Here is a 126041-nt window from a genome sequence, read left to right as displayed (position 1 = left end):
TGAGAACATCTTCAGATCTTCACGAACACAGTGCTCTGTGGGACCTGGGCAAAGCTACATGGAGACCAGGATCAACAGTGCCAGTTATCCGACTTAACAGTAAATACGAGGTTTCGATCCTGGGGTTACATGACCTTCTGTTAGTGAAACAGACCACTAACCCCTGAGTATGCAGCATGGATGCAGTGCATATGCAGTGTGTATGCTGTGTTACGCAGTGCCAATCGAAGCCCATTGGCAACCCTTGGCAAGCTTTACCACCCAATTTCACTTCAGAAGATGCTGCCCTGAGCAAATGCCCATCATGCCCTTGCCAGGATCCACCCCTGCATGTAATGTACATACAGAAGAAACACTTAAAACTAGACAAAGTGAGTGAAATGGTAGATGATTTACCTGTTTATCAGCAGGTATATACTCATGTTAATCTACCACTGTTTAGTGACTCTTTCCCAGTAAAGACGAAATTCTTCTCCTGTATGTAGATGGTAGGGAATTCCAGACAGTTTTACATGCCCTGGATTTCAAAGGCACAATTATTCATCAAAATGCCCCCGGAGGAAAGTGTATTTCATGAAAAAATAAACCCCCCCCCCCCCCCCCCCCCTCCGGGCAACAATAAAGTAAGTCTCAGTCTGCGAGTGCGACTTTGGCAGGTGAAATTTATACATAGTAATTTTCTGCTTTTTACTTGCGATTCTCCTGCTGGAGATCAACATCTCAGCATCTCCGCATGGCTCTGAAACGAAATTCTCGGGACGGCCGTCTCAAAGACTCAGACGAAGTGTCAAACGTCTCGAGCCACGGTTCCTCGAGTGAGGGAGAGTCGAAACCCAGTGGGGGAAAAGTGAGAGGGGTCAAAGAGGCAGGGAACGCAGAAGCCAGGGCGGACACACAAATTGGGTGATGAACTACGGCCCCAGACTCGTCGCGTGAGAGGTGAGGCAGCCCGACTCAGAAAATAACTCCCTCGCCGTCCTGTGTCTCATGTCACAACAACCGAGACTGAAGCTCCTGTCTGGAATTTTAAACAGAGAAAATAAGAGTCTCTTCGACTACAACCAAACCACGCATAATCCATAAAGAGATTAACACGAAGATACTCCATAAGTACAACCCAGGGCACCAAACTTACAAATATTTTCCCTTTTCTTCTGAGATATATTGAACAAATTCCTTTTGGGTTTCATGCCTCCTCCAGCATCTCATTAATTAATCGCAGCTGGACTCCAACTGGACATGTACTTACGTCATTTGGGGAAGAAAATCATAATATCTGTGTACTGCATATTGCCCTATTAAGTTGCAATTTTAGGCAACAAATATTTCACATTTTTAGAAAAAGTAATTATGAAAGTCAAAGTCTGGAGTGGGAGAAATACCAGAATAGCAAAGATTTCCTGTATTTTCTCACTGGGAGTTTGCAAGTGTTTTGATGCCGAATGTCTGTGAGAGCCTGTGGAAATGTGAAGTTCACATGATTGGTGCTGTGGTAATGGTGCAAGGTTGAGACCTGATGAAGATCCAACACTAGACTGAAATGTTTTCCTTACAATTAATTTGTAATTTGAGTTTTTTCATTCAAAGATCAAATGATCACTTCAATTAAATGCTGTAATCTAGAATTCTGCATCTTCTCAATAACCGGAGACACGGATCAGCAGAAGCAGGCTGACTGCACAGGATCTGAACAGCTGTGCATATCTCAGATAGAAAACTAAGACCTAAATGCTTTTATATGTTTGATGCCTCGGTTGTAGGACTGGCCATGACCATTCTTCTTAACCAATATCGATAATTATCCATCCATCCATTTTCCAAACCGCTTATCCTACTGGGTCGCGGGGGGTCCGGAGCCTATCCCGGAAGCAATGGGCACGAGGCAGGGAACAACCCAGGATGGGGGAGCCAGCCCATCGCAGGGCACACTCACACACCATTCACTCTCACATGCATTCCTACGGGCAATTTAGCAGCTCCAATCAGCCTCAGCATCTTTTTGGACTGCGGGGGGAAACCGGAGTACCCAGAGGAAACCATGGAAAACACACATGTGACCCAGGCGGAGACTCGAACCCGGGTCCCAGAGGTGTGAGGCAACAGTGCTAACCACTGCACCACCATGCCGCACCACATTTTATTCTTTTATTTTATTATTTTATTTCTACTTAATTATTTTTTCTTACGTTCTTCCATGTTATCTGTGCATGTGAGCACCAATACCGCCAAAACAAATCCCTAGTACATGCAGTTGTACCTGGCTATTCTGAATTCTGATTCTGATTTGATTGGTTGAAATTGCATTTGTTTCTGTGATTGGATAGATTGGTGTGTGCTACCAAGCCATTTTTTTTCAGCAGTTTATAAAAGTTTTTCATTTTCTTATTGTTTAAATTTGATATAACAATATAAGTTAATACATATCATTCATATCTTCCTCAGTAGGTTTAAGCGCACTGTGGTCTGTCTTTAAAAGCAGGTCAGTAGATTTATATTAAGCTCCACAATCCAGAATAACCCTAATTCTAACATAAAGATGTAGGCTGTGTTCGAATTTAGGGGCTGCATCCTTAAGGATGCGGTCTACGAAGGATGCTGTCATGCACCACTCGTCCGATCCTCCTGTGTGCCACGCCCCCTCGTTCACTTCTTGTGGAATCCCCGTGTTTACCAGCTGTTTCAAGTTGTTTTCATTATTCCTGTGTATTTAAGTCCACGTCAGAGTATGTTTCCACAGTCCAGTCATTGAAGTCGCTACCTGTGTACCTGGCTGTTTACCCTAATAAATCTCTTGTTTCCTGCTTCCCTTCTCTGTGTCATGACAGATGCGATCCACGAACCGCCGCTCCTATCACGCAGCTGGGACACGCCCACTTTACCTGTGCAATGAATCTTGGGATATGCTGGGCTATGAAAGATCCATCCGGCGCATCCATCACCATGCATTTCTAGACAACATCTGAAGGACCCTGAATTCGGACACAGCTGTAATCCATGTAAAATGGATTCTTCTCCCATTGTGGTACACGCTGCCATTTAAGTATCACGCATTTTAAATGCGGAATTCCATGTGTGACGTGCTTATCCTGCACTGTATCTATTTGGCCTGGCAGCTGCTGATTTGCATGAGCCAGAAGATGAAACAAAGTAATTAAGACGCCACTGGGGCAGAAGTTGCAGCTAGACTGACTGGTCATGTGCCTGACTGACTCCTGGGTGCCTCGGTCTGAGGTGCGAACGCCAAGCCACTAATACCCCCGGAGGCAGTTGGCCCGATGTGAAAATCGGGAAAAACACGTAGCTTCAACGAAGCCCGTGTCCGCAGTGCGGGTTTATGGTGCTGAGGTCATCCTTTAAAGTGGACCCGCACTGAGCCCCAGCATCGTTAAATTCTGCCGGAGCCGTCCGATGCTGCAGTCGTTCCGTTTGGAAATAACTCCTAAGCCCGCTCACTCATATGCATGCGGGCTTTCGATCTTGTTTTCAACGGAACATTGAATTAACTCTCCGGATTCCCTTATCATAAAAAATATACAAGCGTATGAATATTTGGTGGGAATGATCAGATGTGGTCGGTGTCAGCCTGATTTATAGACCTCGAATAACTCCTTCAGGATTTAAAGGCTGTAAATTGGGACATTATACTAACTGTTAAACAATGGAACAAGCAAGTACAAGCCAACACATTTAAGGCAGAGCTGGAAAGAGCCTCCGTGTCTATTTGGCTGACAGACTTCGGCCGTCTGCTCTACAGAAGGATTTTCCCTCTGTTGTGGTGCTCGGAGATTTGTATGCGTGTTTGTTCTAAAGCCTAGAGGTGGAAAGCATCAGCTGTACAAAGGCTTGAAGGGGAGTTTGAATGTCAAGGATTGGAGGGGGGGCACCAAGATTAAGTTAAGTTCCCCAGTGACATGGACTGCCTTTAGGGCCACCTGAAGCCATATTGAGAGCTGGCTGTCCAGTCTCCAACTGGCAGACCTGCAGCAGGCCTGTCCACCTTCTCTGCCTGCATGCGTAAGCCGCAGTGTCAAGATGAGCCTGTTTTGAAGGTGTACATGGCGCAGCGCTGGCATGCTGACTAACGTGCCCCCCGGGTGGCGTCGCAGCCCAAGGCAGACGCCGAGAGAATGCTTTAATTCATCGCAAATTCAGTAAATCATGCCCCCGATGACAGTAATTTTATGTGCTGCTTACCGCTGCCTGTTGGCGCTGCGTGCAAAGACCCCAGGACGGGTGTAAATATGAGAGGAAAGACAGGTAGGAGGAAAAAATGAAAATAGCTCATCCCAGACAGTATAACATCACTCCCTGCCAGCTTCCTCAGCCACTTTGCGCTCCCTTCCATCGTCTGGGCAGGAGATGATCTCTGATTGATTTTCAGTTTATTTTATATAGTGTCTTTCACAACAGTGTTGCCCAAGAAATTTACATGGGTGTGTTGTAATACATCACTGGATTATTTATACCGAATAATACGTGATTTTTTTTTGTTTTTGTCAAACTGGGCCGCGTGGTCCGTCCTCGACTGTGTACGACCCAAACAAAGGACCGAGAAGAGCAGAGGAGCGAGACGGCAGGCTGCAGAGAACGTGGCGCGAGCTGCCACTTTAAGAGATGGTGCGCCGAGACACTCCATTACGACAATTAGTCACAGACATTCCTTTGGTCTTTTTTATGGGAAAGAAGAAATAAAAAATAATAAAGGAGTAATCCCAGAGAGGGGAAGTAGTCACAAAGTTTAAAAACATTGTGGGATTTGCGTTCTGGGGCAGACGGGCATGACTGGATAAACATGTACAGTTGATGTGTGTGGTGTTTTTGGTCTGTGAAGCACACCTTGGCGCTGGGTTTTACAGTATGAGCGACCTGCTTGATAATCTGCTGCAGAGTAACTGAGACAAACATTTGAGGTAATAGATGTTTTATCGCTCACATATACTACAAGATGATTTCTGAGTGTCATCGGAGAGGTCCCATGGTCTCACAGAACCGCGCTTCAGAGTTGGAAGGCCAGTTGTCATCCCACATGTTATTTCATGCTATTTCATGCTGCTCCACGCCACCCCCCCCCGACATGGCAGGCTGACACCGCATTCCCGGCCTCCTCCTCCGATTCCCCAGCAGCTCCCTACTCAGAGCCCCTTTGAACCCGTCGCCCTTCCCCGTGAGTCATGGTGCCACCACAGACCCGCCACAGCAGGACCACATGGGTTTCCGTTAGTCCTGTCTGAGGCTTGGGGCAACATGACACCCCCACAGGAGGTGGGGGGGGGGTGAATACTGTGTCGCCTGACTTGTCAGGCCTGTTTACACTGAAGTTGCTGAATGAGAGATAGAAAACTGTTCAATTTGTGCAGATACAGGCCAGTTTGTTGTCTGCGGGCACGGAGGCCTGCTCATGGCCCGCGCAGATACAGGCCAGTTTGCTGTCTGCGGGCACGGAGGCCTGCTCATGGCCCGCGCAGATACAGCCCAGTTTGCTGTCTGCGGGCACGGAGGCTTGCTCATGGCCCGCGCAGATACAGGCCAGTTTGCTGTCTGCGGGCACGGAGGCCTGCTCATGGCCCGCGCAGATACAGGCCAGTTTGCTGTCTGCGGGCACGGAGGCCTGCTCATGGCCTGCGCACATACAGACCTGATTGCTGTCTGCGGGCACGGAGGCCTGCTCATGGCCTGCACAGATACAGGCCCCTGCGCGGCCTGCAGAGATTATAAAACGACATGCATCTTTTGCAACTGAAGGTCTGAGTTGTATGCTTACGCTGATGCCCCCCGCAGATGGAAGACTGCATGTGCAGATTCTTCAGAATGATGAGAAAGTGAAATGAAGCAGGCGTCTGTGGGAAATGGGGGAGAAGAAGATGGCGACAGCCAGACGGAAAGGGAGCAAACAGCGCGGTTCTCACGTCGGAGTAGATATAACACAGCTGAGAATACCTCAGAAGGTTAAGTGCAGCTCATGGTGAACCAACCGCTCACAAGGACAAAAAAAAAGCATTGCTCCTGCCGCCCACCAGAGGGCATGACACTAGCACACCAGAGTAGTTCTGTTGAAGGCCTTCACAGAAGGTGGATGTCTGAATACAGAACAACAGATAGGCTTACTTTATACTCACCTGTGCTTTATGCGATTCATGTCTGGTGTGTTGGACATGGAACGACATAGGTATGCTGTCCATGATTTCACTGGCCAGTAAAGGCTGGAAGGAGCAGGCCAGGCCTCTGGGCCTACTGGGTGTGATACACAGCAGTAATCTAATGTTGTTTCAACAAGTGCTCAGTAAAAATCAGTTGTAAAAATCACTCAGACTCACTACACTTAGGCGAAAAGTAAGCGCAGGCTCCCATTTTATGATGACATTAAAACATAGAGTCACATTAGGGAGGCCTGCTGCGGGAAGGCTGTGCCTGGCGGCCGCTTTGGCCGCCTGTGATGTAAGGCTCTCCCTTTTTATTAAGCTAATGATACTGGTGGTTATTGCTCCTTAGGTTTCTTGGCTTTGGCTGCACTGAGAAAGTCTTTGCCTGGAGTTTATCTGCTCGGGCAAACCTGCGGCAAGCAGCCACGGCCTCCACATTTGATGGAAATGGGAAGCAGTCAGCAAAATAACTCGCATTTAAATCTATTTCAAATTAAAATACAGGGACTTGGAAGTATAAGGGCCCACTTTATAGGAGTCGCGGACAATGGTAAAATCATCAATGCGTTCATGTGTGAAAAAACAGGAAAGTTTAATAAGCCTACAGGAAAATTTGACTTTATCTGGTCCCATAAAGAGATATAAGCGCACAGGTCGCCACATGTCCCCAGTTTCTGACAGGAAATGTTTTGACACCTCAAATGTCAGCAAGGCAGTAGGTATAGGGTTGAGTGAAAACCACAGTCCGACCCCAGGGGAGCCAGGGACATGATCTCGAACCCCCCCCCCCCCCCCCCCCCCCATGGACAGCACGCAACTGAAAATGCTCAGTCTACACAAACAGCTCTGAGAGTTTCGATCATTTCGCATTTGGAGGAGGGGCTGGTTAGTATTCAGAGGCAAATTACATTTCACCTGCTTTGGAGCAACACCACGATTAACTAAAAAAGGAATTTAACGTAAGTGGGGGCTATTTACATTTTTTTTTTAAAAAAAAAAAAAGCTGATTTAAAAATCCAAGCATCTGGGTGCCAAGCCTACAGGCCCCAAGTATCAGTGAGGTTTGATTTTGTTCATTACGAAAAGAAGAGACACAAACTCTGCAAACTGCGTACTGAAGAGCAGGAGATATCGCCGGGGTTACGACAGCATTCGTACGGAGAGTGAAATCCATGCCTTCTGATCCTCCAGAAGAGTTCTGTTTTATTAGTGTACTGCAGGAATACGACGCACAGAAAAGGCATTTGAAACAGCTGCTGCTACCTGCGATTTTTACAGATGAATTATTTAAGGTATTAATTACTGTCACTGCATGCCTGTTAAAGACCATATATACCACCATAATTACAAGCTACAACATGAAAGTGAAAGATTAGTCCAGTACTATTGACATACCGGGTGTAAAAGTGAGCCAACAATATTTCAGGAGTTCATTTATTAGAATATATTGTCGTCCCTCTGTATCCATGGAACTGGTTAAATATTGCTGCCGATGTTTTGGGGAATATTTATATAAAATGGTGTAGTATTTGCATATAACCTATGCACCTCCTCCCATGTACTTTAAAACATCGCTAGATTACTTTAAATATGTAATTCAATGTAATTCAATTCGGTGTATTGTTTAGGAAATGATGACAAGGAATCAAAGTCTGCACGTATTCAGTACAGACCATTCAGTTGTTTTTAGCAGCCATTTTCGCAGAAAGAAAATGTGCAAACAACACAAGTAGCATAGGAACAAAACACAAAGTGAGCGATGCTCAAACTACAAGTAGTGACTGGCTGCAGGCATCACTCTCAAGATTCACCAGGCTTAGGACCCCGCATGCATGGAAGAGAATAAAATAAAAGAATATAATGATCATCAAGTAACGATACTGTTTCAGTCAACTATTGCAATCCTGATGTAAATGCATTTAATGTATCCCGAATGAATAATGTGATAGACGTTTCCAAAACATTATACCGTTGAGAATATCTAGAATGCTTCAGATCTTAAAAGTGATTGAAAAATATCTAAGCAGACCTTTGATAAGTAATCATAGACAACTGCTGATATCAATGAAAATGCTATTTGTGTATTTGTTGTGTGAATTTTTATGCATAATCAGTAAAACTTTAAACACTAAAAAAAGTGTAATGATTATATTAAACGTTTAGATTTAGAACAGATTAACAATTATGAAACATAGATTGTACACAAATATATGGGTTAAATACACTTTGCAAACTCGTGAAACCAATAAACAACGACTTTGTTCTCTGTGCATGTGTCACCCCCAACCAGAAGGGGCCTGAAAGTCATATATCAATGTAAAGAACGAGCGCTGGAGAGAGACTGAGGATCTGTGAAAGGGCAAGAGGCCAGAGCCGGGTAACCCTACACAACAGCTAATTTGCATGAATTCTGCCTAGTGCTCGGTGCATGGCAAGGTTTTCTTTTTGGAAATTTCTGGAATTTTTCTGCAGTAGGTTAAATCAGTGGATGAAGAACCTGTGGATACCGAGGGTGGACTGTAATAAAATAGACGCTTTAATCATGACCAGAGTCAGTCAGCATTCAGCACCCCTGGGACAGACCTTACTGAAGGGCCCAGTGGTGATATAATCAGAGGTGGAGATTTTAGGTCCAGACAGTACAAATCCAGACCAAGATTTTGTTTCAACCAACCTGTTGAGTTACTCTGTGATTGTGACTCTTTGTACTCAACTGGTTGGTTGAAACAAAATCTTGGTCTGGATTTGTACTCTCTGGATCTGAAATCTCTACCTCTGGATATAATTATACTGCCAGCCCCACGATCCCTAAGCCACTGAGATAGATACTGCACCTGAATGTACTGAACACAGCCGCATGACATTAGACATCTCTTCTTTGCTCATCACTTTCTTTTGCTCTTTCCTTTTCAGTGGTAGTATTGCTTTATAGCATTCCAATACGAACAGGAAGTGACTCACTGGAAGTTACTGGTGGAAGCAACAAGACCCAGTAAATAGTCCAGTACAGGGGTTTTCTTTGTCTTCACCGATTTATTGTAGAATTGGGTCCTGAGTCGGCAGTGCTCTCAGATTGTTTCTCCCATCGGGTCCTGATGGGGCACAGGGTCATGCAAATGCCCCCCCCACCCCCGCAGGATCATTTACCCTTGCGGAACTGGCTTCTCATGGCTGTGCTGCATTTTCATCTGTCAACATACCGTTTAAGACCCCAGTTAGCGTTCAGGGAACGGCGTAATTGAAGGGGAGGTTGGTGGAATCGCTGGGCCAGCCGGTGAGACCTGCTGTTATGCTCGCGGTTTATGGGCGTGGGCAGAAGAGAAGCAGGCCGTCACACACTCGGAGCGGAAGGCTTTTCCTTCAGTGAAGCCTCACGAGAACCCGATCACGATGAATGAGCATGTATATACAGGGTAACTTTCCAGGAATCTTTGGGTGTGATCTAAGCATCCCACAGAGGGACTTTTTCACTCGGCCCACGAGTGGCCGGAAGCAGGGAGGCTATCTGGCAATCGACAGGACCTGCAGCTAAAATGCTTCAGCCCGACTCCCATGAGTAACCATTTTCCAGGAAAACATTTACCTTCTTTGAGTGAAAGGCCCTAAGCAATGAACTAAATTATGATTTGCTTTATGAATTCATGCATTGTTCACTGCATTAGGAAGGATCCAAAGCCAGGTAATGCTGTCTGACAGAGACTCGTTCTTTTGAAATAGTTCTATACATAGTTTGTGACTTTCATGGGCCGGTGCCTCGTGAGACACAACAGACCCATGGTGTCAGCCCACACCGCTCCCCAGCGGAACCAGCAAACGCCTGCTAACAGCTGAAAGGCAGTATGGCCCCTGACATCTCCTCCTAAGCTTTTATTGGTCCCTGGTTCATCACCTGCCTGGTCGTGCCTCCATCAGATGTGACACAGACGGCCCCCAAACTAAAGGCTAAGTCCAGATGTTGCCTGATTTGTAATGCTGTGGGTATATGTTGGATGTTTTGCCCCTCCCCCTACATTGAATGTCACAATTGTGTGGGCAGTGGTGTCTTAATGGTTAGGGAAGCGCACTTGTAATTGAAAGATTGCTAGTTTGAATCCCTGACCAGCAAGGCACCACTTGGGGAACCCTGAGCAAGGTACCACTCCCAAGCACTTCTTCCCGGGCGCTGAATTAACTGCCCCCTTTGTCATGATGTCATATATGGGTTAAATGGAGAGGACGCATTTCCTTATTGTGTGCTGTGGTGTTAACAATGACCACTGATCACCACATTCCAATTGCTTGGTACCTGGTGGCTAGATCAGAGGTATGAGGACTGACTGATTTAAAGACGGACTCTGTCTGTCTCAGAGAGCTGGATTCTCCCATTGATGTACACTGCCCTCTGCTACCATCGTTAAACATCTCTCATGCTTCACTGTGTAATGGGGAGTGGTGCACAATTTCAGTAACTGAGAAAACCGAGTCCAGGATGATCACCTTGGCACCAGTCTGTTTTTAGCTCCTTTTGTGAATAGAGGACTGTGGGCATGAAGAATAACATTGTGAGATCATGTGAGCTGAACCACCGTGGGAGCAGGGAGTGACTCATGCTAAATGTCACTGCATGGCCTCTGTGTGCCATTAGCATTTGTTTGTGGTGCAGATTAGCATGCTGCCTTTGTGGTGCAGATTAGCATGCTGTTTAATGAGGAAAACAGATGGAGCATTAATGGGAGTCGAAGATGGGGACCAGGTTCACACTGAAAGCAGCACAGCAGACAGTTTATGTCTCAAACGACTTCCCTTCTCCACCTTGGTACATCAGAAGAAAAGGACTGGTTTATGGAAAATGATGCCCACAAGATGGCAGCCTTAACTCTGGCCCAGCCAGGGTTCCAGTGAGCTGAGGGCGTGAGGTTATCCATCAGGAGGTCACCAGAAGATTGGGGTAACCTTCACTGACACAACGGCTGAAGAAGCTCGGCCAAGCATATCTCTTAGCAGAGAAGTGCCACCACACGAGCAAATAAAAATCAGAAAATTTGTTATTGAATCATCATGGTTTCAGTTTCATCCTGAAAATATTAGTGTATTGCTATGTGGTGCCTCTTACATTGTCGATATCTGAGAGGTCAAGTCATTCATTCAGTCGATTGCAAGGTTTATGTTATATCAAGTATCGGATGCCATCAGCAGTATGTACTGTAGGCAAGGCATAGCCATTAATGAGACGCCGGTGCAATTTCATGAGCACTCGCTTCAAGATTGAATTGTACCATCCCCAGCACTGGCTTTGTCGGTCCTGATGGGTGTCAGATGACTTCACATCCATCCAGTGGGCAACCTGCTGGCAGCTGGAGACGAAAATGATTGCAAGCGGGTGGTTGACAAAAGAATGAGCTCGGCACTCAGTCTCTGCTTAATTGCTGAAAAAAAGCAGGAAGAGGTCATTGAAACTGTTCTCCGATAATTATATCAAACCACAATTCACCAGTCCCTCCCCAACAGTGCAGTAATATAACGTTTGGGATCAAAGAGCCATCCATCTGTAAGGGTATACGATGGTACAAATGGAGTTTGGGATCAAAGATCTGTCCGCCTGCAATGGTATATTCCAGTATGGAGTTTATGTCTGTCCAGACGCATATTAAGGTATATTATTTATACCTCAGAGTTTAGATTTTAGCTCTCCGTCGCATGTAAATTACTCTTTCTGCTGTGTTTTGCTAACCCCTGTGTCCCCTATAAAGGCAAACCAGATTGTCAATGAGCAGATTGTTTCCTGCCCCAAACCTCATGTGACATGAATCCAGTCGCTGTCTCAGTTCTCGCATACATATAACACTGTGGCTGGTATGCAGGCAGCAGCCGTATCTACACGGACATATTTGTGGAGCTTTGCGGTACATGTTATATACACAATAATATGATATGTTACTATATTTGCGCTGTGCCGTATGTTATGCTATAATTAAAATGTAGACAAGGATGTTGTCTTTGTTTGTAAACAGTCTATTATGGGAGAGCTGCAGCCCCTTTAGAGAGGTCGATTGCACTGGGACTCGGGCCAAGACAAGCGGATGTGTGTTTTCTCTAGGGGTGAAAGCAAACATGTCTCACCACTGACGAGGATAGGGCAAGGGGTGCAGTAGAGCAACATGCACAGGTGGGCGGCAAAATGCAGACACAGCGGGGAGGGGGCATGCAACAGGATGTGGTCAAGCGGCTGGAATCGCGTTACGCTTTGTCCCGCATTCTCATTGTCCACCTATGACCTGCAAAAACCTCGCCGTGCGGCTTCGAGCGTGTCGGGGTCAGTAGGCGGAGGGCTCGGCGCTCTGTGTCTCATCCGACAGGATGCCGGGCGGGACCATGTGACGTGGCGATGGAAGGAAGTCATACTAAACCCAGTCGGAGCAGCGAAAATGGTGGACGGCCATTTCGGTGACGGGAAAACAGATACAGAGAAAGTGTGTTTGTTGGGGGGTGAGAGAAAGCACTGCTGAGGGGGTGTGAGTGAGCGAGTGAGCGAGTGAGCAAGTGGACCCCTCAACCGACCTCACCATGCCCAAGGACACACCTACGTACGTACATACAGGGACAGACTGACCGTAAGACAAGTGTAAGGGGCGGCCTTAGGTTCCCAAAACCAGGGGCCCCATGAAGATAGAATTTCCATTTTACATTTATGGATACGGTATATTAAAATTTATTTGCATTTTTAGCAACAGTTTTCAAGATTTCAAAGTTGCCCCCCGTCCTGGTTGTAATGGACTATTCCTACTTTACTACTTCACACCACCCAGTTTAGCACATACCCTGTGTCTTTGATGCTGTTACACTAGAGTGGTCCACAGACTGTGAAAAAACATGGATAGAAGTCAATTAATCAAACAAAATAAAAAAAATCAAGATTAACCTTAGCATTAGGGGCAAAGTAAGTTATAGGCTATCCTAGACTACAGCCCAGGGCCACACAAAAGTGGAAGCCGTTAAACTTTTTAGTTTTGCCTCATTGATCCTTCAGTGTGATACCCCCCTCCCTCCGATCAGCATATTTTTCCAACACCCTGATCCAAATGGATAGGGCTACTCAAAAGCAAAGTAAAAATAAAAATATGATCAACACATAAAAAAAACGATATTATAATTATAATCATTATAATCAGCTTCATTATCATGCAAAACTGAAATCTAACATGGATTTTCTAAAAAAAATTTAGATCACCAGAACGTTCGAAAACAATACGCTCGCTATAATCAGCTTTATTATGCAAAACTGAGATTTAGCGTTAATTTTCTAAAAAATGTAGATGACCAGAATGGTGTGAAACCTGACAGCAAGAGACGAGACTGAAAGCCCACTCACTCAATGTGAAGGGAGCCAGCCATCGTCCCATACGAAGGTCATACGGTCACACCAGCAACCTGTTCCCTGTTAAAGGAAGCAAAGATATCAGTCTGTGAGGAACACTGTCTGTGAGCTGCTTGTGCACACGCATGGCACGTACATCCAGACTACGCACTCCTACTAAGCTTGCATTACGACACACGTGGTTTTACACCCGTTGGCTAGTAGCCCATCTGGCTGGCGTGGTTGAGGAGCACATAAATGAGAGGCTAACCCAAGAGAGGCTTTTTAATATTAGCTTTGTGGTAAGAGAGTCTATTTGTCTTCCTTCCCAGCTGCTGGTCAGGGGGGTCAGTGTCTTCTGTGTGGATGAATGTGGAACACCGCCCCCATCTCAGCCGGGGGCTGTGATGAAGCCCATGCCTTCAGGGGCACCCGTGCTGTACGTGATTTCTGAGAGGTGAGCAGAAGTCATAAACCGCTTAGTTTTTGGGTGGGTAGCTTTGTTCCAGCAGGAAGCCCTTAGGTGAAAGACAGCAATAATTATCCTCAATATGACTGTCAGACACATCAGGACCTCATGAATAAGACCATGATTTATGCATTTATGTATGACAACCAGTATCTATGTTATTGCCTTTTCAGAAGGTTGTAATCTCACCGGACTTTGACGTGTCGGTGTGAGGAATACAGCAGGGGAGTCACAGCATGGGAGTCACAGCATTTGAGTCACAGCATGGGATACAACTGGCACAGCTATACGAAGGAAATAACTGGCACAACTTTTAGTCTGCTGTCCCTGTAAAAAGTATATGAGGCGGATTCAAGTTTAAGAATAAGAATTTCAACCCTTTTCTGGAGCTTTAATAGGTTAATACTTTTTATTTGATGCTATACTGGTTTCATGGAATGGCTATTTTGAGCTATGGGATTGTGACATCTTTTTTCCATTTGCTTACAAGTTTGCGGATCCAGTTAAACGTCTGTTTGGAGGCTTTACTGGTGTGCCTGTGTGTGAGAATCCCGCCAGTGAGTGTGGGGACACGTGTGTGGGTTTGTAGACAAGTTTTGCGGTGCAATCATGCCTGTCATTGTGCGTTTCTGTGGTCATGTGTTTCTGACTGTATATCTGAGCAAGTGTCTGCTCATATACATGCAACTCTTGTGTGCTCTTGCCAACATGTGTTTGTGTGTGTGCTGCTACCAGCTGACCCCCCCTCCCCAAACAACGCCCCCCCAATACTTTCAAACCAAAGGCTATGATGCTGCAAACTTCATTAAAATGCTCTAACTGCAATCAGTTTAACAGCTCTGTTTTGAAACTTCGAGGAACACACATCTTCTCGTTTTGGTGGAACTGTGGCATCTTGAAGTAATGCAAGGAAATGAAATTTGCCCCAGGACTACGGGTAGGAGCAGCATACATCCCATGATAGACAGTTTCACCCCCCCAAAAAAAAAAAATCATGAGGAACATTCTACTGACACATGTCCTCGCAAAAGCCATACAGCCCTTTGCAGAAGATGAACTCTGCGACCATATGCTGCTCTATCATGTGAAATGGCTGAGGTGAAAACCCAAGTCTTTACCTGTGGTATGACCCCTGGTCATTATTCTTGGAGGGTTTTGTGGTGGGGTTGGTTAATTTCCAGAAGCAAACTACGTACTTGCAAGTTGTACTGGTCCATCAATTTGTTCTTGTGCAAAATTAACCGATGTGTGCACACCAACAGGTCAGGAACCCCAACCCTATGGAACAACAGCGCCGCCCTGTCTGTGATTCGACCATGTGCTCTTTAACATTAAGGAAATGGTGGTCAGATTCAATCTGTGGGTTTATCTATGACATAAGCAAAATCCCTCACTAAAATAAAATAAACTGATATACTGTGGAAATTACTGTGATCTGTGTACTTAATTCAGGTCTTCCCCCAACAGAGCCAAACACACTTTTACTGCGTTAACACACAGTGCACTGAGCGATTTGCACTGACTGATTGTCATAGGGGGGGCAGCATGGTGGTGCAGTGGTTAGCACTGTTGCCTCACACCTCTGGGACTCAGGTTCAAGTCTCCGCCTGGGTCACATGTGTGCGGAGTTTGCATGTCCTCCCCATGTTGTCGTGGGGTTTCCTCCGGGTACTCCGGTTTCCCCCCACAGTCCAAAGACATGGTGAGGCTAATTGGAGTTACTAAATTGCCCATAGGTGTGCATGTGTGAGTGGATGGTGTGTGAGTGTGCCCTGCAATGGGCTGGCCCCCCATCCTGGGTTGTTCCCTGCCTCGTGCCCATTGCTTCCGGGATAGGCTCCGGGCCCCCCGCGACTCAATAGGATAAGCGGTTTGGAAAATTGATGGATGGATGGATGATTGTCATAGGCTGGGAACAGGATTTACTCATTTACACAGCAATACCTCCTCGAATCCACTAGAGGGTAGTATGTGTGCAGTCTGCTAATCTGAGAACAGAAGAACATTCTTTTTACTTTGAAGCAAAGTATTTTATGGGAAAAGGGTGTCAAACGCCACAACAGACACTAAGCAGTGAATTCTTTACAGACTGACTACTTGAAAGCACATTCCATGCAGGTAGTAATAATGTCACGTGGCCATCAGACAGCCATATAAGCATACACCAATCAGCCACAACATTAAAACCACCTGCCTAATATTGTGAAGCCAGCAAAACAGCTTTGACCTGTCGAGGGATGGACTCCACAAGACCTCTGAAGGTGTCCTGTGCTATCTGGCACCAAGATGTTAGCAGAGGATCCTGGTTGTGAGGATATGGATCAGACTTGTTTGCCCAGAACATCCCACAGATACTCAATCAGATTGAGATCTGGGGAATTTGGAGGCCAAGTCAACACATTGAACTCTTTCATGTTCCTAAAACCATTCCTGAACAATTTTTGCACCAGGGTTGAAAGAGGCCACTGCCATCAGGGAATACCGTTGCCATGAAGGGATGTTCTTGGTCTTCAGTGATGTTTAGGTAGGTGGCACACATCAAAGTTACATCCACATGAGTGCCAGCACCCACGTTTTCCCAGTAGAACATTGCCTAGAGCATCACACTGCCTCTGTCGGCTTGCCTTCTTCTCATAGTGCATCCAGGTGTCATCTCTTGCCCAGGTAAACAACACACACACATCCAGCCAAATGCATAACATTACAGGAAATGTGACTCATCAGACCAGGCCATTGCCATGTGCCATTGCTCCATGGCCCAGTTCTGACTCTCACGCAACCATTGTTGGTGCTTTCGTCAGTGAACAGGGCTCAGCATGGGCACTCTGACCGGTCTGCAGCTACTCAGCAGCAAGCTGTGATGCACTGTATGTTCTGACAGCCAGCATTAACTTTTCAGCAGTTTGTGAGTATTACATGGACCCTATAAGAATGGACATTTATGTCACAGGGATGAGTATGGAATGGGCCCTGTTAGAATGGACATTTATATCACAGGGTTGTGTATGGCATGGAGCCTATTAGAATGGACATTTATGTCACAGGGATGAGTCTGGCATGAACCCTGTTGGAATGGACATTTAAACAGGGATGCTGCTGTAAGTTCCTGTGGGTGTCTGCTGTTATTTAGTATGTGTCATAACAAAACTGGGAAAGTCACAACCTCAAAATTAACCCACAGCCCACGGGACAGGCCCCATCGCTATTTTCAGACTTCAGGAAGCTTGCAGGCAAACAGTTGATACCAATGAAACTTTCAGCAAAACATAAATACAACGTGTGACTAAAGAGCCAGGAAAGTGGGCGTCGGGTCAGTGGGCGTCGGGTCAGTGGGTGGCTGGTACGTACGGGATATGTGCCCTGTATATTCACAGAGGTGATCAGGCTGGCATGTGAGGATGTTTGCGCAACCTCGACTCACAGTGAGATCTGAGATGGAGAGGACAGCCAGTAACACCGATGGTCACCACCCCACCCCATCTCCAGAGTGAAAAAAGCGGAGAACACACTCCAGTGACAGTCTGCCTGAACCAGACCTTCTGCAGGCTGTAGAAACTCAAGCACTGTGCAGACATTGTGACTGTGATATCACTCCTAATATTAACCTTCTGCTCACTAGACCCTTTGAGTGATTATGAGTCAGCTGAGGAAACTGATGATCTCTTTGCTTCAATGGAAAAAAAGTTGCAAACAAACCCTTACGTGCTTTATGCAATATATGACTAATAAACAATAGACAAACTCTCCTCTTATGGCATTATGAAAGAGAAGCCAAAGAGCAAGAGAACGGATCAAAAGATATTGTAGGAAGGGCAACCCAGGCTCCCGCTACCACTTGTCATTGTGACCCCCCAAGACTGACACAGAAGGGCCACCTAAGTCAGATTCTAGGTGAGGATTCTGCTGTTGTTGTTTTTGTGTTCGCTGTTCAGCGGTCGGCGGATGTTTGAATTTCCATTCATGCATTTTTAGCATCTTACCTTGGTGGAAATGATTCTTTGTGAGCAGGCGAGAGACTGCGATGTATTTTAAGAGGCGGCTGAGGTTTGCGACGGGGACATACTCAGCGACGGCACAAAACAGTCCCCCATCCCCTTAGCATGTTCTACTAGCACTGCACAGACAATGGGTTGGCTGGCAGCTGCACAGCATGTCCTGTGTCATAGGATGTTCTTCCTCTCCTACCATGAGTGACAGGCTGATTCAGATGATCACAGGGTCTACAAGTGTGAAATTGCCTGGTGAGTTTCCTTCCTTGTCGATTTTGTTATAGTGATGGGTCATAACCAACAACAAATATTTGCATTCAAAAAATACAAGATAAACCGTCATGCTAAACCAGAAGAAATAACTGACCATGGTAGACTATTATCAACCAGTGGCTGATTTTATGGCAGTTGTAAACGGCAGGTGAACCAGAGATAAAATGGAGAGCAGGCAAGGTGAGGATATAAATGGCACACGGTGCTAACACACCTACATCAGTGCCTGACTGCCCTCATCAGAGGCGGACATTTCAGGTCCAGCGTCTTGTTTCAACCAAGCAGTTGATTATTCTGTGACTGTGACTCTTTATACTCAACTGCTTGGCTGACACCTGGTTTGGAGTTTTACTGAAATGTCCTCCTCTGGCCGTCACTGCCCCGTAGTTCGGGGGTCCCAGCAGCCGGAAAGGCCGAACGCGCTGTTTCTGCAGCTATACAGTATGAGTAAACTGCTCCATCGAAACCACATGCACCTCCTTAGCTATAAGAAATGCAAAATGGGTGGCCACATTTCACAGGAAGTTAGGGTCTAGAGTCCGTACCTTTGATCTGCAAATTGGCATCCTCTGACTCCACCGAGCTGCTAAGACAAGAACACGGAAGTGCATTCGCAGCTGCGGACACTGAGAGGGAAAAACAAGGCAGATTGGCTGCCAGCATTATGTGAGTCACCAAGTCTCAACCCAAGTGGACTTGGGACTTTGACAAGAGGTACTGGACTACTGTCCATCAAGTTAGCTAGAGCACTCTGAAACAGTCTTATTAATCATATTCTTAGAAGTACAACCAAAATTTAGGCAATGAGATGAGTATTTAGGGCTATTAGGGCTTTAAGGGGGCTTCCTCCTTCTCACTGCTTAGACGACCTTATCTGGCATAGCCCTACCTTAACTGGCCACTCCCACTTTTACAGTCTCATCTTCTCAGCCCAATTCAGAGCGCGGTCACCAGGTCACTGGCAGATTGACAGAGTGACAGAGTGGTATTGCAACATGGTCAAGGCTACAGTCGTGTTTGTTTTTTGAAGGAACCAGTCTAGAGGAAATGATCTAGAAGGTCCTATGGACTTACCATGAACTGTGGCGGGGAAATGTCCAGCTGCATGAATGGGTAAGTATGTTTGCTATGACGGAGTGAAGCTGCGGTACCTCTGTCCACAAGCAGGGCAAACGTGTGTGTGTTTCTGTGTGTGTGTGTGTGTGTGTTTGCGTGAGCAGGTACACCTTACCTTATGGGGACACCCCACAACGTGATGACTAGCCGTTTTTTTCCCTTATGGGGTCCTGGAAAAGGGAAAACTCAATTTTATAAATATCTGTGACTGCAATGAAAAAAACTAAAACTGCAAAAACTCTTGTATTTCACTTGGTTACTTATGGTTATGATTAGGGCAGGGTGGGGGTTAAGGTTGTCATAGTTAGCGTTAGCATTTTTCCCATAGAAATGAATGAGCGGTCCCCGTAAAGATATGTTTACCCGACATGTGTGTTTGTATGTGTGTTTGTGTGTGTATGTGTGCATGTATCACTATGGGAGGAACTAACACAAGGCACTGTTAAAAAAAATAAACAAAAGTAGCAAGGCAAGGAAGTGGCCGCTTCTGACGCGCGGTGCAAACCACTAAGCAGTGAGCTGCTCTCCTCCTGCAGCTCTCAATGGGTGAGTACTGCCTTTCCTTTAGCTGCATGCTATTTCTGCAGCTTAGCCGATTGCATTGGGTCTCAGACCCAGTAGAGAACGCTGGATGACTTGTTACGTTTTAAATCCAAACTGTTTGGACATTTGACACCTGTTGTAGGTGTCTGTGGGCCCAGGAAGTCATGCTTATTATGGGTTAGAGTGCATGTCTTGCTTCCCAGGGGGATGCTGCTGTAGTATCACTGATCACAGAAAGCAGGAATCGAGCTTCACATAACCCCCAGAGACAGATCTTGGTAAATGAGTGCTTCTCTGTGCACGAGGGATTACTTTTTTTATACATTTGTGATAAATGTTTCACAATTTTACCGATTAGGTTATAGAAGTCATTGCTACTTATTAGGTCAGGATAAGTATGTCACGCTCTCTGGATGTTCATTCGGCTCTCAGGTTCCCTGAAGTGCCACTCAGTGCACCTCGCCTCCACCCTGCTGCTTTGTAATTGTGCAGCATGTTTGGTGCCTGGTGTGGTTCCTGGGGCCCTGAGAGCTATTGATACTAAGATAATTGTGTTTCACAGGGCATAGTGCGAATTCCTCCTATACCGACATTCTCTCTATCTCTCTTTCTCTCTCTTTCACACACACACACACACACACACACACACAGATCTATACTCATATCTTTGTGGGGACTCTCCATTCATTTCTATGGGCAAAACCCTAATCCCTGCTATGACAACCTTAACCCCTACCCAGTCCAAACCTTAACCAAAAGTAACCAAACAAAATACAAGTTCGTTTTGGAATTTTTAGTTTTTTCGATTGCAGTCACAATTTTTTTTTATAACTTTGAATTTTCACTTATGGACTGAAAAACTGAAAAAATGGTCCCCACAATGTCAAAATAACAGGTTTCTTTATCACATTAAGGGGACATTTGTGTCCCTAAAATGTAATGTACATCTGACCCACAGACACACACACACACACACACACACACACACACACACACACACACACACACACACACACGCACACACAAAACCCTTGGCCTACTTCCTAAATTTCCTTCAGGATCAATTTCATGAAACACGCTTAACATTCTCAAGACTATAGAAGCATTTTTCAAAACAGGTCATGAACATAGGGCAACACTGTCGTTTAGCAGCCAAAGCCTGTAACTTATCCAAAACAATTAGCTTGTCTCTCAAAAGCAAATAATTCCACCAATGAATTAGTCAGTGGCACCAAAATGACTTAGATATATTGTCAATATGTGAGTGTAAATATACTCTTGAGCTCCAAAATCTGAATAATACTCAGTTCTCACATTCTTATTGTCACTGACTGGTGATATTTTTAAAGCAAACTGTTACTTATCCATGTCAGAGATACCAGATTCAACACTGCAAGGCTAGATTACAGCATGTAATGCTCACTGGCAAGAGAAAGCACTTGCATGTGCACCACTGCAATTTATGGAATATATTTTTAAATAATTTTGACAGCTTGGTTATCCGTTTTGCATGTGGTGAGTAACGATACATATATCGTTTTGGGTGGAAAATTATTACAATAGGAAACTACATACTCCGGTTTCCCCCCACAGTCCAAAAACATGCTGAGGCTAATTGGACTTGCTAAATTGCCCGTAGGTGTGTGTGTGAGAGTGAATGGTGTATGAGTGTCCCCTGCGATGGGCTGGCCCCCCATCCTGGGTCGTTCCCTGCCTCGTGCCCATTGCTTCCGGGATAGGCTCCGGATCCCCCGCGACCCAGTAGGAAAAAGCGGTTTGGAAAATGGATGGATGGATGGATGGAAACTATATAATCTGTTTTGATGCACTAAAATAAAGCAACGAAAATATTGCCAAATGATGACAATTGTATAGAACCATTTATACATATATGTACTAAATCATTTGGAAATGTATGTGAGGCAGTGAGGAATGAGGGATTACACTTGTTGTTTTGCAAACGTTAATTGTCATTTGAGAAATGCTCCAAAGCAATCGGGAAAAACTGTGAGCGTTATACGAGCTTCTCATCGCCTCACTGTGAGCTATGGATTGCCACACTGGCGATCACTATATTATTACTATACATGTATGATTACTTGTACCTGAAGTCCAGAGAGCAGCATCTAGGCTGACCAGGAAATACATTAGGGTAAGACAGACAAGTCTACTATAGCCGCTGTAGGAATAAACTGCATATGTATGCTAAGAAAATAAGACCATTATAAACTGCAAGCATAAAAACTGCAGTGCTGATATTCAGTCAACCTACATGTTCAAAGCTCACCTGTAATTTTGCTATTGCATAGTTACCAATGCCCGATTATTGCACTATGGAGTTATCATTTCCCAGATAGGAAACAAGGCCCCTGGAAAGGCGGAGAGGGGAGAGGGGAGCCTGCAGACCAGGGGAGTGACCCACGCATATGTACGGGGGCCAGTGGGGCATTAGGGTGGCAGCAGGCCACATCGCTGTCAGCCAGGACACATTTCTCGCCAATTTCTGACTTCTATCGACTCAGTGTGTTCTATTATTTTCTTCTTTTTAATGTCGAGATTCTTTACTCCTTTATGAGTTGCTGACTTGAAAAACAACAGCTAAGAAAAGGTTTCCAAGAAATCTGCTGCAGCAATTGTTATTAGTGGAATTACTAGAATTGTCGCGGCGATAATTACTACTGTGCACACCTCCCCATCCGCGCTTAACCCTGAGTCCCGGCAGGCATCTCACTGTCAGTCCTGATCTCGTGCCGCTTCCAAAGAGATGCCTTTTCAGCTATGGACGAGTGTTTAATCCTGTCAGCGCAAACATATTTAGCAAATGTTTTAGTTTTAAGTTACTTCGGCTGAACACATGGAACGTCTGTTTGAAAGAAAAACCTGCACGTTCAAATTCCAGTCTTGAACCGGCATGTTTACCTGCCGTATCTGCGGAAGCACCAATAGATTGTACTAGAATTTATTTTTGGGTTGGTAACTGTGTCACTATCCATCCATCTTCTTTACTACTGAACCAGCGCAGGGTCATGATGAGCTGAAGCCTTGGACTGAATCCTGCATATTTTTTAGTCCCCATACTGAATAAGCAATGGGAAGATAGATGGATGCATTGGTTTATATCGGTCTTCTGTTGCTTTTTCCAGCAGTATGTTGATTCATGTTGAAGTTCAACCTCACAGGCAGGCATAGACTGTTAGACTGTGACTTCCGCCTAAGCCTGCCTGACACAGAGACAAGCTGTTAACCCCCCCACTGGATTAGCACCTGTGCTGCTTCACGGATACATCATCAGATCAGTCAGCCATGTCTCTGCTCTCCAGCTGGGGGACATCAGCACAGGTCCTTCAGTATGAAAGACAGCCTACATTAATATCTTTAACTCCAAGTCTTAATTGCTGGTGGGGGAAAAGGGTAAACGTTCACGGCATTGACTGGCCTTGGTAGCTGTTGTCGTGATTGGCGCCTAGGTGCCGTGGACAGCCGTCAAGGACAGCAGTCCAGACGGCACCAAAAAATGATGTCGAGCTTGGCAGAAACTGCAATCTATTGTGAACAACATGTGTATGACACTCTCGTTCACGTTAGCCAGCGCCACGGAGGAAGCTCAGCCCCCTGCTATACACAGCCCAGAAGGCGAGATCAGATGGGTGACCTGTAGCTGTGGTATACGCTTTGGGTAAACATGGCAAAAGTGAGTTGCAGGACCATCTGACTGGCTGACTGCGAGCAGGGGTTTAGCTAGAAGTTCTTGGTCACACAATAACTATCCAAGGCCCCTGTGGCAGACCGGCCCCCGCAGCTGTGCAGACAAGCCGGTTCCCCTCATTACCAGCCAGTGCATATGCGCAGACGCTCGCAGCTGAAGCAGGTGCGATGCAAACGCGACCCACATCGGGGGGGCAGAAAAAATTATGGGTTTTCTGCTATTTTGGGGGGCCGCTGGCTGCTGTTGGGCCGTTTTTAAACGTGCTGCTTCCTCAGATAATGGGACTTCAGTCTTGCTTCCAGGAGCCTGATATGAATTCTGCTAGCAGTGCATGTCACACCTGCACTTAACGTTTCCCATTCCTTTTGAAGGTCACTTGAGGTTATGAATTTCATTACATTGACATTTCTCACAGTGAGCGGAAGGAAGCAGCCCACCTTGCCTGTTTGTTTGGGGAAACAAAAGTTCCCCCCTTCAGATTTTCCATCCTATTCCTCCCACAGCTACTTCTTTTTTGTCATTCTCTTTTATTGTAGACACGTTATTATGCGAAAATCATAAGTCAGAGCTGTAAAGAACAAAGGGAAATTAAAATGGCCTTTTTATGAAATGCCGTTCGGGAATGTTAGGGCAATTTTAAGTGCCCCTGAGTACCAGGGGGGTTAATATACAGTTCTGAAAAAAATAACGGATCACAACCAATTTTTCGGTTTCACTTATTTCTCAATTTACGGCCATGTGCCTGTGTAAAGTATACATTTTTTTTGCAAACTGCAGTCTGATTCTTCTCTGCTTCTCATTAATGAAGAGCTTCTTCCTCACTTTCTGCTTCTTCAGTCCTGCTTCTAGGAGCCTGATGCTGCAAACTCTGCAAATCTAGCAGTGCACTTCACACCTGCATTTAATGTTTTCCGTTCCTTTTGAAGGTCAGTTGAGGTTATGAAGTTGATGGTCATCTCTGGCATTAGGAAGTCACTTCTGCCCTTTACCTGGCTGGTTTCTGGTTGTTCCCAGTGTCTCCTGCTTCACCTTGTTCTTGTGTACTGCTGTCTTAGAAACTTTAAGCCAGGAAGCAGCCTGCCTCGCGGTGTATCCTTCTGCCAGCAGAACCAGGATTAAACCGGGATTTAAAAATATAGATAAAAAAATATGAAATGGTCTCTTCCAGAGCTGTATCTGGATCTGATCTGAGGACCCAGCATCATATGCCTTCATGGGGCCCAAAATCTCTAGCAGCACCTCTGACTGGGACTAGCGAACACATGTTTTGCTAATATTAATAGTCTAATGGTGCAGGCATAAATAATTCAAACATCATTCTCCACATGAAGGCTCATCTTGGTACATGACGGTTCTCCTACAATCAGAGGTGTTACATTTAGGTGTCTTACAGTAGTTATCGGGGGAAGTGACACAAACAGGCTTCGTTTCTCTTGAATGTGACTCAGATGTCAGGTTTGGAGTTTTCCTTTAAACTGCTGTAATTCAGCAGTTCGGCTGTGACTGAACCTTAAAGGACCTTCTAAGAAAGGGTGCTTTCATGCGTTACGTAATTTGCAGTTTCTCGCCACCACACAATGTTTTTTCTCAGTGTGATTTCCCTGGAAGGACCAATTAGTTCCTCATTTTCGAACCTGCCATTCGGCAGGTGCAGGGGTACACGCAGTCTTGCTAAACCAGTGCAGTAGCAGAGGAGCAACCAGCCAAAACTGATGAAGAGGGACCCCCTCCCCCTCAGCTAGCAAGTGCCCCTTTTGATATCAGACAATAACGCAAAATTCGCAACAATTTACCGAGAACCGGCCCCTCCCCAGGTTGGCAAATTTTACCCCCCGCTGTGAGACCCCTCCTCCCTCCCCCAATGTTTCTGCGTTCCTGCTTATTCAGGGTTCTGCTATACAGAAGCACTTGGGATTTGCTGGAGGTGTAGTTTAGCGAATCTAGTGGAGTGTTTTAAAGGAGCTGGAGATGTGATTAGTATGGGGACAACACACGCGTCCTTTTCTCAAGAACAGGGGATTTATTGGCTTGGGGGGGGGGGGTATTGTTAAGACAAGCTAAATTTCCCCCTAGGTTAATGCAGTACGTAGCGTATTGGTGGATAATTTCAGTGCAGACAAAGTTGTAAAACTTTGCAATGGTATTGCTTTGGAGAGACAGCTTAAAGTAAAAGAGTAAAAATGAATCTGAAAGAAGATGTGGAGGTTAAATGTCAGTAAAATCGCCATGTGTTTTTGGGATGGTGGCAGAAGCTGTGGTGAGGCAGCATTTTCCCACATGTTCACTGGCCACACTTTGCTTAAAAATGACTGACAGGACCTGGAAAGTCCCTCTTTTGCCTGTGGGCTGGGGGGACTGGGGGGGAGAGCCATCAACCAATCAAATTTGCCACATGGCGTGAACAGGAAGTCGCCTCTGCAAGATGTCAGTCAGTGCGTAATAGGTGGGTGGGGGGTGCTGCTCGCAAACATGGCCTGGCGGAAGCTGTTTCCTGTAGCTTGGACACGTCAGACCATTTAGGGTCCTCCCTGCCGCTGGCATATCAATGGACGCCTAATTAGGTAGCTGTTGGGTCCTTCAGTCCATGTCATAGTTTGCGGCTCGCTAAGATAACATGGTGGCTCTGCACGCCCATGGCTGTGTCACTGAAGAAGAAGAAATCATTCGCGTTTTCGGGCCAACATATGGTAAAGACATGCTACAAAGACTGGGATGGCATGTGAGTTCACTTTACTGTCTTATTTTTATCAAATAAATTGCTGTATTTGGGCCAGTGAGGAGCACTATTACATAGGGGTGAAGGTACAATGATGTCCCTAGAAGATAAATTTCAAACTTTGGAGTATCAGAAATGGTCTTTAGGGGAGTATTCTGGAAGGTTGGGAGGGCGTGTAGGTAAGAGCAGCTGTGGGTTGGGATTAATTATGCAGTAGCTATTGTTTGTCATTGAGCATGGCACAGGTGGGCATGTGGAAGTCATCGCGCTTCCTTTCGAGCTGTGAAGCTGTTTAGTCTCGGCGTTTCAGCTCATTGTTACTTTAGGCTTCCCGGCCTTTGTTGCGAAGCTGACCCTCCAAAATGTCTGTACAAGGTCCAGTGACTCCCCAAGCTGCGTCGGACCTCAGCTTATCCGAGCTGTTATGTGTGATGGTGCAAATGATATCATCCGCATTTCCCGGTGCTAATGTCACACACGGAATAGAGGTTGGTGTCTTGAGCAATATCTGCAAAAGGGGTCCTCGCTCCGGCTGGTGTCTGTTGATGATCAGTCCTTGAGGAGCAGAACGCACAAAGCCTTCAGTAAAAATGTCGCATAGTAAATAGCCGTTTCTTGAACATGTGGTAAAGCACGAATTATGCTGTTGTGGGGACGGTCTATCGAAAACTGCAACAAGGAGTGTGTATTGTGCTGACAGGTATCCATCTTGATGCAAAACAAAGTCTATGCATACTGTTTGTTTAACGATTTCTTGCAGCCCGAGGAGCAAATACATTATGTACGACAAGATCTTACTGTTGACAGAAACGTTGCATTTTTGTACATTATGGCAGGCTAGGGCAGTGAAATGTTTTATCGTTCGGGCTTTCAGACTTGTCTTTGTTTAGTTTCATTATGACTATAGTCAAGGAAGCTTATTTAGGGAGCAGCTGGGTCCAGTTAGCAAACAGGAAGTGACACAAAGGGAAAGTAGCTATTATCTTCTCGGAGAAGTCCAATTGAGGCACTTGACCGAAACAGACCATGGGGAAATTGAAGTTTACCCATGGAAATATGAATTCCACTGAAGAAAGGGAACCAAATGTGTCTGAACGAGACTAAAAGCAAAAGAGGAACGAGTATGAAATAGAAGCTGAACTCAAACTCCCACAGCAGAGGGGCGGAGACGCAGCCCGCACAGAGCATGCTCCTGTGGGCCACCCTGCCAGACACACGTAGGAGTCATGAACCGCTGCAGTCGGTGGGCCCAAAATCAAGTCCCCTCCACTGGCAGATCACTAGAAACAGGGTCCCTGAAATAAGATGAGGGGCTGTGGCTCTATGATCAAACAGAGGCATGCTGTCATTGCCCTGTTCTGAAGATTTTTTTTTTTGAGAAGTGACACCATTTTCCATGTCTGCCTAACAGTACCATGCATTACATCTGTAACAACACTGTATGCAATATATGTGTAACAGTATAGACTTTGTGTGTCTAACAGTCCTGCATGTTATATTTGAAAACAGTGCTGATAATATGACCCTATCAGTGCTACATGTTATACCTGTAACAATAATGACATTATGTCTTTAACAGTACGGTACATATATGTGTAACAGTACTTTACAACATATACTACTGGGCAAAAAACACAATGGACCAAAATTTAATGCTGTGCACTGAGGGCTTAAGTTGGTTCAAGCTAATATAAAGGCAACAGTAACTCAAATAACCACTCAATACAATCAAGGTATGCAAAACACGTCAAACAAGCAGATGAGCTACAGCAGCAGAAGACCACACCGGGTGCCACTCCTGTCAGCTAAGAACATAAACCTCAGGCTACATCAGGCACGGACTCACCAAAATTGGATAGTGGAAGGTGCCTGGCGGGGTGACTGTCGATTTCTGCCGAGATATTCAGATGTAGAGTCATAATTTGTTGTAAACAACATGAAAGCATGGATCCATATCTGCCTGGTATTAACGATTCAGGCTGTGGTGTAACGGTGTGGGGGAGATTTCCCTGGTACACATTTGGCCCCAGAGTAAACACTGAGCATCGAGTGTATGCCACAGCCTGCCTGAGTATTGTTAGCGATGTCCATCCCATTATGACCACAATACATCCACCTTCTAATGGCTACTTCCAGCACGATAACTGTCACAAAGCTCATATCATCTCTGACTGGGTTCTTGAACATGACCATGTTCAATGTACTTAAACGGTCTCCACAGTCACCAGATCTCAGTCCAATAAAGGATGTGATAGAATGGGAGACAATCGAATATTGAGCAAAAGGTGTCAAATCGAGCTTATCCAGTCATGTTTGGTGAGACATTCGGCGTGATTTAATATAGGCTACTGAACATGTTGATTGACACTGGCCGACATACATACAATGATACAGTTTTGTCTGGTATGGAATCACCTACAAATGGTCTATTAGTCAACAGCATAAACGACAGATTTCTCTACAATTTCTTGCAAGTTTAAATTTACTGAGACTCAATATGCTGTAATGTTGTTAGGATACATTCACAGATCTACTGCTTTATTCTAACGGGCATAATTTCACCTTAGGTCAGACTTAGACAGAGTAGTTTTCTTTGTTGTAGAAACATAAATTAGCCTATCAGAGAAATAGTAAAATTATGTTGACAATTCCACCGAACACAGGCTTGGTATAGATTAAGCCGGTATAGAATCTATGTACATTGCTTGCTATTTGAAAGAACACTGTGACAGATCTTTGCTTTTTCTGGGTTGCTTTTTTCTGTATTGCATACCGCTTTTGTCCGTGTGACCAAAACTGCATCCGGCACAATTTAAGGCAGTCACACTTCTCAACTTGTTCAGGACCCGAAACCCGCGACGGCGGAATACAAAGAGAATGCGCCAAGTCGCAAATGCGGCAAGGATAGATGCTTTTGAATAAAAAGTTTTAGAAAGTGACTTCCGTGTTTGAGTTAATTATGCTTTATTAAATTGCTACGTAATCGTGGAAGTGAAAAAAAAATAAAGCCATGTACAGGCTAATAGGAATGCCTGCATTTCACTCCGTCTACCTACAAACGAGATAAAGGGCGACTGTGGGAACACGTGTGTGCAGCAGGGGAAAGCGCGTGCGTGTGTGTACAGACGGGGAAGCGCGCGCAGGTGAGAGGACGTCCCCCCGCCCCTGACATTACGTGTGTGTGAATGTGTGGGTATCAGACTATGGTTAAATGTCTACCCCTCAAACCAGCGCAAGCCAACCCGGATCTTATTATTAACCACAATTACAGAAACTGCGATGAGGAAAATGCTCACTCACCTCAGAGGTTATAGCAGTTGGTCCATCCAGCTTATTATAAGACCTTCCCTGAAATTATCCTCAGACAATGTAAATAATGATACTATTGAAAAATAATTACTGTGAGATATCTCATATATTTAACTTCCATGTTCATTATTTATATACAGATCCTCACTAAAGTGAAATATATTTGTATAGGTAAGTGAGAGTTTTAATCAGTTTCACTCATTCCAGCATTTTAAGGCAGAGGAATGAGTCTCATACTAGGGGGGATACAACTTAAAATTTTTAGTACATTAAATGCAATATTTTAAATGTTATTTTTTTCAAATTTATTTGGAGGAGACTAATCGAATTAAACATTGGGGGGGTACACATCTCCCCCCTTCCCCCTTGGATCTTGTTCAGAGTATCTTGCACCCTGATTTTGAAGGATGAAGGTACCCAAGATGGAGGCCTGATCGTCCTTGACAAGAAGCAGTGGCATTTACAAGAAGTCGAATTCCGGCCGCATTTTCAGGTGACCGCGTCGAGTGATGCTGGTTACAGTCTGCAAACGTGTCGCACATCGCACTCCACTCACGTGCTCACCTGCCAAAGTGTGCGTCCGCAGACCCTCCGCTGGTGGACCGCTGCTATATGCACTAACTTTTGACCGCTTCCTCGTACAAACGGAAGATGGGGGTGACTTTTTATTTCCCTCCTTTTCTGGTGCACCTTAGAGTTGATTCTTAAATCTCCCCGGCTGTTTTTGTCTTGTTCAGTCACCCTGTGTAGGCGGAGTGTGTCTCCGCTGCTTATCTGCCGTCCGCGATCCCTGACAGGAAAAAACGTGCTTTGAAGGTCTAATGATAGGGGTCAGCAGGAGGTCTGTGACACCAGCCTGTGCCCAGACACACACACCCTCTGCCTATCTGAGACGCTCTGGACAGCCAGCGCTTTCCGGTTATGCGGCTGCTGATTTAATCTTCCTTTGGGCAATTCCCTGTCATCCTCACTGGCATCGGTCTCCCCTGGCACCCATTCAGCCTCCTGCTCCACCCTGCAGGGACTACATCGTGCAGATCAGTTGCTTTCAGTCTGCCTCTGGATTCCTGTTCAGTCCCGGGGGTCGCGGCTGCAGGGGCAGGAAACTGTGTGCTCGGAGGAGGGCAAAACATCCCATTTCCTTCCTCTTTTTTCCATGGGTGGGGTCAAGGCTTTGCCGGCAGGCTTCTGCCGACGTGCTCCAGATCCCGTCAGTTCACCGGCTCCCGTCCGCGGCCGGCTTGACGGTCCGGCATGTTTGGTGAGAGATCCGCGATCGCGGCGCCTGGGAGGCGGGTGAAGAGAAGGTGAGGGGAGCAGGGATGGGGGTTGTGGCGAGGTGGCTGGAGAGGAGCAAATGCCTGTGGGTCTGAGGAAGACGAGCAGGTTTAGGCACTCAAACAGTATGAAGAGTGGAATGTGCTGGGGGTTCAAGTTAAAGTGCTGACACAACTGCTGCTTTGTTTCTCCTGATTGGTCCTTCTCCTGAAAGCCTTTCAGTCTGGCCGTGTTGCAGGAACATTTGCGGAGGGGGGGCTTAAATCGCTGAAAGTGGTGAGGTGGGGATAGGTGGGGCTTCCCAGCCTGAAACTTCAAATTAGCCGACAGTAAACGCTGTTCTCCTGATAGGGAGAGGCTGAGGTTGTCCAGCCGGCTTCTGAGGAACATGTGTGAATGCGCGATGGTTCTTTTGAGGCCGGTGGCTGCTGCAGGATGCTGCATTAACACCAAGAGCTTTTCTCCCTTCTCTCAGAAACATGGCCTCCTCTCAGATACCCTGGCCCACCCCGATGAGGGCCATCGGCGCCCAGAACCTCCTGACAATGCCGGGTGGAGTGTCGCAGTCCGGATACCTCCATAAGAAGGGCGGCAGTCAGTTCAGCCTGATGAAATGTGAGTCACCATGGCGACCGCCGCTGTCCAAGCAGTTCATGGTCTGAAGAGTAACTATAATGCTGACACCCAAGTTTGGGGATGTTGATAAGCCAACACGCTATTTGAAGAAGTGCACCTGTGACCAGAAGGTCAAGGCTCTTCCCATTTAAGCAGGAACTAAACGTCTAAGTCAAACCAAACCTCTCAGTCTGTAATTATTGCAGACATCAATCATAATGTTACCTCTTCTGAGTTTTCCATGTTCATCTCCTTGCTTTATACCCAAATCTAGACAACACTTTTTAATCTTTTAACAGTTATTGATGTGCACTGTACTGGGTCAGTCAGCTTAAATAGCTCAGCCCAGGAGCCAAAGACATCAGTATTGTATATTTATAGTACTGCACTGTTTGACAAGTCTGCCCATGACCTTTGATTGTGTCCAGGGCCCCTCCGATTCATCATCCTTCACAAGGGCTGCGTGTATTACTTTAAGAGCAGTACCTCCCCTTCACCACAGGGGGCGTTCTCCCTCAACGGCTATAACAGGTCAGTGCTCAGGACTGTACTGAAATGCACCCCTGGTGAGCAGCTGTTGGACGTACGGAGAGTTTTCTTTAAACTCTGAAATAACTTGCCTAGCAGCCCACCGCATGTTATTTAGGTAAATTTGAGCTTTTAGGCCACGTCACGGGAACGGCGACCACATCCTGCCTTACAGGAAATCTTTTTCTCCTATCCGCCTCCCCTGAGGGGCTCGAGGTTCCGATTATGAGCCCCAGCAAACTGCCCACTCTGTGTTCGGCGTCCAACCACAAATGTCTCCATTTTCCACACCTCCTTAAGCTTCAATCAAGACTGACAAATGATAGGAACGAAGACGACACTTAGCCATCCTTCCTCAGTTATCCAGGCGGTTTCAATGTCTTTTTTCTCTGTTATTCTGGATGCTGGGACTAATCCCTCCTCCTGTGGCCCTAACATGCTGGGCACTTGCTGCATCCTGGCCAAACATGGGATATAATTACACCCCCAGAGCAGCTCCTCCCCGGCGCTCGAGCTGCTCCCAGGTTCCCAGGGGCAGCTACTGTATAACCATGGCAATTTGGCTCCAGGGAATTAAACCTCCAGGCAAGAGTATACCTTTGTACTGTGCATTTTGGGGGGGGGGGGTTAAGTCCCCACACATTTAAGGGGGTCCAAGGGGTTGTATTGCCTCGTTTTCACTACTAGGGGGGATATAACCCCCCCCCCCCATATTATATGCCAATAGCTCCAGGCAGCCTTTCAGACTGTGTCAGGGCAGGTCTGACAATAACCAGTGAACGCAGGGCAGTATTTTACTCTGGGTGTCCCCTTTGTTTTGTCAATGCCTGTTGAATTAACACAAAATCGAGTTGCATTAAACTTGTGAAAATCTACAAGCACCCTTATTTTTTAAATGATTTTAGTTCATTAGGTGTCGTCACATCCTCCAAACAGTCGTAAATTGGCTAAACCAGCTTTTACAGATTATTTGCTCTTGTTGATGCTGCCTGTCTGTTGTGTCATAGATTTAGCTAATGTAACTAATGTAGCGTCTCACACAGGTGTCCAATAGCATTTTACTGTTTTTATAAGTGTTTCTCAACCCGGGTCACGTTTTTGCTCCCTCTTAGCTACCTTGGGAGCAAATACATGGACCTCCTCGAGGTCACCGAGGACCAGATTGAGAAGCACTGGTCTATATTACATATTTTCATTGACTGACCACCTCTGGAGAGTCACTGTACGCGCGAGCTTTGTTATTTTCCTGAGAAGAGACAAAACCTTCATAATCTTCATTTCTTCTGGCAAAAACTAGCAGCTGGATCCTTGACTGTCATTTTACACGCTCTGCCGACAGAGTGATGCGGGCCGCAGAGGAAACCACTGCCAACAATGTGTTTCCCTTCAAGATCGTCCACTTCAGCAAGAGGCACCGCACCTGGTACTTCTCTGCAGCCTGTGAAGATGAGAGAAAGGTGAGGCCAATGATGGCCAGCAGGGGGCAGTGTGGCTCTTTATGGTTAACCCCCTGATTAAATACACTAGTTATCTAATTGAGAACAAATTCCACACAAGTGTACAGTAAATCATAGTTATCATAATCATTGTCAGTATTCAGTCTGTTACGATGCGATTAGAAAAGTCACATAATCCCCATTTATGCATCAGTCCAGGAATCTGTTACTGGCAATAATGCCACTGAACAGGAGGGGGCAGTAGAGTAAATGCTGATTTGTGACCTCTGGTTTAAAATCGACAGAAATGGATGCTCAACCTGCGAAAAGAAATTGACTTTTATCATGACAGAAGAGATGCCCGTGTCGCAAGGTAGGATAGCTGCCTTTTTTTAATCTTAATCTTTAAATTGTTATTCCAGTGCATCATGGTATAGCTAGTAGGGAAACTGTCAGTGAATATGGTGAAAGACTAATATTAAGCTTCCTTACTACACTGCTTGGTAAAACTATAACGCTTGTATAGAAAGACATGCACCTGTATTGCTCCACAGAACACTTTGATCCAGGCCCCTCCTCTTTCCCTTATTTGTATATCCATATATAGCAGGTGACCTCACAGTTTTGATCCCAACTCCTCCCTCTTCCTTTAATTGCACATCTGTTTTTTTCCCACTGACTGTGCAGCTATAATCTGGACTCTTCCCACTTCCCTTATTTGGTCGCAACTTGCATAATCATTGCAGTCCCAGCAGTTTCCTCTTCTTGATAAACTGTCTATCCAACTCAGACTCCCAGCAAGGAGCCGCAGTGTTTCCGAGTGATACACAAAGGCCGGAAATGCCCTAAAAGTCCCAGAAAATGTAAACGTGTCCCGTGAATCTGGGTGCATGCAGATGTTTAAGGAGCTAGCAGAGATCCACATTTAGCCCTCAACCTGCAGTGCTCCAGTGAAAAATCAGGCTGCATAAGACTTTAAGTTAAGGTAGCATGGGGATATTACCCAAAGAAGGACATTTTGATTGTTGCATTTGTTACCTTTATGTTCCAGCGATTCTAATACAGACTTAGACGGCTTCTATGGGTCCATAGAGAAGCCCCTCGAGATAAACTATACCCCGGACACAGAAGATGGTAAGAGACATCCACCATTCCCAACATCTACAACGCACCATGGCATTCAACTTAATGGCCTGACTTCTTCAGTAAGGAGCATATTCGGTAATCTTCTAACTGATTGTTTTTGTCTTCTTAGACTACGTCGTAGAGGATGAGGAGGAGGAGGATGAGGACTACCTTAAACCAGACGAGGGGCAGAGCATGACTGGTGCTTACCTTTAAATTGTCAAATGGTTGAGCATTGGAGGACTTGTGGTCTAGACCCATTTAAGGGGGTCCAGGGGGTTGTCTCTCGTGGTTGGTTTCCATAACAGGTGCCTGTTGCGCTTCTCTCACGGTCTTGAGCCTTGACAGTGTTGTACTTGTGGCCAGGCTGAATCTGCTGGTATAGCTTGAGGCATTGTGCCTTTGAGTGGAGGGTCTGCAGAGGTTTCCTGTCACATTGTCACTGTGAAGTTCCTATGTTGGTTTTTCTGTGGAACCCTAAGAGTGGTTATGATACATCTGTCTATTCAGGTCACCTCATGAAACCTCCACCAGCCTACCCACCTCCCCCAGTTCCATTTCTGCAGCAAACAGACTCTCCACACAGGGCATCTCCACCACCCCTGGCTCCCACCAAGAATCTTCCGAACCCTGTACCCAGGAAACCGGCTCCACCCCTCCCCCTACCCAAGCTGCCAAAACCTGATATCCTGGTTGAAAAGGACATTGTCAACAAGGGCCCTCCACCCCCTGTGCCATTACCCCACCTCAAGCAAAAGCCTAGCCCAGAACCTCACCCCCGGGTGCCTAAAGGCACCACCCCCTGCACAGCCCCACTTAACCCGAAGAAAAAGGGGTCGACTATGCTTGGCGTCCGCACGGAAACCAAGCCCCCGGTTCCCATACAAGGCCCCAAGACTCTGCCCATCTGTGTCAATCTGGAGAAGAATTTATCCCTGGTGGTTGGGCCTAAGCCCTCCCCGCTCATACCCTTGATGATCCCTCTGAACCCCGAGAAGAAGCCCCAGGAGGAGCTGGCAAAGCCAGCCATGTACAGGCCTTCATTAGCACCCAAACCTCCACCCAGCGACACCAAAACCAGAGGCCCCTTCCAGTAAGTGCCACCTTTCCCTGTCCCTCTGTTTGCTCTCTCTGTCCCGCATCCCCTCACTGCACCTTTTCTTCCCTTAATCCCCCATATTTCACAGTCCCTCAGAACCCTTGACGTCTTGTCAACGACACTTAAGAAACCAGTGTGCGCCTACCATCATCAGTCCTAAAAGCACACCAGCCAGTAAATTAGAGCAGAAACTCTTTGTTCCATGTTCATTGTAAAAATAATCTGAATGAGTGTATTTATAAGTTAAGTATAATTTCAATAGGACATAAATACTGTTGCCAGGGGTGTAGAAAGAAATTTTGGGTCCTTTGACAAAATGTCACTGTAGGCCCTCCCTGGCCCACCATGGTGTATCCATGGGCCCTTGTAAAATGCTAGCCCCCCCCCCGCCCCCCCCGAATCCCCCAGGGTATCCATCCCCCTACTGTGACCCTGACTACTCAGCTGTTGTGACAGTATTGGAATTATTGCAGTGCGTGTGTATGATCAGCGGACTGACTTCCCAGAGTAGGTGACAGTCTGCTGACGGTGTGGTTCCAGATAACGGTTCCTGTGCTTGTTTTTTTCCTCAGAAGATCCTCACCCGATGGACAGAGTTTTCGCTCCTCCGTGGATGAAGTGCCGGCACACCTGAGGAAGCATGAGGATGACTCAGATGAGGACTACGAGAACGTGAGTGGGGGGCTTTTCCACTGCCACCAAGAACCAAGCCATACCAGAAAATGGTGGTTTTCCATTGTAAATTATGCAAGCCAGACCCAAGCTGTACCCACACTTACTAGCAGGGAGGAAAGCATGACCACACCGAGCTGGTTGCATACGACCATTTGATTGCTCGAAATGAATGGAGATACTGGTGTTCTGCGTCGATATGCATGTATTATCTGAAGGCATACATTATTCGCTATTAGTCGTATTGCGCATCGCAATGTATTGATGCATTCCCAATAACCTGGATCTTGAAAATTTCCAAGCACCTATTTAAAAAACTACTATAGAACAGCTGAATGGAATGGATTTGTGGTGCAAATTCATGCAAACGAATGCTAATTCCGCTAGTATTGTAATGCTAATATAAGACGGTGATTCTCACAGACTTGCTAGTGGAAATTAGCAGATAGTCAATCGTGATGTACAGCATGTGACCGGTAAATAATCATGTCTTCGTTTTAAATCAGTAACGTTCTCCAAACTCAGCAAAGCGCTTACCGAACCGGCCCTTCAGCAGTGGAGAACCAAAGTGAGCTGGAACCGCGCTGTAACTAGTCTCTCTTTGCGGTGCAGCTTGCGTACGGTTCGGGTCCTGTATGCCAGTGGAAATGCGCCAAACGGGATCAGCGACGTAGGATCACTCATGGCGCCATCCTCTGTTATGTTCTTGGCCTGCCGTGTCCTACAGAAGCAGCCTAAAGATAATTCCCTGCATGTATTACAACTGCTATGCCCTACAGATGCACACAAGTCCTAAAAACAGCATGTTTTTCCATTCTCCCCCAGGTTCAATTGCCAGATTCGGTGTTCATTAAAACGACAGAAACCAGCAATGTTGAAAAGTAAGAAATGAATAGTAGCCCTGTTATGCAGCATTAAAATGTAGCAACAAAGTCGGTGTACAATACAGTACTACACAGTCAGAGCTGCTTTTTGTCGGTATTTTCAGTTTTAAATTAAGCACTTTTCAGCAGGCTGTATGGCCCCTGCCTTTGGCTCCCTCTGGTGTTTATTGAAAGAATTACCATAACACAATTAAGAGTTTGTTGCTCTGCATTTATTAGCATATTCATAAATCATTGATCCCTTTTAATTACAGGCTATTTAAAGAAACTAGCAGATCACCAAAAGATGGACTCTACTGCATCAGAAACTCAGGGACAAAGACATCTAAGGTATAGCATGCTATCTATAGTGGATTTCAAAACAGTCTTTCAGCATAGTTTCATCTCAGCAACAAGGCTTATGAAGAACCTTCAGTAAAATATCCAGCCACATAAATCGCCATTTGTGTAAATTATAGCTGTTTGTGAGAGGCCTGGCCTGCCAGAAGTATAGCGTATTTTGTATGCGGTGGTTTGACACTTAACCAGATGCTTGAAGTGCGACATCTCGCAGTGTCCCGCCAGGTGTATTCGTCCTCTGCTGTGCTCTGCACTCTGTCCACCTGGCTGCGAGCTCATGCCGCGCTTAACGCTACGCTATGCCATCCGCGTCTCCGCAGGTGCTGGTGGTGTGGGATGTGGGACTGAACAAAGCCAGGAACTACAGGCTGTTCGAGGAGGTCAGTGCAGTGCGACGCGCTTCCGTGAGCAAGCTCTGGCGACCGGAGGCCTACCCTGCCTACCACTTTCAGTGCTGAAGACCGGCATGGAGTTTAGTGTGCATGGCTGTTCACCTGTTTCAGCATTCTTATCTCTTTTATCCACAGGATTCCAGAATCTTCCTGGAGGCAGAAATAACATTCCCAACGCTGGCTGCCCTTGTGGAATATTACTACCATCACCCTCTTCCCAACCACCAATCCCTTTGCTTGCAGATACCCTATGGCTACACCCCCCCTAGGTGACAGGACTCCATCCCCCATCTGCTAGTAGAACCTTACCCTGCATGCCTGCTGAAAGTGGCCCAAGTATCTGTCGCCTGAGGTGTGAACCAGCAGGGGGCGACAATGAGACACCTGGGGGAGGACCACCTTTGCAGGAGATCTAAGAACACATACACACTAAAGGACGGAAAGATATTGGTGGAGACGTGGTCAAATCTGGACCCAGAGGAGGGAGGGCACAGCCACTGCAGATGCCTCCAAGACAAAAACTCCATCACAGATGTCCACTTGGCAGTCAGCTGTCAGTAACAAAAATGACACCCCCAGAGTTACAACTGAGACTTTCCCAAACATCTGGAGAGATTATAAAAGACCTTATTTATTGTCCAAATCCTATTGTGATATGTACTGTATAGAGTATTGCACTGTACTGGACGTAAAACTCCTTTCATTGCGGTCACTTGAATGAAATTAATTCGTAATTGAACTTTTTGATCTCTTTTTTGAGCGATCTGCTCTTAATACACATATTTCACTGAAGGAATTCTGATCAAGAGCATAGGCCTACCTGTCTTTGCAACCTGAAGCCCTTTACCCATAATTCTATGTCTTCAACCACTTCACCGCCTGCTGCCCTTACTGGGTCATTGTGAGGAAAACCCAGAGTAGCAGGGTGGGGCAGCCTAAGTGTCCATCACCACTTCAGAGCATCAAAGTTAGTCATACATTCATGTTCACAGATTGTCCCAAGCCTATGCTTCGAAATGTAAAAAATATAAATGTTGTTCATACCTTAATTTATATAAAAGTATATAAAGAAAACTGAGAAACTTGTTTGGCATCATGATTTTACATTTGATTGTTTTTTTAGCCTTCTGCTGTGTGCGTTTATCAGAGGGCAAAATGTTGAGTTTCTACCAAACAGGCAGGAGAGTGTGCCCCTTGTGTTCAAGACAGCTCATTACAACTATGGCAACGTAAGCATACTGCAGAAACCTAATAAAGCCATTGGGAGCAAGTGCAAGCAGTTATCAGGACAGGATTTCCATATTTCTGATTTCCCCTCCAGCTGACTCAGCTTGCAGCACATATTGCCTGAGAGAAGACCTTCAAGGGCAGAAGCATTTCCAAAACGCTGCTGTCCGATACGATGCAGTAAGAAATAAAAATGCAACACATAACTCGAGAGTACATTGAAGGAGTGCCTACTTGCACCCGGGTGTAATCACGCGGCATCTATTTGGCTATTTACACCCAGCCTCCTCACTCCCTGCCCCCCCCCCCCCCCCCCAACCCGCCGGCTTCACAAAAAATGCAAACCCTGTGTTGCATGTATGGCTGCACATCACTTAAACATCAAAGAGGGATACAAATATAAAAGGCATGATACACTGAGCACAAAACGTTCCCTTGTTCTAGCAATAGTTAGCTAGCCGAAAGACGGAAGCACGCAGTAATGTTGCTAACTAGCGCAAGCACTAGCTACAGGGCTTAAAATTCAGTGGGGGAGAAATTCCCCTCTTTCGTGTTTCATGTTTAGCAAATGAGGAGGAATTTTAGATTTTCAGGGAGGTGCAATAAAGATAAGGCCGTGTGCATTCAATAGCATTAGCCGTGGAATTTTTAGGGGAGTAGCATTGTTGGCTACTGATAGCTGGGTACAAACTGCATCTGCCTTATGCTCATTCAGTTCTTATTTAACCTGATTTCTATCACCAATGTTCTAGAACAGTATAGTAACCTGAACAAGATGTACCCCAGTCTTGTGCTCTCTGCTGCCCCCTTGTGACCCTGACCTGCATAAGCAGGTGAAAGATGAATGGATGGATGTTGTGGAACTGAGGCTTCACCCACTTAATGGTCATTCATCTGTGTCACTGTGTCACTTTACCACTAATTGATTAGACTGTTTGTCTACGATTAGATAGGTTGACACATTAAGTTCCCACATACGCAGTAGTCTTAGAGCTGGTGCTTTTGTCTGTGCAAATATACATTTATTTATGTATCTTATGCTTTAAAAACATTTTTAAAATGTATTTTAAAATTAGATATCCCATCAATATCAACCTATCCATCTTGTAACTTAAATGACTCTCAGGTTTTTCAGAGTAAATAAAATATGAATCGTGTATTTTTGCATCAGTGGGCTCCTCATTGACACCGAGTCATATATTTTATTCAGTCCAACTGGTGCAATTTTATGGGTGCATCCATCCTGATCCATATATATATATGTGTGTGTGTGTGTGTGTGTGTGTGTGTGTGTGTGTGTGTGTGTGTGTGTGTGTGTGTATGTACCCACACACACACTTTATTTGCAATTTAGAGACACCAACTACCCTACATGTATACATTTTGGACTGCGGGAAAAAGAGGAAACCTAAGATTTGCTCTGGAGGTTCAAAGCAATAATGTTACCACTGAGACATTCTTTATCAGGTCAACATCAACAAATGCTCCTTACTCTGCTTACCATAAGCTATAACTACATCAACACACAGTTCTTCAAAGGGAATATCGCCGGTGAAATCATAACATCAGACAGATAATAAATGGCATCACTCCCACTCCCTGCTCCATTTCATAAAAGCCCCCCGTCCACTGGGACTGTCTGAGATCATCCCCTTTATCCCCTCGGGATCTAAAACAAATATTAAGCAAAATAATAAACGCAAATGCAAATGTACCTGATCTCCATCATTTAGTCTGCCGAAATGCATCCTAACATTTCTAATATTCACTGTGGATGAGCATGAGAATGACTAGCAAATATATCAGCAAATATGTCACTGCTATACCCTTTATGCATTAATGCAGCACCAGGTGTCAACCTCTGGAAGGACTTTACAGTGTGCAGTTATTCCCATGTGCTGTAAGTGCTGACTTGTGGCAGGTATTTTAGTAAATCAGTTGCTTAATAATATGAATTCAGAATAAATGTAGGACTGCCAGGGTTGCCCAGTTATTGCTGCATTTTTTGTGGGTCTATGCCTTACCACAGGGCTAACGGTCAAAAAAATCAACCTTGGGAAACAGTGTTTGTAGGTTCAGGTAAACCCTGCAGGGTTACCGCAGGATAAACATGTAAAGTGAACAAACATGCAGGCAGACGTGGCCATGGGATTTGAAGAGCGTTGATTCTAGACAAATAAAAACCCTTTCCCACATGTCATCTCCTGGAGTAACAGCCCGGCTCTCACCCACACCAAGGCACTGGCACTGGTGTCCAATGATTACTAATAAAAGATCCTCCCCTGGGTACTGCCATCTTGGAATATATCCCACAGGGCTGTCCCAGGAGGTCAGTGGGTACCAGCCACGAGGCAGAAAGCAGCTGCCACTGACCTGAGACCAAGGCACGTGGAGCTCGGGATGCGTGCCCACCTGTATGTAACCAAGACAGACCTTTAAGATAGCCAGGACAGACATTGGCCACATGACCGGCATCACATAACTATCCGGTCACATGACACTTGCTGCCACTGGCTATATCTGAAATGGGGATTATGAATTAAGTGGCTTCAGCAATCCTGCCCGTATGGAAACAGTCAACCCTGAATGGTCCTGCACACAAAAAAAATGTTTTTTATTGAAACAGAAAATGCTGGTGTACTTCAACGCAGAGAAATGCCCGCATTATTACTCTGTTTATGCAAACACAACATAATATGGCAAAGAATGGCTGAAAACTATCAAACCCATCAGTTATCACTATATTTTACAATATGGCTTGATATTAACCTACTGAAGCACCACATTTTTTAAGATGACAGCTTTATTGGCACCAGAATCTGATATGCTCTCCATTACACCAAAGCACATGTGTAGTGATGAATGTCCATGGGATATTACTGCTTCATCGAGGTCCCTTAAAGCTGATGACAGATGAGATGCACGGCGCTGCGATACAGGAGGCCAGCTCTCTCATTTATCTGGTTCTAGGAGAACATCCCTCAGTACACCGGTCCTTTAGGTACCAGTCAGCTGCCTCCATTGCTGCAGAGCATTGTGGGTAGCTGCACGACTGCATTGTCTTTTTCAACATTTCTTCCTCTTTCCCACAAACACCAAACAACAAAGGGCCAGTATTTCTGACTGCTTCCATTTGTGTGGATGCTCTGTTCACCAGACTGGATTCCTCAGTACACAGCTCCCAGAAAACAGCTCCTCAAAGGGCATTTTGTTTATTGTATCTGCCCATCTACTCCATGCTTTTGCATCCATGTCCTCCAGTGATCACCGCCCCCCCCCCCCAACCACACACACACCTGAGATAAGAAACTTCCATCCATTTTCTGAAATTGCCCATCCTGGTCAAGGTCACAGGGGGTCTGGAGCCAATCCCAGAGGCTATGGCTGCAGGACAGGGAACCACCCAGGATGGGGCACCAGTGGGCAATTTGGTAACTCCAGTCAGCCTCAGCATGCCTTTGGACTGGGGGGGGGGAACCAGAGAACCTGGAGGAAACCATATGACGACACAAACTCCACACATATGGAACCCTGGCAGAGACTCACACCCCGAGCCCAGCGATGCGCGTCAACAGTGCTAACCACTGCACCACCGTGCCCCCCCAGATAAGTAAGCTGTGTCTGCCAGTGTCCAGCCTCACACCTTGAATTCAAGCCCAAATCGTGGTTGATAACAGAAGAAAGAGTATCAACTGGTACCTTCGTTTATCACTGAGCTGTACCCTCAAGGGTATTTGTACCTTATATGACCCAGAAATGGACTACGAGGGACAATTTTGTACCACTGAGGGCACATTAATGTTCTTTGTACCTTGGGAATGTTCCTTAGAATCCATTTCTGCACCTTAAAAAATTATTGGATGGCGGAGACCAGCGTGGACATTAGGGGAGCTGGAAATTACGGCCGGAAACCCAAACACCCCTATCCAATCAGGTTTTGGCTCCCCTCAATCAGCACTGGCCTCGGCCAAGACCGCTGCTGAACTAACAACTCCCCCAGAAGAACAAGGCAGTGAGACTCCCTTGCATTCCTCTCCCCCAATCCCAAGGACTCACCGCACCCTCCCCCCATCCCACGCCTTCGCCGCTTCATACCCCCAGAGTGAACAGGCGGGTCTGTGACCAGCGCCCCCCATGGCTGCAGGACCGGATGGCTGTCTGTCTGTGCTGGACTACCTCCACCTCCCCATTTCCCTCACCTGTTGCGAGTTGTGTCATTTTATGTTGTAAGGTGTAGTGACCATGTGCTTATGTCGCTGAGGTGTTTTTTTCGGTTCCTACAATGTCCTCCCCACTGGAGTACAGCCTGGGGGCTGTTTTTTTATTCTCCTCCTCTCTCCTCATGTTATTCTGTTTCTTTTCTTCTCTCTGTTTGCCCCTGTCTCCCGACCTGTCTACCCCCTACTGTGATGTTTGTGTATATGTATGGTCAGGTTGATGGCCAGTTTTTTGTTGGTACTTGTGACTAGTGACATGGTATATTGCAATAGCAATAAAGGGTTCTCATAATCATCATCATTAAATTACATTAAAAGGTACATTTACCTACAGCTAGGGTAGAACTGGTAGATCCTTGAGGGTACAGCCCTAGTGACAAGCAAAGGTATACATTGGTATCATTTTTTCTAACAATGCATATGCTTTTGTATGTATGCTTCTGGACAAGGAACCAAGGAAGGCAGCAACCGACCAAACTCAAGAGCAGCAAGCATCATAATGGCCAGTTTCAGCTCTTCTGAATCCAAACCTCTGCTACTCACCTGACACCTTGTATTGCCTCTCTGTCTGCCTGCCTCCACTGGTGTTATTAATAATATAATGCTCTCTCTTCCTCTCTTTCTCCATCTCTCTCCATATTCTCTACAGCCCTCTGTCACACAAATTCCCTGCTTCTCTCTGACATATATACACACACACACACTTTCCCACTCTCTCGGGAGTCCTAGAAACCACATCCCAGTTTTATACAGAATCGTAAGCCAATATTTACTTTAATAATGCTACCTACAGTATGGGAAAATTCAGGACCCCCGAGGGTGACACCGTCAGAAGTCACTATATACGTTAGAAGCATGTACCAGTGTCTGACCTTGGGTCGGTACTCCATACGTTTTGATCGCGTCTAGGTTACGGTAGATCCAAAAAAAACGGTAGAGCCGCATATCGTCTCCTTACCGCTCCGACAGCAGTCGATTCTTTCAGGGTTGTAAATTAAGACCGTGACTGATATTCTCTGACACTCTACATACTCTGAGAAACATTGCAGCAATTCTGAAGGAATCCTTTACGGCGAACGTCTGTCATGCACCGTGTCTTACTGTGAGAACAGATTATACTTACAGTAAGCGATAAAAAAGCACGTTTACGCCGTGAGTCAATATTAACCTCGTCTGATAATAAAATTAAAGAGACCCACCGGGATAGGTGTGAGATCCTTGCTTGAATCGGCTTTGCGTCAAACTCCATGGAGATGATCAGTTTCAGTTTTGAAAGCTGACATACTACTAGAATGAACAAACTGTATTGCAAAGAAAGGTACAATATATCATAAAAATATTATCGGACTTTTTTTTGTAAAAAAAAAGGCGAAGGGGTACTTTTTAAACAATCATGTATTGGGCCTAGTTTTAATTATTCGCACGGAGTATTTGTTTTTAAAGTATAATCCATTTATAATGCATGTGTATACATAAACTTAAACATACAAATACATTTACATGCAAGTTGTATTGCAACATCTTACTCAGGTTTTGCAACAATTTATTCAATTGCGTCATTCAGTCACTCTTAATGATGAGTATAATTCTCAATTTGTTGTCACATAAAATTAATGCACTTTTGTTTATCGGCAATGACAATCTGAAGAACAAACGCAAATAGTAATTTATGGGAGCTGTTAAGGAACTCGGCGCGCTCCCGTACCATTCGAAGTGGCTGAGGGGGGGGGGGAGTGAGGGATAGAAAGGGTTAAATGCGTGTAAATGACATGTTGAAGGGGGAAAAAAAAAATCTCGGCTCGACCAACGTGGTTATTTGCAGCAGGTTCACGCTATCAGTAAATTAGGACATGGATTGCGGGTGTAGGTCCGAGCGGAGAAAGCGAATGGACTGAAGGGCGCTGGGTGAATGAGATAAAAAGGCAGGCTTTGCGAGGTCCCTGTTCGTCCCACGCAGGCATATCGGCCGTGCCACATTAAACAGTGCAGAAGGACGGGGGGGCAGCGCTCAGTGTAAAGCCATACCGCGAAATGCTCACGTCTGTTCTGGGCTTTCTTATTCTTCCGATATGTCTTCAGCACGGCGTTTTTGTTCGGGGTGAGTCTGTTGTTTTATTATTATCGTTAAGCTGTTAGCGACGCGCACGTAAAGCCGATTTTTTTATTTTTTTTTTCTCGCCGGGGAAGGAGCGGATCGTTTCGACGCGCTTCTGCGTCCGAGACTCGGCGAATGTAGCCGGCCGTTGTTTGAAGGCCTTTAAAGGTCTTGTATGTGTTTTTATTATAATCACCGTTTCATGTACGTCTGATCGCCTGGATCGTGCTGCCTTCTTAGCGGCGATCCGCGCTGCTTGTGAATTACGTACTCGGCGCTTGTTTTATTTTCTGGTGTGAAGGGGGACTGTTGTATTGTCTATGCGACGCCTTTCTCTTTTTAAATATTAATAAGGTAATGCGTTTAGGGATTGTCGGACTCTTGTGTGTTTGATTTTATTTTTATTTCTTTTATTCTGAACCTGGGTTATATGTAAACGCGCTCCTTTACATTTTGACCGCTGATAGTACGTGGGGAAACGCTGCCCCTTCGTATGAACAATAGGAACCGGGAATTTTAAAAGATTGACCTTGTGTTTTTGGTGTTCTGATTCTAAACATTAGGTTTTAAATCTGATATCTAAATGGGGGGGGGGGGGGGTCCGCTAACGGCCTTATAGCATCACCGCAATCTCCCCGTTGCAGGGAGGGGGTGGGGATGACTAATTGCCTGGGAACAGGTGATTGTAATTGCGGGATGTTAACAGTGCTATCCAGTGGTTGCCGTTTCAAAATGCCGCTGCATTATGGAGGAGCGCAGGTTTGCTGTTGTGCTGTCCCTCGCCTCGCTGTCTTGCAGTGAAAATGACATTTGTTACGGTGCTGGGCTACGTGCTTTTGTCCGCATAGCCCGGCTGCCAGCGCCTGCTATTCCTGGTGCGGCGACTGGGGCGCTCTGCACATGAGCTCAGGGACCGCTGGAGACCTGGCCTCCTTTACTTTGGGAAAATCTCTTATCAGAATCATAGAATTGGGTTTAATTTTTTTTCTATTGCTCTTCCTCTGCTCCTTAGTTTCTCGGGAGGCTGGTGCTGAGACTTGTATAGTGTAAGTGTGGAAAAAGTAGTCGGCTGCAACACACCAGCCACTGCTGGGGGAGGGGGGTAGTGAAACCCCATTGAACTGAGGCCTTTGCATGTAAATGGCGCAAGAGGACATCATGGGATTTCTTTTCACCTGCAAAAGGGTGTCTGTCGTTTTTCCAGTCATTTCTGTAACAGATTTGAAACTTGTTTTCTTTGTCTCCATTTACCCCCCCCCCCCCCCCCCCCCCCCCCCCCTTTCCATTATAAACACTGTTGCACTCATGAAGGTATCAGTAGCATGCATGATGCTGTTTAGCTTTGTAAATAACCAGCTAATGCATTGTAGGGTAATTAACCCTTTAGCATCCCTTGTTGGTGGGAATGTGCTGTCAAAGGTGCATGCATTGGGTCATGAATGTAAACGCCTTTTGGGAGCTTCTTGGTGGCATAGGGGTGCAGAAATGTTCAGAATGCGTGGGATTCGGCAGGCTCTGAGCTTCCTTCCGGAAGCTTCCTTCCTAATTCCTAAAGGATGTATCGTCAATCAGTAAGTGGCCAGAAGTGGTGGAAGCCCCCCCCCCCCCCTTCTTGGTACTGACCGGCACTTGGTCAATCACTCTCAATTTGGGCATTTTTTTTGAGCTGATCCAGTAGTATGGCAGTTACTTTTTCTCCTAACTGTCTCCATCCATCATGGTGCCCCCCTATCCCACCTCTGCCCCTACTAATGTTGGGTGGTAGGTGGGGTAAAAACGCTTATTTGAAACGTCCGTCAGTCAATACTTTTCCTGGGTGCTCTGGTTTCCTGTACCCACAGTACTTTTGGGACGATTTTGATTCTGGACTCGCTAATGCAAATTAGTGGTGTAGCTGTTGATGGTGCATGTTATGCAGTATTGCATTGGGTTTGGTGTGAATAAATGACGCGATGATTTGAAGTTGTGTGCTTGGAAATGAATCCATTTCACTTAAATGGTGGAAATGCTGACTCGTCACCGGATTGAATGAAAAATCTGTACCAAGTAGAACAAAACCACGGGGACCTCAGAGAAGATCAAGGTGCCGTTCTTGGTATAGTGTGGTGATGGTGAAGATCACTGAATGGGGTCTGGTTCACATTCATATGGTGAACACAGGTGTGACCACTGTCTAGCTGTTTCAGTGACTGAGTTCAGCCTATGGGGGGGGAAACCTGACTCGTATAAATTTTGAAGACCTCTGATCTTCGTTGCAGTGTTTCAGCTGTTCTGAGAGCAGCTGGGATATGAGAGCACTTCTGGAACAAGAAATCGAATCGTCTGAATACATGCCTTCATCTCCGATTAGCCGCTATAACATGATATAGATTACTGTTTCCATGACAACAGGCCAGGGGATTGCCCATGGCTTTTTTTTTTTTTTGGGGGGGGGGGGGGCAATCCTGTTTGACTATACATGTAATCAAATATTTGGAAATTGTGCCTAAAACCTGTACTTTGTCCTCTTGCAAACTCATTAATCTTATACTCCCAAATTTAGTTTGTCTCATCAGCGCATGGGGGGAGAGAGAAGTGTCAACTTCTCAAGCGAAGCCTGTGTTGGCGTCAGAGGCTCACAAGTCACCTCGGCCGGTTTTAGGGCTGATGTGGCGTATGCTATGGATACCCAGCCAGAACTGCTTTCCGATTTGACGCATGCTTCTGTCAGAGTAACCTAGTACTGCTTATTTGGTAGTCATCTGGTTGGCGTGTGAAGTAACATGTTTATATAGATTGGCTGCTTCGTGTAGTGAAGTGATTTGGCGTTGCAGAAGCTGTGTAATTGGTGGGTCTTGGACACTTGTTGAACAACGTTTTGTTCTCTGAATTGTCTCACTGGGGCCCTGTTTGCTCGGTCCGCTGCTTGTGAATGGTCGTTCTCTCATTGGCCAGCATCTGGACATGCTGAACAGACGGCGTTGTCTTAGATTACCGTGCACCTTGCTTGGACTCCTGCAGCCCACCCTCCTTTCTTAGCCGCCTTGTGCCATTTCATAATGGGGATGATTTTGATTAAAGCTTCTCTCTGATCTGACAGTCTGCCGATTTTAATGAGATCTGGGCTCGTAGACATAGTGGCCGGTGGCCAGGTTGGGGGAGGGTGAGGGGGGAGAGATGCATAACATTGCTAATTCACTCCGTGTGGTTCAGGCAGCGTTCAAGGTTTGATTGCTGTCATCCCGATTTGCTTGTTCAATAACAAGATCTCTGTTTACCCTGGTCACTCCCGCCCCCCTTTCACTGGATGCAGTATGATTCACTTCCTTTCTTGCACAAAGCAGTGAAGGACCATTCAGCTGTCAGTCATGTGGCTGTGTTGACTGCCCCTTTCCTATTTTCCTCTTTATCCTCATCTCTTCTATATATCCTGCCTCCCCAGGGTCCAAGACAGAATGTGACCCCTCCCAGTTCCAGTGTGGAAACGGCCGCTGCATCCCTTCCGTGTGGCGGTGCGATGGAGACGAAGACTGCTCCGACGGCAGCGACGAGAGCACCTGCGGTGAGGCTCCTCTCTGGGTGTGGCTCCTGCCTCTCTCCCATCCTGCAGGGACATGTGAAGCTACTAAGGAAAGATGCCACCGGAGGCTGAGACTGGTTGTCAGGGCAACTGAAGTGTGCATCATTTTCTGTCTACCCTCTTGGGGGAGACTGAGGCTGGATTAGTGAGACTTGTCACCTTTTTGGTCTGTTGCCTTCCATGTGCTGCACTCGTCTGACTCAGTCTTCCTGTATCTGTAAGCATTATCTGGGTCATAGGAGTCTGAGTGATGGAGAAGGGAGGCTGTCAGCATTAGAACTGGAACACCCAGAAGTGTCGCGAGACTCGAGAAATGAGGGATGAGATGCAGGGCCAGAACTGAAGGCCGACGCAAAGAGGGTATAGGTGCTGTGGGGTTGCTGCTGCCTGCAGTTTTCCAGGCTGGTCCCAGTCTTCTATGCCTCTAGGTCCCAGGCTGGTCCCAGTCTTTGCCTCTAGGTAACAGGGTTGCTTGTGGCCTCCCTATTCGCTATTCAGGATACATCAGCATTTCGCTCTTCAGTTACCACTGACATGAAGACTGAATGAAACACCCCCACTTACCCAGACTTGTTCCTGTTTGCTTTGGGGCAGTGCCTGCAGACTGCCGATTCTGACTAACTCTCCTGGTTTCATGCTATTTTTCCTGTGTAAAATCAATGGGTTCCGTGTCATAAAATGGTGAGAGAGGCTCGGGGTTTCACCAAATACTTAGTGGGTTGTCATTTTCTGGTTTTTGGGCCTTCCTTAGTTTTTGGAAGGCCCTTTGGCCCCCTCTACCTGACACCCAGGCCTCCGGAGTGGAAGGCTTCTGCTGGAATGTCGGAATGTCACATGGGCCTGCCCACCTGGCACGTGCTCTACGCTGGCCTGACATTCTGTGTGTAGCTGCAGCTTCTAATACAGACCTTCTGACGGCTTTAATGATGTCATTTCTGCCTGGCTGAAGTTCTGCCCTCTAATGGTTCTGGTGTCCTGTAAACTCCTAGTATGGTCCCACCATTTGCTTAAGGCAGGAAATCAGTTTGATCAGCTGAATGTAGTAGAAAGTGCACTGCAGGGAATGTTTTGGAGAAGCAGAAATAAACATTTACTCTCTGTGTAACCCTTGTGTGGAGCAGGAGCCACTGTATAGCATGTGAGGTCTAACAGAAGTGGTGACCTTGAACAAGGACTGTTCTGGGTAGCTGTGTTTCTGGGGCTTGTGGGGGGAGGTGGTGGAGATATTTAAAGTTCGGTGTCAGATGGCAATTCGGAAGCCTAATTCATTAAGGTGGAAATGTCCTCTGGTTCCTCTCAGTGTTTTCCGGTGGAAGCGTGCTTGTGCTGCTGTCAGGTCTAGCTGAGCTGCTTCACCCTGTTAACATCAGTTCGCGGTACACTGATTTCCCCCCCCCTGCCCCCCCTTTGCTTGCTGTGTTCTGCTTCGCAGTGAGGAAGACCTGTGTAGAGGTAGACTTCGTGTGCCGGAACGGTCAATGTGTCCCCAAGAGGTGGCATTGTGATGGCGAGCCGGACTGTGAAGATGGATCCGACGAAAGCGCTGATGTTTGCTGTAAGTCAGCCGTGCCCCGCTTCTCCAATGCGCCTGTGGTTCTTCACCCCTCTTTGACTGCCAACCTAGATATGGGGCATTTGGTTTCCTTCCATATACCCTCCAATTAGCCGTCTGCTTCCTGTACATGTCCGATCACGTGGTCTCCATGAATAAGTTTGAACAGTCTGTCCCCCACAGACGTAGCTTTTGACGGACGTGCCAACATGGTCCCAGCTTCTGCGAGAGGGACAGTAGATGAATTCTCTGCCCCCTCTTATGCAGTGTGCAGGCAGCGAGGCACCAGATGGCCCCCCTCATTAAATATTCTTTGACGTAACGGTCCAGTGAGGTTCGGCCCACACCCTGGATAGTGGCTGAGTTCATTTGGCCCGATGCTGTAGTGACGGGGTGGGGCATGGGGGAGACCAAGTATGTGGAAGTTTTGGCAGTACTTCCCGCTGGCTTCAGACCAGGCAGTTGTGTCTGTGGCGAATGGAAATGGTGGCAGCAGCTTGTATCTGGAATGTGGGTTGGGGTCCCAATGGACCCGTTTTGGTGTTTTCAGTGTGACAGTATTTCCAGGATGTCATTCTGCTTGTTTTTAAAAAAAAAAAATCACACCTTTAGACTTTGTATGTGCTGGCTGTGTGTGTGCGTGAGCTGTCCGAACCAAACATGCATCATTTGAGTTTTCAGCCTTTACAATCTGCCTATCGCAAAAGAGATGAAATGGTTCGTTTATCTTGTGTAATTGTAGTGTAATTGGACTTCTTGGCTGGGAGTCATGACTTGTGCTCAGGCCAATCCCCGGTATAATAGTCTTGTAGTATTTTAATATGGTGATGAAGGCTCATTTTGCATGCTGTTTCCAATGAGTGACATTTCATGTTTTTTGGCTGATTCCCGGCCTCCCCCCCCCCCCCCCCCCCCCCCCCCCACAGACGCACGGACCTGCCGCGTGAACGAGTTCAGCTGCGGCGCCGGGACCACTCAGTGTATTCCCGTGTTCTGGAAATGCGACGGCGAGAAGGACTGCGATAACGGCGAGGATGAGGTTAACTGTGGTATGTGTTGTCCTTGGACGCACTTGCCATGATCTACAGGATGTGGACGGGCAGCCTGAAGGTTGACGGTGAAGGTCTGGCGACAGGCTCTGCTAGGTCACCCCTGAACAGACATGCTTGACCTGAATTCCTGCACTAAATTTCAATGTATTAAGTCCCCTTCAGTTGCTTGGCTGCTAGTTTTATCTAATGTAATCTACAGTGTGGGGTGGAACACCCCCCCCCCCCCCCCCCCCCCCCCTTGGCTGTGCAGTACCCTGTTTTTATAAATGGCCAGCTACCTGTTTGTCTTTGGCCTGTGTAAAATATTAACACCTGCCTCGATGTCCTGACTTGCTCCCAGGCAACATCACATGCGCCCCCTTGGAATTCACATGCGCGAGCAGCCGCTGCGTTTCACGGAACTTCGTGTGCAACGGCGAGGATGACTGCGGGTGACGGCAGCGACGAGCTAGACTGCGTGCCGTCGTCCTGCGGCCCAGCCAGTTCCAGTGTGGCAATGCCACGTGCAATCCCCGCCAGCTGGGGTCTGTGACGACGACGTGGACTGCCAGGACCAGTCGGGACGAGTCGCCTCAGCGCTGTGGCCGCCGGCCCACGCCGCCGCCAAGTGCCCCTCTGGCGAGATGCGCTGTGGTTCCGGCGAGTGCATCCACCGCAAGTGGCGCTGCGATGGCGATACAGACTGCAAGGATGGTAGCGACGAGGTCAACTGCCGTGAGTGGAACCTACTGCTAACTAAGTGTTTTGGCTGCTCTACCATTGGCCATTTGCATGTTCCAAGAGTTTCTGATTGGCTGGGTCTTCTAGCAAGTGGGGTTAGAGGCATGCATCTGACCAGACACCATGTACATGCAGCTCTCCTTACCTGTTAATGGCGCATAGATTATTTTTTTTCCCCCATTTGTAATGAATATTGTTGTAATGAATTTTTCACCTTCTATAAATCACCCTATATCCAACCATTGAAAATGATGGCAAATGTGTTGCCATAACTTATTGATGGGTGTCAGCCAAACCACCTGTTCTCAGTCCTTGTCATGTGACTTGCCTGTTGTGTGCATGCGGTGTCAAATTGGGGTGAAGAGGATGTCCAGTTCTCAGGTGAAGCTTAGTTGGGGTCTCATCCCTGCTTGCAGCAAGGTGTGAGTTGTCAGCTGTGGTTTCTATGGATGTGACACTGGTTTTGCAATGTCCCGTTCTGTCCTCTAGCTGTGCGAACCTGCAGACCGGACCAGTTCAAGTGTGACGACGGTAGCTGCATTCATGGCAGCCGACAGTGTAATGGTTTGAGGGGACTGCGCTGATGGCAGCGACGAGGTCATCTGCAAAAACGGTATGTGCTCTCCGCTATGGACTGGGCAGGATTGTGGCCCAAGTGGCGGTTTGGGGACTCGTCTCCCAAAATTAGTCTTGGGACAGTTGAACTCTTGGGCTTAAATCTGCTCTTTCCCAAAAGGCTTAAGCCGTTTTTGGGTTGCCTTGGTGACGGATACTAAAATGCACCCGTCCCCAGTAATGAATTGCCTCTTACTGTCAGATAGCTATGGGTTTGTCGCTGGGGTTCTGCTGTGGTCCTAAGGGAGGGCAGTGTGTCCTGGTTTTTTAAAATACTTTTTCCAAAAAGTAGAGTTGCGTGTAAGTCGCAACAAATGCATCCCATAAAGATGTGAGACTTTTTTTTTTTTTTTTTTTTTTTTTTTTTTTTTTTTTTTTTTTTTTTTTTTTTTTAAATGCCACTGGCTTATTTGTGAACCCCAAACAAAGGCCGCTGGTATAACCTAGTCCTTTGAGGAGCACTGCATATGTGGATTTTTTTTTTTTTTTTTTTTTTTTTTTTTTCGCCTCAATACATCATTCTTCATTTATGCTTGAAGTCTCACTGGGCCTAGAAATAACTTTTTATGGTAACAAATGTCTTTCTTTCCTCTTACCCCCTGCCTCCATAGTTACCCAGTGTAATGGTCCAGACAAGTTCAAATGTCGGAGTGGAGAGTGCATTGAGACAAGCAAAGTGTGCAACAAAGTCCGGGGACTGTTTGGACTGGAGCGACGAGCCCATCAAAGAATGCAGTGAGTGGGTGTGATTGAACCTGTGTGTCACAGTTGGGGGGGGGGGGGGGCTGTACCCGGTTTGGCTGAGGAATTTCCACTTACCGCCCTGTAGTGAGATGGTGCCAGTTTGTTTCAGTGGGTATGGTGCAGGCAGGGCTGGTGCTCTTGTAAGTGAATGGCGCTTTGGGGTTGGTGCTGCTCTCTGGCTTAAGTCAACAGCCCACCTGTCAGACACTTTTACTTGCAGCCAGTTAAAGGCCAATGACTTTGTTTTAAACTTGGGGGAGGACAACAGCTCTTGCGCTCGTCCCTGGGTGCGATGCTGCCGCTGTCTGAGGCAGTGTGCTGTGTCAGCATCACAATGTCCCGAGTCGCTCCTCCGAACTCCCCCCCCCCGCACCTCTAACCTTGGCCTCTGTACTCCTGCATGAGCTTGTAACAGATGGAAATATGCTTACATCTGATCCCAGATCAGGGGAAAGTATCTAGCAGCTGTTGGCAGAGTCCTAGTGCTTAGTTTTCAGAACGCGTCATGTAGATATTGGTTAGCGGGCATAGTCTAGTGGCAGTTGATGCTTTTCTTTTTTCTTCTAACCTGCACATCATGTGAGACCCCCCCCCCCCCCCCCCCCAAATTGAGGGGTTTAAATTAAACTGGTTTAATTCCCAGGTGGCAGATCATTCCTCTAGCCGCCCCCTCCATTACGTACGCCTGCTGTGTTTGTCAGGTTAAAGCTGACAGTAATTCGACTACTGTTGACCAGGACTTGCATAATTGTTTTACTAGCCTATGAACTGTCAGGCAACCTTGTATATCAGGATTTATTTGCTGGAAGCAGTTTTTGGTCTGTGTAAATTTTGTCAGTGAGATTTAAAATTCTCATGGGCAATTAAATTTAATACTCTTGTCATGGCATACTTGGGTAACATGTTTATATTAATATTAATACATAGATTCTATTAGACTTGCAATATTGCAGATGCCAGTTGTCAACCTTGCAGGTTTCAGTTCCCCAAAGGACCTTAAATTTATTATCGACCACATTTAGTTTCTCCCTAGTGCTTTCAATAGTTGTATTACAATTTCAAACTTGCGTTCAGATCTACGGTATCTTTTTAATATATTGGCATTGGTAGATTCATGGTATTTAGTCTTTGTCAGTCTTGACTGGAATTTCTGCCAGATATTTGAACTTCTCAATCAAGAGCTAAAAACACAACTACTGAAATAATGAGGTTTGAATTGGTTGATCAGGCATTTTTCCATAGTGGAGGGTGACTGTCAGCTTTTATTCACCACCTATAAGCCGTCTCAAAGTACTGGCCTGTGATGCGTCTGATTCGTAAGTAAATCTGGCCTGCAGATCTCCTTTTTTGCTTTCCACAGAATAATCTTCTGTTTTAAATAAAAACAGAAGCTCTCAATTTGACCACAAGCAGAGGTTCTGCTTCTCAGTATTGAACTTCTTCTTTTTTTTTTTTTTTTTTTTTAAGACAAATTTCAGTATCTGTCAAAGTATTCACATCAACATACCATAGCTGAATGTCCCCACAATGGGGGGGACCTGATGTTTTGGACATGGGGACCACTTTTTCAGTACCCACAAGGGGGAATTTTTAAATCTAACCTTTTTTTTTAGTTTTTGTTAACCCCTACCCAACCTTAACTCTAAGGTTATTGTGCTTTAGGGTAAACATGAGTGAAGTTAGTTTTTGAATTTAGGTTATCAAAATTGATTTGAATTTAATCCTGGTAGAAATGAGGTTTCTCATCAACTTGTTCCTTAATCAATCGAATCGCCTTGGGGCCAGTTTACATCCTTCGTTCAAACCCAGTGGAACCATGGGGTCTCTTTCCTACTAGTAAATGTTAGGGTGCTGAACAATTCTGCAGCCTGAAAAATAAGAACTTTATTCAGAAGACTGTTTCCCCTGAACTCTGGGAACCCTAAGCTGAGGAAGCAGGAAGTGAGGTTCTACAGATGGACACCAGAATCTGCAGTCAGATTTGGTCTTGGGGGAAACCACCTCTCTCCCTACCCAGATCTGAACGAGTGCCTCCAGAACAACGGTGGGTGCTCCCACATCTGCAGAGACAATGTGATTGGCTACGAGTGCGACTGCCCTCCAGGACTGCAGCTCATAGACCGAAAGACCTGTGGCGGTAGGTTGATATGCATGCAGGTGCATCGTGGGTAACTCTGGTGCTGTGATGCCTCTAAAACTGGTCCTTTTGAACAGATATCAACGAGTGCTTGAACCCTGGGATCTGTAGCCAGATTTGCATCAACCTGAAAGGGGGCTATAAGTGTGAGTGTCACAATGGCTACCTTATGGATGCCTCCACTGGAGTGTGTAAGGCAGTGGGTAAGTGTAATGACCTGTTCGCAGTCTTGGAGAATTGTTCATTTTGTCAACGTTGGGGAAAAACAACCTGGCAAATTTAACTGCTGTACGCCCTCATCAGGGAAGGAACCATGTCTGATCTTCACTAATCGACGAGATATCCGAAAGCTGGGCCTGGAACGGAGGGAGTACACGCAGATCGTTGAACAGCTCCGCAACACTGTTGCTCTGGATGCAGACTTCACCCAACAGAAGATTTTCTGGGCTGACCTGGGGCAGAAGGCCATTTTCAGGTGTCCGAGTGGTTCTGATTTTATCAGTGACTCCCATCTGCCTGTTGCAACCCATTTTCCCCCCCCATTTTCTGGAATGGTCTGTCCCATCAGCCCTCCTATGTGTGCCGTCAGGCACCTGTTTTTACAGACTGCACATTTCATTGTAGTTCAGTGCCATTGGCTCCGATTCACCTACAGCCCTGTAAGTGCTAAAGCAAGACGTTAATGTAGACCCACCCATATGATGGAACGTGAGCGCAGTTATTCTTCAAGGTGCTTACTAGTGAGGTCCACGTCCCCACTGTAGTTGGTTCCGTTGGCTTATCTTATTGGCAAAACCACTTCCTGTGGCCTCACCTATGGTGTCAACATGAGTCTTCACACCAGTTATTGGCCCTCTGCAGGCTGCTTCAGTGATGTCTTGGGACTTTGAGGTACTTTGCCATTCTGCGTGCCTGATTATTTGTTTATGCCCTGCCTTTGCAGCACGTCACTGGACAAGCGGGATGAGGGGGGTGTCAAAAGTAATCGACAACATACAGACGCCTATTGGGATTGCTGTAGACTGGATTTACAAGAACCTGTACTGGTCTGACCTGGCCACCAAGACCATCTCTGTGGCTGACTTCAATGGCACTAAGAGGAAGGTTCTGTTTAGCTCTGGTTTGAAAGAGCCAGCCTCCATCGCTGTGGATCCACTTTCTGGGTAACTGACGCTTGCTCATGTTCAATTCTTATCCAATCCTAGTTTACTGCTTGCCCACCAATTGTAATTAGACTGATCTTGGGTTGAGTTTATTGCCTTAGTCTTTTCTTGATGTAGTTCCCCTTAATGTGTATGCAAGCATATAAGTGAAATCTACCTATTGTAAATCCCCTTTCTGTCACCATCTAGGTTTCTGTACTGGTCAGATAGGGGAGAACCAGCAAAGATTGAGAAGTCTGGCATGAATGGTGTTGACCGGCAGGTCCTGGTTGAGACGGACATCCAGTGGCCCAATGGGATCACACTCGGTGGGTTTGCGACCCAGTGGATGGAGGAATAGACTTTTAATGGGGGCGAAAGTGGAATTGAGAACTTTTGGTAAAAGCCATTCAGAAAGGCATAGCAATAGAGGCCATCTGAGTTGAACAGGGAATGTATTGTTCTGTATCCTTAACCATACTGCCTGGATGCCTGTGTCATGTAATGCTGGTAAGCTGCCCTGCCTGCCTCAGGAAAGGTCTGACCTGCTCTTTGGCTGCTTGGCTTCCAGACCTCATCAAAAGCAGACTTTACTGGGTGGACTCCAAGCTGCACATGCTTTGTAGTGTGGACCTTAATGGGGACAACAGACGCAAAATACTACAGTCTCCCGATTACCTCCCTCACCCCTTCGCCCTCACTGTCTTTGAGGTAAAACAGGCTGCTTCATAACTCGTGTCCATGATTGGCTGAGCAAATTTGAATTGGTTGATCAGGCCAATTGAAATTTGGCTTTAAAAATAGCCAACTGGAAAAGCTATGTATTCTCTGTAGTTTGCTGGTACTGCCGTATGTCACAGTAGGTGTGCCCACAGTTGTGCTTTGGTACCAAAGGGCACCACAACAGTCTGCTTCAAGTTGGCATGCCTTATTATGATGCTCTGCTGTGTATGCACTCCCTGACCATGCTTAACGTTTTGCTTTTTGTGTTAGGATCGTGTATTTTGGACAGATGGCGAGAATGAGGCAATCTACGGGGCGAACAAATTTACAGGGCTGGATGTGATCACGCTTGCCAGCAATCTGAATGAGCCGCAGGACATCATTGTTTACCACGAGCTGATTCAGCTCTCTGGTGGGTCTGCAGGCTGGGTGGGGAATATTTTTGGCCAGGGATAGTAACTATTTTTATGTGTTTTTCATTCATCAGATTCACGAATTTAGAATTTTTATGGCAAGGAGCTAAATTTTGGCTGTAACTCCACAGGAATTAACTGGTGCAGTGAGAAGGTGGAAAACGGAGGTTGTGCCTACATGTGCCTGCCTGCGCCGCAGATCAATAAGCACTCGCCGAAATACACCTGTGTGTGCCCCCAGGGCAAGGAGCTCTCGGCAGATGGCCTTCATTGCAGACCAGGCAAGTGGGGGAGGGGGAAAGGGGGTTCGTTCTCCCTTTTGAGGGTAATCTGCAGGCCTTTAAGAAGCTTACATCCTACTACTGGTTACCCAAGCATGTTCCTTTGCCCCATCACCTTCGGTTTACTTTCTGCCTGCCAGTGCTGCCTACACTCGGCCGTTGTTGCTGTACGCTCGTCTTTGCTCCCATTACTCCCAAGGCCAGTGCTACCTCTGCAGCGTCTGTGCCGAGATGTGGCCCCTCCATAGCACTGATCCAGAGAGCCCTCCACATCTAACATCTCCCCCTCCCCTCAGGAGCTTGAGTCTGCCACAAAATGGTGTGGGAATGTGAAGGTTTTGGGTCCTAAAGTCCAACTGAGTGTTGCAGTTGACTAGTCACTGCTGTGGGTGTGAGGTGGTGTTCTTTTAACAGCCCTGGGATATGCTTCTGCCTTAATTGCCTCCATGGGATTTGTGAGCCTGGTAAACTGCTATCCAAAGTCTGTTTTATGAAAGTCAATCTGTTGTAGCTCTGCTTCTCCTGTCCAGTTTCGGCTGTCCCAGAAGTAGCCAGCAGGGACCTTTTGAATCTGGCTTGCAGACGAGCTCCCCATAGCCGGACTCCTGCCCGGTGGGAGGCTGGCTGAGGCGGGGTTGTGACTGGATGGGTGTCCCTTCCCTCAGGTTCTCGCTGTGGGCACCTTGGTCTCATACAAGCAAAATTTGGTGAATTAGCAGTTACATGTGGTCCTTAGCCTGCGGTGCTGGGCCTCTGATCTGGTACTCAGAGCCTGAACTTGATGGTTATTTCTTGATCAGCAGCTGAAGCTAGCTGCTGTAAGGGGCTGACTGCAGCCTTGGAACGGCTTTGGTGGTGGTAGCACTGTTCCAGATCTTCAAAGCAGCAGTACATTTCAGTCCCACTCCCATGCGGTCCATGAGCTTTTGGGGTGCCCCTGTGCCTCCATCCCTTTCGCTTCTGGTATATGCCTCTCCACCACTTACTGTCCCTTTGGCTCAGCTCCTACTGTCAAGTGCTTTGCAGTGGTGCTGCCTTGAATCTGAATGGCCACCTCCTGTAGCTGGATGCTGCATGGTGTGTCATGGGAATGCTTATATTTTTTTTTTTTTTTTTTTTTTTTTTTTTTTTTTTTTTTTTTTTTTTAGTAGTTTTCGCCTCGGTGATTTTTGAAACTATGATGAGAAGCAAGGTGACTTTCTCCTTTCCACCATCCTCCCTTCCCTGTGGCGTTCCATAGTCTCAACTGCAGCTGCCAGTTCGCCCCCAGGGGATAATGTGAAGGCACTCGTACAGCCCCCTTGTTCTAAAGGTAACGGCAACCATGACCCCAGCCTCTTGCATCTTCTCTGGGCACCCAAGGCATTGCATCTGAACAGGTCCTCGGTGCAGCTCGCTTGTCACATGGTGTCGAAGTGGCCCGTTAGGCCTAGACTGAGCCAAGAGCACTTTTCCCCCCCAGAGTCCATGGAAATTCCAGGTGGGCCGTGGGGGTTTTCATGTTCTCCTTCACCTGCGTGAAGGACTAGATCCTTATGCTATCATGTTAGTAATGGAAGACCAAAGGTAGAACCATCTAACTGAAGAGGAAGACTGGGTGCTTGAAAGATCTCGTGTGGCTTTTGATGGAGGTTTTCTTGTGAATTGTCCTTCTCACCCATCATTGCTAGTACATCTGTCCTCGTGCTGCAAGGCAGTACTTGGGCATTGATTTTTGGTTTGCTGTGTCGTGTATATGTGTGTGGGTTTAGACAAAAGTGATCGATCCTGTGAGATAATAGTGCATCAGTACTTGGGTCAGTTTTCCCAGTTCTTATGGAAAATCACAGAAGCTGACTTTGGTGGGGCTTGCTCCTGATCCATGTAGACACAGCAAGTATTCAAGTGCAGGGCCACTTGACTTTGCTCGTGGGGAAAGGGGTAACAAATGGTATGTGCTGGTCTCTAAACAGCGACTTATTCACCTTGTGTGGCATCTTGAATCGTGTCTTGGCACAGAATCTCCTCTGACTTGGGTTATACTGAAATTCCAGTGTTTTTTTTTTTTTGAGTTGGGTGTCATCTTGGTCTGACTTGTTGGAAAGGGAACGGGCTCCAAATGGTAAATGGACAAGTTTGGCTTTCTCCAGACTAACCCGTTTGTGTTTTCTTGAAGAGGGGAATATTAGCACCTCCATCCATGAAGTGAACTCCTCAGCCAAAGGATCAGCTGCAGCCTGGGCTATCCTTCCTGTTTGTAAGTACTGTTTTGGTCCTACACCGCACCCCATCTCAGTCTCTGGTAGCCTGGAACTTACAGCAGTTTATGGCAGATTTTTTCAGAACAAAGTTAATGGTGTACACGGGATGAATTCACTGGTATAAATGAATATTGTAGTTTGTCTGATCTGTAAATGGAATCTAGTTTTGAACCTTAATCTTAAGAGTCTCAGCCTTTTAGTGGGACCCATTGTACAAAATGCTTTTGGGGTGAACAACTTTAACATGGGTGGGGTGTATAGTCTAAAAGGTTCTAGAATTGGAGAACAAGGAATCATGAAGATTTGGATGCTTGGCATCTACTGACAAGTGTGACTCTCCTGGTCTGCTCCTTCTGACAGTGTTGCTTGCGATGACTGCTGCGGGAGGCTACCTGATGTGGCGCAACTGGCAACTGAAGAACAAGAAGAGCATGAACTTCGACAACCCTGTGTACTTAAAGACCACCGAGGAGGACCTCAACATTGACATTAGTCGGCATAGCTCGTCAGTCGGCCACACGTATCCCGCTGTGAGTACCTGGTTCTTTTTCCTGCTACTGGAATAAGGGTTGGATGGGGGGGGGGGGGGGGGGGAGTGCTTGACCTGCGAAATGCATGACCGTGTCCCTAATGTTAGCATTTTGAGGTTCAAATTCTTGTATCATATTTCAGGAGACTTTTACACATTACAGCTCTGTGGGAAATGGGTGTGATTCTGACACCTCCAGAATAGTGTCATGTCTGTGCTCTCCTAATTTTGTATTCTCTTTGCAGATATCTGTTGTGAATACAGAGGACGACTTATAGCCTAGTCTGACACCACTCCATCTGTTTACGATCTCTTTGGTGTCCATGCCAACAGCTGCTATTTAGCAGAGCTACAACCAGATGCCTTCTGATGTGCATTGAGTTTTCTTTTTTTTTTTTTTTTTTTTTTTTTTACTTTGAGGTGTGGCAGGGTGAGGGTGTGGGATGCTTGTCACTGTTTAGTGTATATGATGAAATCTACTGAATCCCTAAGACCTGCACTGAGCATGCCCAGAGCAGCCTGGCCTTTGGGTGTGATCTGTTCTACTTTCTCTCCATTTACCCTCCGTTTTCCCACAATCCAATGCCTGCTCTGGCAGGATACTGAAGTGTCATTGGTACAGAATGCTTGGACCGCATAGTTAACAGCCTGTGAATATTTAATGAGATGCATATTTTAGGCAGTCATGTCTTAAACCATGTGACTTTTTATTATCAATTGTATTACCTCCTGAAGCACATTCTTATGAAGCTTCTGTATGCTGGTGAGGCAAGCTGTATAAGAAATGTGCTGTTATGACATTTGTAAAACTAGGAAATTTGTACATACTGTCCCGAAAAATTGCAATCAGGACATTGAAGCACTTTGATCAAGCTTACTCTGTAAATAAGATTGTATACATTGGACTGAATCATTTTTTTGCAAAGGTTGGGCGTAGTACCAGGGTAGAGATGTATTTAAAAAATGAATTTGTTAAAATATTTTGTATGTTTGTGCTGTTCCTGTGACCTTTTATAGCATTGTACAGGGGTACTTAACTCTGTGAAAGCATAAAACATTTGCAGTCACTTCAAATAAAATAATATGTGAAATTTTGGCCTCTTCCTTCCGGAGTTCTCAGGACCAGTGAAGAGTAGATGGTGGACTGGTTCACACTGGGAGATGCTGGCTAGCTTTCCATGAAACGTTTGGGCAACCTGGTTGAAGCTTGTAGGAGCCCAACCTGCCACTCCTGATCTCTTGCTGTTTCTTTGTACCTCTTGTGTAATTTCCAGATAGGTGGCTGGTTCCCAGGGTTGGGGTTCAAACACCAGAAATAACCAGTATCCATATAAATGGGGTGGGGAGTGTCTTCAAGGCTACTTGGCTTCTTTGCAGTGTATTAAGTTGGTGGCACTGGGCTTTAATCTTTGAGTCCAAGGGAAGTACAGTGTAACCAGGTATTTGTACACTGTGGGTGGGGGATCAAAAATGTAAATTGAGGAGATTGATTGATTGGAACAATTTGACACTTCCTCCAATGCGTTGGGCATTTCAGCAGTTTTAGTCATGTTGAGGGAAACGACTAACCCTACAAATGTTTGTGTGGTGACCACCAAGGCTACTTGTACGTAGTGTTGGGTTAAGTGATCTGTTATGACTAAAATCTTCCCATTGTCACATTTTGTGGCAGTCTATGAATGGCCAGGTGTGCAAGTTATGGAATCGTTTTCAAATGATAGTGGTTTGAAAAGATTTTCTTCTCACTAACCTTTTTTTAGACGGGTTTTTAAAGTTTGTTCAATATCCTCTTCTGTTGACTTTTCTGTAATTTTTGGCTACCGTGTAAGGGATGCTGTAATTCAAAGGGGATATCTTAGGAGGTGTGCTTCAGCTGCACCCATGGAAGTAATGACGTGAGTCCTGTCACATTTAATACCCGTATTTCTGACATTTTAGGATTTGCCTGGCATGCGCATCAACTATACCAACCGGGAAGTGAGGTCATTGTGTCTTTTGCCATTGCATGTTACCCCACAAGTATAAGCACTGCAACAGGTGTGTGTTGGCGTCAGTGATGTGATCTTGAGTAGTAGTTTTTGTGGGCTGCATTGGTAACATGATGGCCTGTGTGTGCTGGCAGAGTTGATGGGTTTTCCAGCATTAGCTGCAGTGCTACTCAAGTGCATTTTTATTTTTTTTTTTGGGGTGAGTGCTTTAGTTTGGTCTCAGCCATGATCCCGGTGGCTTGCTGTCTGGGTCTTCAGGCTACCTTAACATTCATTTTGAATAATTTACTCATTACTAAGGTCGTTCTGAGAAGCACAACTTTTAGAAGAAACCTTTGGTGCACCATCTGAAGCTTCATGCTACAGAAACAGTACAAAGTGTAAATTAGCCTGGAAGCCTGACGTGGCCTTGCAGGGCCTTTGGTGCTCATCCACTAAATTCAGGCTATCAGTTCTCATAATTCAGCGATGCCTGGAAACCGGAGCAGCCCTGCAGACTGTTCTCCTGGACCTGCCGCATTCTCCCAACGAGCTGCTCTCCACTTGATGAATTTCCCTGTACCTGCCCCCATTTTGTCAGAGTGCAGCTCATCTTTAGGGTGTGATTTGCATCGATGTATCAAATTGGTGTGGAACTGAATTTAATACAGGGCATTGCACATTTAGCTGCATTATTGTAGCCGTTTTGAGGTACATTATGTGAAGAAATGACCACATAGGTGTTTAGGTTATTCTGAGCCATAATTATTGGCAGTTGGACTTACTGCATTAGAGCAGCATAACTGAATGAATACAAACAATTTGAACGTAACAAACCAAATCTGTTGTGCTACATAATACATTTCATTATTAATAATTGTGATAAATCTATCTTCTGAAACAAGTGAAACCTTAGTGAAGGAACACAAGGGCAATGAAAGACGTCAGAGCAGAAGCGGAACTTCAAGAGGATCATAACCGTTAAAACTTTAAGCACATAAATCCCTTGGTCAGCAGCACTGGAGGGCCTGTGATTGATTCCTTTCAGTGCTTCTGTTGCAGGGTGTCGAAGGACTGCTGGGAATCGATTGTGATTTTCAGATTGCAAAACAAGGGACCAGCAGGCATGCTGAACTTAAGAAGACGGAGACACAGCCTCTTCCCCAGCTATAAGGTCGGTGTCCCAGTGCAAGTGGTCTATGACCCCGACCTCTCCACCAAAAATACTTGTAGGAAGCAATGGAATTCCATGCAGGAATTGAGCCGGGACTGCTACGATCTTTATGATGATGAGGAGGATCAGGATGAAGATTGCAAACCTGCAGGATCTTCCTGCGACTCCCCATCCAAGAATTACATGCTAAATATCAATGTAGGCGGGAAGGTCTACCAGATCTCCCACAGGGTGGCAGCTAAGTATCCAAAAACCAGGATAGGGCGACTCGCCACCTATACAGACCATAACCAGAAGCTGGATCTCTGCGATGATTACGTCATGCAGAACAATGAGTACTTCTTTGACAGGGACCCAGATGTTTTTCACAGCATATTCAACTTCTATCGAACCGGAGTGCTGTGGATAAGAGATGAGCTTTGCCCCAGGAACTTCCTGGAGGAGATCAACTATTGGGGGGTCCGGATCAAAAACACTCACCGCTGCTGTCGCATCTCCTTCGAGGAGAGGCAGGATGAGATTAACGAGCAGCTGAAGGTCCAGCGTGAGCTGCAGGCGGAGGTGGAGATTGAGGAAAATGAGGAGCTATTCCGGGGGATGTCATTTGGTCACACTCGAAGGATCATCTGGAACCTGATGGAAAAGCCCTTCTCCTCAATAACAGCTAAGCTGATGGCGGTAGCCTCCAGCTTCTTTGTTCTGGTCTCTCTGGTGGCCATGACGCTGAACACAGTGGAGGAGATGCAATATCAGACAGCGGCACGCCAGCCAAGCGGGCGAACCTACGGAGAGTACGTGGAAACCTTCTGCATCGGTTTCTTCACCATCGAGTTCCTGCTGCGACTGGTGTCCACACCCAACGTCAGTCGCTTTGCCCAGAGTGCGCTGAACGCAGTGGACCTGATCGCCATCCTTCCGCTGTACCTGCAGGTGGCCCTGGAGTGCTTTGAGAACGAAGACTATGGGAGACACGACAGCGACATCGAGAGGGTGGGCCGGGTGGGCAAGGTGGGCCAGGTGCTGCGAATCATGCGCCTCATGCGCATCTTCCGTATCCTGAAACTAGCGCGGCACTCCACGGGCCTGCGCGCGTTCGGGTTCACGCTGCGCCAGTGCTACCAGCAGGTGGGCTGCCTCTTCCTCTTCATCGCTATGGGCATCCTCACCTTCTCTGCCATGGTCTACACGGTGGAGCACGACGTCCATCACACCAACTTCACCAGCATCCCCCATGCCTGGTGGTGGGCAGCGGTAAGCGCACGTTCTGCTTCTTTTGTATTCTTGGAGAAGTTACACAATCCATTAGAAAAAAAGAAACAGTGGAGGTGGTCTTCAGACTCCTGTAACACTGTTCCAATGTGTCCTCCTAGTTAGGTTTACTAGTGATTAAATTAGGATTCTCAATGTAACTGCTCACATGGTCCACGGAATCAGTTGACATAATCCAGTATATTGCCTCAAACCAATTCGTTTGAAGGGTGGATAAGAAATCTAGCAAAGATGAACTGCTGTCTGCTAAACAGACTGGTGTGCCAGAGATTTTTTCTTGAGTAATCATATAAATCATGCCGTGAACTTAAGGTATTATGTTGCCATGTTGCGACATTTTTGAAACTGCAATGCTACTTAAACATTTCACTTGATTTCCTAGATTTAGCTAAAACAACTGTGCTAGATCAACTTTAATACTGAAGCACAAAATTGCTTTTTTTTGCAAAATGAATTTCTGTTTAAGGATGGTCATTTTCACAGTAATTTTCTCCTTTGGCAACTGTCAAGACAGAATGAAACGGGAAACCTTACACAACAATTCCTGCAAGACGCCTTCATCTTAGCCGAATAATAAATCAGACCAATGTCTGATTAATGAACAACAGTGGTGACAGGCTGATTTGTCAGACGTCTCCCTGAATCGTCCCCAGTGGCATATTTCCCAAAACTGAAATGCATCCTGGATCAGTAGGGTGTTCTGGTTCAGGGTTGAAGTGTATATGGAAACACTTCGATCTCTTGGTAGACAGGACAGGAAATGACACGTGGCCCGAGCAGGTACCTGGCACCGGTGATGTGATCTAACGTTACCTGCTGCAGCGTATCATCTGCTATTGCTTCTGCGCAGTTCTGAGGCAGCAGTGGCTCACATGGGTCATTACCTAAATAACTCTGCTCCTCTACTTAGGTCCTCGATATAAAAAATAAAGTCATTTGACAGTCATGCAGTATGTCACAGATTTGACCATCTCAGCATAAAATGTTATTCGGCAATAATACAAAATTAAACGGACAAAAACGCTGTCATCCTGCAGACGCCCCTAGCAGACACCAAGATGCAAGTATGTGCTTTTCATTACTGATTAGCAATGTAGATTTAGGAACAGAATCTGACCTTCAGAACTGCAAAGATGATGCTATCCTGCCACTACAGAAGCCGTTTGAAATTTAGGAAAATGTTTGGATAGGTACTATCTAGGTTGTAGGATGTCTTTGTCAGAAAGCTCTGGAAGGGAAAGCATTTCCTCTCAGTACACAAGCCAGACAGTGTACATCTCAGCCAGGATGCCAGCCAATCAGCAGACAGTCTCTCTTTACACATACTCAGACTAATGGCAGTTTAAAAGTGACCAATCCGTCTTTTGGACTTGGATGGAAATGAGGGTTGCTGGAGAGCGTGGTAAGACTGAGAGATGGGGATGGGTAAAGTCAACCCAATTTTTTTTTTTGGCACATAGATTGAAAGTCCAGCACTCATTGTGGATAAGGTGGACATAATGTAATATTTCTTCATTCATTTCTGGGCACCCTTGTCTGTGATCCGTAGGTCAGCATCTCCACAGTGGGCTACGGGGACGTGTTTCCCGAGACCCCCCTGGGCCGGCTCTTTGCCTTCGCCTGCATCTCCTTTGGTATCATCCTGAATGGCATGCCCATCTCCATCCTCTACAACAAGTTCTCGGACTACTACAACAAGCTTAAGTCCCACGAGTACACCTCGGTCTTGAAGAACCGCGGAAGAGTGCGGTTCACCAGAAGGGCAGCTAGGAAGATGGCAGAGTATTACGCAGATCGCTGGCGTTAGCGCGTAGCGTCTTCCACCCTCCTCCACAGCTCAGCTGAGAAATCTGCTGCTAAAGTGGGTCACAGCCATAGTGGCTGAATGATGAGGAGGAGAGGTCTAAGCGCACAGGCACCACTGCATTGTGACGTCCGGCTTTCACCTGGTTTACGCCGCATGTGGATTCCGTCTTCATTTAAAGTTGATTGGTGACGGTACCTGACCTGTACTGTTTTGCCGCAATCTGTACTGCAAAAATAGTTCACCTAATTTAGGTTAGAAAGCGTAACGGACTGCATGCAGTCGAGTATAATACGGTCTGTTAGTTCAGCGAAAAATGAAAATGACACTGTTTGAAAATGCCGACCTGAAATTGTCTGTCTGGTTTGTGGCAGGAGTCAAAAGTCAAATTTATTGGATTTAATGTTGTAATTACTATGTTTATAGAAGGGAGGTAGTATGCTGCAAATTAGCTTGGCAGAAAACTGATTTTTAAATATATGAACATATGAACAAAAACAAACCGCTTTAAAACCAAGATAATACTGATTGTTAGATATATTTTTTCAAAGGCTGAGATTAACCGAAAGTGGACACCCATCCCAAAATGACATATTCAGGGTACATGCACTATACATACACTATATAACATTATGTTTAATACTTGTGTCCCAACCTTTCATGACACATGTGCAGTGTAAGGGAGTGTTTCGCAGACCGGTCCTAGGTGACCCCAAGCAGTCCATGTTTTTGCTCCCTCCCAGTTCCCAGGAAAAAATGTGGCAAAAATGTAAACTGTCTGACAGGGAGCAAAAATGGGCACCATTTGGGGGATCCCCGAGGTACGGGTTGAGAAACACTGATGTAAGGTATGACCCGGGATTAGGTACCAGGTCCAAAACCTAAGGATGTAGCCCATGGTTGCCCAATGTTCCGGGGGCAGGGGGGGCGTGTTTGTACATTTGTCCTCCATCATGTTTAATCTCACTCCAATTTACTGGTTACTTTGCTAATTATGCTAAACGTTCTTGAACTAATTAAGGTGAGGCAATGGCTTGATGAGAGATCCCAGCGCACACAGCCTGACAGAAAATCTTTCGCACCATTGCTGGGTTTTTCTGCAGTTTATAAGCCTGATCAAACACTGCATTAGCGAGCACTTTGTCTAATAATATGTTTGTTGATATATCAGTGATTCATTGTCCTTACTGTATGGCAGGTTAAAATCCTACGATGCCTTGATATGTGCAGTTTGCTGAAAAAAAATCAATAAATCCTTGTAACTGTGCATGGTATCTTAAGTGAGTAAATTCAGCTTTATGGGAAGTAATTTACACAAAACATTGCGTTTGTATGAATTGGTTTCAGTCCTGACCTCTGTGAACACAGTAGGACAAAAGGGTCATTCCCTCCCATGTATGTATCAGGTCAACCTCCCATGCGTCACACTGGAGTTCATCAAAGCCGATTAATACGCAAATAGCTCGCCCAGGGCAACACGACTCCACCTCAGTACCGGGAGCATAAAGGTCACAAAGATGCATGTGGATAAAATTAGAAACGCAGTTATTTGAACAGACCAAAGCAACTTTATCCAGCTATCTAAATGAATTCCACAAAGTACCAGGGTTTCTTCCAACGTGCGGCTTCCTTACTTGGGTATTTTTCTAGCTGCAGTTTTTCTGGTTTTGGTGCAAATCAGTTATTTATAGAGCAGAATGAGGAAGGTTTCTCATTTCAAGGGAGGCAGGTCGGGGCGGCCTAACTGGCACACTCCCAGTGAATTTATCTCCATTTTCTATCACAAAGGAGATTTAACCCTGCAAATGAAATATCACGACACCCAACATATATACAGCTTTGTGTGGTAGGCAGTTTATTATTAAAATTCAATTCCGGGCTTTTTAAATTAACAAAACTGTTACGTGTTTTTATGTTACACATGGGTTATTAAAATGGGAAAAAAAAACCTGCTTTCAGGCCAATTCCTCTAGCTGACACGTAACTACCGAGGCTGCTGCTCCAATTTAGTCATTGATCCCAAACATTATTTTCGAATATTTTTTTTAAGGTATGTCCCCAAGCTTCTCAAATAAAACCACAAAGGCCAATTGTGTTTTCATGGCTGGTGTATTTTAGCACCATTGCTTGAGGGCCTGCTACAGTCCTGTCATGAAAATGCCCAGTCCTGCCCAGAAGGCGACTGGGGTTTGGAGCACACAGAGCCACCGGTGCAGCACTCGCGGTCCATCCATGAGCAGCGGGACAAAATAACAAAAGGTCCATGATGAGGCAGTCCCGTGAGTGCGGCAGGAGGCATGGGTAAGCAGGTGACTGTGCTGGACAGACTCGGGGAAAGGAAAAGCAGGGTCCATTTTACTGGGACAGCTTTTCCAGCAGGACCTCCACCCCCTTTGAGGTAGGCTTCATCTTCCGCAGCTCTGGGACCATGGGCATCAAGGCGTCCTTTACTGCCTTTGCCACGCTCTTCTGGGTGCTCTGGAGGAGGCTGGAGAGGAGAATGAAGCATGAGGTCATACCTGTATGAAAAATCTGAGAGAAGGTGCTAATCCGCAGCTTGCTGCAGATTCAGATGTTCTCACAGCGCCCCAGGGATACCATGAAGGCACGTGTGGTGGAGACGCTGATCCAAATTCAGTCAACAACCTTCCTAGCTGTGAGGAATTCATGAGCCCTTGATAGCCCTGACAGCATTAAGAGTGTTACGCAGCACTAACTGACACATAAAAGAGCAGGTCGAGGCTTTATCTGCAGGCTGGTTTTATAGACCCTGTGGCGAAGCTGAACTTCAGGGAACATCTGGTCAACAAAGCCGACAGATTTAGATTTGATCTCAAAACGAGTTGAATTGGATTTCGAGCAGTTACGCAGCTTGCAGAGTTACATAGCCTCTAAATGCAGGATCCTGCCTGTCTGACATGCCACAGGCCACGAATGCGACTCACCAGCAGAGGACAATGGTGCCTCTATTGACGGAGACCCAGGTTTTCAGCTTGTCCAGGCCCACCTGCTCCAGCAAGACACTGGAGAAGCGCTCTGCAGAGACAGAGAGATGGAGTGAGTCTCTAAGACTGGCAAGGGCAGCCAGAACCATCAATGGAACTGGCGGGGGGGGGAGGGTGGGGGTTCTGGCCAGTCAAAACTATTAATTGAACTGGGTGGGGGGATTCTGGCCAGTCAAAACCATCAATGGAACTGGCGGGGGGGGGGGGGGTTCTGGCCAGTCAAAACCATTAATTGAACTGGGGGGGGTTCTGGCCAGTCAAAACCATTAATTGAACTGGGGGGGGATTCTGGCCAGCCAAAACCATCAATGGAACTGGGGGGGCGGTTCTACCTTTTCTGCCAGCCTCTTCCAACTTGGCATCTTGCTCAATCAGCCACTTCAGCACAAGGTGGCCTGCAGGATGCTCAGCCACATGGAGCTGTACAAAGCAGGGAGAAATGTAACAGGAAGTCACTGGAAACAGCCTTAAATCGGAACTGACCGGATTGTAAGAAACCGAATGACCTTACGTTCTCGGTAATGCCTTCTCCCAAAGGCACTCCCAGGATGACTGAGACATTCTCTCCTGACATACCTGTCCCTCCACCCCTCCCGGTACGAGGTCCTCTTTGGCAAGTTCAGCCACGGCCTCCATTGCCGGCTGCAGGTCCCCAACAGCCCCTCCTAGGATGTCGCTCACAGCAACGCAGCGGGCCTTATCCATCACCATGGAGCGTGTGTGGTCACACAGGTACTGCAGGAGGGGCGGGGACACCGCCTCTAGGAGCTCCCTACGCCGGATGGCTGTGTCCTTTTTGCTGCGGGGTGAGGGGGCTAGGTGAAGCACCAGGCACATACACAACACAAGGGCCCAGGCGATGGCGGAAACTCACCTGTGCACGTTCCCGTCTCCCTTCTCGAGCACCTGAATGATCTCCGGGAGGAAGTGTGCGGGGTCCCGAGGGCTCAGCAGGTACAGCAGCACCTTCTTCCCGTACTTGTTGCTTATGACGTCCGAGAGCGAGGTAATGATCTCCTGCAGGGAATGGGGGCGGGCGTCAAATCTCAGAGTACGAAGCGAATCCACAAAACCGAAGTCTGGGCCAAGCCTTCAGGGCCCAACAGTGACTCACCGCCAAGATGGTCTGCTTCACCAGCTTGGTGTCGTCGATGCAGTCAAAGGCAGCCAGAAGCACTAGATGAGCATACTCTCCCTGCAGGGGAACAGAGGGGACACTCAAAACCAGCACAAAAAACATCTTTGTCGATCTACTGTATGCCGTGGATGGAGGTGAGCTGACCTACCATTGCAAACTTGTCAATGTATGTCTTCAAAGTCTTCACAATGACTTTCCTGTCCTACAACATGAAAACACTAAGGTTCAAGTTCTGAAGGCAGCCAATGTTTCACCAGTTTACCTGCTGATGCCCCACTGATAAGGTGGTTACAGTACTGTGTTTTGAGTGAGATTGACAGGTTTGACGGGGGGGGGGAGATGAGGGGAGCACCTTTGGGGTCCCGTGCCACAAGCAATGCATGGTCACCCTGGCTCCATCGTGCGTGTGCGCCAAGTACACCACCGCTTCCCGTATCGACTCGATCATCTCCTGCGGGGAGCCCAGTCACATGACACACGCATCACATGACAGCCCGACGGCCTGCCCTCTGGCAATCGCAGAACCAGTGCACGAGCTCAGACTTACAGATCGTAGTTTGGCTGGGGCATAGAGGAAGAAATCCAGGAACACCTTGTGGACCAGTGAATGTTTAATGACAGCTTCCCTGTTAGAATGAAGACAAAAGAAAATCAAAACGTCAAAACCAAATACTGAACACGACTGGGAGTCTTCACTCTGCCTGAGGCTGGTAAACAGGCAGTGCTGTGCCAAGCTTTGTGCTTAAGTGTTCAAGGGTGTCTCATTTCACTACCCTGATCTTGTATTTCATACCAGCACAGAGGGGTTTTACGGCACATACAAAACGTGGTTATAATGCTGCTAGATATGCTGGCTGTAGCGGGATGGAGGGAAGGTGTAGGGGGCTGGAACGCCGAAGAGGACAGAATGCAGGTAAGCTAGACCCGTCCGGCACTCACTTCTGGGCCATAGGCGTCAAAATCTGCTTCATCTCATCCATGATGCTGTTCAGCTTCTCCGGATTGGCCTCCAGAACCTTCTCAAGTGTGGGGCACACTGTGGACTGGTGGATCGCACAGAACACAGGGAAACTGTTACTCCAGCACTATGACAAAGTAAAGCAAGTGAGGAAGCCCTTTACAGATCCCTATACAAAACATTAAACAAACTTTTTGGGCATTGTTGACAGTCTGGTTTTTGTACTCAATCTGGTTTCCCAAACCAGTTCTCGGGGCACACTGGAAAGATCCACATTTTTGTTTTACCCTCAGTTCCCAGAACACCTAACCCAAGCAATCTGGAGCTCTAAATACCTTACAGATGTGCTGGGGACTGGGTCCAGTGTGCCCCGAGGACTAGTTTGGGAAACACTGTTATAGATTATCCAAAAGGGCAGAGTACCCAACCAACAGGGTCTGCATCATGGATTTAATGGGAAAATTCTCCCCCCCAAGCTGTCACAGCAGCACCAGACTGAACTGACCTGTGACTTTTCCACACCCCATGCACCACACACACAGAAATATGCACTTTACCTGTTCTGGCTCCAAGCCATCATTCAATCACCCACGTTTTCTGTACGATAACGTCGCTATCTAATTGTGCTCCCTGTAATCCACTAGACTGTGCAATATTGCTCTTTGTGATCATTACCCTGCACTCTCAACTGGTGCAATAACTATCTCGTGCGATATTCCTCCTACATTTTTATACTGTGCATTGCAATTGCTTTATGCAATTAATTTTATATTATTCTGTTTTTTACTTAAATTTTCTTTAGCTAGTACAGTTTTATAGAGGCTTCTATAGAAACATCCAAACGTCATCTCATTGTACTGTACAATGTATTCTACAGCGACAATAAAGACATCTTCCGTCACGTATCTTGTAAAAGGCTGCCCCCTAGTGGCAGCTGCTCACCTTGCAGATTTGGAAGGTGTTCCCGTAGAGCTCCTCGGTCAGCATGAGCCTCTGGGACAGGATGGCCTTGTCGTTGTAGGCATACTCCACCACGGACGACGCCTCCGCGTGACGCAGCAGCTGCCTCACCTGGCCCTTGAAAGCTCGCATCACCTCTGCGACCTGCTGCTTGCTCCTGCGCAGACGGCGACACCAGCATGAGGCCATCCAAGGTGCGGAGTGAAAGCCCGCCCCCGTGGCTCATCTCAGCCAATCAAATTAATGCCCTAACACATCCACAATAATCGCCAAGGAGGGGAAAGCTGACCGAATGGGAAGGGCAGAGACGGACACCCCAGGAGGCACCCGGAGGGTGGGGCTGAGTCTGCATTCTCAAACATTTAAATATGTGAGAAAATGTATAAAATCTGCGGGGAAAAAAAATCTTAAAATCACACAGTAAATGAACCACGTAAAATATTATTTAGCAGCAATATAACTGGCTGTGATTTATCCATCTTCTGATGTTTGTCGTTTGCTTGTACTGAAGTTCACCGCCTCTGTTTCTGCATGAGCTCTGCACGCGCCAGTCACACTCACTTTTGTCCCTGCTCACTCACAGTGAGGTGCGTTCGTGAAAAATATAATAAAAATGAGTGAGGCGAGGGGGCGGCATGGTGGTGCAGTGGTTAGCACTGTTCCCTCACACCTCTGGGACCCGGGTTCGAGTCTCCGCCTGGGTCACATGTGTGCGGAGTTTGCATGTTCTCCCCATGTCGTCGTGGGGTTTCCTCCGGGTACTCCGGTTTCCCCCCATAGTCCAAAAACATGCTGAGGCTAATTGGAGTTGCTAAAATTGCCCATAGGTGTGCATGTGAGAGTGAATGGTGTGTGAGTGTGCCCTGCGATGGGCTGGCCCCCCATCCTGGGTTGTTCCCTGCCTCGTGCCCATAGCTTCCAGGATAGACTCCGGACCCCCCGCGGCCCAGTGGGGTGAGCGGTTTGGAAAATGGATGGATGAGTGAGGCGAACAAGCGGACAAGAACACTTCAGCAGAAGACTTTCGCCGTAAGGAAACATTTTGGAGACGATTTTGAGAAAAGCGAGTAATTTGTCGGCGTTGCTGTGTGTCAGTGGGCTCAGGTCACGGCAACAAGCGTAAGAGAATCTGATTATGCTGCTGCTGCAAACTTTATATGTACATTTATACTGTTGTGGTTGTAATCAAAATGTTTTTGAAACTCGTGTTCTGTGAAATTCATTCTCAATGAAATTTTAAATAAAAGTGAGTTTATGAGTGTATCAGTAGAAACATTTTTTGGCAGACTAACCAGAATGTGAACTACTGACTTGCTTTTCAATGTGAATTTTTACAATACCGTTCAACCCCAGTTACAAGGCTACTGTTAAGTCACCCTTTTACAAACAATGAGAAATATCTTATTTTGTATGGAAAGAAAAAATATATTTCCATCCACATATTTTTCCGTGTGTGTAGTGGTAGTGGAGATGGTATGGGATGGGGTAAGTCAAATATTATTCTTAATGAGTTGCAAAATTCAATGAGTAATTCTGTCTGAAATGCTCAGCCCTACAAGAGGGTGAAGTCCATTAGCCACTCAAATAATCTATATCCATCTTATCACCAGGTGACCATTTCATATCCTATGTTAGTAAATGCTTCACTTACCCATACATTAAAAACTTCTTCACAATATTTCTTGCATATTTTGACTTGCTGAGCTCGACCATGTGATCTGTAATTTAAAAATACGCATCGTGAAAAGCCCGGGGATGCAAAACGTCGTGCTCCACATATCCGCTAAACAGCAGCGTACCTTTCAGCTCCTCGAACACCTCCTGCCTCTGCTCGTCACTTCCGAACTGAATGTAGCACTGCAGCACTCGGGTGGAATCGTGTGCAAAGGCAATCTGGCAGGGAGACACCTTTATAAACCACGTTCTCATGCTACTCAAACTTTTTTTAACCCACAGTCTCCCTCCACGTCTGCAATCAGAATTTGAAACAGATGCAAGTTCAGTGGTTTCTTCAGTTAAATATAAAACACTCACAGTTTTTATCTTCCCATTTACGAGCTGCTGCAGTTCACTCATGAGCTTGCACCGCTTCTCCTTACTGCAGTCTTTCCTGTTTTAGGGGAAATGCAGCAAAACATAACATATAAAGCTGGGCTCTACAAATCTGGACCTCGATTCCAAATCCAGTCCTTGTTTTCAGTTCTCCCAGGTAGATACTTTAATAATTACTGATTCTGACTGGCCACAGAGGCTTCACACCTGGCTCAAGAATAAAGGGAAGCTGGAAAACCATCAGTGCTTGGACCTTGAGGACTGTGAATTGAATAGCCCTGATATAAAGGATGTACCGAACACTCATATGCTGCTAAATTCTTTAGCTGTGCTCAATAGAAATGGCCATGATACTGGCTCTCCTGCTTTCCAAACAGTCACAGCCTGCCTCTCTTGCTGATAAAGCAGCAAATAGATGCTCTACCTCCGCACCATCTCCCAGATCTGTTTTGCCCGTATTATAACTTGATAGCTGTCCTTTCGCTCATTCTGCTGCCGATTCTGTTTCAGCTCCTTCTTCTTTTGCTTGAACTCATCCCACTTTGGCTTCTTTGCTTCAGATCCTGGTGGGAAAAGTAGTCCTTATTTTTAATGGGTGGGTCACATTTCAAGAATATTGATGCACCGATTTGGGTTTGTGTCACTACAGCAAATTCACTGGGAGAGAGCTACGGCAGCCATATCTCAAGTGACACATGAAACATGTTTCTCACCTTCCCCCTGCTTTCTCTTCCCCGGGGGAAATTTCCTCTTCTGCGGAAGCTTCCCATCAGTTTGCTTTTTCCTCAGGAATTTCTGGGCTCCACCTTTCCCACTAGTTTTCTCAAATGTCTTCCCCTTTTCTTTAGTTTGGGCCTTGAAAGGTCGTTTCCCCCCTGGTTTAGCCTCCTGCTCTCCTGCTTCTCTTGTGGAGGCTGAAGCTGCACAGAGACATATAGGAGTTTGAAGAACACAAAACATGACTGCATACGTATGCACATGTGCACACCCCCACACACACGAATCCATTACAGTCACATAGTACCCTTCAAAACCATAGGTTCTCTGGACTTTTAATGCGGAGGGAAAATACCAATTACTGTGTTTTTTAATTAAGCCAAATGTTTACTATTAATGTCACGTGACAGCTTTCTGAACATTCCAAAAATAATTTACCTGGAGTCCATATACTTCATACACGCATACGAATCCACGTGATTACAGTGAACGGTTAAAATCTATTTTATTACTAGACCAGACGCTACCTTTCGCTTGTTTGCGTTTCTGTCCTTGTGTCTTCCCAGCTTTCGGTGAAAACGCTTTTTTCTTTTGTCTGGCTTCCATCATAACGACTGTCTACAGAAACAGATTTGAAATATTCATTTAAAACCGTCAATTACATGGATATAAACTTCAAGCGTAAAAGAACTACCATTGGAGATTGTGAAGCCAAAGCGGAAAAAGACAAATGAAATAAAAATGTAATGAAACGTCAAGATGTTTAAACATGAAGTTTAAAAGCATGGACTTTAAAAGCAGTCATAGACAGTCTACTAGCGACTACAGGGCATATTCGAATAATTGTACATTACCTATACCCATAACAAGCCCCAAATAAACAATAATAAAACTCTCCCAAGTCTCGAATTTTTAAGATGACAACATACTATGTATTTTGTTACCTCTGAAACAACACTAAACACGTTTACATACCTTCCCATGTGTTTCGACCGTTACACTTTACGGCGTCTCTCAACCGCAAACTGTACCCGACTGTCGTAAAGAGTTGGTGCAGTTATGTTTTGCCACAGTATGCAGCTTAATAGACTGGGAAAGACTGGTGTGTTTCATATGTTAATAATGGAATAAATAGAGCTGCACTTTCATCATATCCAGAGTACGAAAAACACTTTTTTTGTCTGCAAGGTTCCTTGCCAGAGGTAAAATTATGGGTGTATTTTGGCACCAACGTGTAACATATCGAATAAAAGGCATCCATATCCAAACTCAAACAAACCTGGAATTACTCCAGAACAACATTCCCCGGCCTAGTTCAGTGATTGTCCGGTAGGCTTTTGGGTCGTATTTATAACTATATTACAATTACTATTATATGAGAGAAACAAATACCTTAGTAAGTGTTTCTTCTAAGTGTTTCCTCCCGTGGCCCGGTTCATAGACGTTTGGAAGTTTGATGGATGGATGAATGAATGGATAACGGTCTTGTATGATTCACACTTTATTTAAAACCATGGTACAAATTTAAGTTTCTTTCGGGGTTAATACAGTACATGGTCAGAGGGTGGCAATGTGGTTCTTCCGTCTGACTTCGCGGTTACTTTAATACTTCGTTCAAGTAAGATATAGAAGTATATAAATTCGTGAATCCTGTCGGTCGCTTTGAGTAAGCGAGAATACATATACATTGTCTGACAATTTCCTGATATGTTGGTATAAACACGGTATATGTGGAAAACAGTTTACAGACGAATTCATGGCAGAAAGCAAAGGGAAAGAACAAAAATATATTTTAAATGCAAAGTTATGTTTCTATTGTAAATAGGCCTAAATAACATGAATTGCTTCCATAAGTAATAATAAAATATGAAATGTGACACACAATTCTTCCCAAGCGCCATATTGCACGTTAAGAAAAGTTAATAATCTTTCAACATCTGAGTACTGCACGTTTTAGATCTTAATGACAGTCTGCATTATAGAGAAGAGAACGTGGACTGAGACGGAACTGAATGCTTTCAGCTGTCGTAGAATCAGCCTGCAGTACCGCAGTCCTCCAGTGGAGCGGCAGTGGCCCCATCCTCTCCATGGCTGGGTTCCTCTCAATCAGTACAGGACACTGTAGTCCAGCTGCCCCAGTTTCATTAAAAGCTCAGGGTCAAAACACGAATTTGAGACACATTTACGTTGATCCTGCTGTTTTCCATGTTTTTGGCTCAGCTTTGGCAATGGCTGTACATCTAGGCATATCTGGGATGGGGTGGAAGACAGACAGTAATAAAGGTGTTACTATTTCTGTGAGTTGTAGATAGTCTATTACATGTGGCCAGGGGGTCTCTAGTGAGCCATGGAACAAGATAAACGCCATAATGGGTCGCTGGTTAAACAAACAAAAATACTTACTGAGCCCCTTCTGGTCTTTCTTGAAATACCACTGCAGTCTAACTTTGAACCATATTTTGTGAGGGCAGGGGTTAAAGAGTGCTTCATTTTATCCTATGCTGCTTAGCACTAATTGTAGCACTAACATTTATAATTAGCTGAAACGGCACATATAGCGCTTACCTGAAGAACGGGTTTTTAAGATCCAGTACGTTGCCAGATTTGAAGCCAGACTGGTCGACAACAGCAGACAGATGTATATCATAGCTTTGCCTGGGTGCACAGAGCGTTAACATGTCATTCCGTCTGAAATCATTGTCATCAAACCTTTCATTAGCTGCACCGGAAACCGATAAATCATCAAAGTTCGAGAACCTGCCTTTTGTTGGCTACCAGCAGGACGGTCCCCGAAAGGGTCTGCCCCATTTTGGCAAAGAGCGGGGTCTGAAGTAGGCAGCGGACCTGGTACCAGTGGGTCAGGGGCTCACTCGGCGAGGTGGACAGCCATACTGTGGTCCTACGCAAAGAAACCTCCCAGATGCCTAATTTGTAACACTAAGACGCACAGCAGTCTAACATGACGGCTATATCAAATCTTTGGAATTCTCATTTAGGGATTCAGACCCAGGACTTTCAGAACTACTTCCAGAGGTGCTTGTTTTGGGATCTATTTAGGGGTCATTAGTTCTTACCTGGAGCCCACAAAGGCGACGTCGAACCAGACAGCTACGCCGTGGATAAGACCGGACTGGTGTAACTGGAAGACGAAGGGGATTTCTATCCTGAAATACCAGCAGGGACCGGGATTATATTATCATGGCCTGTTAGCATCTTCAGCAGTGTATCTGTGATGGTTATCCATGAGAGTTTACTACTATACTGTTATTTACAATGTATTATTCTTAAAAACATTGCCCATACATTTTTACAGGTCACTTAAATAAGGGCCTTGACTAATCACCTATGTAAATCCTCTTCTTTGGCTTCTAGGAAATTGATGCTGAATTTGACAGATTTTGCCATGAGAATCTGCTTGTCAAATGTGTCCTGAAGGGGGAAAAAAAACATGAAAACGCTTAAAACATAGCTGTTCGGAGTGGTGGAAAAGCCTAACAATGAAGTCGTTTCAGTTGATATTAGAGTTCCAACACAAACACGTCTCATGTGAGAGCCGGAACACTGACTCTTTTCCACAACCAAAATAAATTTTAGGGAACATATCGCAATGGCAGAAGCAGACATAAATAAGCCTTGCTTTGTCTGTCAGGAAATGACTCTGAAGTGGGGGGGGGGGGGGGGGGGGGGGGAGAGGGCTCTCACCACGACTGGCTGCTTGAAGAACTCATCCACAGCAGCGCTGTGCAGGCCACTCAGGTCAATCCCAAAGAAGGAGGTCTGATGCCTGCTCATAGAGAAGGATTCACATCTGTATGGGGGTCCCGGGTCACCCCCAGCCCACCCTCCTCCCCACAAGCTGAAGCACCGAAGGATCTTACTGTTCAACTGTATTTATGAGCAAGGAATTCCCGGGCTCAGAACCTGAACATATAGGAATGGAAAGAAGGAACTTCTGGGTATCTGAGGACTAAACTAAACTAAAGTTCACTGGCATCTTGGGTGGATTGTGGCACATCACCGTACCTGTACAATGGTAGTTCAGCAGGTTACAGAAATGTGCTCATGTGTGGAAGGTTGTCGGTTCGAATCCCGAGGCTAGCAGGGCAATCATATCACTGTTAGATCTTTGAACAAGGTCCTTAATCCCAACTTCTTCAGAGGTGCTAGATGTTGACCCTGTCCTCTGACTCCAAGTTTTGCTCTTACCTTTATATACAGGTGTCTCTCATTGACAGCAAGACGGCATATGTGAAAACTATTAAACTTTCCCACAGGAATAAATAAAATTGCACTTTTTCGTTATTCGGAGTGATTCAGACTGATGGCCCTGCTTTGCTCTAAGTAGCAAGACTGACATGTGAACTGTTGTGGGGGCACAAGAGATGGTGCAGCGTGATAACACAGCCTGGCCAGGTGTGCCTTCAGGCATCGGCGAGAGGCTGTCAGCACCCGTGGGGGGGGGGGGGGGGGGGGGCGCAGAGGAATGGAGAGTGAGCGGCCCAACAGTATCCTTAAGGAAGAAAAAGACAAATCTCCCTAAACACACCATTTATAACAGGAATGCCCATGCAGACCTGCAATCAGTTTGGCCGATCGCAAAGTTCACAGCAAGAACCGGTTACGAACTCAGGACAGCTGCATATCAACACAGAGGCATTCTGCTAGTTTGAAACAGATCTGTGGAACATCTTTGACACACGAGGCCTCCTCCTAAAACACGTGGGAAAGAATTCGGTTTTCCATGCCGTGCCCTATTGCTGGATTCCAGCGTACGAGCCAGTTCAAGTCAATTTTGCAGTGTACCATGAGGAGGGCAGCTAAGCTTGATCTCCTCCTCACAAGCACAGGCAGGCCTGAGGCACCTATATAAACAAAAAGTCTGCTGTTTTAGTCCCACCCCCTAGTAGCACACGTCCAATCGGTCATTAAGAAAGGGCCCAGGAACCGTAACTATAGCTAACACATGCAGGGAGTCGTCAAAACCTCACGGCTTCAACTAGGACCCTGCAATCTCATATTCTTGCTGAGCAAAGTTATGCAAATTGTGTATTTTTCATATTTGGGTGTCATATCACTAATTAAATGGGATAAGACAGATCTAATCTATGTTTTGTTGAGTTGATTAAGTACAGCCAGGTAAGTCGATATGAGGGGAGGCGAATCGACGTGCCAGAAATACAGGCAAATTTCTGACAGCATCAGGTTAATTGTAGTATGCAGATGAGGATAGAAGGGGGCGTTTACATAGGGGAACTGTAGGCAAGACCCTACGATGTGGCCAGATGGGAGGTGGGAGGTACGCACCAGAAGCTGGATCGGGCGTAGTGTTCTATGTACAGCTGCTCATCAGAGAAGGGGGCAAGGTGGAGGTCACTGAAGGTCGGGAACATCATTCCTGTAGGCCAGGGGAGGGGCCGGGGGTGCTCAGTGATGCCATCAAGCGAAAATGCAGAACAAACATTTTAAAAGCGAAAAACAGACGCAAGAGACACCTAGGAACTGAATTTGTGTCGTTTCTCCTCAAACTGACACTCCTCGGTATCCATCCATCCGTACATTCTGTAACCGCCTGTCCAATTCTGAATCACAGGGGGGTCCAGAGCCTATCCTAGAGGCTACGGGTGCAAGGCACAGAACAACCTACGGCACACTCACACACCTATGGGTGATTTCACCTTAGCATGGAGTCATGGCAGAAACTCGAACCCTGGACCCTGACAGTGCCAATGACTGTGCCATCGTGCACGCCAGCATTTTGTGTGAAATAAATATCTGAAATTAAGTTTTACAAAGGCAAGTGTAACCAGCACACTGTCAACTGTCATAACCCATTACAATACCATGACAAAAGCAAGTGGAGTTACATCTAAACTAACCTTTGGACTTCAGCCATTTCTTGGAGTAGAGGTAGCTCTCCAGCATTCGCTCATTCAGCAGCATATACCCGATCGGCTCCGACACGATAACATCCACCTGCTCTGGGAAGGAGACCTCCTCGATCTTCCCGGTCAAGACTGTGATCCGATCAGACAGATGGTTGCTCTTGACAAGTATCTGGCGGTGAGAATTGATGACAGCTTTCTAGGCAGGATTAAGAACAGAATGCCACCGTTTTCTGTGAAGCCGTTTCCCTGCCCAACCTTCCACAGGCACATTACTCTTCCTGTACAGTTTTTTTTTTTTTAATTTCCACCAGAATATGTAATAAGAATATCCTGAATGTCCACTCAACCAATTTTGCTCAAAATACACCAAACAAAAAGTTGCGTACATGTTTATTAAATCATTACCAAAACCCAGGGCAGAAAAATCCACTCAGAGGGCAGGAAACCCATTGAGATCCTGTCCCAGGTCTGGCCAGCAGTACCCTAACACAACCACATTGCTAAGTGGGTGCTGAACCCCAATGTCCAAAGGGCGGGGGCCGAGGCCCCCTCCCTGCGTGAAGTCTCCCGTCGAGATGTCTGATGCATCGTCCAGCTTTAAAAATATTCAGAGCCTGTTACAGTTGACGAAGCAGGACGCCAGGGGTAGCATATTTTATGCCCCCTCCCTCAGTGAATGCATATATTTCAGCAGTCTCCATGACCCTGGCCATGGTGGTCAGTTTCCCAGTCTTTCCAGACTGTTGGGATTCTCCATGTGTGTGGCAGCAAACCCTTTCCTGTTTGTCCAAGTGTTTTCCACACAGCCAGTCCCCTCTGTTCATCTGGCTAGAAGCTGGGCATGGACGGGGTCACCGGCATGGGAGGGGGTCCCAGACAGGGGTGGCGGCCAGCATGGAACCCATGTTATGGGCAATCACTGTGTCTGGGATATTACACCAGCCAAGGTCCCTTTGCTGCTTGTTTTTGTTGAACCAGCATCAAGTTGGGTGTTGTGTTTGGCCGATAAGAGGCAACATGGGGGGACGCATCTGGTTGCAATCTCAAAATATAATATGCGTTTACCGAAAACGAGGAAGATTTCCAACAGCGTAAACCAGGCTTGACTGTTGAGCAGGAAACCATCCACCCGTGAAAATATGTTTCCTTTTGCCCCAAACAGTTTTATTGGCCAAAGACATTATCGGGTCATTAAGCCTTTGGAATTTCCAGCGGTAAAGTCAAGCCGGGGGCAGAGTGGACTTTTTCAGAACTATAGGCCTAATCTTCAGGCTGCACTTACATCAAGAGACAGAGCCAGGAGTTGCTGACACAAACATATGATTTACTGTGACTTAAGTCAAACTAAGCCAAAGACCACAAATTACTATAAAGTTAAGCTAAACTATAAAGGAGTTTTGCAGAAACACCAACCATTTTTTTTTATTAGTTATTATGCTTTAAGGGTTGTGCATGAGGTTTAGCTACATACCTCAGAAGGGGGGATAACTGAGAAAAATGTGGAATTCTTGGTTTTTTAATGTGTGATACAGAACAAGAGACTAAATGAAGTGGCAGGCCGGGGGGGAGGGAGAACCCACCTCTGCATACCTAGCCACAGAGCTGGCTTCCACAGCATAAACCTTCTTGGCGCCAGCCTGGATGGCAAAGAAGGAGAGGATGCCGGATCCGCAGCCCACATCTAAAACCACCTGGGAAGGACAGAACTCATCTCAGCCCTTCTCCATCTACGTTAAGGTCAAAGATCAATCTTTCGGATGGGTGCTGTTTTGATGCTGAAAACTGATGGACCGAAAGGCCAACAGCGGAGAAGACGGCAGGCCTCACCTTATCTCTGAAGTCCACCTCGTTCAGAAGGATGGCCTTCTGGTAGGTGGCTGTCCGGAGGTAGTCCTGGAGCATGTTCTGCTGCTGGGACAGACAGCCATAAAACTGTAGACACAACGAGACATTGGTAGAGCCTATCACCAGTGCCCCCGACAGGCCGAACCTCCACCTTAAGCCCCACATTCAACTACCAATTTTTTGGTTAGAGGATGTTATATGAAAGGAACACTGGCCACACAGCCAAGTTCTCCATCCATCCATCCATCCATCCATCCATCCATCCATCCATCTGTTTTCAAGAACCACTTTTCCCAGGAACGGTTGTGTGGATCCGACACCAACCCCAGAAAGGACAGGACAAGATTTCAACAGATCCTGATTTAAGTCATAGCTAGTTATTATACAGAGCTGACCAAAGCCAACCCAAAGTAACTGGTTAATACTCCCTCCATGCACCAAAGGCCACACAGAAATAACCTACCTGGAAGTATTGCCGGGCTGAGGAGTCATCAGTGCGCTGGTCAAATGCAGACGGCTCCCTCCCCAGTCTGCTGTCCCTCCTCACCATTTTGTGAAAGGTGTGGAACTCTGGGCCAGGGACACAGTCCACTCATGACATACCAGGAGGTGGCTAGCAGCTCCCAGAGAACTGGCCTGCACCCTGCCAGGCTACAGTCACGGGGCCTTGCATGTCCCAGCACGCTAGCAAGAAGCCTGCTTCTCAGCCTGCATTCCAGCGAGGAGATGCAATCCGCAGGACAGCCGTGAAAATGAACAAGACAGTTCATGCAGTTCACAAAAAAAAGACCCTAAAAACGTGCACTGCAGGTGACTATTCATATATTTGTTTTTCAATTCTCAATCATATTGACATGGTGAGCACTGTTGCTTCACACCTCTGGAACCGTGATTCGAGTCTCCGCCCTGGTCCATGTTTGCATGTTCCATGTCATGTTCCAAAACATGGTAATGTGAACTGGACTTTCTAAATTATCCACATGTGTGCATGGTATGTGTGTGCGATGGGCTGGGTTATTTCCTGCTTTGCACCTGTATCTTCCAGGATAGTGGCCAGACTCTCATGACCCTGCATAGGACAAGCTGGCAAATGGATGGATGGATCTTATCTGGGGTATCACCAGCTTTATGCCCTGTGATTTCTTGGCTAGGTCCTAGCATTACTGTGATCCTGCATTTAATAAACCATTATGGAAAATAAATGAAAGAATGGATAACCCATGTTTAATAAAAACCATTTATCCAGCATGGATAATAGCAATTTGAAGCTAATATGGAGCTTCTGGGAGTTTTACTTATACAAAAGTGTCCTGAGGGCAGAATGAAATATGATTGCTTTAGAGAGATAATCAATCAGATTGTAGAGATGAGTCCAAGCAACTAGAGGAGGAGGGATCAAGATATCTGATTGGTTGGTCCCGCCTGCTCTAGTTGCTGGGACCTATCTACTCTATGATCTGATTGGTTCCCTCTAAACCAATCAATTTTCATTTTGCTCTCATAACATTTTGTTTAAGTAAAACTCCCATGAGCTAATATGAAGAAGTAAAAGACAATGATGTAGGCTCTAAACAAAACATCATGTGGTTTAATGGATATGGATGTTGATGTGACTGACACGAAGACCTTACCTGTCCCAGTCCTGAAATGGAGGAGAACACTGACACAGCCCAAAGTGACAAGAAAGGACTGGTTGCCTGCCCTGCAGAACTCTGTCTCTCTGCCCATTGAGAACTTGAACACGCACACACCATCACCTGTAGGGTGAGCAAACCCGAATAATACAGTCAGGACTCTTAAACTGGGGGCTACACTGTTCAACAGTTCTACTTCAGAAGTGAATCACAGTTCAGAGATTTTACTTTTTTTGGTTGGTTTATGTAGAAAATGTCATTTTGTAAACATATTCCATTTCGGTAATTATGGTGAATATCTGTTAATAACATATGAAAACCCAAAGAACTTTGTTTGGTAGGACCGCATAATTATTTTTACAAGAATTTGTTATGACAACCGATTTTCCTCTTGTCTGGCTAGCAGATGTAATAATGGGGTCAAAGCCTGGATCTCAGCCGTAATGGAGCCAGCACAGGGCGGTGAAAACCCGAGTCAATTCTGGCACGTAGCGTGCAGCCCCGTTATGTGATAATGATCGCCAAGATGCATAAAAACCTGGCAGTCAAGCCCAGTGCACCGTTTGAGGGTTACAAACCCTGCATCAGGCGAATCTGGGCTCAGCACAGCAGAACCTCCGCCCTAGCCTGAGCCCCATAGGAATCCCGCAGGTCGCGCAACACAAGCATAAATCGGCAAAGCTTGTCCGCGTGCAGCTCACAGGCGCTCGCGCATTGGCGGACAGGGTCCACGCGCGCAACACCAGCACGGAAACTGTACGTTATTCCTCTTGTTGGTTTCTTCCATTTCATTGTCCTTCTGCCAAACGCTTGTCATTATCGATCATGGTTTCACCTTCTCACGGACCAAAACTGTTCGCACGCAAAAGAAAAAAACATGCCAGTGCACCTCTCACTGAGATGCTACGAGCGGGTTCCCTGCCCCACAATTCCCGCGTATATATCTGGTTATTACCACATCTGGGGAATTTTATAGCCCATACATATTAAGTTTTCGCGTATTTATATACATACGAGAGTATAGGCTACATATGGTGGTGCGCTCCTGAACACGGAACAGCGGAAGACAACCCTCGAAAAAAATATGGTAAAAAGAAGACGATGTCTACCTTAAAAGTATACAAACCATATGATTCTTAAAACAAAAGATATTTAAAGTTGTTTCAGTTATCAGGAATTCTTTTTTCCTTATTTGACAGGTGTGATTTTAACAGGTCCGTGTAAATGATAAGCTACCCTGTCGAATCGGTATTATTGATAAGGGCACTCACCATTTTTGAGAGTCAGTTCCTGTTCCCCCTCCACGCCGCCCACTTGTAAAGTGAGGTCCTGATGCTGATTCGACTTACAGAGTTGGATTCCTCCCTTGGCTTGGTCCTCGCTGAAAATGTGAAGACTAACAGAAAAGCTGTCTTGCATGTTGCTCGCGTCCATGGCGCTGCTGCCCGTCCCTTCCCCGCAAATGACGGGGTGCTGCTCCTAAAATGTGCGACTTGGTGCGCATCTGCTTAGCCAAAGGAGTGAGAAAACAGGCGCAGCGAGATACGGGGAGATACCCCGTCTCAGTTTCACTAAGGGGCGGGATAATCCTGACCCTGCCCGGAAAATAGGAGCGACACCTACTGATATATTAAAGTAAGGAAAAATCCGCGTGGGTATCCTATATACCCTCTTTAAAAATATTTTCTCTTATGACGACCCATCACAGCATTGTCTAGACGCCGTAAAGCTAGTGCGTTTCGAACAAATCTGTTAATACACTCCTCAAGATTAATCCCTGGTTGCATTCACAGAGATCATATCTGTTATTAAGACTGTTAGCCCTGCGATAAACTGGCGTCCCTTTAAGATGTAGCCGAGCGTTGTGCCCAAATGTTGCCTGTTGTAAGCTTTGCCCTCCCGCTCCTGACCAAAATGGATGGATAAGCAACGTCCAGAGAAGCGACAAATTAAACCTTTAAAACAGGATAATGTTAGTGAATCTGCAATTAACTTTTGAATAAACACAGGCATACAGTAAATATTCAACTTTAAAAATAGAAATTGCGGATATCATTATAACTGAAGATCAAACAGGCTATACCTTTCATTTTTGTGAACTTCATATTCATGATTTTAACTTTGGTTGAAGTTTACTTTCTAGTTCTTCTGTTATGAATGCCTCATCAAAACATAAAGCCGACTATGAACAGCAAGATCAAGAAAAGCGGGGAGGGTAGTCTCCGACTTTTTATACTATTCCCAATGAGTAGCGGAGTGCGTGGGTTTTTACATAGTCCTACTTTCGCCCCCTACAGGCAGAAATATACTTGCTGTTAACTACATACGTATGTACGTACGTACAACCGCGGTTCGTATCCTGCGTTCTTTGCATCGATTTTTGTGCACGTACTCAAAAATTAACGGAACGTATACGGAGATGCAGTACCTGTGTTGCAAGATTTGCACTCAACGGTCAAGATGTCCACGTTTGAGCAAGTCCGCATTTATCCGACGTGACAGAACCTTTTCACAGTGACAAAATAGCATGTAATAATAGATGGCAAGAGATTTCAAACATCCTGAATATTAATTCGGAAATTTGTAAAAACAAGTGCGAGACCGGTAAGTTTGCCGCAGAAGGAAGCGGTGATCCTGCTGACCCAGTGTTTTTCCTCGTCATTGTCTCTCATTGGAAAAACCAGAGAAAAGTGTTTCCCATTTTGCTGACGAGATCTATTAATTGGTCGAATGTACCATCTCCGCGATTTGCGTTTTCTTCTCTGGTGCCCTCTCAGTATAATGAAGATTAATAATTCTTCAAGTGAAGACATGTTTGTTCGTAATAACTTGATTTTAAGATACGGGGCGACATGGTGGTGCAGTGGTTAGCACTGTTGCCTCCCAGCTGTGGGATCTGGGTTCGAGTATCTGTCTGGGTCTGTGTGGAGTTCGGTTGAAGTTCACTTTCTAGTGGGGTTTCGTGGGGTTTCCCCCCACAGTCCGACTGAGGTGTGCATGGGTGAGTGAATGAATGGTGTGTGTGCGCCCTACGATGGGCTGGCCCCCCATCCTGGGTTGTTCCCTGCCTCGTGCCCATTGATTCCGGGTTGGGCTCCGGACCCCCCGCGACCCAGTAGGATAAGCGGTTTGGAAAATGGATGGATGGATTTTAAGATACGGGTATTCATTCATTTATTTGGTTTCGACACTGCCAGATACCTCGACACTGATCCCTGGTGGTAAGGAGTACACACCACAGATTACAGTGCGGACGGAAGTATATCACCACAAACGTTAACAACGCAACTGTGTACGGATACGCATACGTAGCTCACAGCAATTGTATTTCTGGCTCCTCGGAGGTCGGAAGTCTGAGCAATTTACCAAAACCGGGGACCTGTTTCTGAACAGGGGTATTTCTTGCTTCTATGTCCAAGATTAAATTTGACTCCTGAGGTCAAGCCAGGTCTGAACTTCTAAGAATAAGAAAATCTGAACTTATTACCCAGAAAGAAATTGCATACGTGTGGATGATGACATCACGGCCGCCTGTAGGGTGACACAGAGTGGAGAAACCTGGCAATTACAAGAAAGTTCAGGAATGTGCTGGAGTTCGCGGACAATATAAAACGAGCCCTGAGAGCCGAAGCAGAAGAAAGCAGAGCTGACGGTGAGCAAACTCCCAGAGGTAAGTAGAGACGACAATGATGGACCACTGATGACATTGTCTCATAGTAATTTACCTATACATTTATTCATACCTCCATCCATCCATTCATTCATTATGATCCCTAAACAAGCCGATCAGCATTCGATAACACTGGCACAATGACAGAAAAATCTTTCCAAGAGAATACTGCACAAATGATGTATGAGCAATTTTTATAGTATTGGGATTGATTGAAGTGTGTTGTAGGTATAGGTATCAGAAATACAGGGGGGCATGGGTGGCACATCCCCCACAGTATTGGGTGAGGTCAATATTTGATGTTCTTAATTGATAGTAGAAGGTTTCTGACTTACAGGCTTTCCATGTAATCTTCACCGTTTACTGGAATTCATTATCAGGCTTTAGGCTTTGCATTTCTGGGCTTAGCACTGTGGCCTCACACCTTTGGGATCAGAGTCCCGGTTTCTGCCTTGGCTCCAAATTTTTGTGTGGCGTTTGCCTGTTCTCCATGTGTTGTCATAGGGATTCATCTGGTATTGTGGGTTCTCCCCATAGTCCAAAAATATGCTGAGGTTAATTGGAGTTATCAAATTACCCATAAGTGTGAATAGTGTGTGAGTGTGGCCTGCGATGGGTTGCCGTCCCATCCTTGGTTGTTCCCTACATTGAGCTCATAATCTTAAGGATAGGCTCCAGACCCCCTACGACCCTGAGTAGGACAAGTTTCAGGAAAAGGATGGATGGATGGATTGAGAACATCTTGTTATCAAAAATCTGGGTTATGATGAATCAGTTCTGTTAAGGCAATATTCACATTTCGATCAAATAAACCAGTGCTGACTTTGACTAAGGTATTGGACATCAGTTGATCAAAAATATTAAAAAATATGTATTGATTTGGTATTGGTGAAATTCTTTGGATTCACTGTGTCAGGCTCGCCGGTTAACGGGTGCGGCAAACAGGTAGGCCGACGGGCAGGAAACAGGCAAGGCAGGCAGGATACGGGGAAAAACGGGGATTTATTTCGAAACCGGGGATTCGGAAACATCTGACGCAGACTAACATGAATGACAGACACCGAACTCTGGTAAGACATGGACTCAAATAGAACATGTTTCTTATTTACAACTGTGGCCTGGAAAGGGCAAAGCCTTTAAAAAATTTTAAATAAAACATTTTAAGAAAAATACATATATACAATATAAACAAATTTACGAAAGGAAAAAGAAAATAGAAAAAATAAATAATAACGATAATAATAATAATAGATAAATAAAGAAATGAAGCAAGAAACAGTGAATATGTTGCATATTTACGGAAAATGTCATAAAATATTATATAAACAATAAGAATGTTGGAGCAGCAATGAAAAGAGCAGCAGTGAGTTGGAGCAGCTAGCCTAAATAACAGCGACACACGTCTTTATAGTAAGCTGAAATCCGAGATTGGAAAGCTGATTTATGAATGAAATTATCCAGTTTTAACATTTTCTGCAGGTCATTCCAATCTCTAGCAGCAGCGTTCTGAAAAGACGACAGGCCATTTATCTATGTATCTATCATTTATCTATTTAAATAAATATAATTTACCTATCATCAATCTATCTGTCACTCTCTTATCTAACTATATATCTATCATCTGTCTTTATCAATCTATTATCTATCTATATCTTGTCTTTATCTATCAATGTATTATCTATCTTCTATCTATGTATCTATTATTTATCCATCTGCATCTATCATCTACGTATCTATAATCTAGCAATCTATCATCTATCTGTCTATGTATCTATCATCTATCATTCTATATTTCTTCTTGGTGGACGGTTCACAGTTGACGGACATGGTGTACAGGCTGTCTTCATTGGTGTCCAATGACAGGTTGTACAAGTACTGTCGGACGCGTCGGGTCATCTGAGTGTCCTTGTAAAGTCTCTTGGCACTGATGAAGGAGCTCCGGCGAACGTGATTCCTGTGGCCTTCCATCCGCAACATGTCCAGGATTGCCACGTTGCCACTGCCCTGGCTAAAAGAGACACAAATTTTAAACACTAACATCTGAAAATTCTCTCAAACAAGACAACAATTGATGTGATCTGTTGTGAAAACCTCACAGACACGTGTCACGGATTATCAACATAAGGGTCTTCTGTCAGGGTCACCCACATACCTCGTGCTCAACATGGGGGCAGGATCCATGTCTGTGGCTGCCATCTTCCCGATTTGCCTGATTCCTTTGGAGATCATCCTCAGCTTCTCAAAGTTCACCAAGCCCTCCACTTTTGAACTGTTGCCTGAAAAGGGATAAAGAGGTAGATCATGGAAATTATTAGCCAGTCTAAAATAAAAACAAGCATTGGTGGAAAAAATGGAAAAGGTGACCTGTAATTTATCTTATACCGAATGGAGAATGACTGGTACCTTCATGGAGGAAAGTCAGGTCCTTTTTGACGACTGGGAAAAGGGGGATGATGGGAGGCTGGAGGTTTGGAGCATTCAGGGCACTGCGGTACTTTCCCATGTTTCTTGAGGGATCAAAGAGGTCCTGAAGGTCTTGGAGAAGCTTCCAGTACTTGCTTGGAAGTTTTTCCCAGGTGCCTCGCAGTCGGGACACAGGAGACAGATTCAACCCGCTGCAACACAAAAAATCAACATGAAGACCTTCTACTTCTGCACTGAGAGAGTATTAAAACAGGGACTTAGTATCAGTATTCACCCATGGAAATTCATGTCTTTGAGGTACCTGATGATGGCGAACAATGAGCTGAAGTTCTTGCACTCGCGGCAGTGGAGTGCAATCTTGATGAAGTGCTTGATCAACTTCATCCTCCTTAACTGGTTGGCCTCACGCACGATCTCTGATGCCACCCAGAATGTCTCCTGGTTGACCAGCTCTTCAAACCTTTTAAGGTTCGTAGATCCCGTCTTGGATTTCAGCTTGAAGAGACTGTCAATGTATTCCGTGGGCTCAATGTTGCGGAACAGTTCAAGGCTTCTCAAGGATAGCTGTGTGGCCACCTCCTCTGTGCTGAGCTGTAATAGGGAGAACTGGCTCTCCCTGAGGAGATCTTGTGCATCCTCATCTGAGCACAACATCTTAGTCTTTGTGTTCTTCTTCAAGTAATATCTGAAACACAGGGGTAAGACACATGCCGGTGAGGAACTCACCATATACCATTTACGGTTTGCATTAGTGTTAGTGTGGAACATCGAGATCTGCACTATGACATGTCCTGTTAATAGAAAACTTGTTGCTCCCTGACTATAGTTTGGACATTAAAGGACTTTGATGATGGTGAACAATTTTACTAAGCCTTGTTAGCCAAGAAGTCCAGAATATTGCTATTCCTGAACCAGGTGCAGTCTTAAACCTAATCCTGTAAGACTTCTTACCCATACCCTGTTAATTTCCTACCTTCCGTTCAACTGAATCCTGTCAGCTAGCTTGCGTAGTTGGTCGGGCAGCCGCTTCTGCTTGATGGCACCTCCGGGGGTAACGGACACCTCACAAAGGGAGTAGGCCTCGGCGCCGCCTGGCAGGGCAAACTCACAGACCGCCTGAGTCACCACCTCCTTGGCTGTCGTGTCCCGGGTGACCAGGATGTATCGGCTCTGCTGATCAGCTTTAAAAATCCTCAGCACCTGATTGGGTAGCTCTGCACGACAAGCTGAGAAATGCATATGAAACAAAAATCCAAATTAGAATTTACATCGTTCATCTTAGTATTGTTGCTGAAGGACAGAAAGTCAATCTACCCAGACTTAAGATACTCCTTCGGAGTGTGTCATGATCATGGTGCATTGTGGAAGCAGAGAGATTTTCGCACCAGCACTGGAAAACCCATTCAGCATCATCAGTTAGTGGAACAATTGCTGAACGCTCTCATGCTGCCCGAACAGGTGGCAATAGTGAAGTACCAGACCCACACGAAGCGGACTGATGGAATCAGTCAGGGGAATGACCTCACAGACCAATGAGCTAAAAGTTTAGCAAAGGATTCCACTGGGTTTGGGGATAAGGTTACCCAATACACAGAAATGTCTGTGCAAATGCAATGATTATTCATGGTAACATATAGCAAACGATGCACGCCGTATGGACATGAGCAAGCACACAAACGAGTGCAAATGGACATGCTTGCTCCTACCATGTCGGTTGTGGAAGTCCTGAATACAGCGATGGGACAGCAGAAGATCTGGGTAGGTGATGGGAAGAGTCGCCGCAGTCGTCTCGTTGGTCTTGTCCATGGCCACATCCTGGATGTCCTCATTTGTCTTCTCCTCCAGGCGTTGGACAAGAAGCTCCTTTTAAAATGAATGGGGGATTTATTAGTGTTACAGCATCTCCAGAATGCAGCAGTAACTCCATTCAACTGATCTGCAAGGGTAACTTCAAGTGCCTGGTGACTTCAAGTATGTCATTGATTCATCAACATGTGACTGTGTATTATGCCCAAAAACGTACATAATGGGTCAGTTTTCACTGAGAGCGACAAGTGTGTGTTGCTCTCCAGGACATCTTTGGCTTTGGAAAGAGTGACGGTCTAGAATATCTGGCCGTTCACCTCCAATATCTGGGAGAGGAGCAAGATTCTTGCGTCAACGGATGAACGTTTTGTTTGCTGCAATTGTGTAGAGGAGTTAAGATAAACAGATTCACTCCTTCTCTCCAATTAACCACAAAACTCCAGTACCTGATCTCCACACTTCAGGCCCGCCTCAGAGGCTGTGCTGCCGGCCTCAACGTGGTCAATGAAGGTGCCAAAACCCTTCTCCGAGCCACCCAGTAGTGTGAAGGGCAGCAGGGCGTCCCTCGAGGGTTTGCTGAGAGTCACTGCCCTCAGTCTGGCTTTGGATGCACGGGCAATATTTAGGAGTTTCAAATGGCCATTCATTTCCTGTTTAAGACACATGTGGAAAAACACATCTGATCTCATACAGTCCTTTAAAAATATTCCAGTGAGGACACAGCAGGACCAAGTCTCCATATAATTAAAAAAGGGATCCGATTTCACTAACCTCTCTTTCCAGGTTGTTCTCGAATTTTTCCAGGAACTGTGTCATCTCAGGGTCTCCATCGAAGTCGCTGAAATGGTTGTTTACCCAGAGCAGCACTATCCGGGTAACCTTAGGATGGAACAAAAACACAGGTTGTCAAACTGGCAAATATTAAAATGTCAGTTTCTAGCTCATACTAGATGCCTTCTTGTGTTTCAGTTTTTCCAAATTACTGTGCGTTTAAAAATGAGAAAAACAGAACCAAAGCAAGAACAAACATAAAGCATTGTTAGAAACCGACCCGCTAATATTCTTTTTTGAATGAATATCAGATCTAATCTTTGAAGCATGCAGTGAAAATATCACCTTTTTCAGGGAGGAAGAGTGGCCACATACCCTGTCCCTGAGGCTGGGATCATTAAACCAGTCCAGTAGCTTCTCCACCAGAATCATGGGGCTGCTGAGGAAGGTCCTGTACGTCAGTAGGAAGTCCTCTACAAATGTGGGGTCCACCACCGAATGCTCCTCCATGAGGTGCATGGTCAAGCATTCGATGGTCGCCTGGGAATGGGCAGGAGAGGGACATTGGTCACCACACTGGAAAAGGGAAACTAGCAAGTCTAGTTTCAAAAGAAGCAGCATAGCTGGTATGTCAGGTAGGCAGAAATTACAGACGGATTATTCAATGCCCCACATACACTTGCATACCTACGTGATACAGATCCATGAATTATTAAGTTATCGGATATCAGCCAATATTTATCACAACAGGTATCGGTATCTGTTCGTGGTCATTAACTCTGTCAATATTTAAAGGTAGCTCTACTGCAACTAAAAAATAATTACTAAATTCATGGAGACCGTTGGATTTTCCTTAGCGGAGAACGAACTCGGCTCATTCACCACTGGCAGGCAAGACGGACTTATAGGGCGCGCAACGAATTCGGCAAGTTCTCCCTTCTCTCGGCACAGATTTTGATTCACCTTAGTAACCATCGTGTCCTTCCTGGTCCCAGCGGGGTCCAACTCAAGGTGCAAATCCATCTTCTCCATATTATCGTGGTTGAGCATGTTGCAGTAGTTCTGCCGATTATTCATTGTTTTTGTTTAAACCACTTCGTTGTATTTTCTTGAATTACTGTTCTCGTGATCCGCCTTGTCCACGTTTGGCCAGCAGAGGTCGCTGGTCAAATAATGTTTTTACATTTATTGCGATAATTATCCACATCAGCTGATAAAAACATTTTTGCCCGATATCATTTTTGGCCATATCGCGCAGCTCTACTCTGTTATTTCTATTTACCAGTTATTGAATGTATTGTGGTGCTGTGTGTTTGTGTGCGTATGTATCTGTGTGTCTAAACCTAGGGCAGTAATATTTTATGGCATTAATGAATTGCGTTCATTTTAATATTAGTATATACTGTGCACTTTCAGATGTTGTCAGGATTTTGTCATTTGCCATTTTAGATACATCGCGCGGTCAGGATTAAATGATGTTGTGATCTTCCGCTTGAGTACAGGTGATTATATGTACGTGTAGTAGCGTTTATGCAATTAATCGCCAAGATGTGTCATTTAAAAAAAAAATCACTACTTATACTACGATATTCTCTTCTATAGTTGCCATCTGTTCATCGAGCGTTTTGGAAAACATTGATATTCAGCAGTGTATCACTAAAACTGCTAATAGTATTATTTTAGTGATGCACCGGCAAGGACAACTGAGACCGATACTGATGCCGATTGGGGGTGGTGGTTCTGGGTTAAAAAGTTAAAAGGACATTCCACCCAAACAATTTTTTTAAATCTATTGACAAATATATGAGAAGGTATTTTGGTAAGATAATACCAACTCGATAGCATACAATAACAGTCCCGGAGCGCTATATTTAACAACTGTTTCTTAAATATCTTATATAATTATAACATTTCCAACATATTTTGGCAAGTGTGGTAAATGTCCGTAAGCTTTTGTCAATGAAAGTATAAAGACTGCGGTTTCTCTCGTATACATAAATCAAAACTAATGTGTCATTTTGTCCACAGAATTGATATCAGCAGTAGTTCACTGTCTGTAAAAAAAAAAACATTCCAAAACAGCGACCTGGCATAGTGTCTGGAGCAAAGATAATTATATGAACCATGTAAAATATTAGCGTAGGCTAGGCTAACTAAAGCTTCACATGACGTCATTAATAAAAAAGACTAGTAAACAGCTCAGGAGTGGGACTTATCAGTAATTGTGTCCACATTTCTAAGCCAAATTTGGATATCCAAACAAGGGCGTTTGATGTTGGCTTGTAGCGGTGTGCTGATATCGAGTATTTCTCTTTCATTTTTATATTTCTATTCATATTACTTCGCCGAGTCCTCAGCTAGCCCTGGCCCTGCAACGTCTGGACTCCTGGGAGATGCTTGAGCCCCAGCCTTTGCACAGCATTGTATATGTATGACATGTATATATGCATGTACATAGATGTATGTATGGATAATTTTTAAATGTATTTTTTGTGATTTTTAATGGCGCAGTATAGATTGTTCACAGAGACTTAAAGTTCAACTGGAAGTGAAGGACAACAGCAAAGGAAGACAACTTCTGTATACCAGAGTTATTTAATTCTTTGCAATGATTTGCATACAATTTAGTTCCTTCCTCATTAAACCAGATCTTTGTTATCAAGAATTACATGATGGGCGGCGCGGTGGCGCAGTGGTTTGTGCTGCTGCAACAGTGAGGCAACAGTGCTAACCACTGCACCACCATGCCACCCTGATGGATGTTGCTGTTTTTGGGTGTCGGTTCATATGCTGCTTGCTATTGTTCCTTCATTGCCCACTAACAGGGACGCACTTATTTTGTCTTTGACTTTGGAGATGAGTTTTTTTTTTAATGTTGAAATTATGACATTTCATTTTGAAGAGGCGGATGACTGTAAGAGGAAATGTATTTGCATTAAGATTGATTACTTTATAGTTTCCACTCACGTTGGAGTGGAGTGATAGAGTTCTGGTTGTTAGGAGACCGTACTACTTTTCTGTATGGGTGCGAGAAATAAAAAAAAAGTCCGTCTTCCATATTCGAGACTGTATGTTATCTCCGCGTCGTCTCTCTACCTACGGCCTGAAAAATAGTTAACGCTGAGACTCAAAAACAACGTTACAGTATCAATGATGTGAATGACGAAACCCACCTCCTCACCCCGGGTCCCGGACCTCATTATTTTTCAAAGCCTATTCACAGCCCTACATAGATATACTAAAATACTGAAGGTTTTATTTTTTTCAAGGATGCATAAAACCGAGGAGGGGGCAGCATGGTGGTGCAGTGGTTAGCACTGTTGCCTCACACCTCGGTGACCAGCGTTCAAGTCTACACCTGGGTTGCATGTGTATAGAGTCTGCATGTTCTCCCCATGTCATCGTGGGGTTTCCTCCAGTTTTACCCCCACAGTCCAAAGACGTACTGAGGCTAATGGTCAATATGTTTATGTTCTAGATTGAAAGTACACCAAAAATTTATATCTTTTTTTTTCAAAGTTATATAGGTTTCACGGCATACGTCGGTGTTTTTTTTAAGTATGACTTTAGTGTTTATGACATTTTACAGGACACATTTTTGCTTTACGTTTTGCATTCTTCCCTAATTTTATTATTAGCCATTGCGCCAATCCGCTACCTTAATGATATTATATAGCTAACGTGTTTGTTTGCTAACTGCTTATAGATAAACAGCTAACGTTAAGGTGTGCGCCGGCCAAATTAACATTTTTATAAGTGTTTAATAGTTCAGTGTTGCTGGAACGCGAGCTTTACTGACTTCGCTAAATTTCTTATTATGACCGGGATGTCGGTCTTTAAGATGCTTCACCAAGTTTGAGGTGCTACTTCATTTCGTCGCCACAACTTTGTAGCACTATTTTCATAGAAGCTTGTCGATATCTTTAGCCTTTCCATATTCGTCTGCAAAATACTTGCAAAGGGAACTTTTGCGTTTTTTTTTTTACTAAAGCAGCTTGCAAAGTGCCTTCAACTGCAGCATAGGCCATGTTCGGCCAACTCTGTATGCGTGTGTTAACCGGCGCGAACGCGTTCAACGCCTATAGGGGAGGGGCTACGCGAGAGTGTGTGTGTGCACATGCGTGCACGTGCGCCTGCGCTGTAGTGGTACTGTGTGAAGCGTGGCGATTGAAGCGAAAACCGCAATGAATGAATGAATAGATGGACTGATGAAGGAATGAATAAATTAACATTCTAAATTAGTATAAGATAATGTATTATCAAAACTGTAACTCTTTGGTTATTTACCCGAAATGCGTACCTTTACCCAATATAACTCGGTCAAATGGAGAAATGTGTTTTAAAAAGTTGAACAGCTGAATAGGATTTTTTTGTGACTTGAATATTCTGAAATTGGTAAGGAGCATTTTAGATGTGAAAATGTAAAACTCAGCTTCTTTTCAAAATCTTTATTACTTGTTTATAGTAGGGGGGGGGAGAGGGCGGGTAGGAGCATATCCACAGTATTTTCAATGCAAAAGATTTATTACTCAGCTCCAAAACATTGCATTTTTTAGATGACTAAGATATGTCAAACAAAGATTGTAAATGACAAAGAAACACTCAAGGAGAATTGGAAATCAGTCATTCACTTCTTATTTTTTTACATTTATTTATGCTAGCAAAATTTTTCATGACAAAAGTCCAAAATGTATTTACAGCATATAAAACCAGCTTCAGAAAGATACAAGCTAAAATTATTTCCCTTGAACAATTTAACAATAAAAATTAATGTGCGCAGGTCAATATCAGTCCAGTGTTCAGTCCACTCGGGCCTCGTTGGGGGAGTTGGCTTCACTCTGAGACGCCGAGGTCATCACAGCCGGGGTGCTGTTGATTGGCAGCGTTCTTTCGCTCACCTCAGGCAGCGCCAGTCTCGGTGCCCGGATCTGAAGTTGTCCGTCGGAAAGCGAACAGGTGACAGCAGTGGGGTTCACATCCTCCGGCAGCTGGACGACTTGTCTGAACTCCTGGCGTCGGTAAGAGTACGAGCCCTTTCCGTCGTCCTGTTTCTTCTCTGTCTTACCGCTCACCATCAGCTTCCTGTCCACCTGCTTGATGGACAACTCCTCTGGGGAGAAGTCCTTAGTGTCCAGGGTCAGGGCAAAGTTGTCTCCATCTTTCTCCATCTGGCAGGAGAGCGGTTTGGTGGACAAAGAGCACGGCACTTTATCCATCTCCTGCAGGATCTGCTCATGAACTTTCTCCAGGAGACCCATGCTGGTGCTCATATCCTGCATGCTCTTTAGCAGCATGTCACGTTGAAGTGCCAGAGGTCCCATGTGTGGCCAGATGCTGCGTATCGGCCAGTGGAACTCCATCAGTGGTCCGAAGGAAGGCTGGAACACGTGGGAGCACAGCATCTTCAGTGTCGTCTCTACTTAGCTCTGGGAGTTTGCTCAGCGTCAGCTCTGCTTGCTTCTGCCTCGACTCTCAGGGCTCACGCTTTATATTGTGAGTCCGCGAACTCCAGCACATTCCTGAACTTTCTTGTAATTGCCAGGTTTCTCCACTATGTGTCACCCTACAGGCGGCCGTGATGTCATCGTCTACCCGTATGCGGGCAGCTTTTGTAGGCGTGCCGAGCGCTTCAGAGAAACGTGTGTCACTGAATTTCTTGTTGCAACACAAGTACCACATGAACGATTTAAAAAATTAAACGGCATTTTTATGGTAGTCCGGTCACGTTTACTAAGGTCAATATGTTTGTGTTTTATATTGAAAGTACGAAGAACTACATGGCATTTATTTGAGGTAAAAAAAGCAGAAGTGTTGCTTCTGGTTAGTTAAAGACTCCTAAAGACGTTTCCGCTGCATTGTGACTTTACTCTTGCCGAATTATAGTAAGGCCAAGCCATGGCTCTGAATTTTGTTCCATACAGCGGTCACCTTTGTCTCTATATCCTACAATCCACTTTGATCAAACGTTTGATTCAACGTTGAATTATAGTAAAATTTAATTATTCAGAAGCAACACTTCTGCTATTTTTTACCTCAAATAAACATGAAACACAAACATATTGACCTTAGCAAACGTGACCGGACTACCATAAAAATGCCGTTTAATTTTTTAAATCATTTATGTGGTACTTGTGTTGCAACAAGAAATTCAGTCAAAGAAGTAGCTGATCTGAAAGAGTTATAATGGAGGTTTATTTCAGCAACTTTCAAGTTTCCCCCGATTTCGCTAATTGTATACGAGAGGAAAAATAAGTTCAGTATATTCAGTTATTCAAACTTAGTAAGTCAATCAAGTGGAATATATCGAGTATTTTATTAAAAATAGACACATGAGAGAAATGACATGAGTAAATATTTAAAAATATTTTCGAGCTACAAAACGCAACACACGTTTCTCTGAAGCGCTCGGCACGCCTACAAAAGCTGCCCGCATACGGATAGACGATGACATCACGGCCGCCTGTAGGGTGACACATAGTGGAGAAACCTGGCAATTACAAGAAAGTTCAGGAATGTGCTGGAGTTCGCGGACTCACAATATAAAGCGTGAGCCCTGAGAGTCGAGGCAGAAGCAAGCAGAGCTGACGCTGAGCAAACTCCCAGAGCTAAGTAGAGACGACACTGAAGATGCTGTGCTCCCACGTGTTCCAGCCTTCCTTCGGACCACTGATGGAGTTCCACTGGCCGATACGCAGCATCTGGCCACACATGGGACCTCTGGCACTTCAACGTGACATGCTGCTAAAGAGCATGCAGGATATGAGCACCAGCATGGGTCTCCTGGAGAAAGTTCATGAGCAGATCCTGCAGGAGATGGATAAAGTGCCGTGCTCTTTGTCCACCAAACCGCTCTCCTGCCAGATGGAGAAAGATGGAGACAACTTTGCCCTGACCCTGGACACTAAGGACTTCTCCCCAGAGGAGTTGTCCATCAAGCAGGTGGACAGGAAGCTGATGGTGAGCGGTAAGACAGAGAAGAAACAGGACGACGGAAAGGGCTCGTACTCTTACCGATGCCAGGAGTTCAGACAAGTCGTCCAGCTGCCGGAGGATGTGAACCCCACTGCTGTCACCTGTTCGCTTTCCGACGGACAACTTCAGATCCGGGCACCGAGACTGGCGCTGCCTGAGGTGAGCGAAAGAACGCTGCCAATCAACAGCACCCCGGCTGTGATGACCTCGGCGTCTCAGAGTGAAGCCAACTCCCCCAACGAGGCCCGAGTGGACTGAACACTGGACTGATACTGACCTGCGCACATTAATTTTTATTGTTAAGCAATTTTTTTTAATCTTTGTGGACTTTTGCAATAAAGATTTTTGTTAATATTAATAAATTTAAATAACTGAATCACTGAAATACTGTGTGATTATTGTCAAAGACACCTCCTTGTCACCTAAAACGACATTTTGGAGTCGCCTAATAGATTTTTTGTATTATACATACTGTTAGTCAGAGTGTCTATCCTATTAGAAGTGGTGGTGTTATTGTCAAACTAATTATTCTAATATTTGATCCAGGTTGAATTAACGTAACCATGATTTAATGGTGGGGTATTTGTTGACTGGATCCATCTAATGATTTTCCACCCCACTTTTTTCACATATGATCATGGGAGACAACATCCTACTCTAGAAGCCATGGGTACAAGACAGGAAATGATCCAGGATTGGGGCCATTTCTGGCGCCAGACACACACCATTCAACTGTACTTATGTTCTTGTGAAACCAACGCACTCAAAATACAGACATCCGCACTAACCACTGTGCCCCTCTGCCACCCTGAATCATATTACAAAAATATAAAAACAATCTGCATGTGTTTTCCCTTAGAAGTCCCCACACACATATAAAACGCATTTTTAATGATTCAAACACACAATTTATTGGAAGTAGCAAGCATACAAAATGTATTTACTCTCGTTTATCTAGCAACATGAATTACAGTAATAACACATCCAATTCATTATAATATTGTCATGAAAGTGCTGAAAAGAGTTCAGTTATGGACCAAGATGTGACGTGAATCCAGTTTGAGTGCTGTAATGTCATCAGTCCTTGGAGGAGCTTGAGTCGGTGATGCAGCTGTCCACGTCTCCGCTTTGCTCTTCTGGACTCTTCAAGGCTGCCACACGATCAATGGGCACCACTCTCTCCGTTATTGCAGGCCTGATCGCTCTCAGTGCTTTAATCTGAAGCTGCCCGTCAGAGAGGGTACAAGTCACATCTTCTGGGTTCACACCTTCTGGTAGGTCAAGCTCCTGCCTGAACTCCTGTTGTTTGTAGGAGTACGAGCCTTTTCCGTCGTCCTGTTTCTTCTCTGTCTTCCCGCTCACCCTCAGCTTCCTGCCCACCTGTTTGACGGACAGCTCCTCTGGGGTGAAGTCCTTAGTGTCCAGGGTCAGGGCAAAATTTTCACCCTGATTATCCACCTTGAACGATATTGGCTTGAACGTTAATGATGCTGGGATGTGGTCAATCTCCTCGAAGATTTTTTGATGAAGCCTCTCCATGAACTGCATGCTCTGCCTCATCTCCTGCATGTGCCTCATCATTTCTTGCTCGATCTTAAAGAAGAGAGGCCGGGTATCAGGCCAGAGGCTGCGCACAGGCCAGTTGAAATCCATCAATGGGCTGAATGAAGATGGCAGCAATCCTGGGTACATCATCTTCAGCAATAGTTCAGCGTGGTCTGGGTATCTGCTAAGATTGGAGCCCTCACTGCATCTGCCCCGGCTTCCTCTGGTCCAGCTTTTATACTCTACTTGGAAACTTCCAGATGAATTCCAAGCCCAGCCACCACAGTTGGTCAGAGTGTGCTGCTGCTGTTCAGGTTCGGTCATACTCTAAAAACAAACCGCTCACGCTCCTGCGAAGTAACTGTTAAATGCCTCCCCTGCATTACATTGTTCTATTTCCAGTGGCGACTTCCACATCCGCATGTTTCTGTTAACTGCTCGTTGTGAAGACTCATTGCAAATCGCCCGTATCGCCCGTTAACTTGTCCACTGTCTTGCCATCAACGCCGATTTTTCATAACCCGAAGTCATATTCCAAAGCATTTTTATGAAAGAGCTAAGTGCGTCGTTTTATGTATATTTATTTTCAGCAACGGCATTCACTGACAAATCCCTGTCTACATTCCTATACTGACGCAATAACCCGCAAATAAGAAGTGACTCATTGCTCTATTCGCGGACACCTGTCTCCATTTCTGCGCCTAATGGATCATACTTGAATAGTGTCATGCACCCATCAATATTATTTTCTGTAATATATGTTCTGATATAGTCGCGCCACTCTTTAAATCTATAGTCATAACTTAATTGATGCGTTTAACGTTCAATCAAAAATAAAATTATGCGAAAACTATATCATATACTATTAGAAGTAACTAATTTTAGTCTAAACATTATTATTGAGCAGATTCCATTACGATTTCATAAAATTCGATATAACAACAACAAAAAACAATGATAAAAAATAACTGGATATTGGAATACACATTATTAACAAGTAAACACATTTAAACACATTCAGAAATATGCGTCAAACGATTAGTCCATATGCTGTGTGGTTATGCTCTGTATCAGCGTGATCTGGAATATGACCTGTAATATTAAACACCAGGGGAAAATTACATATAAGCAAGCAATGTAATGTTACTATGCGAATCTATTACCTACAGTGGACTTGTTGATCCTTTACTTTGTACAGGCACCACCTCTGACTGCACACACATATTTCTGCATAGACAAATAACGCCATAGTTAGTGTTGCTCCTCTAAAAAGTTAGAAATAACCTATTATTACGGTCACGATATCCGCGCTTTGCCAAGGCAGTCAAATCATCCGCGCTTAAAATGTGTGGGTATCAGATTTATTGTCATATGTATGAAGTACAGGGTGTACTAAAATACAGTGAAATTTCTACTTTTCCATAATGCAGAAACAAGTCATATCATCTGAAAGGCAAGGTCCCAAGCTATTTCCAGACAAAATTTGGTCAACATTTATTCTTTGACGGGCCATTTCTCAGAATTTTCCTATAATGTATAAAACATCTAATACCTTCTGAAAAGCAAGTTGAAGTTTCCAACCTGGAACTCTGAATGTTCCAGTCATGAGTTCAGATAGGACGCAGCGAGTATAACAGCACTGATGGGGAATTGGGTTGGAAATAGCACACATGCGCTGCAGCTGTCACGACTAGAAATTACGTCATCAAAATGAGCCGAAAACCGCGGACCTTTCGTCATTTCCTTTTTCTTTAGCGATCGGGGAAAGTATCCTGTTAAAATGGTGCCTCCTGTGCAGGTTTCTCCGCTTATTAAGGTACGTTTATTTTGAGTCGTACGAATGTAGTGCGTAGTTTCAAGGTGTGATTTAATGTGCCCAGTTATCACTGACGGCTGCTCTATAATTAGATGATTTTTAAAATGCCATTGACATTGAGGCAGCGCTTTCCGATGGTGAGCCGGGTAAATAGGCCTTGGCGACTCGATGCGATGTTAAGACTGACCTTCAGAAAGTCAAGAATCACTTTGGTCGCCCTTAGCTAGCTGCGTAGGCATATGATACTTAATTCACTTTAGTATTTTCTCGCCGATAGATTACTGTTCCAGTGGTCCGTGGATAAATAAGTTGAAGGTCACTAGTGGACGGTGCTGTTGGTCCTGCGTCAGTGGGACAATAAAGTAAAACGCGTTCAAACTGCATATTAACTGACTTTTTAAGTAAGATTTTTAAAACGGTGGCAGTCATAATTTCTGTAGTGTTTATTGCAAACCCCAGCTGGAGAATAGCCGTCCTCGGCCGTGTTAATGTACATGTTGTATATGTACTTTAAACGTTAGTGTTTCTAGCCGTGTTCTTTATAATGTAACGCCTAGTGGTCGCTGATTTTTTTGTTGGTAATCATGTCTGCATTGTTTCTATCTGCAGACCGCAAGGTGGTCGGCGTTGCTTGTTGGAATCATCTACGGCAAAAAGAGATATGGTAAGAGAAGCTTTTTCCAGGCTTGCAGAAACGTGCAGTTTATTAATCTATCCTTACTGAGGCTTTGAAATGGAATAGGCAGTGAAACCTTGTGCTAGTGTTTGTGGCTGTGAGGCCCTTCTTTCCAGTAGATGTGAGTACAGTCACTGGTCAGTATTGGCTGTCGGGAGTTACAGAGACAACGGTCAACAAAGGTGTCTGTCCCTCACACTTGTACTTTAGCCCTGTCTATCAGTAGCAGCTGAAGCCCTTGTCCCACCTTAGGAAAGCCTCATTGCTGGTGATTACCCTGAAAATTTGTGGGTGTTGGATTGGCTCCCATGTTCTGCTAAGTTGATGCCCCCTCTGAAGATGCCACCCAGGGCATTTGCTCTTACCAGGGTCCGCCACTGATGGCTCCCTATGAGATCTTAGTCTATTGAGCTGATATTGACTAGTACAGTGTCGTCTCATCATTGTCAAAAATATTGCAGCCTTTTGCATGGATACTACCAAATTACCTCTGGATGTGTTTTCTTCTGTTTAGTAAATAAGTAAACTTTTACATCCATTTGTATTCCAACTGCTTATCATGGACGGCATCACGGGTCCTGCAGTCGGTCCCCAGCAGCATAGAGGACACAGCATGGGGTGCAGTTCCAAGACATACACACAGTATGGGCAGTTTTAGCAATGCCAGTTAGCCTACCTGGCTTTGTCTGCTGGAGGAAACACAAGTCACATGCAAACACAAAGATTTATATCCTAACCCCAGAGTTCAGGCAAAAGTGTTGCTCTCTAAGCGGTTGTGCTACACTGTTTTAGCTAAAATGCTTGCTTCTATGCATGGGCATTTTAGGCAGAATTACTAGCCAGATTTTCCCACTTACTGAAATCTATCCATCCATTTTCCAAACCGCTTATCCTACTGGGTCGCGGGGGATCGGGAGTCTATCCCGGAAGCAATGGGCACGAGGCAGGGAACAACCCAGGATGGGGGGCCAACCCATCGTAGGGCACACTCACACACCATGCACTCTCACATGCAATATAGTAACTCCAATTAGCCTCAGCATGTTTTTGGACTGTGGGGGGAAACCGGAGTACCCGGAGGAAACCCCACGACGACATGAGGAGAACATGCAAATTCCGCACACATGTAACCCAGGCGGAGACTCGAACCCGGGTCCCAGAGGTGTGAGGCAACAGTGCTAACCACTGCACCACCATGCCGCCCCACTTACTCAAATCATATTCAGAAAACCCTGCCCTTACTACACACACACAGAAATGTGTATGGGATATGGATCAAGATGTGTTCCTTGGGCAGATTTAAATTTTTAACAACATAATCCTACCTCTGTAAAGGCTAGTTCATACTTCACTTTTCCGCGTGCGCTTTTGGGCTGCAGATGGTCATGCGTGTGGCAGCTTATGTTCATGCTACATTTGGCTGCGGACGGTCGCGGTCGGCGCATGCATGCATGCATGCATGCATACTGCAGTGATATTCCACCAGAGCAGGAGAGGGCAGGTGTGTTGCAACAAACACAAGCAGTGTAGTGAAATTATTATGAACAGTTGTACAGCTTTAAAGGTAACATAGCATACCATAGTATTTGGGATAAATTAGCCTGGACAACCAGCTAATAATGTCTGGACAGTATGAGAAATTAGATATGCAGGTGCTTCCGGCCCTCATACAGCTACTCACCATAACTACTACAGCATAAGTGTTCTTACTGTACTATTTTTTTCTTTGACCTGTAATGCAAAGGTTGGTGCTGCCACCTACTGGAAATACTAATGAATTATCTTGCACATGCAAGTCAACGTGCACAGGCGTGCATGATCGCCACTAGGCCCGTAAGGCTGCAGCCAACACCGGATGACAAAATTTGTCACGTCCGCCTGTGTGCGACCAAAAGCAAGCACAAAGAAGTGAAGTATGAATTGATATTGATCCTAATACTTCTCTAGTTTTTCAGCTACTCCATTTAATTGTTCCCATATAAAATTAGACGATACTCATTTGCTGTAAAAAGAAATTAAAACATTAATTGTAGCCTTGAAACTAGGACTGAATCATATTTGGAAAAAAAAATTATATTGTATTTGCAGTAGATTTTATATTTCTAAAACCAAAAAAGAAAATACCCAAAATAAAATGTAGCCAAATTGTAGCCAACTACTAATCATCCAGTATAATGTCTCTTTCCCAGTAAAGGCAAGTAGTTCATATTCTGCTTAACTGACCGAAAAGGTTCTCGCTTCTTTCATTATTTTAACATTTATTAACAAATTTCACAGAACATGCATTTCAGGAACATTTGTAATCACAATCGCAACATTATAAATGTTCATATGAAGTTAATATCAGCAGCATAATCAGATTCTTACACTTATTGCTGTGAGTTGAGCCCGTTGATACACAGCAGTGCCGACAAATCACTCTTTTTTTTCTCAATATAGTCTCTGGAATCCAGTATATTTTCATGCAGTGAAAGACGAATATCTGCTTGCAATAAAACGTGTCACATTGAGTGAGTCCAACAGCAAGGACTAAAATGACTGAATGGCTTGGAGAGTACATGCATATAGTGGAGGTAAACTTCTGAACAGAAACTACAAATTATTAGAGGATGGATAGATCACGGCCGGTTTTTGCTGCTAAATCATTTAAAATGGCTCATTATTTGATTCAGATTTTTTACACACGTCCTCCATTATGTGAGGATGCTGACCCATCCCTAGTTTCTTGTAGAATTTAATTTCGTCCGGGTGGCTTTGCTCATGGTGTATGCTTTTTGACCCCCCCCCCCCCCCCCCCCCCACACACACACACACACGTCCAGACTACCTGAAACCAATTGCCGCTGAGGAGAGGAGGATCGAGGAAGAGGAGAAGAGGATCCGGGAGGAACAAGAGCGGATAGCAAAGCAGCTGGCAGAGGGTGAGATGGCCTATGGAATTATGTCCGGCGGCGCGCAGGCCTGCATTTCGGCGGCGTATCTTAGACTCCTCCAGGATGGCTGTGACATTGTAGCAAACGATACCGTGTATGTCTGTGCGTGTGGTCAGCTCTGTGACCGTCACCCCTCTGTTGATGCCCTGACCCTATACCAGCACAGACCTTAGTAACCTCTTTCTCTCTCCCCTACAGCTAATGAAGACACCATTCTCAAATGAGCGCTAAGATGGATAATTTGTTTTGTGTTTGTGTATGAAAATAATCAGTACTTTATCCTTGCTGTAGTGAAGTTAATTTCTTTCAAGCTACACAGTCTGTAAAATAAAAATGAAAACAAAACGCTGTCTGAAGTGTGTGTTTAGATGTAGAATTACCGTGCTCTTTAATGTGGGTTTTAGTAGGTTGGTAGCTTTATGTTTGTATAACAGTTTCAATTTACAGTGCCTTACTTGATGGCGTAGCAGGTCTTGGTGGTCTTTGATCTACCCCAGGGCTGCCCAAACAGTCGATCACGGAGTAATTTTCAACCGATCACAAACTGCGGCACAAGTGTCCGTGTACTTGCGCATGCGCGCCCATTTTTCAGTGTCCAATTAATCGTGAACTGTAAACATTTAGCACGCAAACATGTCAGAAGCCAAAATATCACAAACGTATCATTTTCATTCCGAGTGGGAAGAGAATTATTTTTTGTTTACTCAAATTCGAAGTCTGTATGTCTTGTATGCAATGTGAGCGTGACTTTACTGCAGAATGGCATTTCAAAACGATGCACAAAAGCTACGACACTGAGTTCCCTGCTAAAACAGCCACACGCAGCCGAAAGGTGCGAGAACTGGAAAGTGAATCAGCAGAACAGCAGTCAATTTTTACCCAACTACATCTTCCCAGTGCCAGTGGGCCCAATAAGGTAGAGGAGTACATTTATTTACTTTTTCAATTTGAAGACGTGCCTGGATTTATCAGTTAACATGTACACAGCAAATACAATGTTGAAAGGCAATAGCTAGAGTAATAATAGAGTAAAAGAGTAAAAGCTATGGCTCCCTATTTGAACTGGAAGATCTCGGCACACTGGCCACTTATAAAGTAAATCTTTAGTTAAAAAAGGTTGGGCAGTCCTGGTTTAGGAATTTAAACAATGCAGGTGCAGCTTCTCCCCAGGTTACGATGGGTATGTCAGCATGTAATGCCATTGTAAGGTGAAAATTACATAAGTCAGAAATGCTTGTAAATACAGTACACCTAAACGAACAAACATCCTAGCCTAGCCTACGTTAAACATGCTCGGAACATTTATATTAGCCTGTAGTTGGGCAAAATCGTTAGCACAAAGCCTGTTTTATAATAATGTTGAATATCTCATGTAATTTATTGAAAAATGTACTGAAAGTGAAAAATGTTTAGCTGTCGGAAAATCGTAACCCAGGGAGTGTCTGTAGTTGGTGTACTTAAGTTAATCACCACTGGGCAATGGCCAAGAGATTTTAGTGTTGGGATTTTTACTTCATCAAGAGCCGCAACCGAAAGTGAGAGCAGTCCTCAGTGTACTATAACGTACTACAGATTATTTTAAGGTTGCTAATTTAGATGTAGATCCTTCAAAAATGAACTGTGGTGTGTGTATATATAGTTTGTGAATAAGGTTTTTCTTTTTCCATTTCGAATTTTTTTTTGTTTGCTTCTTGTATAAAACCTTGACGTGTCAGGTGACTGCTGCGCTTGCTCTCTCCCAGTCCTCTGTGCCCTGAACGTCTTGCAGTGAAGATCGGTCCAGGCTTGCTGCGTTTGTGACTGGGTCCGTGTTTGTGTTCTCTACCGTGGCTGTCCTCTGTCACTTCGGGAGGGATGTTGGGGGGATAATCCTCCTGTCCTTAGTGCAAATCCTAGGATTCAGGTCACAGGCCAATATAGGAAAGTGCTGAGCGAACTGATACAGGCCGGAAGCCAGGGGGCATGAGGAGCTGGTGTTGAGGAGGGGGGGTTCCTGCTGCCCGAGGTCTTGCCCCTTGGAAGGGCAGGGTATGATTCCGGCCCCCTGATTCCCAGACTTCCCCAAAGCACATATCAGATTCGTGTGGTTTGCACATGCAGGGATGTCATTTATCACCACTGCTCTCCACATAACAGTGAAATGACTCATTGTGATAAAAGATCCCAAGAGTCTCAAGATGTGCTCCTCACCAAGATGAGACCAAGCCGACCTTCTTAGAGCGAATCTGGCTACAGACGGCAAGAAAATGCTGAGAATTGTCCTAAGAGGCGTCGGCAGCTAGTGAATCATCAGCAGTAAGTTGTCTTAATGAGATGCTAAACACACGGAAACACAGGAGGACTTTGCTGTTTACAAGGTGTCTGACAGACATTCAGTCACATTCAGTCACAAACACGTTTTTAATTAAGAGAATTGGACTAACACTAGACAAAAATGAACGTTTATTACTCTTTACATTCCAACCGCAGTGTTCTCATTGGATTCTCATGCCTACGATGCAAATAAATATTACAATATTCTCATGGACAACCATGCAAACTCTATTTGTAAGGTTTTATCCAAAGGATTATTTTTTCCATTGACACCAGCATTCAATGACGAAAAAAAAAAGCAGGGTTTATTTTCCTGCAACTGGTCTCATTGAGCTATAAAAACTGAGTCTGAGATACAGATGACATGTGCTGGTCTTCATCAGAGGGTACGACGTCTCCTAACAGAATTTTACTTGCCATATTATGTATTTACACATGAGGTATATTTACAGTTGCAAATTCCTAAAACATGTCTCCCCCCAATGTCCCTTGAAATTGACTTCTGCTAATTTGTTGGAAAAATGCATGTATTAGCTTTAAACGTGTATAGGTCACCTTCAAGTGTGTGAAGTTTTTCTGAAGTTAACGTTCTCTTGTGTCTGAGAAACGTCTTATGCATGCTCGTCACAGACACCCCTGTACGATTCATTAATAAACAGCGCTAAAAGGCGTAACCTGATAGCTGGATTACACTTACTGCAGACAAACCACATCACTCATGGCTGTTGTGCTATAATGTTCCTTTTGAGGGCCAAGCATGTGAGTGCATATCACTGAAAAATCAACACAACACAGAAACACAGCTGAGTCGTTCATTGCCCAGGGAAAAGTAGCAGGAAGTCAGAAGGTTGGCTAAGAAAGTCTGGAAATACCAGCATTTATGATTCCTCGCTGTGGAAAAGACTCCCAAATAGCTGAAAACTAAGAAAAAAATTCATTTGTACCTGCAAAGCCATACGCCTATGTCCTTGCATATTGTAAGTACATAATGCATGGTTCATTTCAGTGGGATACTTATTTTTAATATAACATCCGCACCACACTTCACAAATATGACTTAAGAGCAGCTTTTTCCAACAGCACCACCCAGCCCTGGTATCAAGGTACACGGTGGTCCAAGAAGAATGAGTATACAGGAGCCCGGATGGGCCAGCACTACGGTGCGTGTGCTGTGGTGCGTCTGCAGTAACTGGAAACCAGCCCTTACTCTGACAGTGAACACCAAAGTTCAGCACGGCCACCTGCCCCAACCGCCTCGGTTGATCCCAGACGCACTCCTTTATTTGAGTATTTGTGTGTATCATTTATATAAACTAGGGAACTCTGGCTTGGTAACCTACACACCCATTAAACCTCAGCAGTTTAATGCCCTAAGTCATTTCAAAGTCATTGAAACAGAACCCTAAAATTCACACCCACATACATACAGCCAAGAAGCTGTCAGTTTGCTATGCATGACCTATCCTGAGGTAAAATATGAAGAGCAATTTTGTTTCTGGAAGTCTATTGCAGCACAAACGCTCCACTGTAAATCAAGATTGACTGGAAGAATTGAGGTGCACCTTGAGTACCTCAAGGTGATTATATGGTAAAAAAGAACATTGATGAAAACAGTTGACAACGTAAATCCTTCAGTTCAATACTGGATACGTACTCTTCGTTATATATGATTATCAACATGTCTGACCCCATCCGCTGTGAGCAGAGCTTTATACCAAGTGTTCCTCACCCACTTCCCAGATTGTTAGTATGATGATATGCCTTTGTGGTCAAAAATGTGCATTCAGTTTCTATTTAGCTACCTGCCTATGCTACACGCATCCTGCTCTCAGCTGTTCCTCCAATGGACAGACCGGGTGATTGAAGCTGACAGAGGCGCTTGAAGATGATGAAGGATAAAAGAAATGAAAAAGTGAATGACAAGCCCTTGGCTTGGGCCATAGCTTGGCCATGATCAGTCCACCAGCCAGGAGGAACCTCTCGATCTTCTGTAGGATTCAGTGGTTGGGAATGGGGCGAGACCGGACTTGTCCCATCACCCATCCCCACCTGATGCGATCAGACTCATTGGCTGCGTACATGATTCCCTCTTAAATACACCCCATGGGTCTAGCAAATGGAGCAGGTCTTGGACCCAGATGTTGAGTTGGGAGTGTTCTGAGCTGCAGCTGTACAAAGCAAAGAAGCACACATCATCATGCCAAGGAAATGCAGTGCGACCCAGGTAGCTTACGCACTGCGCAGTGCGGCAGATGGAGGGCTGTGCTGCTGCCTCACCTTTTTTGGCAGTTGCAGCCTGCTCCCGGGTCGCCTTCTCCTCCTCGAAGGCCTTCAGCTGGGCCTCGTACTCCTCCTGCTTGGCCTTCCACTCCTTCCTGTTGTTTAAGATGCCATCATACATGGGCTGGATTTCCTTATGGAACCGGGAGAACTCCTGGAAGAGAAGAACAAGGAGTTCATTCGAAATACATGAAACCCAGGCTCTCAGTCAAAGGAAGCCAAATGCATCATCTTGAACCCTAAAACTCATGCGACTGGTTAATGTGAGAGGGTCGTACCTTGTAGACGAATGTGCAGACGAAATCAATGAAGCCGCACTGTAACTTGGGCAGCTCAACTGCTTTGTTCCGGTCCATCATGGGCTGGAGGGTGACAAGAAGAGGAGGTGAAATGCACGCGTGTATGTACATGCACATTGAAAACAGCCTCCCAAACACAGAGGCAACACAAACACATGCACACACACTAAGACACACTCACAATGGGCTGCTGATTCAGAACTGTCCTCTCCAGGTCTCCCTGCTCCCAGAACTCAGCAGCCACAGAGAGCGCCACCTAGTGGGCGGTGGATAGCCAGGCATGTTTGAGGATACAAGGTCTCTGAGTGACCCTCTGAGATAAACTGTGGCAGCCTGCTCACCTTGCTCTGGACCTCCCACGGTTTGGTTATGGCTGACAGGTCACATGCGGTCATCATCATGGCCCTGGCAGAGTAAGAGAAAACCAGAGACTTAAAGGTGCATTGGCTGCAGGCCCCAACCCAAATGGGACATGCCCCCTAACCCTGCTGGTACTGGAGCAGCACTGAACCCTTCTGTGGGTCCGAAGTACTCACATCACAATCTCTTTCCTTGTAGTTTCCAGGGACATGAATTCAACCCACTTTTTTTTATCTTCATATGTTTCTGAGAGGTCCACTATCTTCTGAAACATGGTCCTCTTTCTGCAAACAGGAGTTAACAGCATCAGACAGACAGTGGAGTATAAGTTTTAAATGTTTTAGACCAAACGAGCGAAAGGTTTAAATATAAAGTGGTGATGGATATCACGTCTAAATTAGAACAGGAATTTGTTAGGGGTTAGCGTGAGGTCAGCCTTTCACATGCTCTTCCCACGACCTTCGTATAACATGCAAAGCAGTTCAGGAGAACCATTCTGAATGGTTCCTGATGTGGGCGTGTCTTCCCTGCCATGGGCAGCCAATCTGTGGTTTTGTCAAGGGCGCAGGTTCAGTTTCAACACGGATAGGGGCCAAATCAGCCCTGAACCACCTGCTACCTCCAAACACACACAGTGCTCCCACGATATCGGTAGGAACATAGACAGACTGATGCCCTCAGGTTTTGAATTTAATTATGCACGGCCATTACTTTTCCCTGTCTTACCTTCCTCTAGATCTCACACACAACATTTAAGGCGACTCCTCTTCCTCAGAGTAGCAGGTAAGTTATCAGATGTTAGTCAATAGCAAATAGAAATGAACAGAGACTATAACATACTTGAAATACAGTGCGAGGTCTGTGGCAATGATGGCAATGTCCATGAGATGAATAACGTGCTCCATCTGCCGTCGGTTGAGGTTCTGGTAGATATTTAATGACTGTGGAAGGGGGCAAGGGGTGGAGTAGCCAGTTAATGGGATGGCTGGTTTTCCTCTTTTCACTGCAGATATATCTAGTTGTGAATATTGGTTGTGATAGAAAATTCATGATTATGCAAAAGTGTATATACATATCTAGTCAGTAATTAATAGTGGAACTTAATAATGGTGCTGTTGATCTACCTATAATGATTGAAACAATGTAACCTCACTCGAATCAGTCTGATGTATCAAGCACAATGTACTAATGCAAGCTTGCTTAAGTAAAGGGATTTCCATTTTCTATGAAGGAACTAACGATAATGCAGCTTGCTCAGCAAGGGCCCGGGTCAGCATGACCTGGGAGTGAGATAAAGTAATCGGGTAATTGGATAAATTTTACTTGACTCAGTATGAAACTGCAAAGGAAAATTCCGTTCAGGTTGCCCTGTTCTGAGCCGATAAGCCTCAATAAGCAGAAGTGCCTGGGGTCTACAGACACCTGATCTTTTTCTTTGGACTGTCTGATGACTGCATTTTTGGCTATAAGAGATGTATGCACTTGTTGTTTGAGGAGCAGAACATGAGACGCATGATTGCTGAGTGTCTGTTCCCTTTGAGCTCATCGAATAATAAAAACTGTCAAATGCTTAAACATCCCACTTCAAGAAATTTCTTCCACATGGTTTAACGGGAATGTGCTGCATACACCTGGCACACTGACCTCATCTGAAAGTAAGAACTTCCCAAATTCTAAGTGGTGCCTTTCCAGAATGGAGGAACCATGAAGTTTGGCCAGGGGGTTCTGTGACCTACCAGTAAACAAAAACAAACAAACAAGCGAACGCAACACTGTGGAGATACGCCAGACACTAATTCTGCAAAGTGCTGGGTTTTCGTGATATACTGAAGATGTCCCGATACACCACAATGTGTTTATAGACTGTTTGTGTAAAACAGTTATCGTGATGGATCTCCCAGCACTAAGATATTTGAAAGTCTAAAACGTCTATGCATCTACATACATCTGATTAACTTGTTGGGAGTATATGTCTTTAAAAATGAAATATTGTTGCTGATTTTGTATGATCTGACACTCAAGATCCCTCCCAAACCTCCAGCTGTCACGAGTAAAAAGGGTAGGATTTTCATGGCATACTCACTTCACCTGGTAGAGGTTATTGGTTCCCCTGTGGTCAATGTCATGCAGGAAGCCGGCTGTGATCATAGCCATCACCTCCAGATCTGTGTAGTAATGCTTCAGCTGGCCTGTCTGATACCCCCAGGAGAAGGTGAAATATTTGGTTAAAGACCAACCCTGAAACACTAACTCACTTCTGCAGTGTTTGATTATGAGCTCTGAAAATCAAGGCCAATCTGTAGCCCAGATTTGTCATACCGTTAACAACGTGAACATTGTCTGGCCAACGTTGAACCCATGGCGCCAGTTGTGGTAGGTGATCTTCCTGTAACCTTTACTGACAGAGTACATGAATCGCACTAGGACCTGTAGAGATGTGAGCATGATGTTTAAATGGTCAGTTTCTTTGTAGCCAATTCCTGACAATCCACTGTGTCACTTTCCAGAAATAAACTCATACCCATTTAAAGAAACACCACAAGCAAAATGTCACTGTATTCTGTCATCAACCTGGAAAAAGGCAAAGATGTCTGCTAGAGGACCTGGTTATGCTGGAATGGTCTATATGCTTCTTTGGTTCTCAATTTAACTCTTTGACAAACCCAACATATAGCAGTTTTTTGTTACCTCCTGTGGAATCTGAAACTTCTTCACTACCCCGACTTCATAGTACATCTGGATCCCACACTTCACCAGGTCCAGCTCTGTGCAGTCAAAGTCTGAGAACCGGAACTCATAGATCTCAAACTTGGTAGGTCCTGGGAGCTCTTTTTTCTGCAAAATTTGACATGATGTCTGACCTTGTCGTTTTAGCTGAACAGGCACTCTGAAATTTATGTAAAAGCATTTACATGCTCACAGAATCCAGACCACAGTCCTATGTCAAGTAATTCCAAACTAGCTTAAATAGATACAATGAAGGTTCTTTGTGGGTTTAGAAGGTCTTAAAAGGTGAGGTCCATACCAAGATCTTTGAAAGCTCATCCTCATCGCACTCTGATGGCTCGCATCCAAAATACTCCCGTGTTTTCTTAAAGGCAAAGAACCAGAAAATGACATGTGCGACCTGGGAGTAGAGCTGGGGTATGGATACGCTGAAGACAGGAATGGCTGTGCCCCCACAAAAGTTCACCCACCAGGATGTCCTGGATCTCATCATTGCGGCACTTGACGTGGTAGAGCACCATGTCCTGGGCTATGTCCTTCCTGTTTTCCAACTTATTCATCTTGTCGTAGGTGTCAGGGTTCAGCACAGACCATCCAAGGAACTGTGTCAGAGACTGGGAAGGAGGAAGGGGGGGGGGTTTACACAGACACCGTCCACCGAATATCTACACAGTCTCAGATATTCAACGACTAACACTAGATGACTGTGTTTCCGATTCCCTAATTACCTAAACAATGCCCTGAAATTGTGAAATCAAACAGAAGTTAATAAAATAGCCAGGAGCGTAATAAATAAAACAGATAAAAGCATGACACCTCAGAAAATTAAGTATCGGTAGTGTGATTTATCTCCTAAATATGAGAATAAATCGTCCGGCGGGCAGAAATCAGTGGGGCTGGATATTCACGTGGCAGCTAAGTGAGAGTCAGTACCTCCATGAGCTGCTCATCCTGGTCGTCAAAGGGCTTCCCATCTTTCCTGTTGTAGAAGGTGGCCACACCCACAATCTCCTCCTTCTTGTTGACGATGGGTAGTGAAAGCACATTTTTAATGGTCCAGCCACTGCTGTCAAGGGGCTCCGTCTGCATCATTTGGGGAAGCGTCATGTGTCAGATAGCATGCCTCGTCCCGTGAGACCAAGCAAAGGTGTGGGACAGGTAGCTTAGCACTCTCTGTCCAAATCCCGAGTGGACATAGGGGAAGGTGTCTTTCCGTTTTAAACCAGCACAAATATGCCTGATTCAATGATTCATCTATTCATTCAAGCCTTTGACTGGTTCAGATGGAGCTTGCTGGTACAGGTCCAGACCAATTACATGCTGGTAACCAGAGAGAACTGAGAGTGACCATGGGATTTTGCTGCCGCAGTTAAATACGGTGCAGTGATCAAAGTCTATGAGCGATTAAAAATTAAACAGTGCAGGAGTATATATTCAAGCAAAAATTTTCTGACCTGGAAGGTGAACATTTCCTCTGATGCAGCATTCATAATGTTACAAATCTGTAATAAAAAACAGTGAAATACAGATGTCCTTATCTATACACACATTGCCTCAAATTTTTATAGATTAAAACTGTTAAGTAGTTGAGCAGGTGATGGTTGAAGATTACGTTTCCCGTTCATTTAAATTAGTGAAGTTTTGGGTAACTTACAAATCCAGTTTCCGCCACATAAGTAGGAAGCCCACTGCACAAAGCCCAGTGGTCTGCGGGGGGGGTTCTGTTTTGGGGATATCGAATCAGAGAAGGATGTAACATCATGTGACAGATGCACAGGCATTGCAAAGTGGACGAGCACTTTTTCTCTGTATAACACAATTATTTCTCTTACATGTATGTGGTTTAAAGGAAAAAGACCTACGGGATAACTTTGATATCTTCTTTCCCATGCAAAATGTAGTCAATAACTTTATAGAAGTTGATTTCCTGGAACAGCGAAAGAGATATTTATTGAGCTCCTTGGGCAGTCAGTGATACTAGGTCCATCAGGCAAAGGGGGGGAAGCACTGATGTGTCGCACCCACCCTTCCATCTGGGGTCACGGGGCCTGAGTATGGTGCCTGTTCCCCCATCAGTATAGGCCACACATCAAAGAACTCCTGCAGAGGGAGGACAAAGGTTGATGGATTATTGTTCATTCTGTAAATAGTACTGCATGTTTGAAGATTCAGCAACTCTACATTCAGAAGGGTGATATATGAAAACCCTTGTTTCCAGTAAAACTAGCTTCGGTGGTCTTCATTCGGACAGGTGAATTATGCTAACAGTAACTTAACTTGCTCTACAACAGTGTTTCCCAACCCAGTCCTCTGGGAACTCAGGACAGTCCACGTTTTTGCTTCCTCTCAGCTCCCAGCGCACCTGTACCAGGTATTCGGTGTTCCTGATTGGCTGGGAGTTGGGAGGGAGCAAAAACATGGATTGTCCAGGGTCCCCCGAGGACTGGGTTGGGAAACGCTGCTTTAGAAAACGGTACGCGGTGAAACGCTCAGATAATCCGGGAGAGTGGAGTACCTTTTCCTTGGTCATATCCAGCAATCCCACAGAGTACCTGTCACAGTTCAGGTACGCTCGCACTGTGTACAAGGCCTTGTGAAACTGTCGCTCGATGTCTGTGAGCTCCTCAAACACCTTGTTGGCTGACCAGAGTAAAAGCTGGTTGGTGGGAGACGGGAAAATGCAGTCAGTGTCGTGGTGAGCGCCCACACTGCACACGGTCGTCGGAGTCACCATGACGCCTTACCTGTCCACGGCGGGTCTCACAGCTGTGCAGGTAACTCAGGTGGTAAATCTTTAGGTTCAAGGTGGCAAAGTTGAGATACTTCAGAAAAAGCTGAAGGATGGGAAGAGAAGTATTTTTATTTTTCTTATTTATGGACCAGGGTCACGCTGGTGTTTGAGGAGTGCATGTGGGCGTGGCCTGCTCCGGCATCCTCACATCCTGGTCCTCCGGTGTGAAGAAGGGCCCATCTGTCTTGTTGATGGCCATGATCACTGCCACCACATCCTTGCCGTTCATGATGGGCGTGGCCAGGATGTTCTTGGTGGTGTACCCCGTCAGTTCATCCACGAATGAGCAGAAGTGAGTACTCTGGGACAAGAGGGAATAGGGCATGATTGGAAAGCCTCCGGCAGCTTCCCTGAACCCTTCCTTTTTTGCACACTATTTCAAACTCCTGTAGTGTGGATTCAGACAAACACAGAAGGATTTCATGCCTCCAGATGTGAAACCAGCCCTACACTGTCCAAATGATTTAGCTGACATGCAACATAATGCTGCAAAAATTGTCAGGCATGTTAGCCAAGTCTAGCATTCAGCAGATGTATCGCCACAATACATTAGTCAAACTAATCATTTTACACCGAGTTTGCTACGTTACAGCCTTGCTAAAGGCCACTAGAGCAGTATTCCCCAATCCGGTCCTGGGGGACCCACAGTCACATGCCGGGAGCTGGGAGGGAGCACAAACGTGGACCGACTGTGTGTTCCTGTAGACCGAATTGGGGAACATTGCAGCAGAACAAATGTAGTGGGGACTTCTGTCATTTGGTCAACAGTCTAGTGTTCACTTGTTTCAGTGCCACAGATTAACTGGCAAAGGAAGACCGTTTGTGTCTTGGTAAAATTACAGTAATACTCAGTGAGTACATACAAAGTGTGGAATATGAACAGATATTAGGCAGGTCGGTACCAACCACCCTTACAGACACACATAGCACTCATCCAAATTAACTTTAGTAAATATCCTATAATTGGTACGGCAGGATATGATCAAGAATTTTAGCGTGATTTAAATTTATTTAGTTAAATAGCCTAGTCATATAGTTCATTATCTGTCCTGCACATGTCCAGATACGCATTAAATACGCTACTTACATACGCAACAATAGGCTGAAAACGGAAGTACAATCCCGGTCTCCACCCCCCCCCCCCCCTTTCCTGTAGCTCCATAACAACCGGTTCGTTTCATTTGGGGCGAAGATGACGGGACGATGATCCCTCGCACAGTTCTGCTGACGGTAAATGCCACAGACACAGTAATCCCACTTATCACGGCCAGGTCATGAGGTATATTTAAATGCGATTATGTCAAGAGGATTTCCAACAACTTCATCACTATATATGGATATGCGTGGATATATAAATAAGTCATATATGTTGCTCCTGGGGGAGCACGGTGGTGCAGTGGTTAGCACTGTTGCCCCACACCTCTGGGACTGGGGGTTTCAGCCTCCGCCGGGGTTCCCATAATTATTCGTTTGCATGTTCTCCCTGTGTCATTGGGTTTCTTTTTCTGGGTACTTTGGGTTTCCCAACACAATCCAAAAACAGGCTGAGGCTGGCTGGAATTGCCAAATTGCCTGTAGGTGTGTGAGTGACTGGTGTGTGAGTGAATGGTGCGTGAGTGAATGGTGTGTGAGTGTCCCCTGCGATGGGTTGGTGCCCCCTCCTGGGTTTTTCCCTGCCTTGTGCCCGTAGCCTCTGGGATCGGCTCTGGACCCCCTGTGACCCTGAACACGATGTGTGGTTTCAGAAAATGGATGAATGGCTGTTTGTATATATGGCCAAAGCAGCCATTCACCTGGGATTTGCACATATCGGAAAATGTGATTTGAGCTGATCATTCAGCTTGGTGTGTGGTTCACGTACCCAATTTTGGGGATGTTTTGCAAATCCTGCTCTGAGCAAGGGCGGAACATCTACTTCAAGGTGAACCCTCTTTCATTGTGGTTTTCCCATATACGGGTCCATCTACTTTGGGTTGGTTTACACACTTCACCACTTGTGTAGATCACACTGGCCAGATGCCATACGCGAGCGAGTCACACACACAGCCTACCTCTGACACGTCCTTGACATTGATGGTTTTCTTGCTGTGGGCAGTGTATCCCACAACCCCCATGTCCAAAGGAAAGACGATCTCAGAGTCCGGCGGCACCAGGCAGTCCTCCAGCTCCGCTCCACTGTTGACGTTGAAGAGGCGCGTGGCCAGCTCAGCGATGCCATTGCGTTGGCGGTACATGAACAGGCTGCAGCAGTCTGCGTGGATCAGAAAGCTGATCCTCTTCAAGACCTTGAAGACCACCTTCTCCATGTTGACGCTCTCCTGCATGTTGTGAATGAGGTCGAACAGCATCTCCGCTTCCTCCACCTGGCTCAGCTCCTTGAAAGATGCAAAATCCACACTGGACTCTGGCCGGTTCATCACGGCTGCGATGGCGCCCGCTTTTAGCCTCTTGTCGAAGTAAACCTTGGCAAACTCAGGGTTTTCATCCAGAAACTTCGTCACATCGTCTTTCGTGACGCTCATCTTGGATCAGGGATCTTCAGATCCAGTCCTCTCCGAATGTGACTGAGAGATGGAGCAGACCACAAATGACCGGAAAAAAACACAAGGAGAAGTCAGAGATGTGAGGAGAGTAGCCCGCAGCTGCAGGGGCTACCACTCTGCTGAGCGTTTGTCATCAGTGAGTCTTTCTCCTAAGAGTGCTGAAGGTGAGCCAGGATCTGCTCATGCAATGTCAATCATGTAACCTGCATCAAAGGCGACTCAATCTGGCCTGAAGCGATCCCCAGTTGCGTTGTTCCCGTAACCCCAAATTACGGAGAAAACCAGGTGGGTGCTGAGTTCCTTGGAGGTAACGGAGTGCAAGTGGCAGCTGCTCTGTATGGACTGAAGATGATGTGCCTTGCCACGTCTCTCCACAGCCTCCTCTGAGCACACAGGCTCTGTGTTATCTTATTAAAGATACTCTCTCACCACTAAGCTGTGTTTAGCTAGGCCACTAGCTGATTATCTCAGCACCTGGCTTCTCTCCTCACTCACTCAGTTACCCTGGGCCACCTCTGGAGGAAAGAAGGTCTGGCTACACGAGGGAGACAAAAGGCCCTGGAGATGTGGAAGGTTGAGCCTTGCCCTGGTTCAGAATGACAATCAAAAGTTAGGTAGTGTAACATTTTAGTGTAATACACTGCCTGGCCAAGAAAAGAAGTCGGCTTTTGAATTTATATCAGCAAATACTTAAGAGCCAATGACTGGATCATTATTACAGCTCAGCGATGTTATGCAGGAATAAAGTGAAGTCAGCTGAGTACCTGAATCTACTGGCCAGGTTACACCTCCATCCATCATGAATGGGTTGTTTTCTTCCCTGTTGACTTGAGCATATTCCAGGACAAGGACGTCAAGATTCATTGGGTTCGAACTGTCAAAGAGAGGTTCAGGGGGCATGAGGAATCATTTTCACGCCTGACTTGGTCACCACGCAGTTGTGACCTTAACCTCATTGAAGGTCTTTGGGATGTGCTGAAGGAGGTTCTATGGAGGTTCTACTCACTTGTCAATGCAGGATCTCGGTGAGAAATGAATGCAAATCTGGATGAAAATGAAGGGTGAGATGTTTCATAAGCCTGTGGAAACAGCGGCATGACAGATGTCTGCCATAATCAAAGCTAAAGGGAGTCCAACGAACAATTCGAGTGGTGACTCTTTTTTTTGGCCGGTCAGTGTATTTCACAGAATCATCTTTTCTTTGTAGCCTGTGATTATGGGCAAATCATTTGGCATTTTGGCATTATATTGTAATTTTTAATCCCAGATGGGGTGATATGTAAAGTACTGAGCAAACGTCTTAGGCAGTCAAAAGAAATGTTTAAAGTCATTTACCTGGGTAGTAAAGGCACATTTGCTCAGAACAAAAACAAACAATTTGACATTAGAACACATTACAAATTAGGAGTAATAAAATAAAGACTAGTGGAGGGCTAGATGAGCACCGCTTCAGTTCCCAAACCTCTCCTCAGGGGCACCTCAGCCATTGCTAAATTTCACCACCAGTACATTTAATCAAGCAATTTAATAAATTTAAAAAGCCAATGGCATATTGATTAGCCATACGAGGTGTGTTAGTGATCAAGTTAAAAAAAACTCTGGTGCCCCCCTCACATTTCATAATTATTCGTTTGGACCCCCCCCCCCCCCACACACACACATTTAACATAAAATATAAGTTTTATGCCAGTGTGTCCCCCCACATTCAAAATTCTTCTGACACCCCTGCATTTAAGAATCTTAACATGCATCCATTTCTTTTGGACTTCGTCATGTTTTGTTGTTTTGAATCACAGAGAATTTAATTAGATTTACATGACAGTAGAAAAGATTCTCTAAAGCAAAAGTGAAAGCAAACCTCTACAAAGGCTCCCCTGAGGAAAATTTCTGTTACTGTAAATATCTGAGTAGAAGATGAGCTGAAGAAGATGAAACATTATTTTCAACATTTTAAGTAAGATTAATGCATTATTTTTGTTTTGTGCAATTTTAAAATGAAAAACGAATCGAGCGCCAAGAGATTTGAGCTCTCAGACAACTAAACAAGCCTGATGCATTTCGGAGACTTCATACCTTTTAGATATTTGGTCATCTTTTACATGCTATTTACAGTAACAGACATTTTGACCAGGGGTGCCAAAACAAAGGTAACGTTAGTTTACGTGGTTTTGTTGTGAAAAATTTCTCCGATAAATGGTATAGGAAAGATGAAAAAGTCCTTTCTAAGTTGTTAAACATTCCCCATTTCAACTCTCAGCATTTCGAGAACCGCCGGATTTGACATAACTGAGCCACGCTCAGTGACAGTACCCACTGCAGCACGCTAAGGGGCAGTATCACACATTTTTCCATGGTTTCCAAGTAGCCGACATTGTGTTCTTACTGTACGGAAAATTGCAAAGCGATAACTCAAAAACTGTATAACGCTAATAAACGGTGTTTCTAGAAATTAACTGCAGCAGACGGCGAAAATTTCATTTTTAAAACATCGGCACTCTCCGTAATCAGCCGTGACAAACGACCGAAATGCAGCAATTTCACATAAAACCAGTCAAACAGTCCATCGGAGGACGCATAAAGGTTAGAGTAATTTAGGATATATCAAACATCATTAAGTACTGTAAATGTTAACATTATCAAAAAAAGAACCCTTTAGCTGAGAACTGCCCTTTGAGGTAGATGTAGCCTACTTATTTGTTATGGTAAGAGAGACATTGGGAGGATCTGCTGTTATGACAGGAATTTTGAAAAGGATGTGTGCATAATGTGAAACTCTGGGACGGAAGGCTTGGGTGTGTCCAGCTTGTATCACGCAAAGGTGCCGCAGATCAGTTCAGGGAGCGCAAATTCACATGGAAACAGCAGGCGGGTCCTACAGCGGCCGGACTAGACCGGTTCATTCTGGCGTGTAATTAAAACGGTGCTTCAGCAAATGTGTTTGTCACTGTTGTTACTTTTTTCCGACAAGATCTTATTATTGGGAATATTGTTCTGTTAAACTAAAACAGGATTTGTCACACCGCGCCTCGATCACACTCCGTGCTTGTAAGTTCCGGAGGAAATTCAAAGTGGGTCAAAGTCCAGTTTCAGGGAAAAACGCATTCTTCGAAGATGCACGGAGTACATTAACTCCCTCACGAAGGAGAACCGTGAATTAATGTAACAAATCAGTAGCTAAAAGTTACATTCACAAAATTCCGAATTATTGTTCCTGTCGCATGGCATGAAGCTCCACCCACAGGGTCATTTGTGACATCTGTGAGGACCTCTCCTGGACCACCAACACTGCATCACTGGCAAAGAAAGCTCAGCAGCGCCTCTACTTTCTGTGAAAACTCAAACGAGCAGGGGCCCCACCTCCCATCATGACCACATTCTACAGAGGAACCATTGAGAGCATCATCTCCAGCTGTATCACTGTGTGGGGGGGGAAGCTGCACTGACTATAACAGAAAGGCCCTACAGCGCATAGTGAACACAGCGGAGAAGGTCATTGGCACATCACTCCCCTCCCTGAAAGACATATACACCATTCGCCTGCTCCGGAAAGCAACCACAATTGCAAGTGATGCCAGTCACCCTGCACACAGACTGTTCAACCTCCTGCCCTCTGGAAGGAGGTACAGGAGTCTCTGCTCCCGTTCCACCAGACTCACTAACAGCTTTGTCCACCAAGCCGTCAGGATGTTGAACTCCTCTTCTTTCCAGCCCGAGTAAACAAATCGGACCCTGTATCCTCTGACTCACAAAATAGAAAGACTATCTTCATATATGGAAATTGCGCAACCTGCTGCTATTTTTATTTTTATTTATCAATGCTGCTATTGACTTTGCACTGAAAACTCATTGCTGCCAGTTCCTGACTTTAAGTCTTTCTTAAGTTCAATCCACATGCACTTTACATGTTGTTCACTGAGTACATACTGTTTACTACCTACATATTGTTTACTGCTACAATCCATGCACTTTACATGCTGTTTACCGTTTACTCACTGCTTACTGTACATACATGTTTTCTGTTGTGCTGTACTTGTACACTTGTTTGTCTGTCCTGTCTTGTCTGTCCACTGTATTTTTAGTGTTTAGAAATAGCGTTTAGAATTTGGTATAACACAGGTTACGTTGTTGTTATGTTGTTGTTCTGTGCACTTTATAGTTCGTCCCGTCCTGTATTGTCTGTCTAATGTACGCAAGGGACAGTGGGAAACGTAGTCTCGATACCTTTATATGGCTAGTACATATAAAGGAATTGACAAGAAAACTCTCTGACTCTGACTGACTCTGATTTTCTATGCTGCTGTCCATCACCGGTTCAAATGTGTCACCCGTGATGCTCGCTTTCTTACACTTGTAGCCATTTCGTGGGCGTAACATAGATCTCACAGGATGTAATGAGTCCAAATCAGACAAAATGACGACGTGGAAGGAAAATCAATCCGTTATGGTCCCCCCCCCCCCTCCCATCCCCATTCGGTTCAGCAAGTACAAGAAGATACCTT

The 126041-nt window shown here is 45.4% G+C and overlaps 10 protein-coding genes and 2 long non-coding RNA genes across 30 annotated transcripts; 5 read left to right on the top strand and 7 right to left on the bottom strand.

Annotated features, from left to right (window-relative positions):
- Positions 1 to 11214: 11214 nt before the first annotated feature.
- Positions 11215 to 30278, bottom strand: LOC125745614 (uncharacterized). Of its 3 annotated transcripts, XR_007398713.1 has the most exons (5): positions 30159 to 30278; positions 17923 to 19490; positions 13489 to 13554; positions 12938 to 12977; positions 11215 to 11473 (listed from the first exon to the last, which is right to left on the bottom strand). It is a non-coding gene; the product is annotated as an uncharacterized LOC125745614 (long non-coding RNA). The 3 variants fall into 3 exon arrangements; XR_007398715.1 differs by lacking the exons at positions 11215 to 11473; positions 12938 to 12977; positions 13489 to 13554 and having other exon boundaries at positions 14969 to 18830; positions 19094 to 19162; positions 19436 to 19490; XR_007398714.1 differs by lacking the exons at positions 11215 to 11473; positions 12938 to 12977; positions 13489 to 13554 and having other exon boundaries at positions 14969 to 19162; positions 19436 to 19490.
- Positions 19179 to 39047, top strand: sh3bp2 (SH3-domain binding protein 2). 6 transcript variants are annotated; one of them, XM_049018595.1, is made up of 13 exons: positions 19179 to 19317; positions 31348 to 31487; positions 31916 to 32018; positions 33355 to 33472; positions 33757 to 33824; positions 34503 to 34585; positions 34707 to 34778; positions 35087 to 35669; positions 36248 to 36347; positions 37173 to 37228; positions 37486 to 37561; positions 37891 to 37950; positions 38098 to 39047. In XM_049018595.1, the coding sequence occupies exons 1-13, from the start codon at positions 19280 to 19282 to the stop codon at positions 38233 to 38235; spliced, it is 1635 nt and encodes a 544-aa protein (XP_048874552.1). In that variant the 5' UTR covers positions 19179 to 19279; the 3' UTR covers positions 38236 to 39047. The 6 variants fall into 6 exon arrangements, with proteins under 6 accessions (XP_048874552.1, XP_048874553.1, XP_048874550.1 ...); XM_049018596.1 differs by lacking the exon at positions 19179 to 19317 and adding an exon at positions 19471 to 19866; XM_049018593.1 differs by lacking the exon at positions 19179 to 19317 and adding an exon at positions 26046 to 26288 and having other exon boundaries at positions 36251 to 36347.
- Positions 39048 to 45190: 6143 nt separating this feature from the next.
- Positions 45191 to 62299, top strand: vldlr (very low density lipoprotein receptor). Its single transcript, XM_049018591.1, is given in 25 exon segments — positions 45191 to 45504; positions 48923 to 49042; positions 50493 to 50615; positions 51539 to 51661; positions 52005 to 52093; positions 52095 to 52187; positions 52189 to 52224; positions 52226 to 52265; positions 52268 to 52378; positions 52874 to 52956; positions 52958 to 52997; positions 53611 to 53693; positions 53695 to 53734; positions 55761 to 55880; positions 55958 to 56083; positions 56184 to 56355; positions 56824 to 56854; positions 56856 to 57043; positions 57233 to 57351; positions 57594 to 57733; positions 58016 to 58157; positions 58290 to 58439; positions 60595 to 60675; positions 61040 to 61209; positions 61454 to 62299. Coding segments are annotated over 25 exon segments (2520 nt in total). The 5' UTR covers positions 45191 to 45437; the 3' UTR covers positions 61487 to 62299.
- Positions 62300 to 64176: 1877 nt separating this feature from the next.
- Positions 64177 to 68529, top strand: kcnv2a (potassium channel, subfamily V, member 2a). Its single transcript, XM_049020055.1, has 2 exons — positions 64177 to 65600; positions 67168 to 68529. Exons 1-2 carry the CDS (start codon positions 64302 to 64304, stop codon positions 67423 to 67425), a joined length of 1557 nt encoding a protein of 518 aa, XP_048876012.1. The 5' UTR covers positions 64177 to 64301; the 3' UTR covers positions 67426 to 68529.
- Positions 68530 to 69256: 727 nt separating this feature from the next.
- On the bottom strand, positions 69257 to 77699 carry pum3 (pumilio RNA-binding family member 3). 5 transcript variants are annotated; one of them, XM_049020078.1, is made up of 18 exons: positions 77645 to 77699; positions 76780 to 76870; positions 76249 to 76455; positions 75960 to 76098; positions 75518 to 75593; positions 75283 to 75376; positions 75135 to 75201; positions 73466 to 73640; positions 72505 to 72608; positions 72113 to 72191; positions 71918 to 72016; positions 71714 to 71767; positions 71542 to 71622; positions 71302 to 71444; positions 71004 to 71226; positions 70760 to 70847; positions 70368 to 70458; positions 69257 to 69910 (listed from the first exon to the last, which is right to left on the bottom strand). In XM_049020078.1, the coding sequence occupies exons 2-18, from the start codon at positions 76859 to 76861 to the stop codon at positions 69778 to 69780; spliced, it is 1935 nt and encodes a 644-aa protein (XP_048876035.1). In that variant the 5' UTR covers positions 76862 to 76870; positions 77645 to 77699; the 3' UTR covers positions 69257 to 69777. The 5 variants fall into 5 exon arrangements, with proteins under 5 accessions (XP_048876035.1, XP_048876032.1, XP_048876033.1 ...); XM_049020075.1 differs by lacking the exon at positions 77645 to 77699 and adding an exon at positions 77228 to 77352; XM_049020076.1 differs by lacking the exon at positions 77645 to 77699 and adding an exon at positions 77197 to 77221.
- Positions 77700 to 77737: 38 nt separating this feature from the next.
- Positions 77738 to 87930, bottom strand: carm1l (coactivator-associated arginine methyltransferase 1, like). 7 transcript variants are annotated; one of them, XM_049020066.1, is made up of 13 exons: positions 86888 to 87918; positions 85614 to 85739; positions 84446 to 84552; positions 83965 to 84069; positions 83718 to 83828; positions 82129 to 82333; positions 81557 to 81647; positions 79955 to 80036; positions 79596 to 79681; positions 79327 to 79416; positions 79014 to 79151; positions 78818 to 78907; positions 77738 to 78502 (listed from the first exon to the last, which is right to left on the bottom strand). In XM_049020066.1, the coding sequence occupies exons 1-13, from the start codon at positions 87048 to 87050 to the stop codon at positions 78493 to 78495; spliced, it is 1404 nt and encodes a 467-aa protein (XP_048876023.1). In that variant the 5' UTR covers positions 87051 to 87918; the 3' UTR covers positions 77738 to 78492. The 7 variants fall into 7 exon arrangements, with proteins under 7 accessions (XP_048876023.1, XP_048876024.1, XP_048876025.1 ...); XM_049020067.1 differs by having other exon boundaries at positions 83965 to 84048; XM_049020068.1 differs by having other exon boundaries at positions 83965 to 84045; positions 86888 to 87917.
- A 2939-nt stretch (positions 87931 to 90869) lies between these two features.
- LOC125746277 (rap guanine nucleotide exchange factor 2-like) lies at positions 90870 to 95356 on the bottom strand. Its single transcript, XM_049020064.1, has 10 exons — positions 95251 to 95356; positions 94663 to 94827; positions 94288 to 94395; positions 93963 to 94166; positions 93417 to 93573; positions 92684 to 92936; positions 92012 to 92395; positions 91690 to 91901; positions 91439 to 91562; positions 90870 to 91294 (listed from the first exon to the last, which is right to left on the bottom strand). The coding sequence occupies exons 1-10, from the start codon at positions 95335 to 95337 to the stop codon at positions 91042 to 91044; spliced, it is 1947 nt and encodes a 648-aa protein (XP_048876021.1). The 5' UTR covers positions 95338 to 95356; the 3' UTR covers positions 90870 to 91041.
- Positions 95357 to 98749: 3393 nt separating this feature from the next.
- Positions 98750 to 99880, bottom strand: LOC125746174 (heat shock protein beta-11-like). Its single transcript, XM_049019868.1, has one exon. It carries the CDS (start codon positions 99687 to 99689, stop codon positions 99087 to 99089), a length of 603 nt encoding a protein of 200 aa, XP_048875825.1. The 5' UTR covers positions 99690 to 99880; the 3' UTR covers positions 98750 to 99086.
- Positions 99881 to 100662: 782 nt separating this feature from the next.
- Positions 100663 to 101635, top strand: LOC125746895 (heat shock protein beta-11-like). Its single transcript, XM_049021506.1, has one exon. The coding sequence runs from the start codon at positions 100915 to 100917 to the stop codon at positions 101515 to 101517; it is 603 nt and encodes a 200-aa protein (XP_048877463.1). The 5' UTR covers positions 100663 to 100914; the 3' UTR covers positions 101518 to 101635.
- Positions 101636 to 102144: 509 nt separating this feature from the next.
- hspb9l (heat shock protein, alpha-crystallin-related, b9-like) lies at positions 102145 to 103349 on the bottom strand. Its single transcript, XM_049020543.1, has one exon. The coding sequence runs from the start codon at positions 103126 to 103128 to the stop codon at positions 102337 to 102339; it is 792 nt and encodes a 263-aa protein (XP_048876500.1). The 5' UTR covers positions 103129 to 103349; the 3' UTR covers positions 102145 to 102336.
- A 1134-nt stretch (positions 103350 to 104483) lies between these two features.
- LOC125746509 (uncharacterized) lies at positions 104484 to 108574 on the top strand. Its single transcript, XR_007398995.1, has 4 exons — positions 104484 to 104620; positions 105230 to 105284; positions 108119 to 108217; positions 108428 to 108574. It is a non-coding gene; the product is annotated as an uncharacterized LOC125746509 (long non-coding RNA).
- A 2074-nt stretch (positions 108575 to 110648) lies between these two features.
- On the bottom strand, positions 110649 to 123126 carry pde6b (phosphodiesterase 6B, cGMP-specific, rod, beta). Of its 2 annotated transcripts, XM_049020541.1 has the most exons (23): positions 122549 to 123126; positions 121051 to 122416; positions 119148 to 119300; positions 118953 to 119042; positions 118724 to 118864; positions 118234 to 118308; positions 118071 to 118135; positions 117863 to 117929; positions 117663 to 117710; positions 117142 to 117291; positions 116679 to 116822; positions 116507 to 116572; positions 116170 to 116316; positions 115801 to 115908; positions 115565 to 115674; positions 115126 to 115213; positions 114322 to 114422; positions 113658 to 113765; positions 113463 to 113526; positions 113303 to 113377; positions 113101 to 113184; positions 112820 to 112976; positions 110649 to 112710 (listed from the first exon to the last, which is right to left on the bottom strand). In XM_049020541.1, the coding sequence occupies exons 2-23, from the start codon at positions 121519 to 121521 to the stop codon at positions 112652 to 112654; spliced, it is 2571 nt and encodes an 856-aa protein (XP_048876498.1). In that variant the 5' UTR covers positions 121522 to 122416; positions 122549 to 123126; the 3' UTR covers positions 110649 to 112651. The 2 variants fall into 2 exon arrangements, with proteins under 2 accessions (XP_048876498.1, XP_048876499.1); XM_049020542.1 differs by having other exon boundaries at positions 121051 to 123126.
- Between the last annotated feature and the right edge of the window lie 2915 nt (positions 123127 to 126041).

Source organism: Brienomyrus brachyistius, chromosome 7, assembly GCF_023856365.1.
Source record: "Brienomyrus brachyistius isolate T26 chromosome 7, BBRACH_0.4, whole genome shotgun sequence".
NCBI lineage: Eukaryota > Metazoa > Chordata > Actinopteri > Osteoglossiformes > Mormyridae > Brienomyrus > Brienomyrus brachyistius.
This window is presented reverse-complemented; position numbering and strand designations above follow the sequence as displayed.

Excerpts from the sequence above, each read along its gene's own strand:
- sh3bp2 (XM_049018592.1), top strand. The coding sequence starts at position 26,203 with ATGGCTGTGTCACTGAAGAAGAAGAAATCATTCGCGTTTTCGGGCCAA. Across the intron at positions 35,670-36,247 it reads AAAACCAGAGGCCCCTTCCA|AAGATCCTCACCCGATGGAC; the intron begins GTAAGTGCCACC and ends TTTTTTCCTCAG. Across the intron at positions 37,229-37,485 it reads GAAACCAGCAATGTTGAAAA|GCTATTTAAAGAAACTAGCA; the intron begins GTAAGAAATGAA and ends TTTTAATTACAG.
- kcnv2a (XM_049020055.1), top strand. The coding sequence starts at position 64,302 with ATGCTGAACTTAAGAAGACGGAGACACAGCCTCTTCCCCAGCTATAAG. Across the intron at positions 65,601-67,167 it reads ATGCCTGGTGGTGGGCAGCG|GTCAGCATCTCCACAGTGGG; the intron begins GTAAGCGCACGT and ends TGTGATCCGTAG.
- pum3 (XM_049020074.1), bottom strand. Across the intron at positions 72,192-72,504 it reads TTGACGCCTATGGCCCAGAA|GGAAGCTGTCATTAAACATT; the intron begins GTGAGTGCCGGA and ends TCATTCTAACAG. Across the intron at positions 69,911-70,367 it reads GGCACCATTGTCCTCTGCTG|CCTCCTCCAGAGCACCCAGA; the intron begins GTGAGTCGCATT and ends TCTCCTCTCCAG.
- carm1l (XM_049020066.1), bottom strand. The coding sequence starts at position 87,050 with ATGGACGCGAGCAACATGCAAGACAGCTTTTCTGTTAGTCTTCACATT. Across the intron at positions 84,070-84,445 it reads CAGCCCGGCAATACTTCCAG|TTTTATGGCTGTCTGTCCCA; the intron begins GTAGGTTATTTC and ends TTGTGTCTACAG. Across the intron at positions 79,152-79,326 it reads GTCGCCTTTGTGGGCTCCAG|GACCACAGTATGGCTGTCCA; the intron begins GTAAGAACTAAT and ends TTCTTTGCGTAG.
- LOC125746277 (XM_049020064.1), bottom strand. The coding sequence starts at position 95,337 with ATGCTCAACCACGATAATATGGAGAAGATGGATTTGCACCTTGAGTTG. Across the intron at positions 94,396-94,662 it reads ATCCCAGCCTCAGGGACAGG|GTTACCCGGATAGTGCTGCT; the intron begins GTATGTGGCCAC and ends TTCCATCCTAAG. Across the intron at positions 91,295-91,438 it reads GCCCCCATGTTGAGCACGAG|CCAGGGCAGTGGCAACGTGG; the intron begins GTATGTGGGTGA and ends TGTCTCTTTTAG.
- LOC125746174 (XM_049019868.1), bottom strand. The coding sequence starts at position 99,689 with ATGCTGTGCTCCCACGTGTTCCAGCCTTCCTTCGGACCACTGATGGAG.
- LOC125746895 (XM_049021506.1), top strand. The coding sequence starts at position 100,915 with ATGCTGTGCTCCCACGTGTTCCAGCCTTCCTTCGGACCACTGATGGAG.
- hspb9l (XM_049020543.1), bottom strand. The coding sequence starts at position 103,128 with ATGACCGAACCTGAACAGCAGCAGCACACTCTGACCAACTGTGGTGGC.
- pde6b (XM_049020542.1), bottom strand. The coding sequence starts at position 121,521 with ATGAGCGTCACGAAAGACGATGTGACGAAGTTTCTGGATGAAAACCCT. Across the intron at positions 116,317-116,506 it reads ATGAGCTTTCAAAGATCTTG|AAAAAAGAGCTCCCAGGACC; the intron begins GTATGGACCTCA and ends CAAATTTTGCAG. Across the intron at positions 113,527-113,657 it reads ACAAGGAAAGAGATTGTGAT|GGCCATGATGATGACCGCAT; the intron begins GTGAGTACTTCG and ends TTACTCTGCCAG.